The sequence below is a fragment of the Phytophthora infestans genome, genomic scaffold (genome assembly GCF_000142945.1).
Source record: "Phytophthora infestans T30-4 supercont1.10 genomic scaffold, whole genome shotgun sequence".
Lineage (NCBI taxonomy): Eukaryota > Oomycota > Peronosporomycetes > Peronosporales > Peronosporaceae > Phytophthora > Phytophthora infestans.
The window spans coordinates 99,720-223,764 of record NW_003303749.1 but is presented as its reverse complement, the minus strand read 5'-3'; the positions used below and the strand labels follow the sequence as shown (position 1 = coordinate 223,764).

The window sequence follows — 124,045 nt, the reverse complement described above, 5'->3', positions numbered from 1 at the left end:
GTACTTTTGGTCATCCGGTACCTCTGGCTAGAAGAGCCACCAAAGGTACAATACCCCCTGCTCCAGCGATGTCAAGACAATTTGGATCATTGTGCCAAGCGAGACTCCCTAATGCAAACGCGGCAAACCTTTTCTGCTTGTCAGTTCCAAATCGCAGAAGTGCAATAAGAGGTTCGATTGCGCCTGCTCGACCAATCTCGGCACGACTTCCGTCGTTATTGGCCAAGTTACCAAGCGCAAGAGCTGCGGAGCACTTCTCCTTGTCGGTTCCAGTTCCCAACAATGCTACGAGAGGCACAGTACCTCCTGCTCGAGCAATAGAATCACAGTGTGAATCGTCGTATGTGAGACCAGATAATACAACAGCCACGCTTTCTTTTTGCCTCTCTGTTCCACTTGTCAAAAGCGCCACCCTCTCGGGCAATTGCATCGCAAGTTTCAGCATCATTTGAGCAGCCTGCCAAAACAGCTGTTGCAGATAATTTTTGCTCGTCATTGCCAACATGGAGAAGTTCGACAAGAGGTTTGACGGCACCTTCGCGTTCAATCTCCTCGCAATGTTCCTTACGTTTCGCGAGTCCAGCTAGAACCGCAGCAGCTCTTTGTTTCTGTCCGGTAGTTCCGGTTTGAAGCAGGGCGACGAGTGGAGAGATAGCTCCTTGACTTGCAATCTCTGCACACTGCTTCTCATTTTTCACAAAATCGGCCAGTACATTCACAGCACTCTCTTTTTGTTCGTCAGTCCCGACAAGCAAAATTGAGACGAGTGACGCGACTGATGTCTCGTGCGCAATGGCCGAAAGGTTGGTGTAGCTGGAGCGCGTAATGGTTCCAAGCGCGCACCCTGCGCCATTCTTTTGTTGGGGGCTCCCTGTGCGCATCAGTGTCAAGAGTGGCGTAATAGCCCCTTTCCGCATGATCATATTGTGAGCTTCTTTGCTAAGTGCAAGGTTTCCAAGCGCATACGCTGCTCGATGCTTTTGCTCTGGCGTTCCGACTTGAACAAGTGCGACGAGGTATCGAATTGCATCTTTCCGCGCGATCTCGCTTCGAATATCTTCGTTGTTCAGAGCGAGATTGCCCATCGCTTTCGCTGTCCACATCTTCTGAGTGTCGTTGCCGTTTTGCAAGAGTGTTGCTAGTGACGGGACCAAACCAAACCACAACTTTTGGGTTTCTTGGCCACTTTCGACTGCTTCAGCATCTCGAAAATCATCGTTGTTTCCCTTCGCTGCGATGCAGGCACAGCGTAGCGCTGCTTTTTCATCTCCGTCATCAGAACTGTTTTGCAAAGCATCCGCCGCCGACAAATGGTGTTGTGATGGGACATCTTTGACACAATCACGGAGGGCGCTGACATCGGACGGGGCTACCTTTGCGTCTGAGCTTGCCGCCCAATGTAAGCATTCCAGTGCGTACAGTTGAGTAAAATACGTGCGGCCATTCCTGACCAAGTCTACCAGCACCTTAATTCCGTTCGCGTCGTAAAGCATCTGACGCTTCTCATCATTAACACAAGCTTGCAAGAGCATCAATAGAAGTATTTCTTTCTCGTCTGCTGACTTGCCGTCAAGTGATTTCAACAGATCCACAACGTCGACAGGTTCTGGTGAAAGTTCACTCTGAACAATAGCCGGATTTGATCCCGATAGCCTACTAAGTACCGGCACGAATTCAGCAGCTTGTGAAGCACCCATACGCTGTGTTGCTGCACGACATTTTAAGCAAATACTGGACCCATCAAAAATCGCCAAGTTGCAGGATTTACAGCTCGTGACTGGCGCGTGTGGATGAGAATCGGCCTCATCGTCAGCAACAACTTTAAGCTTTTCAAGTACTTGTTGAAGATTGATCCGACTTGCGGGGTCCTTTGACGTCATGGAGACTACTAGCTCCCACACACTGTCAGGCATAGCTTCGGGACGTCCAGGAATTCTGCCATTCCTAATATTGTCGCGAACATCATCATCACTGAGAAAAGCAAACGGGGGTTCATCGAGCACAGCTTCCATGATGCACATGGCAAAAGAGTACACATCGGAGGCGAAAGCTGCTCGCTCACTCAGACATTCTGGAGCACGCCAACGCAAGCCACCTGATATGTGGGTGGAAGTTCCTGCTGTCTTGGACATTGCTGCGGAGGTTCGAACAGCACTTAAGCCGAAGTCGGAAAGTTTTGTGTCGCGGTCTCCTTCTCTCGTCGGGGTCGTGTATCTTATGTAAGCCGGCGACGTAGGAGCTTAGACGTAAAAGTAAAGCAAATGTATTAACTTGTTTCTTGTTTCTGTTTCTTGAGCACTTCTGTTGAAAGAAGGAAAATCACGACTGAGAGCTTCCCTACCTGCTCTCCTACCTCCGAAAGTATCTCCTAATAGTCCCCATCCTGACCGACATCACTCTCAACTTCACTACCCTCCCACTGTCTGGATTCCTTGGTTCCACGTCAGACTTGGAACGAGGCCGTCTGAGTAGTAGAGACGGGATAGTCAGACGAGGCACTAAGCTTCTGCCGTGCACTAAACTGTCGGAAACACTCGTCCAGAATAGCCAGTCCTTCTGCCAGCCGTAAACCGTGACAATTCTCCCCGACTGACGCTCGGAGTCCTCGCCGAGCCTCGTTCCCTTCAGCATGTCCGGCGGTAGTGGTGGTCGTCGAATCCGGAACGACAGGTGTCGTTCCAATCGAAGCTCCGCTTGAATCCCTTTCCACAGAACGTTCCACTTCTCGGACTGCCACGCACAAGGTCGAGGCTGGCCTTCTCTCTCCCTTCCCGGCGCTCTTTCTTATTCCCGAGCTTAGTCCACCCTTGTTGAGCCGTTGAAATGCCAGATCGATCGACTCCACCTGCTTGCGAGGCCCAATAATACCTCGTAGCGTGACTATAGCAACCCAGCGTCAGCACCGACGCGTTCCAATAGAGACAAGCGATCGAGAATTCCAGCACCACGTCAACTAGTAACGAAACAAATGCGGCGCCCATCCATCCGCATAGTACGCCCTCCACGCCCTCATACAGCACGCGTGGCAAGTAGAACATGAGAGACATTAGCAGTTGCATCACGAGATAGACACCAGTTAGATATTCGCCCACACGATCAATCGAGGCAACCACAGCTTCAGCCATAGCCCTCAAGTAACGACAGGAAGACGTCCAGATAAGCTGCACCACATCAGGAACGAAGAGGCAGAACGAGTGATGCCACGCCTCGCACACGACCTAAGGCACAATCGTCCAAATATTCCAAATCGAGATTCGTAGTTCCGGAGTACCGCCATAGGAACGAGGAACAACAACGTGACCAAAATACACGCGTATTCCCCTGAGAGGCCAGTGCTTCGCGTTCGCGCCTCGGCACAGTAGTGACAAATCTGTCACTACAAGTGTACCAAAAGAACCAGATAGTAGTACAGCAATCCAGCGCACTAGCACCAAATGCCCATCCCCACGTTCCGTAAAGAAGTCGTGACAACCCCACGCCACGATGCCAGCCACAGCACAGCCCCACCATCGCTCCAGTCTCCCATCTCTGGGAACTGAACAGTCGGCGACACCACAACCCTTCCAGTGAAATCACTTCTCCAGCACTTCCGCCATTCTCAAATGACGCCGCTTAAGACTGAGAGATCCAGCCAGTGTTGTCCGTTAGCATCCTCGTCCCAACTGTCGTCACGAGTCACCCAAATCGTTATCTCTCACGTCGTTCCATTTTTGCACCCAGTCGCTAACGTCTTTTCTCCGACGTGTCCCTTCCGTCAGCCACTAACCTTTCGAGAGAAACTTATCCGTCAGCTTCCAACTATCCCAGCACCGAGCATTTCTCGACGGCAACAGCCTCTCTTTCGCCATGTCCAAGCGTCTGTCAGCAGCAGAGCGCACGCGTTTCAAGGCCTTCTTCGACGCAGCACTCGACTACGACGAACATGGAACGCCAGGCGACGACGCCAAGGCCATCAAGCGGGAGTTCTGGACCGAGTTACGAGGACACTTGGAAGGCAACGGCCTATCTACAGGTCTAGCGCATCTGGACCAACTCGTGGATGACTTGTTAGAGGAACGGTCTCCAGTTTCTCTGCACGGTCCCGTAGTCGCTATGCCTTCGCAGCCCGGAGTCTCAGCTCCAGCACCGTCGCCTGCCAAGTCGTCCACCGCTTCAGCCACTTGGTCTGCGAAGAAGACCACCCGTAGCAAGCGAAAAACCCGTAGCGGACCACCGCCTGTCAAGACGACCAAGAAACTACGCAGTAGTGACAAGCCTGCTCCGTCACCATCTCCACTCGTTCCGTCCGCGGAGTATAAGGCGTTGATCGACTTGAATCCTGACGCATCAGACTCCGTGAAGGCTGCCGTTTACTCGATCCTCGCCAAGACCGAAGCAGCGGGAAAGAAGCCTTGGTGTATCGCCTACCCGTGGACCGGACGACCTCAATGGTACAATCCTATCCGTTTCCGCGCTGTGTATCGTGCCCATTGGCGTTTCTGAATGATGCATCGGCGTGCCTTTTAAGAGTGGGCTCTGTACGCGCCTTTGGCATCGGAGACGGCGCAGAATAACCGCCGGAAGGCGAAGATGCGAGCTGTTCAAGCCCGAGTCGCCTTCATGAGCTTGTGCATTGAGACTTGGGGCTTCTATGCCTTTCTCACGCTCCTCGATAAGTGCCCGTTGATGTTCTGGATGGGCGGCCAGCCCGGCCGAGACAATAAGAAGACGCTGCACTACGATGGACCTCTAGCCGACGCTCTCACCTCCCTCGAAGACAAGGATCCGGAACGATACAAGGCCACGATCGCTAATGCACTGGAACCCGTGCAGATCGACGCCTACGGCTACCCAAGCATTCGCGCCCTCCTGGAGACGACGGAGGCTCTGGTCCCTACCGCTAAGCCGGCCAACCGGCTGTCCATGGTGGCTCTGACACGCGTTCGTCTCGACCTCCAATCGTTAGTGACGCCCAAGGACACGTGGGTAGGGTCGAAGAGTGACGAACCTTGGAGGACCCTCATCAGCGACGCTACCGTGAAGCAGACCCAGCTTACCGTCGCGACAGAGTTGAAGAATGGCACATATCAACTTCCCGAAGTCCGTGGTCCGACCAAGACGGAGGTCAAGCGTGCCGAATGGTCCGATCTCGAAGAGGAGGACGAAGACGAGACTAAAGCAGCCGATCCTGCCGCTGCTGTCGAGACCTCCACTGTTACCTACTCTAAGGGAGTCAACGCCGACGCTGACGACGGAGAAGATGGAGACGAAGAGGTTGAGGACGACGAAGAGGCCGAGGAGGACGAGGACGAAGAGGACGAAGACAACAAGGCGGAGGCTGACGACGAAGGAGACAACGAGAAAGCTGTTCCTGAGAAAGCTCCAGCCGCTAAAGAGAAAGCCACCAAGAAGTAGTCTTCCTGCTAACGCGAGTAGTAGTCGTCCGACTATCAGTTCGTTGCCTTTTCCTCTAACTCAGAATAATTTTGCGTCCCTAAACTTCTTATAGTTCCACAATCTTTAACAAATCACCATCGTTCCATCAATGTTAGACGCGCCGTTCCAAATCATTCGTTCCAACCTTGTCTCGCTCCAGATAATCTCGTCTCGTAACAGCTCTTCCAAATCGAAACCCAAAGTATCCATACTCATCTCGTTCTCATATGTAAAATGCAGCAATACAACCCAGTATCTTGAGATTCTCTCGTTTTCAAATACCGATTAGAGTGAAGTCATCACACTCCACTCGTTCCAACCGGTCAAGTGACCAGCTAGAACAACACATCCGCGTCGTCCCCGTCAGCGTTGGCTTCGACCAACCTGGCGCTCCGACGTAACTCCGGCAAACCCTTCTTCTTACGATCTGCATCTTCAAAGGTAGTGATTAACGTTCCGAACTCCGGAGCTAGAGCAGCTCGTGACAGCCAAAACGTCTCGTAGGTAGCTGTCAGTACCAGGTACTGAAGCTCACCCTTTTCCATTTTCTTCGCAAGAATATCCACAATAGGCGACGAGACACCAGCAAAAGCAGTCTCTTCACCTCCAATAGACAAACGTTCCACAAAACTCGATGGAGGTAGATCATCCTCCTGCAATGGTCCTGGTTCCGTACGCATGTCGCTTCCAGTCACGTTCTCTGTTGTCACGTTCTCATCAGTCACGTTCTCGGTAGTCACGTTCTCATCAGTTACGTTCTCGGTAGTCACGTTCTCGGTCGAACCTTCTGGAATATCACCAGCGAACGGTCGACTCCAACGACCACGGAAGCGCTTCAACCGATTCACATTCACCGTAACAACCTTGTCAGGATGTCTGGGTATCGCAATCTTGTAGGCGTTCTCCCCGACGTGGCCTACAATACGGTACGGACTGTGCCAAGAGAACGCCAACTTCTTCGTCTTATTTTCACCGACTTTCGCTCTGAAATACTGATAGACCCAAACGGGATCCCCCACTTCATATGTGACCTTGACTTGCTTACCCAAACGCTGCTCGTGCCGATTTAGTAGCTGTCGTTCCACTAGACGCCTTGAGTCACGTAACGACAAGTACAATTTCCTCCTGTACGCAGCAACCTCGTTGCTTTTCCAGTCTAATCCAGTGTTGAGAAAGGCTAAGTCGATAGGTAGAACCGGGTCACGACCATATAAACTGAAGAAAGGAGTGTCTCCCAGACCCTCGTGATACGCAGTCCGGTATGCCAACAAGACCCGAGGCAAATAAATGTCCCAATCGGTCTGGGTCTCATTCACAAACATCTTAAGCATCCCCAACAATGTTCCGTTAAATCGCTCCACTAGTCCTTGAGTTTGAGGATGATAGGCCGCTCCAAATAACTTCTTGATCCCTAGTGTCTGATATAGTGATCGTGCCAAATCAGACGTGAAGTTCGTTCCTCGGTCACTAAGCAATCGTTCTGGAACGCCATGTCTGCAAATTACACCCTCGATCATAGCATCGACGAAAGAGATCGTGTCCAGTGACGCAACCGCGAAAGCTTCAGCCCATCTCGTAAAGTAGTCCACAAACACCAAGATATACTTATTTCCACGCGGTGTGACAACCAGTGGACCAACAGCGTCCACTACTAGCAACGAGAACGGTCCCGATAGTTCCTGGACAGGCATTCTTTGCATAAGACCAGCCCGCCAAGGCCTTCGACCTTTACCACCACTGCAACTAGAACACTCTTTCACGTATTCAACCACGTCCTTTCGCCAACCGTGCCAGTAAGCATGGCGTCTCACCTTATCCAACTTTTTAGTCTTTCCCAAATGAGCCGAGAAAATATCAGCGTGACAATAGTGCAAAACGGTCTCGATAAACGGTAATGGAACGACCGGAACGGTCACGGTCCGAGCAGGACCGGCACGATCCCCCAAATGCACACGGCGCATGAGGACCTCGTTCTTCATCAAATGATGCGGAGACATCTTCAGGACTGTCACTCTTAGTTGCGGATCCAAAGCAAGAGCACCGTCTTTCAGGACCGCCTTCATAGCACGCATCCACGGTACTCGTTCCTGTTCCTCCATGAACTTACCATAGTCCAACCCAAAGACATCGACAGCAGACGGTAGTGTAGATGGAGCACCCGCTTGCAGTTCTTCTTCCTGCTCTTCCTGGGTGAGTTCCCCACTAGAGACAACACCGTCTGTTGTCTCCCCGACTGGAACTGAACCGTCCGTCTCGTTCCAGTTCTCGGTCTGCTCCACAAGGATCGTTCCATTCTTGTCCGGAGGATCGTTCCGATCCTCGTTCAAGAGATCCTTCATCGAAATGGCACTAATAATCCCCTTGTCAGGACGATGATGAAGTCTCGATAGTCCATCCGCATGACCCATTTACGTCCCAGGTTTGTGATACACTTTAAACCTCAGCTGCGATAGTTCCGCGGCCCATCGTGCCAATTTAGCATTGGACGTCCTCGTGCTGTCACTAAAGATCCACGTGAGGGCTTGATGATCCGTAAACAAGTCGAATTCACCGTGATCAAGATAACACTTAAACTTCCGAGTTGCCCAAACAATTCCCCAGCATTCGTTTTCCGTCGTTCCACTAGTCTTGTTGACCCAGTTCCGCTGTGAACCTACCAACATCTTGCTAGCGTAAGCCACCGCTCGGTCACGTTTGTCAACTTCTTGCATCAGGCAAGCACCCACGGCCAAATGAGACGAATCAACGTAGAGCTCAAACCGTTTCTTGAAGTTAGGATATACCAGTATCGGAGGCTTCATCAAGGCCCGTTTCAGTTGATGGAACGCCACTTCACAATCATCGTTCCATTTGAAGTCAACTTCCTTCTGCTTCAGTCGTTCCAAAGGAGCGGCAATAGCAGCGAGCCCAGGTATGTACCGTCTGAAGTAACTGGTTAGTCCAAGGAAGGCACGGACCGTATGATGATCATGGGGTCTCTCGATGTTCATCACAGCCTTTGCCTTTTCGGGGTTCGGCAAGATTCCGGTAGGTGTCACGATGTGACCCAAGAACGCTACTTGGTCACGTCCCCAGTGACACTTCTTCATCTTCAGCTTAAACCCAGCCTCACGGAATCGTTCCAAAACCTGTCTCACCCGGATTAGATGGGTAGGAAAGTCATCACTAAACACCACGCAATCATCCAAGTAAACAAGGCACGTCCTCCACTTCAGATCGACCAGCACGTTCTCCATTAGACGTTCGAAAGCAGGAACGGCGTTACACAACCCAAAAGGCATAACAAGCCATTCGTAGAGTCCAAATTTACTCGTGAAAGCAGTCTTGTCGATACTGTCACGCTCCATTGGAACGTTCCAATATCCTGACGCGATGTCCATAGTAGAGAATAGCTAAGCGTCCCCAAGGACATCCAAAATGTCGTCAATTAAAGGCATAGGGTAGCTATCATTTATCGTGACAGCATTCAACTTCCGGTAATCGATGCAGAAACGGATTCCGCCGTCCGGTTTCCGAATCATTAGCACGGGACTAGCCCACGGGCTATTCGACGGTCGAATCAAGCCAAGTTCCAGGTATTCTTGAATCTCGGCCTCCATGACATCTCCTTCAGCCTTCGAGACTCGATACGGAGGTTGTTTTATGGGCGTACTCGTTCCAGTATCGATGCTGAACTTCAGAAGGTCCGTTCGTCCCGGTTTCTTGGACGTCTCGACGAATAAATCCTTCATATCCTTCAACATTTCCACGAAAAGTCTCCTTTGTTCAGCTCCAAGTGACGAATCATGGAAGTCCACTTTGAAATCATCGTCCTCATCGTTCTGCATAGCGGCAGCCATCTCTGCTTCGACGGTTCCTTCTTCAGTATTCTCGTTCCTTTCGGTAGCACTTATCACGGCACTAACTTCATCCGTCGTTCCACTTTGAACATTAACACCAAAAGCCGATTTTGGAACGAGGGTCACCGCAGCCACATACGCACCCGATGGGATTTCAACTTCTTCGGGTAACGCATTGCAGACTTCCACTAAGACCGTTCCATTCATCACCGTACACAAGGTTCAGGCAACTCGTAAGTTCTCGTCCGTTCCAGGAACGCCTTCGACCAAAACTGTGGAACGATCTTTCATCGTTCCCTGAACTTTAGACTTGACTATGGCTAAATGACCCGGCTTCAATTGCACAGTCGAGGTCACCGTGGCGGCATAAGTCTCTTCCACTCTCGTGACGCCCAGCGGGATCACATCTCCAGTTCCCTTCAGAGTCATCGTTTGATCCTCGAGATCGATAACGGCACGGAACGAGCGTAACGAGTCCGTTCCCAAAATGGCATCTACGAACAAGTGGTCGACCACTACGAACGGAAGCGTCATTTCCATCGTTCCAAGTGTCACAGGAAGGTTAATCACACCGCGTACGCGGATCGCATGCCCCGAAACACTATCCAAGCTTCCGCTATAGGGTTTGAGAGGTTCCGACGCCCTGCCGAGTCGTACCAGCACGCGCTGATTCACGAGACTCGCAATGGCCCCAGTATCCGCTAATATTTCCGACGGACAACAATCGATGTAGCCACCGGTCACAGCCTTCACGCCTCCAACACTGCAGATGACACGTTTCCCGGCCGGCACGACATCCGCTTCATCTTGAGGAGCGTCACCTTCACTCACAGCTCGCAGTCCAGGCGATCTCTGTGGCTTCGGAGCTCTTCGCGCATTGATCGAATAGACGTCCGGCAGTTCTCCGGCTATTTTCAGCCTCTCATCTTCCGACGATTCGATTGGAAGCTCAAATGTCACCTTTTTCTGTCGTTTTAGAGCAACGGCTGTTGCGATGGGTCCTTCTATTTTAGAAGCCCTTTCCTCCCTGTCGCGTTTCCTGTCACGTATAGATGAGGCTTCGTTCCAGAAATATTCTCGTCCCCAATCCATCGTCCGATGTTGAAGCGAGCGACTCATCGTTCCCCCATTGCTTTCCAGGTAGTCACGAAGATAATGGACGTCCAAGATGTCCCTGTTAGACTTGTCACGAAGCGGAGGAACTTCACTCTTCGCGTCGTTACGTCCCATCGAACCAGTTTCTTTCACGGGACAATTTTTCTCCTCGTTCCACTCCTGCTTGAGAAGCTCGTACACCCACTTGCGAATTTCGGAACGCCACCTAAATGGCAGCGGCGTTCCCACAGAGTGTTCAGCAGCCTTAACCTTAGTTCTCTCTAGGTCGACGCACACGTTCTGCACGAACTCGCGCTCTTCATCTTCTTCCTCCGACTTCACCTCTTCGCTCTCACTTTTCGTCACGGAACTTACAGGCAAAGTCGGTTTCTTCGTTCCATCGACTTCCTTGAAGTCCCTATTGGCACGCTTCGCCTCCGACGAATTCTTCAGCGTATTCTCGTACCAATCCAACCAGTATTCAGGCGTCCTCATCTCTCCTGAAGAGACTTCCTTCGTGCGTTCCAGCACTTCTTCCGATATTCCTAGCTGTACACTCATTTTCGCAAGTGACGGCTTCTCCTGTTTCTCAGCGTTCCGTTTCACTCGTGACAGAATCTTCTCGTCGTCCAAGGGAAACAGTCGCTCTTCCAATTCCTTGTCGTACTCCTCGGGTTCACTCTCCACTACCGGATCGTCACCGCGTTCGAGCATATCCAGCTCCTCGTCGGTAAACAAACGATCATATTGACTTGTAGAGTCCATCTTCTTAGTACGTTCCAAATCATTATCAGCTGTGGGAACGCCCGCCTCTTCCTGGGTTGCGTTCACCAATCCGATTACAGCTGCAAACTGATTTGCCCTGACGCTAACCGCGTCCTCCGTGTCCGATTCGAGTGCCTGTTCATACCGCGTAGAACTGTTGGACGGCACTTCAGCCTCCGTTCTCCTATTGCACTCCTCCTTGGTCTTCGACGCATCCTCGGAACGTTCCGTTGTCCCTTGATCGACGTCCTGTAACCAATTGGAACGATCCTTCGTTCCACTTTCCCAATCCAGCGTTACGGTGGAGCTTTCCGTTGCTCCTCCCGCGCACACAGTTCCACTTTCAGGTCTCTCCTTAGAAACCTCTACCTTCTCATTTTGCCTTGAATCAGTCCGTTCCGTTGGACTGATCGTTCCAATCCCAATATCCGCATTTTTGGTCGTCACGCTCGCAACGGGAACGTCACGAGCGCTTACTCCTCTAGTCACACCAGCCCCAGGAGCCCTCTCAAGTTCACCAGTTCCACTTAATCGTGAACCTTCATCTCCCTTTGTGTCGCCAACCTGGCAAGAGGAAAGAGCGACACTTCTTTCCCCTTCCTCCTGCCCCCTTCATGGTCGGGACGTTCCAGTTGGTGTAGACGTTCCAGAAGAGGTAGACGTCTCAGTCACGACAGTGCTCCTCGAGAGGCTACGCAGGTTCTCGACTTCTGGACAGTTTGTCACGCTATGACTCGGTTGTCGACAGAAGGCGCACTCCTGAGTACGACGATCTCCATATCGACCTCCACTCGTCCTCCTGGGCAAGTTACACTCCATAGAGTAGTGACTAAACTTGTGACAGCGATTACAATAGCCTCTCGCACGAGGGCACGTCTCACGACTGCATCCCTTACCCTCGCAACGACCACACACGACTTCACCTTCCGCAGTGCGAGTGTCAGGACCCATACGAATGCTCAGCGGTCCAAGTTCGGCACCAGTGCTCTCTTTTGGAACGCTAGCCGGTTTTGGAACGGGCGGAGCCACCGCACTTATATGCCCATGGCTCGTTCCAGAACTCTTCAGCACGTTCCGATTCAGTTGTTGCAACTCTTGTAGCACTTGTATGTCAGTCGCGGGTGCATTCTTCGTACTCGATTGCTTCGCTCCTTCCTCAGGAAATTCGTCGTCCTCTTCAACAGGCAAGTGAAGATTCTTGAACAACAGGATGCGACAGGCTTGCTCAATTGACCCGATCATGTTACCGTTCAACACTGCTCGCATCTGCTTGTTCCTTATTCCTTCAAGGAAGAACTCATACCTCATACGAGGGTCAGGCATGTTAAAAGCGTCACATATCGTCGAAAGTCGATCACCCCACTCTTCTACAGACTCGCCACGTTTCCTCGCGGCCGTTTTAAGACGGGCCCACGATTGAGTCGGAGTCAAGCAGATGAACCGGTTGTGAAATCCGGAACGAAGGAGCTCGAAGCTGTCGATCCTCGAATTGTACCACCATTCTTGACCCTTTTTGCCCTTCAAGCATTGTTCAAAAGCAGTCCAGCGCATTTGATCGTCCATGCCCATCATGCACTTCTCAAACGAGCGCCAGAACGCAGCAGCACGCTCACTCGTGGCCGTGTCCGAATAAAATGGAACGATCACTTTGACAGCGTTCCTCAATTCGTTCGGAATTCCAACAACAGGAACGTGACCTCGGGAGTAGTCTCGTGACTCGCGTTCTGCGTAACGATCAGCGGGTTTATCTGGATGAAAAGTCGCAGTCCTCGGATAGCGTTCCGGATTGAGCCCAACGTTCCCATGAAGACCCAGATTCTCACTGTAATTCGGGAACGATCCCACATTCGCTGGCTTCGTTCCCCAATTCGGAGCTCCCTCCGACCTCATTTCTGCAGACACAGAAGGTGTAGTCACAGGCGTAGGTGGGTACATAGGAGGCATCTCAATCGGATCCCAACCAGGCGGCAACATCGGAGCAAACGGATTTCGGAACGAGTTGGTTCGGGACGTTCCATACGTTCCTCCCCCATCGTTCTTTCTAGGCGTAGGAGCGGACACGTTATCGTACGCGTAGACAGGAGACATAGGTCTGCTCGTCCTAGGCGCAGTGGGCGACTGGTACACAGCCCTACCACCTCCAGGACTACGCATTTCACTCCTCGGCGACTCTAGCAGTCGATCCATCTCGGCGCTCGAGTACACCGGCGGCGTATTCGCCATTCTTGGTTCTTGATCCGTCAGCGGAGTGCGTGGCGCTCCCACGGACCCACTCGACACCGCAATCTGTTGCATCGCCTGACCGATGGTGTTGACTATCAAAGCTTGTAGTGCCGGGTCTACAGTGGTCGTCCCACCACTCACAGACTTCGTTCCGTCACTGGCGGAAGCCGTTCCAGCACTAGTAGGAGTCGTTCCACGACTAGCAGGCGCCGTTCCGTAGCTTGCAGACGTCGTCCCACGACTTGCCGTAGGAGTATAAGTTTGCGAAGTCGCCCTCGGCGCACCGTACCGTTCCACGTCGCTCTGCTGCTCAGCGCGAGAATTAGCCGTACCCCGAACGTTCGACCATGACGCAGGAGCATCGTTCTCATATCCTCTACGAGGATCCTCCTCACGCGAATACTCAGTCGACGCGGCAGGGGTCGCCTCGCGACTCGTTTCTTCCACGGGATCCAGAGACGGTCGTGACGGATCCAGCGAGAACGATACCCCTCGTCTCGTTCCAGAACTCGTCGTGTCGGTCTCACGCGTCTCCTTAGCCCGGGCCTGCTCCTCTCTAGGAGTCGGTCGATCAGCTAGAGTCCTAAAGAACTCTTGAAAGCTAGCCCTGCCCTGAGGCGTTCCCAGCATCGTCACGAACATCCTTCGATTCTCCTCAGCTCGAGGTGACGTGCCAAACAGGCCCTCGTCTTCATCCAGGTCGACTCGTTCCTCGTGACCTCCGGCAGCTCGTTCCGCCTGACCTTCAGCCGCTTCCCCTGTCTCACCTTGAGTCCTTGGCTCAGCTTCGCCGCCTTCACCTTCCGTGGCCGGAGCGTCAGCTACTTGCTCCTCATCTGCTTCAGCCAGGATCCGCGTGCGACGAAGCTCCTCATCCTCGATAGGATCGTTCCAATTTTGGAAGCTCATACCGTTCCCGCTTCCCTTTTCCTTCGCCTTAGTGCTTCGGTACTAAGGATCTCCAAGCGGCTCTCTCCGCTTTTACGTTCCTACGAAACTTGGCTAGAAGATATTCTGCTTCTCCACCAAATTGTCGCGGTCTCCTTCTCTCGTCGGGGTCGTGTATCTTATGTAAGCCGGCGACGTAGGAACTTAGACGTAAAAGTAAAGCAAATGTATTAACTTGTTTCTTGTTTCTGTTTCTTGAGCACTTCTGTTGAAAGAAGGAAAATCACTACTGAGAGTGCTCTCCTACCTACGAAGGTATCTCCAATAGTCCCCATCCGGACCGACATCATTCTCAACTTCACTATCCTCCCACTGTCTGGATTCCTTGGTTCCACGTCAGACTTGGAACGAGGCCGTCTGAGTAGTAGAGTCGGGATAGTCAGACGTGGCACCAAGCTTTTGCAGTGCACTAAACTGTCGGAAACACTCGTCCAAAATAGCCAGTCCTTCTGCCAGCCGTAGACCGTGACATTTGCCTGTCCATCGGCCCCAACAAGAACGTTATTGAGCTTAAGGTCGCCGTGAACCACTTTTTTTGTGAATGTAGTCCAACCCAAGCGCTGCTCCGTAGAGCAAGCGCCACATTCGTAGCTTGTTTACTGGACGGGAAAGGTATGCACTGAGGTCACCATGGGTCGCGTCTTCACAAACGATGAATGGTGGCGAGCTAACATGCGATGCTCCAAACATCTGTATGACATTTGGGTGGTTAAAGCTGTATCAGAGGTTCATCTCCGCTTCAATTTTCTATTTAGCACGACCATCGACGATCACATCGTCGACGAGGAAACACTTCACCACATTTTGTACCAGACCCCCACACACCATGATGCACGCTACCAAATGACCCACGGGCGAATGGTTCCTCTTCAAACTCGATATCGTCCGATGGGAAAAACCAGGGCGGTAGCTTTGCCACAGTCGTCTTGGATGCTCGAACGACTGTGGCCATCATAGACTTCATGAGGTGCATAGTTTCACTGGTCTGACCTCTACTCCATTTCATACTTGAGCATCATCATTGCCTCTAACTGCGCCCGCGTGTCTTGAAGTTCACGCAAAACCTCCACACTGTTCACGACAAGCGATGACATCACTTCTTGCTGCGCTTGTTGATCGATATCCCATTGCTGCTTCCATTCCATCATAGCTGCCGTGCCCGCGAGATTGAGAATTCGAAAGAGCATGTCAATCTCTTCGTAAATAAGAGCTAGTTGTCCAGACATGGCTTGGTGCTTGATCAGCCGTCTGAACAGTTTTTGGCTGCGATATTGTTCAAGGTAGCGCAAGTATTTGGCCACAACCTCCACGTACTTGGCTACCTTGTCGCTTGATGGGATCTCTCCTCTGGTTTCCATTTTCTGCAATTCGTCGAAGATGTCCTTTAAGCGAAGGTGAAGGCGTTTACACGCGATCTGACCTTCTTTCATCTCATTACACAGATCATAGATTTTGACGAGGACAGTCACGACGGATCCTGATCCAGGGATGAACATGTCAGCCACGAAACTCATAGTAAAATCGTTGTGTTGTTTCGTGGAGGTAGACCGTCTTCGCAAGTTTACGAGTGAAAGGAGGAGTTTACCAACCGATCAGAAAATTGTACTTAAAAATACATCAGCGTAGGAGGAGTGAGTTTCATACTGACGTATTTATATACTTATTGAGTTGGGGATGCTTTGAACGAAACCAGCGAAAGAGGATTCTAATGAAAGGATGTAATAATAACAGGACACAATCTCGTCCGTAGTGAAAGGGCTAAGCATTTTAGCCCTTTTATCTTTCACTACAGAGCGAGATTGAGCCCTTTCATAATAGTGGACGGCGAGATTGTGCTCTGTTTAACCCAACGAGTGAAACCCATTGTGAGTAGGTTAGAACACCCTTGGGACGAGCCGAACCCGAACCACGGATCTACTATTTTTTACATGGAAGGGACCTCTCAAAAATCAATAAACCAAACTATTAACCCCCCCCCAAAGCGAGCGGATTTCGTTGCGCCTATTTACCGAAACCCCATACACGTTATGGATAGTGGGTTACAATAGTAAGACCCAGCTATATTTTATCGTGTATTTAACAGAGTCGGTACAGCGCCCCACCCCTAGGGTCTTCATTTCTCGATATCGTGTATCAGGTATACTAACATGTCTGCACTGTACGCGATAACGCTGATATCGTGTCCTGAGTGAACAAAGACAACACAACATTTGTACAAAAACACATCTAGCGGGGAGTGACGGGTCATATTTTTGTCGATATTTAGAGAAGGATTCCACATGGCGATCTGCACAAAAAAACATATATTCAAATCAAATCATTTTTGAAGCCGGAACATGTGCTCTGACGACGATCTCACTAGATGCCGTCATCGTTGGTGTGTGGCCGCCATCCCGAACGACCCTGAGAGGAAACACTTCCGATTTCAGCTCTAGACTGCGACTCCGAGTCGCTGGCATCAGAGCCACCGTCACTTGCAGCGCGTGCGGGCTTCCGGGCTCGAATTTTGCGCTTGCGTCCTGATTGAGGGATCATAGTCCCATTTTTCCAGTGTTTATGCCAGATATCCCAGCACGAAGTAGGTTCGCCTTTGCTGCAATGCTTCACCTTGTTGCAGAGGAATACGCGTGCGGCTAACTCGTGTCTTGATGTTGTTTTCAGCTTACATTCAGCACAGTAGAATGTCGTTTCCCCTCCTCGAGACGTGGCAGCGCCTTTTAGCACCGAACAAACCTTGCACGCACGCTGCCTACGCTTTCTCGTCTTATCGGAGTTTCCTTTGCGCCACTCGTCGGCCTGTACAGGCATGTGCGCCGCTCGAGCTTGTCGTGCCCGCGTTGGCGTCGCGTGATGCCCGCGGTGGCGGAGAAGCTGCACCCAATCTTCCGGTAGCAACTGACAGAGCTGTAGATGAAGCGTCTTCAGAAAAGTCACGTGGGAAACCCTTGGCTTCCCGGTTGCCGCGCGATGGTAATTGTGCACGATAAAAGCATTGATGATAGCCATGTCTATCAGTCCCAGAAAGAGAGATTTGTAGTACTTCTTGTAGCGCCGAGCCAATTGCAGTGAATACCTAATAATACGTACAATACACGTTAAAACGATGACTTCAACGTGTATATACAGGATATGAATACTTGCCGTTGTAGACGTAGCTGGTCGTGAACGTCGACTCCGCCCATGAAAGTCTGATAGTCTTTAGCGATCCGTGGACACATCAACTCTGTCTGATCTCCAGCTACTGGATTCCTACGCACGATACGGTCTGGTACTGCACTTCCTCCAGCAGCAAGCAGATACACCGCTTGATTATCCCACCAACGGACGGCCTTGATCGATGGCACCTTTTGGAGGGTGGCTACGTCATACGCTCCTTTGACGATCTGTGCTGGTCGCTTCTTTGATTCCTTCCTGCCGTTTTTAGTCTTCTTTGGTAGAATTGCTTTGCACAGCCCCTTTCTGTTCGTCATTATTGTGACCAAACTGTAGAAGTTCATGGTCAGCAGCTGCATAGCCAGCACGACAGAGGTGTAAAACCTGTCGGTGACTATGAGACGTCGCTCAGTTGGTCCGTTGACGCCAAAGACTTGACGTAAGTTCCGTACGACTGCGGCAGGTCCCGATTTTTCATCACTCGGTGTGCTACTGTCTTGCATTTGTTGCTTTCCACAAAAGACTTCAAACCTGTAATATACACAATAGTTCAAAAGGTTTTAGCACGCCGAAGACACGATAAGGTAACTTTGAAACCAAAAAAAAAAGAGCGTGCCCGAAGGCACGCTCTTTTCCTTACCTAATACAGTACGCAGACTTGGAACAGCACAGCATAAAAAGCTTTGTGCCCCAGCGATGGGGCATGTCCTTCATGAAGATTCTCATCTTGTTGAACGGAGACGTGCACGGAAGCATCGCTTCGTCAAACGCCATTATTGGAGGTGGGATGAAACTGGCCTGAAATGTTTCTTGCAGCACGTCAATCACCGGGCGGAGTTTCCAAGCTCGATCGATATGCGCTCTTGCGTCAGCATTGCTGCTAAAGTGGAGATTCCGCGAGATATGATAGAAGCGATCTCTAGTCATAAATGCGTTAAAACAGCCACGAGGAATAGCACCTTCATCTGTAGTCTTCCAATGGTTATCAAACATCTCTTTGTTGGGAGCTATGGTTCTTGCAATAAGTAATCCAAGAAAAATAGCAATTTCTCGTCCTGAAATGTCCTTCGTGTTCAGCAGCTTAGTCTTTATGATATCCGGAGGTGAGACATGGAAATCAGGCCTTTTCAGCTTCCTATCTAGCTGCTTGGCGTGTAGACTCTCCACTCGCGCGTCCAGGTTCTCCATAAAGTAGTCGTTACTAGCACCCGCAATTCTTTCTAGTAAGTACGGCGGGACGAACTGAAAAAAATGCACCAATTGGGGTCTCGGCAGCGCTCAACGCTGCAGCAGTTGGTCCATCTTCACCGCGAAATAGATCCGGATAGTCAATATTTGCCCAATCATCGCGACGCATGTCGTAGGGTTCATCCATGTATGGGTAAGGCGTCTGATTGTGTACTGGAGACCACCCGTTCTCCTTCATGTCGGCTAAAACATCAGCCTTGAGGTTGCCACGTGCAATCTCGTGAACACCACCTACTGCTTCAAGTAGAGACGCATCAAATGGAAGCTCAGGTGGGACGACATCTTCATCTTCAATGCTGGGATCAGGCTCAGCGAGCTCCAGCTCTTCATCATCGTCGTACACAGAGAATCCTCCCCCCTCCTCGTCCGAATCAAGACTTGCAAAGACATACTTGTCATTGCCGGGCGTTACAATGTTAGGATCGTCTGTTAAAAATATACATGATAGTTGTTATTATCATGTATGTGTATCATGTATACAAAGGAATTGTATATCGTGTACATACACGTTTGAACCTACCAGATAAAGACGAACAGGAAAACGCAGCGTTCGATGCCGCGTCCACGCGATCGCCGTCTGCGGACTGTTGCACATTTGTGGGGCTTTGCGGAGAGTCGTTAGAGTCATCTGACTCATCAGAAGACCCAAACAGTTCATACAGATTGCGCCTTGAAGTGGTTGGCACAACTGGAAAAATACAACGTTGAAAAGAGTTAGCTACAACACCTTCGAATTGTATGGATGGCACAGTAAACGTACCGGGTCTGTCTGGACTTGACGAAAATAAAGCATCGATATCGTCGTCAGCTTCATGCGGCGAAGTAGTAATTAGCGGTGCACTGGAGTGAGATTGCATTGGAGAGCTGGGGTGCGTCTGTTGTCGTACTGGGGTGGTTGAGAGTGGCTCTTCACGCACTGTACTAACTGCATAATACACGATAGTGTTAGACAGGTACGGTGTAATGTACAGGCGTTGTAAAATATACCTGTTGGAGGTGTAGTAGCGTCATCAGGTGGAGTGGCTCCATCGTCTTGCCTCGAGGATGCGTGTGTGGCGTCGTCGGTCTGTCGTTCATCTTCCTTTTGCCTCGCAAGCTCATCTATACACGCGTCAACGGTTAGGCTCAAGTTTTCAATACATCATTAGAATAAACAACTTACCAAGGTCTAGTCGATCCAAATACGACATCAGCTCCTTCTCCCCTACAAAGAAGTCTATTCCGCGGACGTCTGTCTTGCTTTTACCGGGCTTCAGATAGGTGTGGTCATTTGAGAGGCCTGTAGGAGGCTTGGAAGACCAGCCTTCTTGCCGTAGCTCCTTCCACCGGGCCCGAAAACCCGACATCTGACTGGGAGCCGGAGTTTTCTGAAATGAGCGCCAAAATGAGTGGCGTTGAAAATCCCTGCAGTTTCTTATATTGATTTGGCGTGAACCACATATCGCTGAGTTTCCTCTAAATTTTTATTTTATGAAAAATTGTGCAATGCACCGCCTGCGCACACCGCACCAGGAAGGATGGGGATCAGGCTTCACATACCTATCCCTCTTTGGCTTAGCGTTTGTATGACCGTATACAAAAACAGGGTGAAAACTAGCATGCACCATTTACCGTGTATTATACAGGATAAGCCCTTCCTACGAAACGTGTATAATACAGGTTAAAAGGGCGAGAACCTGATTCGTTCCGGAATTTTTTGCCTCTCATTGGCTAGCATATTCAATTTTAATTAGTTAAAACGTTTATGGCAACCAATGATTAGACCCTGAACGCCGTAACTTCAACACCCTAGTGCTTCACCACAATGGATGACCTGCCGATCATCGAGCTGCCGGAGCACTACCGCATCGACGGCGAAAAGCTGGCGATGGCGCTCGCTCATGTGTCGCTGCAGGCGAACAGCATCGCTGAGCATCAAGCCAAGCTCCAGCAGCGACAGTCGCTCCATGAAGAAGAGGAGCAGCGATTTATCGAGCAGCGCGTCGCAGCCGCGCGTGAGGAGGCAGAAGTCCGGTGCCAGGCCCTTTTTCTTGCCATCCAGCAGGCCTACGGTGACCCAACGACACTAGAGCTTCGCGTCGACGGGCGCGTCCAAGATGTCCTCCAGCAACTACAACACGGGGCTCAAGAACAAGCTTGAGCTATAGCCGAGACTCAAATGGCCGATCAGGCAGCGCTACATCAACTCATGGAGCGGCGCATGGACGTTGCTCTCCAGCTGATTGAGCAGAAGGTCAGCCTACGCACCGATCGTCACATTCAGGACATGCGTGAAGACATGTACAAGCGACCATTTCCAGGTAGTCGTTCGGCGCTCGGACGACAACGCGCTGGCGCTCGTGCGAGGAGAGCTGAAAACCCGACGTGCGGACCACCACGACGCCGTCACACGGTCAGAAGCACGGGTTGTCGAGTTAGTCCATGGGATCTTGAACCAGTTTGACTGTGCTACAAGGATCCGTCAAGAGCAGGAGCGTCGCTTGTCGAGCGATTTCGCGTATGAGAGCTGGTGTATAGGTGGGTCCAGTGTGCAAACGAAGAGTACCTGCGATGTATGCTGTAAACAAAATCTGTTCCTGCTCGCCGCGTTTAATATTGTAATATTATTACGAGCTAGTCGGAGTCTTACAGTGACGGTATGAGCGGGCAACCCCTCACGCTCCTGACTCAACCTATGCGACCGTGAACAGAAGGAATCCGCGGGAGGCAACAAATACATGAGTTAATGCTGTTCAGTTTTCCGATTTGTTGCTGGGAAATCTATTCTTCTGGTGACAAACATGAGCTAGCACTTAAGCAACACCCTACTGTACGTGTGCAACACGACATTCAATAGAAGTTTAGAAATTCAAGGAAATGCAAATTGTAATTCAAATGAATGTAGGCAAGTTTTCCTACTTAAAGCAGTCACCGAACGACCGCCGGAAGAATAAAATGGTTGGTGAAACTTCGTACTCTACGGTTAAGAGGTTCGTCGCCTCACCGTGACACTCCAACGTGACACTCCAGCTTACAGCAGCAAACCAGCCATCCATCCAAGCAGCCACAAGCCTGTTGCAGTGAGCGTGAAAAGAGGTGCTGCACCCGATGAGTCACCGGTGTTTGCCGAGCCGGTACCGGTCGGAGTAGCCGAAGTTGGTGCAGACGTCGGTGCCGTTGTAGGTGCTGTTGTTGGAGCCGTTGGCGGAGCAGCAGTGGCTGGGGCAACAGTTGGCGGCGTGGGGACATTGAACGCGTAGTACCTGACACTTCCGACGCATTGGTGTGAAGACAGCTGCTCTTTTGTCAGCAACGTTGTAAAAGGCGTTGCGTCCTTGCACTCCCTTTCTTCGTACGTAAGCATTGACACGGATCCGTCGGTGGCCAATGTGACCGAGAAACTCGACCCACCGTCAATGCCTTTGTGGCACTTCGTGTCTGCAATGTATGCCATGACGCCTTCCATTATGCCACATGACGTTCCGTCCTTGAAAACTTCCACGACAACGAACGGAGCAGAGCTACCAAAAGTTTTCTTTGCTGCCGCAATGTAGTCGTTGCCGCACGAGTACGAGATTGAGCGATCTCCAAAATCAAAGCAGCCGGCGTCCACACAAGCGAACTGGCTGGTCAAAGTCATCTGTGTCGGTGCCGTGCAAGATTTGCTGTCAGAAATGGCAATCGAAGACCAAGCCATGCCAGTCGCACCAACACCGTACACCTTCGTGTCGGAAACGCATGATCGTGCGGTGCCATCAGCTCCATTTACAGTAAACAGTGTACCCGCTGCTTCACAGACCGCGTCCGTGAAAATTTGGACGCTCGCAGATCCATCGGGCTTTCGCGTCGCACGGTAGCTCTTCGCCGAATCCGTCTTGTGGCACTTCCCATCTGCCAAGTATGTGGTGATTCCGGACAGTTCCGCGGCAGCGCAAGATTGTCCAGCGTTATATGTTTCCACAATCACAAAAGGGTTCGACCCGAACGCAGCAACCATGTCATCCTTGTACGTCAGGGTAGAACTGCATGTCGTTCCTGTGTATGGCGCTGACTGACCGGTGCACGTCGATGTCGCTGCACACGCATCCACACCGACCACAGCTGCCGTGACCAGCAACGGCAGGCCCGACTTGCAGGAGTTCGAGTTCGTTTCGTACTTTGTAGTAGAAGTCAAGTATAGCGGAGTAGCACCGGCACCGTACACTTTAGTGTCAATGATACCATTGGCGTTCGATGCGCACGAGTTTGCTGTCTGCTGAGTAGACACAGTAAACAGCGATCCTGTCGTGCCACAGATAGTGTCGGTGTAGGATTGGACAGACGCGGAGCCGTCGGCCTTCCGAGTCGCGCGGTAACTAGTCGTTGAGTCCGTCTTGTGGCATTTTCCATCCGCCAGGTATGTCGTGACCCCGGAAAGTTTGTCGGTGGCACAGGACTGCCCAGCTGTGTACTTCTCCACGATCAAATACGGATTCGAGCCAAACGCAGCAGCCATGTCGTCCTTGTACGTCAATGTAGAGCTGCACGACGTTCCGGTGAAAGGCACAGCTTGAGTGGCACAAGTCGATGTCGATGTACACGCATCCACAACAGTGACACTAGAAGTGACCAGCGACGGAAGACCAGACTTGCATGAGTTTCCATTCGTCTCGAAGTTCATCGTTGACGTCAAATAGAGCGGCGTGGCGCCTCCTCCATATACCTTCGTGTCAACTAATCCATTCGCATCCGCAGCGCACGAGTTCGACGTCTGCGCGGCCGTCACAGTCACCAGGGTTCCCGCCGTGCCACACGTCCCATCCGTGTACGGCTGGATCGTTGCGGAACCATCCGCCTTCCTCGTCGCGCGATAACTAGTCGCCGAACCAGTCTTGTGGCACATGCCATCCGCCAGGTACGTCGTGATGCCAGATAGCTTCTCGACAGCGCAAGACTGCCCAGCTGTATACTTCTCCACGATCAAATACGGATTTGAACCAAACGCAGCAGCCATATCATCCTTGTACGCCAGTGTTGAGCCACACTTGGTTCCTGTGTAAGGCGCTGCTTGTCCTGTGCAGGTTGTCGTGGCAAGGCACCCACCCACATCCGCCTTCACCGTGACAACTTGCGTCGGCAAGCCCGACTGGCAGCTGTTCGTGTTCGTGTCGAAGTAAAAAGTCGACGAATAAACCTTCGCTGTTTTACCGCTGCCATACACTTTTGTGTCAGCAATTCCACCGCCATCGGCCGCGCACGAGTTTGCGGTCTGCGCGGCGGTCACAGTCAATCGCGTTCCAGCTGCACCGCACACGGCGTCAGTGTATGACTGAATGATAGCAGATCCATCCGCGGATCGCGTCGCCGCGTAACTTGTCGACGCTCCAGACTTGTGGCAGCTTCCGTCTGCCAAGTACGTTGTGATGCCAGACAGATCCATTGCGGCGCACTTCTTCCCGGTGTTGTACTTCTCTACGATCACATATGGGCTTGAACTAAATGCTGTAGCCATGTCGTTTTGATATGAAGACACGGAGCTACACTTTGTAGACGTGTACGGCGCCGCATTGCCCGTACATACCTTGGTTGTAGTGCATGTCGTATCCACGTTAGCAACAGCCGTAGAGACTGACGAAGGAACCCCAGACGAGCACGAGGTCGAGTCGGAATCGTAGTTCACCGTAGAGGTCAAGTACAACGGTGTCGCACCGGCGCCGTACACTTTGGTGTCGGCAGTGCAGGCGTTCGTACCTCCCTGAGTAGCACTAATAGACGTCACTGTTTCACCTGAACCACATATCGCATCTGTGTATGTTTTAACAGACGCCGAAAAGTCCTCCTTTCGTGTCGCTCGGTAGCTCTTCAATGTGTCCGTTTTGTGACATTTACCGTCCGCCAAGTACGTAGTTATACCAGCCAACTCTGATACAGCGCAAGACTGTCCGGAATTGTACTTTTCCACAATCACGTACGGACTCGATCCGAATGCAGCAGCCACATCATTCTTGTACGATAGCGTTGAGCTGCACGACGTTCCCGTGTAAGGCGCAGCTTGGTTTGTACATTCCATTGTCGCCGAACACACATCAATAGCGACCACATTTGTTGCTATGAACGACGGTACACCGGATTTGCATGAATTCAGGTTCGTGTCGTAATTCACCGTTGAGCTCAGATACAGCGGTGTCGTGCCACCACCATAAACTCTCGTGTCCGACGAGCAGGCGTTGGATGTACCGTCCGAAGCGCTCACTGTTTGTAGGGACACTCCTGCGGTGCACACAGCATCCGTGAACGTCGTAATAGTGGCTGAATTGTCGGTATTACGGGTGGCACGATAACTTGTCGCCGATCCAGTCTTGTGGCACTTGCCATCCGCCAGGTACGTCGTGATGCCAGATTGCTTCTCGACAGCGCAAGACTGCCCAGCTGTGTACTTCTCCACGATCAAATACGGATTCGAACCAAATGCAGCAGCCATATCATCCTTGTACGCCAGTGTTGAGCCACACTTGGTTCCTGTGTACGGCGCCGCTTGTCCTGTGCAGGTTGTCGTGGCAGGGCACCCACCCACATCCGCCTTCACCGTGACAACTTGCGTCGGCAAGCCCGACTGGCAGCTGTTCGTGTTGGTGTCGAAGTAAAAAGTCGACGAATAAACCTTCTCCGTTTTACCGCTGCCATACACTTTCGTGTCAGCGATTCCACTGCCATCGGCCGCGCACGAGTTTGCGGTCTGCGCGGCGGTCACAGTCAATCGCGTTCCAACTGCACCGCACACGGCGTCAGTGTATGACTGAATGATAGCAGATCCATCCGCGGATCGCGTCGCCGCGTAACTTGTCGACGCTCCAGACTTGTGGCAGCTTCCGTCTGCCAAGTACGTTGTGATCCCAGACAGATCCATTGCGGCGCACTTCTTCCCGGTGTTGTATTTCTTGACAATCACGTATGGTTTCGAGATAAACGCAGCAGCCATGTCAGCCTTGTACGAGGACACAGTTCCACAACTGGTTCCTGTAAATGGAGCGGCTGACCCGGTGCAAGCAACCGAAGCGATACAGCTGTCGGTATTTCCGATCGCAGTTGACACGAATGCCGGGGCCCCCGACGTGCAAGTGTTCGCATCCGAATCATAGCTCACCGTAGAAGTTAAGAAAAATGGTGTTGAGCCGGCACCATACACCTTCGTATCAGAGAAGCACGAATGGTCGGTGCCTTGGGCGGCGGTCACAGTTAGCTGTGATCCGGCCGCTCCACACATCGCGTCCGAGTAGAGTTGAACAATTGCCGAGCCGTCCACCTTTCGTGTAGCGCGGTAGCTTGTCGACAAGTCCGTTTTGTGGCACTTGCCGTCCGCCAGGTAGGTCGTTACAGCGGAAAGCTCGCCCGCAGCACACGACTGACCGGAGTTGTATTTCTCCACGATCACGTACGGATTCGATCCGAACGCGCCAGCCATATCATCCTTGAATGTCAGTGTTGAACTGCACGATTTCCCCGTATACGGTGCACTTTGACTAGTACAATCGCTTGACGCAACGCATACAGCGAAATCCGCAACTGTCGTCGCCACATACGATGGTAGTCCCGACTTGCATGCGCTGGTATTCGCATCGTAGTTCGAAATGGAAGTCAAATACAACGGGGTTTTACCGGCGCCATACACCTTTGAGTCGGCGGTGCAGGCGTTGTTGGTTCCCTGGGGGGCTGTCACAGACGTCACAGTCTCTCCCGTGCCACAAATTGCGTCTGTGTAAATCTTGACTGTTGCCGAACCGTCCCCCTTCCGCGTCGCGCGGTAGCTTGTCGTTGCACTGGTTTTGTGGCATTTGCCGTTCGCTAAGTACGCCGTGATACCCGACAACTTATCAGCGGCGCAGGACTGTCCGGCTGTGTATTTCTCCACGATCAAGTACGGATTCGGTCCGAACGCAGCAGCCATATCATCCTTGTACGTCAGCGTTGAACTACATGATGTCCCCGTGTAAGGAGCACTTTGCCCTGTACAAATGCTGGACGGTACGCATACCGCAAAAGTCCCAACTGCTGTCGTCGCATAGGTAGGTAGTCCTAGCTTGCACGAGTTCGCATTCGTATCATAATTCACCGTAGAAATTAAATACAGCGGCGTCACACCTGCGCCATAAATCTTCGTGTCGGACGCACAGGCATTGGATGTGCCGTCTGTTGAGCTCACCGTCAGCAGTGAGCCTGCTGTGCCACACGTTGCGTCCGTGTATGGTTGAATTGCTGCCGAATTGTCCGCACTCCGGACCGCGCGGTAACTTGTAGTCGAGCTCAATTTATGGCACTTGCCGTCCGCCAAGTACGTTGTGATACCGGACAGCTTGTCTGCTGCGCAAGACTGTCCTGCCGTGTACTTCTCCACGATCACGTACGGATTCACGCCGAACGCAGCAATCATGTCATCCTTGTACGTTAGGGTAGAGCTACACGACGTTCCGGTGTAGGGCGCCGCTTGACCAGTGCAAGTCGTAGTAGCCGAGCACGCATCCACAGGGACGACGGTTGACGTCACCAACGAGGGTGAGCCGGATTTACAAGTGTTTGTAGTCGTGTCGTAGTTCATCGTGGAGCTCAAATACAGCGGCGTCGTACCGGCACCAAATACCTTCGTGTCACTGGTGCATCCGTTGTTGGTTCCCTGGGAAGCGGTCACCGCGGTAACAGTCTCACCCGTACCACACACTGCGTCCGTGTACGTTTTGATAGAAATTGAATTATCAGCGCTACGCGTCACGCGGTAGCTCGCTGTCGAACTCGATTTGTGGCACTTGCCGTCCGCTAAGTACGTTGTGATACCGGACAGCTTGTCTGCTGCGCAAGACTGACCTGCCGTGTACTTCTCCACAATCACGTACGGATTCACGCCGAACGCAGCAATCATGTCGTCCTTGTACGTTAGGGTAGAGCTACACGACGTTCCGGTGTAGGGTGCGGCTTGACCAGTGCAAGTCGTAGTAGCCGAGCACGCATCCACAGGGACGACGGTTGACGTCACCAACGAGGGTAAGCCGGATTTACACGTGTTTGTAGTCGTGTCGTAATTCACCGTGGAGCTCAAATACAGCGGCGTCGTACCGGCGCCAAACACCTTTGTGTCAGCGTAGCATCCGTTGTTGGTTCCCTGAGAAACGGTCACCGCGGTAACAGTCTCACCCGTACCACACACTGCGTCTGTGTACGTTTTAATTGACGCTGAATTGTCCGCACTCCGGGTCGCACGGTAGCTCGCTGTCGCACCCGTTTTGTGGCACTTGCCGTCCGCCAAGTACGTTGTAATACCGGACAGCTTGTCTACTGCGCAAGCCTTTCCGGTGTTATACTTTTGCAAAATAATGTACGGGTTCACACCAAACGCAGCTGCCATGTCGTTTTGATAAGACACAGCAGAGCTACACTTGGTACCTGTAAACGGAGCCGCAACTCCCGTGCAACCAGAAGTTGTCGAACACGTAGTGTCAACATTGGCAACCGCAGTCGAGACAAATGATGGAACACCAGACGAGCAGGTGTTCGCTGTCGTATCATAATTCATCGTAGTCGTCAGGTACAGAGGAGTCGCGTTGTCACCATAAAACTTAGAGTCGGAGACGCATGTGTGAGCAGCGCCGTCAGCGGCGTTAATTGCGACCGTTGTTCCCAGCGTGCCACATACGGCGTCCGTGTAAGACAGGACGGTGGCTGAGCCATCTGCCTTTCGCGCCGCGCGGTAGCTCTTTGCAGCATCCGTCTTATGGCACTTACCGTCGGCCAGATACGCCGTGATACCTGACAGCTCAGCGTCGGCGCAAGACTTTCCGGTGTTGTACTTCTGTATGATTACATACGGGTTCAAACCGAATGCAGTAGTCATGTCGGTAAGATATGACGAAGCAGAGCTACACTTGGTACCCGTATACGGAGCCGCAACTCCCGTGCAACTAGAAGTAGTCGCACACGTAGTGTCGACATTAGCAACCGCAGTCGAGACAAGCGACGGAACACCAGACGAGCAAGTGTTCGCTGTCGTATCATAATTCATCGTAGACGTCAGGTACAGAGGAGTCGCGTTGTCACCATAAAACTTAGAGTCGGAGACGCATGTGTGAGCAGCGCCGTCAGCGGCGTTAACTGCGACCGTTGTTCCCAGCGTGCCACATGTGGCGTCCGTGTAAGACTGGACGGTGGCTGAACCATCTGCCTTTCGAGCCGCGCGGTAGCTCTTTGCAACGTCCGTCTTATGGCACTTGCCGTCGGCCAGATACGCCGTGATACCTGACAGCTCAGCGTCGGCGCAAGTCTTTCCAGTGTTGTACTTCTGTATGATTACATACGGGTTCAAACCGAATGCAGCGGCCATGTCGGTAAGATATGACGAAGCAGAGCTACACTTGGTACCCGTGTACGGAGCCGCAACTCCTGTGCAACTAGAAGTAGTCGCACACGTAGTGTCAACATTAGCAACCGCAGTTGAGACAAACGACGGAGCCCCAGACGAGCAAGTATTCGCTGTCGTATCATAGTTCATCGTCGACGTCAGGTACAGTGGAGTCGTGCCGGCACCGTACACCTTTGTGCTGGCAGTACAGGCGTTGGACGTTCCCTGAGTGTCACTCACAGTGGTGGTCACCTCTCCCGCGCCACACACCGCGTCCGTGTATGTCTTGATAATTGCCGACTTGTCGGCTTTGCGAGTCGCGCGATAGCTCTTCGATGTGTCTGTCTTGTGGCACTTGCCATCCGCCAAATAAGCTGTGATGCTTGTAATATCAGTGTCTGCAGCACAAGTTGATGAAGAGTACGACTCAACAACCACGTATGGATTGGACCCGAAGAGCGCTGGGAGATCGGTTTGAATGAAAGAGCCCGAGGTAGTACCATCCGTAGTGGGGCAAGTAATAGCTGGAAACAGGGAGCTACTAGACAGTGTCTCCGTGCACGTAGTGCTTGCTGCGCAATTATTACTCGGCACTGCCGTAACCAGTACTTGTTTTCCAGCTGCCGAACTGGTGCAATCACTGCCTGAAGTGTACACCACAGTTGCCTCCAGGTTGACAGTAGCTTGAGTCGTATCTGCAGCTGCTAATAAAAAAGCAGCCACGCTAAGGCTGCGAAGCCTGAAGGGCTTCATGACGGCTAGCAGCTTGATTTGTCAAAAGTGAGCAAGGTTTCGTTGTTCGAAGATTTCTCGAGTGTGGTCAGAACTCAGCAAGTTCGAGAATGAAGCGCATTATTGCTTGACTCCATGAAGCGACGCTTCTACAAGATCTCATGACGCCTTCCTGCCATTTGACAACTTAAACTCCAGCACCAATTTAAACTTTTTCTTTAAGTGCTAGACAAGAAACAGAGAAGTCGACCATTTTTTCTTCTTGGTTTGGTTTCACAATCGTGTTGCTCAATTGGGGCACCCTTGAACGCAACGGTCCTAAAGCGGTTGCGTCCCTTGGAGGAGAAGACTCTTCACAAAGATCTTTGTAGCTATATACATTGCAAAACCTCTGTTGATCCCACCAGCGGTAAAGTTGGTTATTAGTGCGTTGTTTATTTTTGGTGCCTCATGGCGATGCGTGTTCATGAATGTGTGCTCTTGCTTGTTGTTACACTGAATAGATACAGGTAAAAATATTGCGCACTTGCAGGTGGAAACCATCGCCGCTGTTTCTCCAAGCCAGAAATAAAGTACATGACATGCAGAATTAACATGAACGATCTCGTTCCCATAACGCCGCTCCTTAGCTACAGCTATACGAGAATAACTGGAACTACCATCTCACAACCAGCAGTGAGCCTCGTTGTTAAGAAGCTTAATTTAATAATGAAGCTTGCATCATCGTAATTACGAAGCCTTCTTCCGAAGAAACTTCGCGCTGCGTCCGTAGCGCTCCGTTGATTAGCAGACTCCCGTAACATTCGTCAGTGCATGTCTAAGTCGTCGCTGATTGGGCGGGAATGAGAACGAAGATGCTGCTTACTTAATCCAAGTCAGGCGATTTACACCTGAGGTCAATATGCACCCCCATCCCGAAAGTTACATCAACTCAATTCACTCAAGAGTGTGCGCTCAACAGACCCAGGTCCATGTCAAAGGAGGGTTTCCTGTTGCTTCACGACGAGGGCCGCCGCAGCCACATCTACTACTGCGTGCTGGGCGAAGGCAAGCTGCAGTTCTACAACAAACGTGACCGCGGCGTGATGGTCCGAGAGGTCGTCCTCTCACGCTCGAGACTCAAGGTACGAGGGATCCCGGACGTGGACGGCCGCGGTTGCCCCTACAGTTTCTCCGTCAGGCTACAGCGGTCAAGGATCCGAGACGGCAGGGTTCTGGTGTATGGTACTCCCGTGCTGCTGGTGATGAGCGCTCCAACATGGGGAGAGCGCAAGGCCTGGGGTAACGCCATCCACGCCTGGCAACGCAACTATTGGGGCGAACCTCAGCACAAGGCGCTGGGTCTGGCGCCCGACGAGCTGGAGGTGCTCTTTGAGACGCAGTTTAAAGCCTTGCAGATGGTGCTGCAGACTGCGGTGCCTGAGTCTATCAAGCAGGAGCGAGGGCGGCCAAAGAAACAGAGAGCCACGGCTGCGGCGGCAGCGGCTGCAACAGTGCCCAAGGTGCTGTTTGGGAGAGCACAGGCGGTGAAGAAGGTTGGCAATAAAGTGAGCAAGAAGTTGAGGGAGAAAGCGGTCACGTTCTCGCTACCGCCGATGGGGCTGAGCGTGTCCACATCTGTGCCGACGGTGTAATTGAGGGAGCGCTCGTGTCGGGGCTCTGGTAGAAAGGAAGTGGATGGATTTTTCTAATTTATACATGCTTTGTTAAAGTAAGATTGTGCTCGGGTCGTTCGTTACCAGTGCACGCAGTGGTATTTTCGCACTACTGTACAATTGTAACACTACCGGTACTAGGCGTAGGAGCGATCATGCGTGAGAAGAAGGCCGAATTAGAAAAGAGCGTGCTGGGGCTAGCTTAATTGTTGCTGGAAGAGAGATAGGCATCTTTTAAGAGCACTCATCGTTGGCCTTTGGTCGTCCAACTACCTATTGACAAGGAGTCTACAGTAGTGGTAACAAGGGGGACAGTATTTGCTAGCAAAATACCTTCAATTCCACACTGTCCACAATAAGCAAGTAGTATTAGGTCTCTTTATCCGACGTCTTAGCTTCCGCGTCTCGCTGTCTCTCCTGCTGCAGTGCCAACTGCAGGGCATTGTGGATCATGCGGCAGTCAGTCGTGTATGGGATCGAGTAGTCGACGAATGACCCTGTCACAACACAATAAAAGCAAAGTCACAGGTTAAATCTTCGCCAATAGGAGATCTCCTTCACACTTGAAACGAACCTAGAACGCCCAGTATGGCAAAGGGTTTGTAGGATTTCCGCTGGATGCTGAAGGGGATACCGACCAACACACCGGCAATGCAGCACTATTTACGCAGACAGCACTAAACAGGTTAGCTTCTAGGCCAGGACAGTAAGCTGCAAATATAGGTGAAATACCAGGATCTGTCGATTGATCATGCAGGACGTGAGCATCTGCTGGAGTTGGATCGAGTCCTCGTTGCCCTTCGGCTGCAAGCTCTCGTCGCTCTCCCGCTTAAGAAACATGGAGAACGAAGTATTTACAATTTCGTTGTGAGTCACACAATTGTTTTCATGTGCTCAACACCAAATACAAAAAAAGGACCGTAGATGACAGAAATTTTATCCCCTTTTTCATTTGTATGGCGCGGATTTTGTCATCTATGGTGCTACAATTTCAAATACCTACATGTACCGGTTTCTCTAACACGGATACGTTCTGTAGCATGACGATCGTCAGTGCGTGGCCTGGCTTCACGAAAACCGGGCCTCATTGTGGTCTCCATTAAGATGCAACTGGCACAAACACTTAATCATAACGTGCAGAACACGTCACAGCCTCGAGCTGTCATCCCAGTATACGAACCGATTGCCAAGCTTGAAGCATCATTGTGGAAATGCCGCACTGTGGGGATGTATCTATTGAATCACAGAAGATGTTTATAGAGAAGTCGATACGAGGCTCTATCAGATATTACGACGTCTGTGAGTTGGATGCTGCTGCGACTATCGAAGAAGACGCATCAACGGAAAGTATTTTGCGAGAACATGGAAGCGTGTCATTCCAAGTTCCGATCGTTCGATATCAAGGCCATCTCGGTCGTGTTCTCCAAGCTCGAAGAAATCATGATGGCCGACGCCGACACAGGATTCTTTGTGAGTCCGGCGATTTTGTGGGAGTCGGAGAAGTACAAAGCCACAGGCACGTTGCTCATGAACGACCGCATCGCACACGAAATCTACTTTATGGCCGAACGCGCTGTTGGGTCTGGAAACATTTTCTGTCAGCACCGATACATGTCGAGCTTTTATCCTGCGCCGTTCCGCTCCATTTCTACGCTTGAGCGTGATAAGACTACACTACCGAACCCTTCTCCTGCCAAGCTGAAATTTGAGCCTAGTGATCATTTACTCAACAACCACTCATGGAATCTCCGTACAGGGCATCAGGATTCCCCAATCATGTTTTGGAACAAGAAGAAGAAGCAACGCGCTACGCCAATTCTAGGGTCGTTCAAGTCGCTCAGTGATATCGGACCACCTCCATCTTACGGTGACAAGGAGCTGCCGCAGAGTTGGTGGAGGCTCAGTATTCTTTCTCGGATCAGCTGTCGGTACGGATTATCGAAAAACGGCGAGAAGAACTCGACACTTTGCGGCGATGTGGCTCAGGTTTTCCCCATCAAACAAGCGAACGAGAACGATGTGCCGTTGTTTTACCTGAACAGCGACTGAGTCTTGCATTTCAAGCCGGAACTTCAACCGGTGTATTACATGAAGGCTCGAATGGCTGACGTGTACCTTGGAGCCTTTGGTGAACGTCGGATGGAATGCCCGTTTGAGATGACTGGAGCTCAGTTTATCTGCAGCTGAAGCGAGGCACCTCAGAGGACGCCAGCGGTTGCATGAATGATTTCGTGATTATGTGGGAGAAAGTCGCTCAGGACTGCACAAGTGACCCACAGACTAAGGAAAGCAGGAATACCGCTACCGATGGGGTCGTAGACGAGCAGATGCACGAAATGAGAGAAGCTTATCGACAAGTTATCATCCCAAACGTGTAAGTCGAACAGAAAGAGATCTACTGTAGACGCATTTATTGGTTTATGTGTACTTCCAACTTCTTCCGGCCCTTCGTCGAGAACAGACCAGCGCGAGTGTTGCGTTTGCTTAATACGCGTACTGTGTCTTCACGGCCAGTTGGTAACTCGAGGGCGAGATGACAAACGCCGCCTCGACGTCTCGAGCGTTTTCTTGTTCCACTTTTGCTGATGCAATTACCAGTTTCCCAAAAATGAAAATGTGTCGGGTGCACCAGACAACGATCACGATCGAGTTGAGACCAATGAACGCGTTTGCAACACGATACAAACCAAGCACCGATAACGTTGACATCGGGAGAAAAGCAAACGCCAACGCTAAATTGGCAAGCTTGATGAAAGTGATTGCGTAGGTAGCACGCTTAACGAGTAAAGTTCCATTCGGGAACGGCTTGATCAAACAGACTGCCACAAGAAACATCACGTGGAGTGTAACTAGCAACACAAGTAGCACCATACTGTCGTCCAGGATACCCAAGCAAAGGCCCACGCAAAGCTGTTGAAAGATTACCAGCAAGAAGAAGAGACGGCCACCGTATCTGTAGTCGGCGTAGAATGCGCCCCAGAGAGCACGTGAGCGAAGTCTCCGTAAGTCGCGCTCCGTACTGTCCGCGCTACCACGCCAGCGACTCCACAAATGACCAGGATAATTACCAAGAATGCGACCACAAGAGACCACAGCTCCAACATACTCGACTTGAATTCCATGGACACTTCAAAGGACACCGTCATGGTCAGAGGGAGAAGAGAGAAGAACCAGACCAACGGTAGCAGACCAAGGCAGCGCCAGATCACACCTCTGCGTGCCTTTTCCCCGATATGTTCACGCCACTTGTTGTACAGCGTTGCTCCAAGTAAAACTCCAACAAAGAAGCCAACGATAAGCGCGAAGCCAGAGATCGTCTCGAACATTAAATCCATCTCACTTGTTCCGATGCGGTCTCCGTATCCCACAAGACTTCCGAGGATAATAGTTGTAAGGCGACGTCCAGACGCAGACGAATTGTCTTCAGAGCGATAAACGAGGAGATTGGCCCACGAGAAGAGATCCGTGAACTCCCACAAGAAAAACGGCGTTTTCAGAAGTGTCAGTGCTGAGATCGCAGCGATCTGTTGGATATATTGAACGTACATGGCGAATTCCCACGTGTTGGGAGTCCACACGGATCCAGAAGGAAAATGACGAGCAAGTCCCTTGTTGAGCACTTCAAAGTGGAAAGCCAACAGCAAACCTACCGAAACTATGGTCGCCGAACAGACTGAAAAGCGCAGGGTGTTATGGAAACCAGAGCTAGCTGCGAACAGTCCAGACTGAGCTTCTGCCTGCCATCCACGCTTCTTGCCTCCAATGACGAGCGGTGAACTTCCATCCCCACCCTCCGCAAAAATGCTGCTGCCACCTCCGCCGTCAATACCGGCGAGCATCGGATCTCCACGTACGTATTGCTTCCCTTCCTCTGCGGCTGCATCCAAACTCTGTATCGATAAGGCTTTGATTTTGGAGGCGCGTTTGTCGTGTTCCTCGTTAGTTATCGTGTCTTGTGCGCCAATTGCTGGGGTTCCCAGCGTTCTGCTTCACAGATGCGGTACCCACTAACGCCAAAGTCCCTTTACCTCCTGGTACACGTCGCGAATTTTGTGAAGTCGTCGAACCTGCTTCGACAATACCAATCGGCCTCTCCTTGCTAGCACTTTCGCCGTTGCCGCTCGAGTTTTCCTTGCCTTTGCCATTGCCTTTGCCATTGCCGTTGCCGTTGTTCGACTTGCCAGGACTGCTCTCGCCGGAAGCGGACGATGCCAACGTTACGATGTTGCCATCCGCGTTGCCGTTCTCGTTGCCTTTGCCGTTGTCGTTCGATTTATCCTTCCCAGCACCATTGCCTTTGCCATTGTCTTTGCCATTGCCGTTGCCGTTGTTCGACTTGCCAGGACTGCTCTCGCCGGAAGCGGACGATGCCAACGTTACGATGTTGCCATCCGCGTTGCCGTTCTTGTTGCCTTTGCCGTTGCCGCTCGATTTATCCTTGCCAGCACCGTTTCCATTGCCGTTGCCGTTGTTCGACTTGCCAGGTCTGCTCTCGGTCTCGCCGGAAGAGGACGATGCCAACGTTGCGATGTTGCCATCCGCGTTGCCGTTCTCGTTGCCCTTGCCGTTGTCGTTCGATTTATCCTTCCCAGCACCATTGACATTGCCTTTGCCATTGCCGTTGCCGTTGTTCGACTTGCCAGGACTGCTCTCGCTGGAAGCGAACGATGCCAACGTTGCGATGTTGCCATCCGCGTTGCCGTTCTCGTTGCCTTTGCCGTTGCCGCTCGGTGTATCCTTGCCAGCACCATTGCCTTTGCCATTGCCGTTGCCGCTCGGTGTATCCTTGCCAGCACCATTGCTTTGCCATTGCCGTTGCCGCTCGGTGTATCCTTGCCAGCACCATTGCCTTTGCCATTGCCGTTGCCGCTCGGTGTATCCTTGCCAGCACCATTGCCTTTGCCATTGCCGTTGCCGCTCGGTGTATCCTTGCCAGCACCATTGCTTTGCCATTGCCGTTGCCGCTCGGTGTATCCTTGCCAGCACCATTGCCTTTGCCATTGCCGTTGCCGCTCGGTGTATCCTTGCCAGCACCATTGCCTTTGCCATTGCCGTTGCCGCTCGGTGTATCCTTGCCAGCACCATTGCCTTTGCCATTGCCGTTGCCGTTGTTCGACTTGCCCGGACTGCTATCAGTCACAGCTGTGCCATCCCACGAGTCGTGTGCACGGCCATTCTTACTTGTGTTAATATTGCTGCTAACATTGTTGCCACCACCAATAACTTCGTGTGTTCTCTGATCCGTAGCCTCTAGGCTCTTCCCACTATCTGGGGAACGATTAGTACTGGAATCGTTCTTTGAGAAGCTTGTAAAAGAATTAATGTCGTCTCTCGAACTAACTTGCGAGTGGTTTTGTGCGCTTGAAGTCTCTGTTGAAAAAGCGGGCGTAGTTGCGGGTATCTTCGTCTTGCTCTCCTCTAGGTTGGAGCTCGACTCATTTGGTGTAATGTCAGTTGATATTTCAGATAGAGCGAATACAGTGGATAATTCTTCCTTTTGTGAGTCTTCACCACGCGTCTTCTTGGTTGACATGGGTGCTGCAGTAGGTGAAGTGGCATCAGTCAAACTGTAGATGCTGCGGCTTCTGTTTCAGAACTTGTTTGCTGTTCCTCGTCGCCACTGACAGAACTTTCCCCGTTGAGCTTCTTGGTTTTTGCTTCCGCTACTTTAATGATACCAGCTATTGCGCTGCTTGAGGGCGATGGAGCTTTCACTTTGTCATTCAAGCTTGTCAATCCACGAGAAGGTGCAGGTCTTAACCGCTGTAGTTGTGCATCCAACCCTTTAGTCGGCCACTCAATCACGCTTTCGTCTGCTTGTGTGCGTCGTTCAAGACCGTTGACGACAATAGAAAGCATCGTCACTACTGCCAGACATCTCAGCACAATACACGTTCTTCCTGTGGACATCTCCATCGAAACCACAGTTTTCGTCACTGGCACGACAAAACGGAAAGTGAGAGAGCGCTCTGCAGTCCGCAAAGCTGTTCGTCAGGGACATTTATCGATAGCTGTGCTCCCACTTGCGTCACCACGAGACCATTAGGCCACTAGTATTTTGGAAAAAAGAGACGCTATTACCTTCCAGCGATTCCTTCGCAATGAGTTTGCACTGGACCGAAGTCTTCTGAAATCAAGGCCTGGTGCCAGTTTGTAGTCGACGAAGATCGAGTCAGCAGACGACAAAACGTGGAGGCATCGGCACTTCTCCTAGCTGCTCAGAGACTGCGTTGTGCCCTTCCAGCTTGGAAACAATTCTTTAATTGACAATCTCGAGTTATCGCTTGCGTCTAAAGAGCTCTACAATGGCAGCCTCCAGTTTCAATCCCAGAAAGCGTCTTCCTCGTTGCTTTGTTGCATGTCGCTCATGGAGCGTAAGCGCGTGAGATCTCTCGCTTGTGCCAATGACAGTCGCTCGATAAAGTTGGCGCTGAAAGAAGGGATGGACTTCCGCCTTCCTGTCGACAGCAACCTTTTCCCGTTGCCCACAACTGAGCCAACTCGCTCGGACCTGCCGGTGGGTCCTTTGTTCCCTAGCGTTTCCAAGTGGTCACCGAAGCATGCCTTGAGTACTGCCGCCTGGGCAACACAACGTAAACTTAACTTCTTTATCTTGAGTATTTGGGTCGGTCGGCGATTCATCTTGGACATTTTCTGGATATTCTGCGCCGTCTGCAAGCGCGACTCACTGATGCGACGCACAGCAAGGAAGAAAGTGGGGAACCTGTCGACGATCGTCTCGAAGTCGTCTTTACTCAGATACATGAGCTCACACACACGTTCAGCCTTGACTTCGGCTGTCGTCGGTTCTCCCGTAAGAAGAGACGTCTCTCCGAAGAACGAGCCTTCACCGAGATTCCCTAACGGAACGCTCTCCTCCAGGCCGGGAACACAGAGCGACACTTGTCCGGTCTTGATAAAATAAAACTCCTTTGCGACTTCGCCGTACACGATGATAACCTCCCCAGGCATCGCAACAATTGGAACTAAGCACTGAATAATAGACACCACACCTGCATGGGACAGCGCTCGGAAAAGCGGCACTTTACGCACAAACTCCGAGTGCAAGTTCAGCTTGAGCAGAAGTTTGAGTCGATCCGGTAAGTCTGCAAACAAATTCTCCGTCGGATCCTGTAGACGCGTGGTCAGCGCGTAGTCGTAATATCGTCGGATCTTGTTCTGCAAGACGAGAGGCACTTTCTTGAAGCGCAAGTAGTCGTTGATGGAGTCCATGTGGTTCTTTCGAGCGATCTCTTCCTTGTCTAGGTTGGCTAGCAGATTGGCTGCACTGCCGATGATACTGGCGTTGATTACGATCCCCACAAAGAGCATCACTGACGTGAAGAGCTTTTCGATGGGAGTGATGGGGTTTACATCGTTTGCTGTCGTCACCATCATGGCAAAGTAGAAGGCGTCCACGTACTGCTGTCCAAGCGAGTCGCTATTGCGTATGTCGTGAGTGGGGGCCCAGGTTGTGTCGACGGACTGGTTCAAGCTGATGTAGTAGTACGTACACGCGATCAGATGCTGTGAGACGAGGAAGATAACCGTGAGCTTCAGCATCCGAAGCATCGATGGGTTCATTGAGCGGTCGATATGCCCAGATACCGTGCGAACGAGACCCGAGTCGGATATTTTGGCTACACGAGCGACTTTGAGAATCTTCGAGAGCGTCAGAAGTCCATTCGTCGTTCCTACCAATGAAGATGGGAAGCTACTTACAGCATCGACGAGAAACCAGCTCTGCAGATAACTCCGACGGATTTTATCCAGGTCCTTGATTTCCTCACCCGTTGCGTCGTCTTCGTAGCTCGTGAAGAAGTTGAGGACCATTTCAATGAGATAAATCACATCCACCACCACATCGAGAGCGTAATTCAAGCCCGAAGATTGCACGTCGAAGCCCACTTTGATCGGTGTCATGACGATCACGTACGCGATGGACGCAGTGAGTACAAAGTCCCACCATTGGCGGAACGTTGAGTGGATCGAGATCGTGTACTGGTGCGCCTTCCGCTTTTGGTTTTGAGCCAGTTGACTTGTATTTAGCACCATCACTTCGCTGTCCACAAGTTCAGCAACTCTGGCCGAGCGTTCGTCATCCAGTTTGATCTGTGACGCCTTGTCAAACATTCGCGACACAGTCTGCTTGAACTTGGACACGTCCCCCTTGATCGAAGCGGTGACACTACTGCGTCGTCTGCTATCGAGACGACTATTCCGATGCGTTTTGATGCTTGGACGCTTAATCTCGGGACGAGTACCGTCTGGGGCGTCAAACATCACGGAGCTTAGACGTTCAACGAGCGACTTTCGCGTTGATTTCCGACGAAAGCTGGCATCTGCGCCCTTGACATTATTCGCATCAGAGAGATCCCCACTGCCGATTGGCTGCAACTTGCTCTCGATCTGAGGATGCACTTTTCTCGAGTTGCCGGGTGTAGCAGACCCTGCACTAGCATTTAATGAAGTGACGATATCTTGACTGGCCCCGTTGGATCCATTGGACGTATCCGATGCCAAGGCGGTGCGAGCTTGTTTCTCCAAATAACCCATGATCTGCTTCTGACTCCGGGACGGTCGACGTGGTGACGTCGCCTTGAATGATTTGAGAGTGGCGTTGGCATTAATAAGAGTGTCCAGCTGCTCCACTTGACGCAGCACGTCGTCCCCCACTGGTTCCACCTCTAATATTCGTTTAACGAGAGGTCCCTTCCTCAGCGGATGCATCTGTGGTTGAAAACTCCGTATCGGCTTCTCCACTGGCTTTGATGATACTTGGGCATCCTGAGCACTAAAGTCTTCTGCTATAACCGGTATAGTTATCGTAGGTGGGGTAGCAATCGGTGGAATTGACGATGGTACATCTGTGAGCATCCGCGGTGTGGCTTCGGTAGAATGATCGCTGGATGCAGCATCATGTTCCCTCTGTATTTCGTTCATGACGGTTCCTCTCGATGATTCTAGTCCAACACCAGTGCAGTCAACGAGTGGGCAGACGTACTCAGTGAACACAATCAATAGGAAGAGCTGCCTGCACCCCTGCGCATTATCTTGGAAGCTAAATGCGTTTGATTTTTTGCATCAATTCTCTACGAGAACAAAGTTAGTCACAAGTGGCCGAATTCCGAAATAAATCCGTGGCGATGTGGCTGTAACGGACACATGCAGTTCAGTGAACAATATCAAGCGCATTCTTCCCATGGGAAACTGAACTCTCCTATCTCTGCTCTTGACTCTCTCGGTCCCTGTATGATTTACAGCATGCCATGAAATGACTCAATTGCTCGGGCAAGTGGTTACGTGCCATTACGTCAAGAAAACAAGATCAGTCAGAGTCAAAATCGGAGTCGGAGTCGTCGTATCTCTTTATGGGAGGCGGCGGTAGCCCTCCCGCAGGCCGCGCAGGTGGCGGTGGTGGTAATCCGGGAGGAAGAGGGGGCTGGTCCGATCCTGCCGGCGGGGCTACTGGAGCTGCACCAGTGGCATTAAAAGATGGACCTTCCGGATCCATGCTGAAATCAACGCAACCAATTGTTAGACCTCAAACTTCACAATTACAGCTGTCGTGATCACGAACTTTAGAATGTCGAGCGTAACCCCGTCCATCATGAGTTTGTGCTGAATGACGCCGTCCGGCATTCCCAACTTTCGCATTTTAAAGTATCTGCATGAAGAGATCGTCCGTTAGAAGGCGTTAGGAATTAACTGCAACACATTGCGACGTACTTGTCAAACGCCGGGTCATCTTTGAGTTTTATCACGCCCGAGGCGGCAGAGGCAGGTGGTGTATCATCGACGTCAAATTCTTCAATGTCGTCGTCACTGGAGCTCTCCATCTCGCTGGCAGGCGGAGCTGGACGGCCACTCGAAGACGGAGGTGGCGGTGGAGGAGGGCCAGGCGGGCCATCACCGAACAGTGAGGCTGGTCCACCAACTGACGACTGCAAACAATCGAATTATAAACGTCACTACCCTTTAATAACATCAAGAAAAACTCCGAATCAACGCACCGTGGGTGAAATCGGCGGCGGTGGCAAGGGGAACGGCATTCCGATATTCCCGGACGGTCGACGTTCAGCACTTCTAGGCTCCGACAGTGACGGTGGTGGGGGTGGAAGCTCCATACGCTCATCGTCCGAGTAATCACTCTCAGAGTCTGATGCCGGTGGAGGCGGCGCCATAATCGGCAGAATGGGTCCCGATGGCTCTGAGTCCATCGTTGGCGCCAACCCTCCGCTAGGCGACGGTCCTTCTGGGTCCATATTGAGAATGTTGGTGTCCATTCCGTCCATCAGCAGTTTGTGCTCGATCACCTGCTCCGGGATGCCCAGTCTGCGCATCGTAAAGTACTTGGCGTACACTGGGTCATCCTTCAACTTCAACACTGGAAGACCATCACTCTCCTTCACTTCAACTTGAGCTTCCTCATCGTCGTCATCAAAATCTTCCATCGACGAAGGCGGAGGAGGCGGCATCGATCCTGAAGGGGACGATGGAGGAGGAGGGGGGGGCAGTACTAAAGCACCCTCCATTCCGTCCATCGACGGCGGATGGGGAGGAGGTAAGACCCCCTCAATTAAAGCCCCTTCTACCTCTGGAGGGGGTGGAGGAGGTGGTAGTGGCGTCCCATTCGTCTCCATCGAGGGCAGGTCTTGGTCTGAAATGCCTAGATCCATCTGGTTCGTATTCAGGTTCAAATTCCCATCATCGCCATTCACTGCGGCATCTGAAACATTCAGATCTGGAATGCTGTTCAACTTGGCCTCTAAAATAGCCAATAGGATCTCCACTCTTGTGACGTTGTCCGATACGCGTGTGATTCGCTCCTCGCACTCGTGCGCAAAGTGGTTGAGGAATCGCGTGGTATTCGCCACAAAATTGTTGATCAGCAGCAAAGACTTGGCCGCAGGGATAGACGGAAGCTGCGACAGGTCCACGGGTAACTCAGCGTCCTCCTCGGGAGGTGGCGCAGCGGGCGAAGACGACGTCACCAGCGCCGACGAAGTTGACATGGGCGGCATGTCCGGGGAATTGAAGAATGAGCGAAGCAGCCAATCGGAAAACTAGATTTTACTGAATTGTTTTGTGACCAATCAGACACGGTTATTTTTTAGCTTACGGCTAGCTTCAAATGTCGCGATCTTTTCGAGATGGCTACATGATAACCTCCTAATACTAAAACGTTTGGAGTTCCGCAATGTGGATCAATCTTGTCGGTGGATGAGTCGGAACTCGCTGGTTGAAAGCGTAGTGCTATTTCTGGTGTGTTTTTCGCAACGGATGCAAAGAACTCCAACAGGACATTCTTCAAGAACCTACCCGTGTGCTCACGTCACTGCTGTGAACTTGACAGTGTCAATTCATCTTTGGTGATGGTGTGGCTGTTGCTCCTCGCCGTCCTTTCTGGTGAGCTCGTCATTGCAGGAAATTATCCTGTCGGGCCCAATCACTACCTGGGAACTTGCCTGGATTCGGCTTGGGTTGCGCAGATGGAAGCAGAGATGGCGGTCTCCAGTAAAGCCCGCGACTCCAATGGTCGTCTTCTAAATCCGTTCCTGCAATCAGCCCTCGAGTATCCCCGATACACGGTTTGTCATTTGCAAGAGTTCCTGGTCTCAATTTTAAAACTTCTAAGCCATCGTGGTGCTCGCATACAGGTCGATGATCAACGAACTTCTTCAGCAACAGCGTTTAGCGACAGCTGCATGCCCAAAGATAACGCTTTCTTTGGAGCTGACCAGGATGCGGACGGTAACAATCGGGGCCATGTGAACGGTACTCTCGTGTTGGACGTTGGTGACTGGGACACTCATTGGCTGTCGTCACTTGTTGTGGCAATTCTCGCCGAAGAAGTGGTGCGTGTATGCAACAGGCTGTTGCAATGGTTGGTTTAATATCTAGGCTGTGTATTTGCGTAGGTCGGCTACAAGGTCTCCATTAGTGTCGGTGGTGCAAGTGCAGACGTCACGCAACGCATGTCATCCGTCAAAACAGGTGTGTGCACTCCCACTCACTTGAATGCCGAGGTTTGGTCCTCCGGTACGATTTCAGGTCTGCGGGTCTACTTTAACGAAAGCTACCTAGTCGGTGGTATTGGGTATTTCGGCCTCTCTGGCTTGTACACCAATCACAAACTTGTACAAAACGGGGTCGCTGCAACACCATCATACTTCCCAGGTTTTTGGATGCACTACAAAATGAGCGATACTCTAATTGATCAGCTGGATGTGGTTTCATTTAAGAACGATGCAAACTTTTATCCCCCCGCGAAAGAATACTGCCCCGACGGAATTCTGGGGTGCGAGAACAATTGCTCAAAGTCGGAAGCGTGCACAAAACGGGAAAGTGCTGGCAATGGTGAAAAGTGCTTGGTTGTGGCCATGATGACTCCTTACTTTGATCAAGGTTATTTTCAAGCGGTGCTCTCCAACTTAGAGATTCCTGCGTACTTCTGCTTTATCGGTTATGGAGGAGTCAACAAATATGCAGCAGATGCAGTTGCAAATGGGAAACCAGTGCTTTTCTACCATTACGAGCCTGATATGTTCCATATAAGACACAAGGGAAAATTCGACCGGGTGTTTCTGCCACGAACCGACCCCGAACGCGTTAAGTTGTCGACAGGAGGCTACGGTGAGAATGGCTACGGTAAAAAGACAGATAACCCCGTGGATGTGGACTATCCGAGCCTTCAGCTCACCAGCTTCCATCGTCAAAAATCTCCCCGCAGGCTCACTGTTCTCCAAGCTCACACTCGCAGACGTGGACATCAATAGTCTCATGGCTGAGTATGTTGCTGTATCCAGTAACTCAGCTGAACCATCTCCGTATTTCCGTGCGGCATGCAACTGGGTGAAGGCAAACTACGACACGTGGAGTGAGTGGGTGGACCGCTTGCCATTGTGTACATTCGAAGAACACGTCGTGAGCCAAGTGATCGGCTGTGGCAATGATACCTCTGTGCGAGAAATCAAGTTTTCGTGGAAGTCTTCAAACCCAGGAAACGCGTCGTTGCCGTACAACTGCGACGGAGGCGTGTCTACTCTTCCGAATACGCTCGCCACAAGCCGCTCTTGTGATTGGATCTTTGAGAATCGACGCACGTGGACTGGTTGGATTGATCAAAAGCCTGAGTGCGACTCGAGCTTTTACCATTACTCAGTGTCAGAGTGTGCTTCCGATTCTCTCCGTACGGTTCAGTACGTTTGGAAGCTCCCAAACGCCTCACATCCTCAGTATTCTGCAGAATGCTCGGGTGGAGACAAGCTACCGGACACTCTCACCATTGATTGCGAGTATATGCCGACATCCTCACCTTCGTTTGCAGCCATGACAGTGTTCGCTGCCATCGTGGCATGTTTATTGGCTGTAGCCATTCTGCTAGTGGTCAAGAACCGCAACGCTCCGATCATCCGACGCTCGCAATACGAAATGCTACTGCTCATGATCTTTGGCGGATTCTTCACGACGGGGGCGGCTGTGGCTTATGCTGGGAAACCCACCAGAACACTCTGTGGAATCCGTCCGCTACTGGTTTGCATGGGGTTCACAACGATATTTGGCGCTCTCGTCATCAAATCTCTACGTGTCTACCGCGTTTTCATGAAAGCTGCCATGAAGCGAGTCAAGGTGACACTGTTTAAGATCCTAAAGATCCTCTCCATCTTCTACATCGGAGACAGCGTCATATTTGTAGCCTGGTACACTGCCGATTTCCCGGAACCGACCATCACAACGAAAGATGCTACGGAGTTTCGCGGTACCGTCGACCGAATCTCCTGCAGCTCGTCAAGCTTCATCTTTACGGCGCTACTTATCTTCTGGAAAGCTATCCTGCTCATGTTGGGACTCTACCTGTCGTTCCTCATCCGCAACGTGTCGGTGGATTTCCAGGAGTCTCCGTGGATTTTCGGTTCGGTGGTGGTTGTCCTCGTAGGCTGCCTCGTCATCATGCCGATGTCGTATATGGTTGACATGCGAGCGTCGACATACTACGTGTTTCTCGCGTGCTGTTTGCTCGTTTGCACGATTCTAATCATGTGTCTGATGCTGTTGCCAAAGCTTTTCCGTCTGAAAGAAGCCGCATCTTCTGCTTCCAGTGGTGCTAGTGGGGCTCGTAATTCGAAGAGTAGGGGCAGCCTGGTCGGAGCGAAAGCTCTTGCTACGGATAACTCGGAATCGGATAATGGCATCCGCGGTGACGTGCCTCGCAAGTTTTCACAGTATCAGGTGAGATCCCTGGTCAAGAACAGCAGCGCTAAGATCGACAAGAAAAACTCCTCTTTAGGAGAAAACGGAACCAACACGACAAATTGAGAATGCAGCGTCACACGACTTAGCTCGTATAAATCTAATTAGCTATTGGCACCTAGCTCTTAAGTTTGACGATAGTGGTTTCATCTTTATTGTTTTGCTTTGTTGTTGATTTTTGCTGTTGAAGTGTTATTGCATGAATTACTCGACTTGACGCTGTGTATGGATGGATGAACACTGCTCTTATTAGCAACGCACCTCGCAGTAAAGAAGCGAGATGCCCTTGCTCTCAAATCTAGTATTTTTAAGTACTTAAGAGCTACAGTAGCAGATATGCAATCAATAGGCGATGGTGCTAACAATGACGTTGGCTCTATCTATGTGTACTAAGAATGAGCTTTTACAACAAGTCTTGGATTTCAGTTCTAGTCACTGAGCGCTTGGATCAATTGTTTCGCCTGGGTGATTGTGCGCGGTTCAGTCTCCGCTTTTGGGATCAATTACATGTAGAGGTGGTGATCGTTTTGCCTCGATTCAGTCTGTGAAACATCATCATGCAGATCAGAAAGATTAGACAGTATGTCTCCCTTTCACTTGGTTCTTTTGGACTCTGTGAATACACTATCTCACGGTGTTGTTGGTTCCATGGTGTACATCAGAAGTTTTGCTTTATCTTGAAGTGGCCTTATTGTTGTTATTGCTGATGTTGTCTAGCGGTCTCACTTTGTATTGTGATAGCTTGTGTGGCACAACAGCAGGAACTTCATTATCCGTTTCCGAGTTATCCGTAGCAAGAGCTTTCGCTCCGACCAGGCTGCCCCTACTCTTCGAATTACGAGCCCCACTAGCACCACTGGAAGCAGAAGATGCGGCTTCTTTCAGACGGAAAAGCTTTGGCAACAGCATCAGACACATGATTAGAATCGTGCAAACGAGCAAACAGCACGCGAGAAACACGTAGTATGTCGACGCTCGCATGTCAACCATATACGACATCGGCATGATGACGAGGCAGCCTACGAGGACAACCACCACCGAACCGAAAATCCACGGAGACTCCTGGAAATCCACCGACACGTTGCGGATGAGGAACGACAGGTAGAGTCCCACCATGAGCAGGATAGCTTTCCAGAAGATAAGTAGCGCCGTAAAGATGAAGCTTGACGAGCTGCAGGAGATTCGGTCGACGGTACCGCGAAACTCCGTAGCATCTTTCGTTGTGATGGTCGGTTCCGGGAAATCGGCAGTGTACCAGGCTACAAATATGACGCTGTCTCCGATGTAGAAGATGGAGAGGATCTTTAGGATCTTAAACAGTGTCACCTTGACTCGCTTCATGGCAGCTTTCATGAAAACGCGGTAGACACGTAGAGATTTGATGACGAGAGCGCCAAATATCGTTGTGAATCCCATGCAAACCAGTAGCGGACGGATTCCACAGAGTGTTCTGGTGGGTTTCCCAGCATAAGCCACAGCCGCCCCCGTCGTGAAGAATCCGCCAAAGATCATGAGCAGTAGCATTTCGTATTGCGAGCGTCGGATGATCGGAGCGTTGCGGTTCTTGACCACTAGCAGAATGGCTACAGCCAATAAACATGCCACGATGGCAGCGAACACTGTCATGGCTGCAAACGAAGGTGAGGATGTCGGCATATACTCGCAATCAATGGTGAGAGTGTCCGGTAGCTTGTCTCCACCCGAGCATTCTGCAGAATACTGAGGATGTGAGGCGTTTGGGAGCTTCCAAACGTACTGAACCGTACGGAGAGAATCGGAAGCACACTCTGACACTGAGTAATGGTAAAAGCTCGAGTCGCACTCAGGCTTTTGATCAATCCAACCAGTCCACGTGCGTCGATTCTCAAAGATCCAATCACAAGAGCGGCTTGTGGCGAGCGTATTCGGAAGAGTAGACACGCCTCCGTCGCAGTTGTACGGCAACGACGCGTTTCCTGGGTTTGAAGACTTCCACGAAAACTTGATTTCTCGCACAGAGCTATCGTTGCCACAGCCGGTCACTTGGCTCACGACGTGTTCTTCGAATGTACACAATGGCAAGCGGTCCACCCACTCACTCCACGTGTCGTAGTTTGCCTTCACCCAGTTGCATGCCGCACGGAAATACGGAGATGGTTCAGCTGAGTTACTGGATACAGCAACATACTCAGACATCACACTGTTGATATCCGAGTCCGCGATTGTCAGCTTAGAGAACAGCGAGCCGGCAGGTTGATTCTTGACGACGGCAGCGTCTAGTTTGATGGGCTGAAGGTTTGGATAATCCACATCGATGGGGTTATTTGTCTTTTTACCGTAGCCATTCTCACCGTAGTCTCCTGTTGACGACTTAATACGTTCAGGGTCTGTACGTGGCAGAAATATTCGATCGAAAAGTCCCTTGTGAGTCACGTGGAATATTTCAGGCTCCCAGTGGATAAAGATCACTGGGGTTCCGCTCTGCGCCGCGTCGTGTGCGTATTGGTTCACTCCGTCGTATCCAATGAAGCAAAAGTAGGCAGCAATTCCGAGATTTGAGACCACAGCCTGGAAGTAGCCGCGATCGTTTCGAGGATACATCATAGCAACGACCAGACAGACTTTACCTGCACTTTCACGCTCTGTACAGGCCTCAGATTTCTCACAGTGATCCTTAGTAAGGATTCCTTACAGCCCATGACGCCATCCGGGCAGTAAGTTGAGGCTGGAGGGTAGTACTTTGAGGCCTTGAACGTGTCTACATTGAGCTGATTGATAAGAGCGTCAGTCAATTTGTAGTCCATCCAGAACCCTGGGTAGTATGGGGGCGTTGCTGCGGCCGCATCTAGCACAAATTTGTGAGTGGTGTACAGCCCCGTGCCGCCAAAGTATCCGACACCACCGATCAAATAGCTCTCGTTGAAGTAAGCTCGCAGCTTGGACATGGTGCTGGAGGGCCACGTTTCAATGTTGAAGTGGGTCGGAGTGCAAATTCCTGTCCTCACAGACGACATGCGCATTGTAATTTCTGCAGTTGGCCCGCCGTAATTCAGAGAGACCTTGTAGCCAATCTACAGTAATATAAAAGACGTAGGACCTTAGCGCATTGGTCCCTGCAAATGTTTATCTACTTACAACTTCTTCTGCAACAACAGCCGCCACCATTGAGGCCAGGACATGGGAGTCCCAGTCTCCCATGTCAATGACCAGAGTGCCATTCACCTCACCACGACTTGATCCGTCTGATAGCTGGTTGGCTCCATAAAAGACTTCACTGCCCAAACATTCGTCCGTGTATGCCGTTCCTGCAGCGGTCCGTATGTCATTAACCTGGAATTGAGTAAAGTGGTTATTCGTCAGCTTTCCGCGGGCAGTCAAGGGATAACTATTGGCTCACTGTGTATCGCGGATACTTGAGCGCTGCCTGCATGAACGGGCGAACAAGTCGTCCGCTGGAATCACGTTCTTGACTGGAGACACCTCGTTCACTTTCCATCTTCGTCACCCACTCTGCATCGAGGCAGGTACCCAGCAATCTGTTGGGTCCAACCGGGTATTTTCCTGCGATAGTCTCATCAGTGCAGCACAGGATGAAGGTGGCAGCAAAGACAAACAGCAGCGACATCATTGGAGCACCACGAGCAGCGATTTGATCCGTGAAACCCTCGAAGAAGAGGCTGCTTTGAAACGACAGTGATCACACACACCAGCGGTGAGTCACCACCACTTGAGTCAAGCAGTTGGGTAATTTTTAGACGCTGCTCTGGTTCTAACGCTCGTTCTCCGGAAATGTTACTTGTTTGGTTTGCTACAAGGATCAAGTCTGAGTACAGGATCACGACATTCAATTACCTCTTGTATTCCTCCGACACAAGCTTCGCAATCGTCGTCAGCTGCATGTTACTGGTTCCTTCGTAGATAGCTCCGATCTTTGCGTCACGATAGAATTTCTCCGCAAGCAAGTACTTGGTAAAGCCAATGCCTCCAAGCAGCTCGATGCACTTGGATGCCGTCTTCTCTGCCACACGCGAGGCATGAAGCTTCGCCATAGCAGCCTGTTTGACGAACGGTTGGCCAGCATCCTTGAGACGCGCTGCGTTATACACCAACAAACGCGCCGTCTCGATATCGAGCGCTGCCTCCGCATATTGGTGCTGCATCGCCTGGAACTCTCCGATGGGAGAGCCGAACTGTTGGCGCTCGAACAAGTACGGCAACGTCTGGTCGTAGACTCCCTGAGCCAGTCCCAGCATCTGCGACGCAATGCCAATGCGTCCTTCATTCAACGTGCTGATTGCGATCTTGTATCCCTTGCCCAGCTCTCCCAGAATGTTCTCCTTCGGGACCTTCACATCCGTCAGTGTGACGGGACATGTCGACGATGCGCGGATGCCGAGCTTCTCTTCGGGCTTACCGATCTCCAGTCCTTCCATGTCTCGGTCCACGATAAAGCACGTGATACCCTTGTAGCCCTTGGACGGGTCCACATTGGCGAACACCAAGTACACGCCAGAGTACTCGGCGTTGGAGATCCACATCTTCTGACCAGTGATGGAGTAGTAGCTCCCGTCCGGCGAGGCCTCCGCCCGTGTCTTCAGCGCGAACGCGTCACTACCTGATCCAGCCTCTGACAAACAGAAACTGCCGATCTACAACACCGTACAATATTAGTATTATCACAATATTTCCAAATATTGATGCACGCACCATGTCCGCGCTGAGTCTCGGCAGGTACTTTTCTTTCTGCTCGTCCGTGCCGTGCACCTGCAACACAATGGTCAGCTACAGAATTTAGAATACCAATCGTACTCTTCACTCACCAGGAAGACGTTGTTCACAACTGTGTTCTGTAGATCCACGAGCAGTCCCACGACGGGATCCACTTTGGACAGCTCCTCAATAGTCAAGCAGAGGTTCATGAACGAGGCCTCGCTACCTCCGTAGTCTGCTGGGATCTCTACCGACAGCAGTCCATTCTCGAATAGTCCTCGTGTGATAGCATGGTCCATCTCCCCCGCTGTGTCCATGGCGCGGACATTCGGAGCTACCACGTCAGCCGCGAACCGGGCGACTGTGTCCTTGAACATGGTTTCCTCCTCGGATAGCTGAGTGAGGGGAGCGAATGAGGACTCGAGGCGGCATCCCAGTGCAGAAGGGCGACGCAGAGATCGCGTAAGGCGGCGAGTAGCGGACAGCATGGCAATTGGCTTGAGCTGGACGTGGCAGATTCAAGAGTGACGGTCGTTTTTCAGAGGTAACTTGAAGTTGACGAACAAAGTCGTCTAACGATTTTGATAGGATGCACCAATCAGGATCAGCTGATTGAAGTTACCTCTTTATAGTGACATCTGATTAATTCCAAGTTGGTCACTATTCCAAGGGTGAAGCAGCAGATCAGATTCTGATCCTGCACGCGTGTCAGTCCAAGAGCAGCAATCTAGAGGTCGGACCGTTCGCGTCGCCGCCAGCTACGTCTTCTACGTAGCTTTCTGGTGCTGTACTCCGCTCTCTCCTCCTTTCCGGCGCATCCGTCACTCTATCCACGCTCTCCGCTTCTTTAAACTCCACCCACAGCCTGCGCCATGCACGAGAAGACGCAGGTTGACATTGAGTTCGGCATGTCGGACACTGCGCCGCTGCACAGTGAACCAGACCTCGAAGAAATGGGGTCGGGGGCTTCCGCTGCTTTGGCATACGCCCGCACCCTGGACCTACAGCCTCCGCTTATCGGGATATCGGCGATAGGAGCGCTGCTGATGCTATTCGGTGGGACTTTCCGCCCCATCTTCCTAGTCTTCACTCTCTGCGGCTACGGCGCCGTGTTCGCGCTCTACTTGTCACACTGGGTGCTGTCCAAGGACTCTGGAACGATCGAGATGAAGGAGGTGGCAACTCCCATCCGTCAGGGAGCCGAGGGTTTCCTCAAGATTCAGTACACGGCCATCGCCCGCATCGCTGTAGCCATCGCAGGCTTGATCTTCTTCAGTTACGCACTCAGACCCAGCAGCACGTTGGGCAGCTCGGGCGTGGAGAAGCTCGGCAACTTCACTCTCGGTCTGGTATCTTCTGTGGCTTTCCTCATTGGCGCCGTATGCTCCGCCGCGGCAGGATACGTGAGCATGTGGGTTTCGGCCAGGTCCAACGTCCGTGTGGCTAGTGCCGCTCGAGGATCTTATGGAGAAGCGCTGCTGGTCTGCTTCAGGGGTGGAGCTTTCTCGGCTGTGCTGGATATCACGCTCTGTGTGGGCGGAGTCAGCACGCTGTATGTGATGCTGTACATTCTATTCGGATCTGTGCTGCGCCCCACGGAGATCCCGTTGCTGATGGTCGGCTATGGATTCGGAGCGTCCTTTGTGGCTCTGTTCATGCAGCTGGGTGGCGGTATCTACACTAAAGCAGCAGATGTGGGAGCTGATCTGGTGGGCAAAGTGGAAGTGGGGATCCCAGAGGACGATCCACGTAACCCTGCGGTCATAGCAGACTTGGTGGGGGATATGGTTGGTGACTGTGTTGGCAGCAGTGCTGATGTGTTCGAGTCAGTGGCTGCAGAGATCATTGGAGCGATGATTTTGGGTGGAACTTTGGCGCGCGAGGCTCAACTGCCGTATCCGGTGGCCTTTGTGTTCTTCCCGGTGGTCGTACACGCCTTTGATATTGCGGTGAGCAGTGCTGGGATCTTCATGGTGCGAGCTCCTTCCGACGTCGAAGCTTCTCGTCCCGATCACAACCCCATGGCCACGCTACAGATGGGCTACAACGTGTCGCTCTCGTTGGCGCTGGTTGGTTTTGCCTTCACCACTCGTTGGCTGCTGTACACGCCCGAACATCCCTCAGCATGGATGAACTTTTTCCTCTGCGGTGTAGTGGGGATGCTCACAGCCTACGTGTTTGTTAAGTCGACGCAGTACTACACAGACTACGCTCATCCACCTGTGCGCAGTATTGCGAAGGCCAGCACTACGGGTCACGGAACCAATATCATTACCGGCGTGGCTGTGGGCATGAAATCTACCGTTGTACCGACGCTGATGGTGAGTTTCGCCGTGATCTCGGCCTACCACTTGGGTGCCAGATCTGGCATTGGGGGAGTGGGGAACCGCCACGCTGGACTCTTTGGAACGGCCGTGGCGACTATGGGGATGCTATCCTCTGCAGTGTTTGTGCTGGCGATGAACAACTACGGCCCAATCGCAGACAATGCTGGAGGTATCGCCGAGATGAGTCGTCAACCAGACTACGTGCGTGATGCTACGGACAAGCTGGATGCTGCAGGCAACGTGACCAAGGCTATTACTAAAGGCTACTCGATCGGCTCGGCTGCTCTGGCTTGCTTCGTGCTGTTCGGCGCTTTCATGGACGAGTTCTCCGAGTTCGCTGGTCGCGAGTTCAAGACGGTGGATATTGCAACGGTGGAGGTTCTGGTCGGTGGTCTGCTGGGTACAATGATGGTCTTCTTCTTCACGGGGCTTGCCGTTGCTGCAGTGGGCGAGACGGCCGGTGAGGTTGTCAACGAAGTGCGCCACCAGTTCAAGATCTACCCGGGTATTATGGAGTACAAGGAGAAACCCGACTACCGCACGTGTGTTGCGCTAGTCACAAAGGCTGCGTTGAAGCAGATGCGCTTCCCAGGTCTGTTGGCTGTGTTGATGCCAGTCTCTGTCGGTGTTGTCTTCCGTGTGGTACGTTTTGCTGTCATGAATGTCTGTTGGTAGTCACAGTGTTTAATTGCTGACGACTACGTCTTCAATTTTTTAGATTGGTGAGTACCAAGGCAAGCCGCTGTTGGGGGCTGAGGTGTTAGCTGGCTACCTCATGTTCGGCACCGTGACGGGCATCATGATGGCTCTGTTCCTAGACAACGTGGGCGGTGCGTGGGATAACGCCAAGAAATACGTCGAGTTGGGCAACTTCGGGGGCAAAGGTAGCGAGGCGCACAAGGCTGCTGTCACTGGCGACACGGTGGGCGATCCGTTCAAGGACACGGCTGGGCCAGCGCTGCACGTGGTCATCAAGCTGTTGTCCACGACGGTGCTGGTGTTCGGTCCCTTGTTCGTGTCGCGTCAATAGGTGACATTGTACACTTTTGTGGCGCCATTTTACGAACATGATGACTTTAGCCTTAATGGAATACAAAAGAAAGTATGGCGAGCTTATCTCTTGCAGTATGGTTACGTGTAACATTGATATCAGCTCTAACTACTCGATATTGAGAGCGGGAGCACCGGGTTGTCAAGCTCTTGAAGAGATTCCTCGCGTAGGAAGGCCTCATTATCCAATGACGTCGCTACTGGCTCTGGCGGTACTCGAGCACGTAAGTCTGCTTGAAACCTTCGAGCAACAATTTGAGCTAGCTCACGCAGATCTCCATCCCGTGGCACTTTCAATACTCGAATGACGTGGTGGATCCCAGTGAAGAGCTCCAAGCTGAGATAAAGTGCCACTCGGAGGCACTGAGCTCGTGGCCTTGGGGGATCAGTGCTGGACGGAAGAAGTGGACTAAGTGCCATAACGTAGATCATAAATACTGTTTTCTCCATTGTGCTGGCCTGTCAAGAAGGATACAGCAACTCTCAGAACTACACGTATTCATGAACGACTGACGCTGCTGAGCTTACCCGAACGAGTCGCAAGTCATAGTCGATGAGGTTGTACTGTCGAAGTGGCTTGAATGTCTCCAAAAATCCTCCTAGAAAGCGCTCAACGTCGAAAAGATGCTGGCAAATACACTGAAGCGGTTTATAGTTCGACAAAGACTTGAGTTATGGGAGTTTCAAGAGCACCCACTCTACCGAAATTTCTGTCGTGAATGGTCCGTCCGAAGCTGAAGAGTGCGGCCGGGACTCCTTCGATTTCCGGAACTTAAGTGGGAAAACTGGCGGGTAATACCAAGCATCTACAAGGTAGAGTTTAGTCACATGGCGTCGCTTGTGGTCGTGCAGGGCGTACTTTGAGGGAAATGTGAGATCCCTAGACCTCTCGGAGGCGTTGACAGCTCTGCTTCTCTCCGTTTCCGGGCGTGAAAAACGAGAACATGCACCGCTGTCCCGGCATTAATGAGCAAGTGATACACACGCATTCTCTTATTCACAAGCTGCAACAGCTGCCACTTCTCCATTTTCTGCGAGTTGACGTGCTGACCAAACTCGAAGCTTAAGCTCGTCACCGCAGCAGCGATCCCTCCACCATCAAACATCGGAGACGGAGCCACTACGACGCGACAAAGTCGAGAAGTCTCTCGATCTTCCGTCAAGCCTTCGGCCGTGACAGCGAGTATCAAACTATCGTCCACGCTCTGCCACACCTCCAAGAGGGTGCTCACGCCATAGGGATAAGCTGAAGCCCCAGCTTCTACTCGAAGGCTGAACACAATTTGAGGAGCTTCTCTGTTCTCACTCCAAGCGTAAAAGTCTCGGAGCTTAACGCGTCTCCACTGCACTTCATAGTACTCGTCTAAGCTGATGCAGTATACTGGTAAATCACTTCGACTTAGTGCTGTAAACATCTCATGGGGTGAATCACTATCATACCGAGGAAGTTCCCGTCGCCGGAAAACCCTAAGAGGACGCCCCCTTCTTCATGGCGAAGCACCTGCCGTAAGCTGAGGGAATGGCGGGGTAGACATAGCTTACAGGTCGGTCGTCCAGCCACTTCTCGCTGTATTAGAGCCCTGCAGACATTCCGACGAGCTCCACCAGGTCGCATCGTTAACTGTAATAAGTAAAATAAAAGAACCAGATGGCTACATCTCGGTGATCGACAGGTTCAATTACCGGGTATAGTAACGTGAAAAGACTATTCGTACATGCAATTCCGCTGGAGCGAACTGCCTCACCCATTTGGCTTCAGCAATGCCGTCACCCAGCGAGATTGTGCCCATGGAGATGACGACGGGTCTTCCAGTAGCGAAGCAACACTCGAAAGCCCAACTGAACACCAAGAATGACCTAAATACGAAGGACCAAATTGCAGAGTCCAAAGCTCCAGTACGGAACCGCCGTCGTCGAAATGCTGTATTTGAGAAGAGGGTGAGCTTTTGAGCTGTCCTTCTAAGTGTAGATTCTTTCTTCGATACTGACTTCCCCAGTTCTGAATGATAGAGACTTGGTGCAGACTTTGCCTTCTTCAATCTGTTCTCTAGAGACCATTGGCTTCGACGGCGAGTGATTCTGCTTGTATCCCATCGGTTCTTTGATCGTTTCATCGTTCTCGCCATCGTGCTCAACTCGATTATCCTAGCGCTCTCGGACTTCTCAGTCGTCGACAAGAATTTGAATCCGGCAAGCCCAGGATTCACGTATCGCGACGGCTCTGTCGTCCCAGCCACTTCATTTCTAAACGAAATCGTAAATCTCTCCGAGATCCCGTTTACCTCTATTTTCATAGCCGAATGTTTGCTGAGTCGCCATGGGCTTCGCTAGAAACAAAGGCGCTTACATGCGGGATTCCTGGAACGCCCTCGACTTCGCAGTCGTCATAGCAAGGTAGTTTTTTCCAGTCTCCGTCTGCATTTTTTTTTCTCCGTGCTCAAACATCTAAAAATTTCTTTATTTTTTTGCTTAGCCTGGTTGCAATTTTGCCAACAATCCCGAATGTTTCTGCGATTCGAACGGTCCGAGTGCTGCGCCCAATGCGGTCGCTGTCCATGATCCCCGGTATACGACTGATCATCTCAGCACTACTGAAAGCCCTCCCTGCACTTGGCAACGTAGTCGTTCTCCAAGTATTCCTCTTTTTCATGTTTTCCATCCTTGAAAACCAGCTATTTGGCGGTGATATGACCCGACGATGTCGGCTGACTGAGTTCCCAGTGCGATTACCAGTGGACGATCTCAATCCGCACGGCACTTGGCCTGTTTCAAGCGATTATCTGTCAGCAGTACGCGCCAACCCTGAGGCTTATCGCTGCCTAGACGAACCACTTCTCGAAGTCGAATCAGGCGATTTTATCAAAGAAACGTCGCCTTGGTACCATGCGCAGCCTTGCTTTTGGCCAGTCAATCCTGACGACACGCAGCTTTGTACTAGACCATCCTACGCAGGAAAATTACCAGTGCGCTGCTGGACAAACTTGTGGAGGGAACTTCGATGTATTTGGCAATCCGCGCTTTCTCATCGAGATCGTAATGGAAGACGCGCTTTACCCAAGATACCCTGGATTATGGGCTTACAACGTCCGATAACTTAGGCCACTCAGCCGTCACGTTTTTCCAAGTCATAACGTCGGAAGGATGGACTAACATCATGTACATGTGCATGGATTCAACGCAACCGGCCATCGCAGTCATCTTTTACCTCGCTTTCGTGGTGTTTGACTCCATCTTCGTCATGAACTTGACACTTGCAGTAATCTCGGAAGAGTTCAACATCGAAGAACCTCCGCGCAGTCCCACAGCTGCATTGAAAAAAACGCCAGAGAAGCAATCGCGTCTCAAACCGCGTATCCCGTTGCTCTACTACATCGCGTCGCACCCGTTGTTCTCTTTCTTTGTCATGTGCGCCATCTTCGCCAACACCGCTGTCCTCTCGATGGACCACTATCCCATGTCGGACACGATGGACGCTGACCTGGAGATCATCAACTTTGCACTCACCTGCGTGTTTGTCGCGGAGATGATAATGAAAGTGGCCGGTCTCGGGATTCACCTCTACACTCGGGATAAGTTCAATCTCTTCGATGCGTTCGTCGTCTTGATGGGGTTGCTGGAAATGGCACTGTCGCCACCTTCGTTCATGTCGGAGAACCAGCCAAAGAAAGGCTCAGTCGCGTCGTTGCGATCGTTTCGACTGCTTCGCGTGTTTAAACTCGCTCGCAACTGGAAGTCACTTCGGGAACTGCTGGAAATGGTGGGGCGTGCTCTTGCCAGTATCGCCAATTTCGGAGTTCTATTGTTCATTTTCATCTACATCTATGCGCTGGTGGGGATGCAGGTACGTGAATGTCATTCCGGAACTCAAAACATTATGGAATTTGCTCACATTTCTACATGTACAAGTTCTTTGGGAATACCATGCGCTTCGACAGCAACGGGTATCCTACTCCGTACAACATATACGACTACTGGTCGGGCACGGTGAGCTCTCTGCACGACAGCTCTTGTTGGATCAAGCTCCGCGTGTACTTAACTACTACCGTTTCGCATGGATTGCTGTAGGTTCCACGACTTCATTTCGACACCTTTCTGTGGTCTGCGATCACAGTTTTCAAGATTATTACCACCGACAACTGGAACGAAGACATGTACAACGTCATTCGCAGCAGCGGCATGTTTGCAGCGCTCTATACAATTTCACTGGTGGGCACTCAATACCCTGCGTGATTGCCATTCACTAACTGTGACGTTTGTAGATCGTCTTTGGAAACTTCATAATGATGAACCTCTTCTTAGCTCTGCTGCTGGACAACTTCAGCTCTGACGATACCGATGAAGAGCAAGCGCAGACGAACGTGCAGAAGCTCGTGCGGAATTTTACGTCCACAAAAATTGCGTCAACCCCATTACCTATTCCAGGGGAGAGACGTCCTGGCCATGATGACCATGATGAAATGGGTAGTAAAGACCATCTACCTGTCAGCGATGCAAATTCTCACGTTGTGGAACCAGACGAATCTACCAATCACTCTACCAGGACCTTCAGTCTCAGCCGTTGTGAAAGCTACTTCTAAGCAGAAAGTGATGGAGTTAAAGCACCTCGACATGAACAGTCCGTCAACACGAGTTATCAGGCAGATTAGCCAGTTTCTCGGGGCAAAGCCTTAACCAGATGAAGTCGCCCCAAAATCTAAGAGCGACTCTGACCAAACCAAGGCTGGAGAAGAATTTGGACATTGTCTGAGCAGCAGTTCGCTTTTTATCTTTCCCAAAGGCAGTCGAGTGCGGAAGTGGACGCTCAAGTTGATCGCTCATCCGTATTTCGACTCGGTGGCTCTGTTTCTCGTCACTGTGTCCAGCATAACATTGGCTGTTGACAATCCTCTGCAGAATCCTGAACCCACGCTAGCGACTGGGCTTAAGCGCTTGGACACACTTTTTGCGGTAATCTTCGCCTGTGAGATGGTCCTTAAGATCGTGGCAATGGGACTTGTACTACACAGAGGATCATATCTGCGCAATGGCTGGAACACGCTCGACTGTGTGATCGTCGTCAGCTCACTCGCAATGCTAGCGGAGTCTTCAAGCAGTCGGCAGTCGTTGAAATCTCTGCGATCTCTGCGTACTTTTCGCACCTTTCGACCTCTGCGAGTGATCAGCCGCAGACCAGGACTCAAACTCGTAGTGAACGCCTTGATCGAAGCCATTCCTGCGGTATCCAACGTTCTGATCATCTGTGCACTCTTCTACCTCATGTTCAGCATCTTCGCGGTCACCTACCTCAAAGGCAGACTAGATTCCTGTAGTGGCGACGTTTTCGACGCACTTTCCGAAGCTCAAGTGGCTTTTCTCGGGAGTCCTAAGCCGTGGTCTCCCCTCTCACTCGACCAGCAGCACTGGTTCACTTACACAAGCTGCATGGGGTTCCCCACTGATTCATTGACATCAAAGTATATCTGTGGGTGCTGGGGTGCTGACTGGAGTCCTGTCGTCCCGCAAGACTTCAACAACGTGGAAAACGCTATGATCACGTTTTTTGAAATGTCCACAACGGAGAACTGGAGTTTACTTATGGTCGCTTGCATCGATGCCACTGACATTGACATGCAGCCGATACGCGACTACAACGTGTGGTGGGCTGGGTTTTTTGTCGTCTTCATGATGTTCGGCAGCTACTTCGTCGTCAACTTGCTCGTCGGTGTTATTATCGATAACTTTAACAGAATGACGGATGCTCTCGACGACTCCTTCATGCTGACATCCGAGCAGAAAAAGTGGATGAGGGGGCAAAAATCAGCAGCCAGGGTTGGTCCTCAACGGGTGTTCGTACCATTCAAGCATCCAGTCCGACGAGCAGCCTTCTTCTTCGTAAGGCACAAACGGTTTGAGTGGTTCATCATGATCTGTATTATCGTCAATATGCTGCTGATGGCTACGCAGTATTACGGACAGTCAACCACACACACAACCATCGTGAATATTCTCAACGAGATCTTCGCCGTAGTATTCACCGGCGAGGCGACATTAAAGATCATCGCGTATGGGGCTGTGTACTTTGACGATAACTGGAACCGCTTCGACTTCTTCGTCGTGCTCGGGACACTCTTAAGCGTCGTGCTTGAGTCGATAACGACCGCACACCTTCGAGTTCTGGCTGTGCTGGCTCGTGTGTTTCGTGTAACTCGTATAGTTCGACTGGTAAAAGCTTCAAAGGGGGTCCAACATATCCTGACTACGCTTTACTTGGCTCTCCCGGGTCTCAGAAACGTGTCGTCGATCCTTCTCCTCTTACTCTTCATCTACACTACTATGGGGGTGCAGATGTTCGCTAAAGTCGGCTTAAACGACAACATCGACGAGCACGCGAATTTGTAAAGCTTTGGCAGAGGATTTCTCTTCATGATACGTGCCGCAACCGGGGAGAGTTGGGATGACTGAATGCACGACTTCGCCTCCAGTCCAGAAGGCTGTGTTGACGATCCTCCGTATGATCCGAACATGTGTGGTTTCAGCGACTCTGTCGACTGTATTCCGCTCAACGGGTGTGGAAATCCCATTGCGTACTTGTTTTTCTGCTCCTTCACGTCACTAGGAACGTACGTTATGCTCAATGTGACAGTGGCGGTGATTCTCGAGAGTTTCTCTGTCTCGAACGAGGACGAGGAACCGCTTTTTGATCCCGAATTGCTGCGTGAATTCCAGAACAAATGGGCCAAAGTGGATCCGAAGGCCAAAGGATTCGTCCCGCTTGTCAGGTTGTATGCTGTCGTCGCAACTCTCGAGCCGCCACTCGTGAAACCCGAAGTTATGAGCGACAAGAACGCGTTTTTACAGTTTATGAGTAAGATGTTGGGGTTCTCAAATTTTGGGTTGGATGTGGTTTCCTAACTTGTTTTATGTTTACAGGTAAGCTACACTTACCCATGTACGAGGGAGATACCGTGTATTTCACTGAAGTTCTGCTCGCTATGACCCGCGAGATGGTGAAAGAGGTGCGTTTATACCTTCACTAATATTGATATCTCGGTACTAATTGCTGTGTCTTTGCGCAGGATGTCGATGATGACCTCGAAGGAATTGGAAACATTAAGCTGCCCTCATACGACACTCCCAGTCACCACCGGCTCGACTACCAGGCGCACGAGTATCTTGCCGTCCGACGTATCCAGCGCTCCGTTGCTCATTGGCTGCAAGTCAAACGCCTACTCGAGAAACGGAGCATGGAGGACTACAAGATCAAGATTAAGAAGCCGGCCACACGTCCTAAAAGGCATCGTGGCTCTCTCGTTGTAATGACTGGATAAGTCATAGAAAGTTTAATCTTCTGCGATGAGATTTTCTGTTGAGCTGGAGCTTGGGCCACGCTGTGTAAAGCTGTTGCGGAGTGATAGACACATGGTCGTGAGTGACGCTAAACTTTGTTGTCGGAATATAAACCGAGCCGTGAGATCCGCCAAAGCGCAATTGGGGAAGATGCACTCGGTCTCCTTCTTGACACTTGGCTCGCACATATTACACGCGATGGAAGACGGTGCTTCCAAGCTGCCACACTTGGCTAAACACGCAGCACAGTACGTGTGACCACAGGGCGCGAGTGTCATGGGCTCAGTGAAAAGCTGCATACACTGAAGACATGTGAAGGTGCTTTCCGATGCATTTTCAGCCTCCAGGAGGGAATTCACAGTCTTCTCCAGCGAGTCTTGTGTCTGACGGAGCAGCTGGATGGCCTCACGAGACAGCACACGTTGCTTGAGCTCGGCCATCTCCAGGATGTGAGCGTCATTGAGCTGCTGCTCTTTTCTCAGATCGTTGTACAGAGCCTCCATCTTGTCGCTTAGCTCCCCGTTTTCGTTTTGCAAGAGCACGAGCTGGTTTTGGAATGACTCGGACTTGTATCTTTCTCGAGACACTGTCTTCTTGTAGCCGACCTCCAGCTCATCTTGAGTTTGTTGCAAGTTCTGAACACTATCTTGAAGCTCATTGCGGCTTTGTTGGAGCTCTTCAAACTCAGCTCGAAGGCTCTCCAGCTCACCGGTGACAGTCCTTAAATGATCTGCTGCTTGAGCGTAAGTCTCGTAATTGATTAGTTCTTCGGTTGTCTGACTACCGGTATCCGTGACCGATTTCTCAAGAACTTGCGAGCCGTTTCTCTGCTCTTGCAACGTGTCGTTCTCCTTCTGCTGCTCTTGTAGCGTATTGTTCTCCTTCTGCTGCTCTTGCAGCGTATTGTTCTCCCTCCGCAGCTCTTCAATAGTTATTACGTGAGCGTTTAACTCAGCCACTAGACGCTGATTGACATCCTTCGCTTCATCCAAAGCTACTCGACCAGCTTCAAGTCGTCCTTCGACCAATCGGAGTTGTTCTTCCAGCGCCTTCTTCTCCTCATTCAACAGTGTCAGCGCTTCGTAAGTTGCGGCCTTTTGACGTGCCATCTGCAAAGCCTGGACGGTGTCGTCTTGGGACAGTTGTTTGATGCCGTGCAGCTCCGTGTTCGCTCTGCGCAATTCTTCTTGCAATGCTGCGTATCGTTGATCTCGCTCATTGACATCGTCCTCCAGGTGCATCACTTTCTGCATTAGAGTCCCGATCTCTTCATCTTTTGCTTGGAACCGGTCGGCAACGCCCTGTAAGCTTGCAACATGCGCCTCTGCCTTTTGGGCTCGTTCTTCTGCCTCTTGTTGTCTCTGAATGCAGAGTTCAAGCTCTTGTCGAGTAGCGCTGAGCATGGACCCAATCTCAGTGATCTCGTTATCCATCGTTCTCTTCACCTGTTATGCAGCAAATTCATTAGCATTAATCATGGTTCGTAGTCGTGGTGGATGTCTACAGTAGATACCTCTACGAACTCCTCGGACATTTTATCCAGCCGAGAGGCATGAGCTTGCACGTCGTTGCAGCGGGTATTTGATGCTTGGAGGTCGGCTCTTAACGTCTTGTTCTCTTGCTGGAGTTTCTTGGTCTCCTTCTCCAGGACGATAACGTTGCCTCTCGCAGTATCGTTTTGCTGAAGACGCTGCTGAAACTCCAGAAGTTTACACACCAGCGCTTCCTTCTCCTGACTTGTCGAGGTCTTTAACTTTGCATGCTCTTCTTGAAGCAGTTTATCGCGCTTTTTCACCGCGTCGAGCTCGCGTTGACATCGCTCCAATGTGTTGCGCAGGTTTTCGACTAACTTGTCGTCTCTCTGGTCGATAAAAGACGTCACATGGGGCACTTAGAAGCGTTAGTAAAGAGAAGAAACCATCCAGGCAAGGCGCGTACATTCAGCCTGTGCACTGTCGAACGCAGTCCAACGATCAGGGTCGACTGGGAGTTGATGGTGCTGTTAGAGCTCTCTGCCTCGGTCAAAAGCTGTGCGTTTTGCTGTCGTGAAGCTTCCAGTTGAAGATTTGCTTCAGTCTGAGCGTCTTCAAGTTGCTCGATCATGGTCAAGAGTTTCTTGTTGTTGTCCGTCATGTGCAGGCACCGATTCTCGAGCGACAACACCTGCAACACGCAACAAAGCAACGTTGTCAGCTGAAGCGCTGTGGTCCTTGGCCTGCGCTAGCCCCACACCTTCCTCTGGTACGACACCTCCATTTGCGTATGCTGTTGCAGAGCTACCGTGGACGCTGACAGCGTCGAGCCATTGTGAATAGGAGGCAGCAATCGTTCGTCACTACTGCGCACAAGTTTCTGCTTCTGAGGCGTTGCAGGTCTCTCTTGTTGCACGCTCTGCACCCCTTGGGTCTCTGCTTTGTATCTACCAGTCAGTGAAATTATCATAACACTGTATTTTATCCCTACCATTAAGTCTGGCGATGGCCTCCGTAAGTTGAGCCACTTCTTGCCTCAACGAAGCTGACAGTTCCTTCTCCCTCTGATTGAAAAGTGTCAGAGCCGATACGTTCTCCTGCAGGGCTGCAATCGTGATATTCGACTCGAGTTGCTCTCGTCGAGGTCGTTGAAAAGTGAACAGTTGCGGGCCCTGGCGATTGGCTCGAGCCCCTGCCTTGCGACCACGCCTTCCATTGCCTCCTTCCTGGTTCGAAGTAGCGACTGTCTTAGGCGCTTCCGCCGGTTTTAGAGCGGAAGTGCGTCGTAAGCGCACAGACGCCACACCCGTGTGTCCAGGCTCTCGCGTCGATGGTGGCGGACCGGGGACCGATGTCATCGCCTGCAAGTAGGTGAGTGGTCGCGTCGACTGGACAAGTTGAAGTGAATTGAAGAGTGTTTGTAAGAGTGATGGTGCAGTCGAAATTGGTTAGTGTCCTGATACATTGCAAGTACATATAGTGATGCAATTCAGTAGCTTAAGCTAAGACTTCTTGGAGCTTTGTCCAAGTTTATTTGGTGTGAGAAAGAACGTAGTGGAAACGTCGACTTCATGGGGAATCTCAGAGATTCAACTTGCAAATCCTCGTGTAGTGCTCGGTCGCTGAACGAGCTCCCTGCAAGGTCCGTTCTCAGCAACATGCCTGGGGCTCACGGTCAGCTCTCAGCTCTCAATTCACAAGACGAATCGAATATGATGCACCTCCGCTGCTTCTTGCTCGTGGTATTATAGCGGCAGAAAATGAAGGGGCTAGTAATCAAATCCCCATGGGGTGCTCAATTTTGATAAAACCAGATATGACATTTAGATATGTGATAAAACCGCCCATTTTGAGTATGATTTTGGTGTTAAAACCGGCTAATTCGCAGTAGTTTTGTCGCTACAGGCTCCCCAAAAAGGTGTCTCCGAGGACCTTTAAACGGGGAAACAGTTGCTATAATGCTGATATTCTATTGGTCAAGAGTGTGGAAAGGGCAAAACAGTTGTACAAACAGGCGTTAAAAATAAAACGTTCAAATTTAAAAAGAAGGATTTGTATAAATTTAAAGAGTAATTACTCACCATCTTCCTCATGAGCTTCTTGCGACCTCGTGCTGAATGGTACCTTCTACTAGCGAAAGCATTAAATTATAAGATTTTCATATGATATCACGACAGAGCGGTTTTAACCCTACATAGGCCAAAATGACAAGCGCACCTCGGCGAAATTGGTGTCTGGGTCGAGGTTCCATGCCCAGAGCACCCGAAAAACTGTGCTTTTCCCAAGGCGCGTCGCCTCTTTAGTTCGATCGCGCGAGTCCCGCCCTCCACTTCTGCCTGCTTTGGCCTCGGCGACGAAATAATCATATACATTGCAAACTAGGGTTTTCTCGTCCGGACTGAGCTGGTGTCTGCGTTGCATTGCACTTCCTGAAATGAAAGAGATGAAGAGTCTTAATTTATGGAAGAAGGAACTACGAAACCTCAGCTTTCTATCCGCGCCCTTTGCACTTAATTTAAGGCTATTTTGGTGAAGTTATCGCCGATTATCCAAAGATAATAATTTATTTTGGATTAGCTAGCCCCATCCCTTACTGCCGCTATAATAATTTTCACTCTGCAACTTGCTGCTACAGTCTTGCTGTCGCTGAAGAAATCGCCATGGTTAAGAACGCAGCGACGGACTCCACCCGCGTGCTTCCGAGCAGCGGCAACGTAAGGCGCTTTCTGAAGGGAAGCAACACGATGACAAACGAAGAGCGAGCGTTTATGGGCATCTCCAGTCTGAAGACACTCGTCAAGAGAAATCCGCATGTCGACAAACTCAAGAGCATGCTGAAGGAGAATCCCGCCCTTGCTCACGCCAACGTGTTCGTCTCCAAGCGTCCGAGGCTCAAGGCTGCGCTACTCGTTGTGAAAGGACAATTAAAGCCGCTAGCGATTATAGGAGCCCTTGCGGATACATTATGTATCTTGTCAAGAAATAGTGTTGTCAATTCTGCAAGAAATTTCCGCTAACGGCCAGCTTCGATATTTTTTGTGGGCTCTTTTTTACGGTAATTTTGTGAGCCCAAGATTAAAAGGCAGATGAGGAAGCCTAAAAAATTTTTGAGGCTCTCGGGAGCCGGCATTTTAGGGGAGTCGGGCTCTCGAAAATAGTGGGCTTCTTGTGACTCACAGTCACAATGTGAGCCCAGGGACCTTTTTTCGATTTTTTATGAGAGTCCCGATTATCTAATTTCTGGCTCTCTAAATTCGGGAAGAGGCTCCCCGAAATTAAAGAGCCCACGAAATAGCATGTTGGGCTATTCAACGTCGTGATGGCAAGGAAGACCAGAGCGAACTCGGCGCTCTTATTGATAGGGGCTAAGGCGCTGGCTAGACGGCGCTGGCTGCTGCTTCTAGTCCCGATTCTTGTGGTATATGGGCTGCTCATGATGACGACTACGACGGACGGAGAGTACGAAGTCTTTGAAGGCCCGACGAGCATCCGGCGACGCCATCAAAACTTAGTTGACGGCACGCTGCACCCTAAGTCCGTATTCTACCATCGAGGAGATAACTTTGATCAAGGGGTCAAGAGAGATCGAGGAGTTGTTATGTGCATGCACAATAAGGTGGTGGCAATGGGTGCGTCGCTCATTCGAGAGCTGCGGTGTCTTGGGAATAAAGAGCTGGTGCAAGTGTATCACTGCGGCTCAGAGCTGTCGGAGCAATCCAAGATGTTACTCTTCACTATAGACGATAGGCTGGAGCTCGTTGATGTGTGTGGGGACCTAGTGGGGCAGGGTGTTCTCAACCAGACAATGGCCGACAAGTTCCGTAATTGGTGGATCAAACCCCTGGCCATGTATCATACAGACCTCCGCCATGTTATGCTCATGGATGTGGATGATATTAGTATTAAGAATCCTGCTGCCTTACGGGATCTCAAACCATACAAGACAACAGGCACGACGTTTTTCTACGACCGAGTGCACTCGAATTGCTACGAACATATCAACGGCATAGACGGCAACGAGCATTATCTACAGAAACTCTTCGCTACGTTCGACTACGGCCGATTTAACGTCCTGGGAGGAAACTCTCCGTCGCAGCATGCGCTGGAGTCTTTTGCCTATACTAACAAGACATGCCACGAGATGGACTCGTCCTTGGTGCTCGTAGACAAAGACCGCGCAGGACAGCGCGTCATGGACATCATGCTCTGGTTCATCACTGAGGAACGCTTCCGCTTCCGCTATTCCTTCGGGGACAAGGAGACTTTCTGGCTCGCCTTTGAGATGGCCCATGTGCCTTACGCTTTCTCACCGTGGGGGGTCAGTGGCGTATCGTCCACTCCTAACCGCGATATGGAGCTGCATCCCGACACACTATGCGGTAGTATTCTCCACTACATGCCCATAAACGATCAAGACCCTGAAATGCTATATGTAAACGGTAAAGCTCTACTAGATCCGTACCCAGAAGGAATCAAAGAAGCGCCCAAGACGCGATGGAACAATATGTTCAACGCTCTCCCCACACACATGACGCCACGACAGCCAAGAGCTGTACTCGGCAAGTTCGGAGATGAGGAAAACATTTACTCGGAATGTCTCGTCGATCTGGGCTCCACACCATTACCCGAGCTATTTACTGGTAGTTTATTGCGTCGTCGTCTCCACTATTACGGAGTCCAGTCGGGAATGCTAGCAACACTGCAACACTGCACGACGTATCAGTAGTACTTGCAGTAGACGAGTGTGATGGTTGATGTATTAAATTGACACTTTTTGGTAACTGTATCGTCCCATTCACCCCCTTCATCTTCAACACAAGAGGTTCACAATGACTCTTGGCACCACATTTCGCAGAGATTTGCTCGGTAGAACGAGGACTGTCACAAACTAATTTTCTTTCCTTCGGTGATGGCCAAGCACGCGCTAGTTGTCGGTGCCTCGTCGGGCATCGGGCTCGCCGTGGCGCTGAAAATGGCGCCTATGGTCGATAAGCTGACGTTGTGCTCGCGGAGATGCCCGCCGGACCTAGTAGCGTCCATCCGTGCCAAGTACCCGGGTCTTGATGTGGTTTACGAACGCTTGGACGTGTCTCTTTTGCACGAGGTACGTCGGTTCACTGCGCGACACAAGGACACCAAGTTCGACTGGATCGTCCTCACGGCCGGTATCCTGTCACTCAATGGACGCACCGAGACAAAGGAGGGACTCGATGTCAAGATGAGCACTCACTATTACGGACGGTGAGTCTTGGTGCAGAACAATAAATGGGTAGGATAGTTTGATGCTGAGACTGACATGGGTGGATGACAGTTTCATGTTGGTGCACGACTTGCTGGCAGGGCTGGACCGTCCAGGAGTACGTGTGCTTAACGTGCTGGGAGCGGGTCGTGGCGGAGCGCCTCATCTAAACGACTTGGATCTGAAGGCGAATTACTCGATCAAACACTGCGCCGATGCAACGACGCTCTACTCGTACGTTGCTAACGGATCCGTACCAATATGGGCTAGCTCGTGATTAATGCTGCTTTGGTTATTTGGTATCAGGGATCTGATGGCGCAGGCATTGTCGGAGCACGCACCCAACGCGTCCTTCATGCACATCTACCCTGGTTTTGTCAACACGGGGCTGTTCAACCGCTTTCCGTGGTATGTTCGAGTGCCATCCAAAGTCTTCGCAGTAGTCGCGGCGCACTCGCCGGAACGATGTGCTGAGTACTTAGTCGCCACTCTTACGAAACCCGAGTTCGCGACGGGGTGGAAGCTGTTGGGAGAACGTGGAGAGCCTCTTTCCAAGACGAAATACCACACGGACAAGCTCAAGAATACCGTCTGGGACCACACACTTAAGACCATCGAGACCGTGATGAAACCAGTGAAATGACCAGAATGAATGTGCGCAGGATCACTTTTAGGTTACAGCAACCTGAGATATTTGTTTCGTGGCGCTAACTGCGTGTACTATAATACTACATGTAGGATCTAGTTATACGCACCTGTTTCATCGAATAGGATTTGAATATTTATGCGACACAAAAAAAGATTTGTGTGTATTAAACCTTTGAAATAAATGCACCTGCAGGAGATGAATCCTAACAAGCGCACATAACGAGAGGGACCTTTGTACTACAGTATAGAAGTACTACCGTATTACAGTCGTGCACCTCCAATTCGGCACCGGTATCAGTCGATACCATGCCAGATTTTATGATTACGCGAATCGGATGCGCAATTACCTTTACCCATCACCACCCGAATAATCAACCTCAACGGTTTTCGCCTCCTCGCCGAGGGATGACACGCCGCATCGATCTGATTTTAAATTTTGGATCGGACGTCTTCGTACAAACACTCACTTTGATTTTTACCGCCAAGGACAATGGGACATCGCCCTTCCTCCTACATGTCCCTAACTTAAGCACAAAAGCGGTCTTTGTGCGAGAAGCACAAGTCAGATCCTGCATGCTCTCACTCCGAACTTGCTCGTTGGGCAACGGAGCGCTTTAAGACCCCCCAAGCAGTAAAGCGCACTACCGTCCAGAGTATTCTTAAGCGGTCGGCGGAAGTTGCCGCCTTGCCGGACGCCTATCGCGACCGGAAGCGCTGTTGCGCGCCCGCGATTCGCGCGCAAGATTATGCAAAAGATTGGCGTAAATTTTGTACTGAATTAACAAATAAAATATCAGTGCACTGGATTTGCGTTTGTTTTTTGCTCTACGTTGTGCACTTATGCCCTGGCACTGTTGATATGGTCCGCCCTGCCGAATTGGAGGTGCACGACTGTACTACACATGTAGCGTCCGACCACCAATTCGGAACATGAAACAAATATATGGGCTAAAAGGACTAAAAAATTACAAGTTTTGAGCAAAAAGAGAGAGCAAGGAAGCCTTTCTATTTTTCTGTTGGTTATTCAAACTGCAGAAACTGCTATCGATCTCCACACACAAAGTGCATCAAACGCTGGCAAATTCACGGAGAGAAGAATGAATGAAGAAATCCGCGCCGACCCAAAACCCAAGTCGTCGACTAATCACCGAGGCGAGTCATCACGAGCTTATTTCTTCTTGGCACCACCCTTGCCCGAAGCTTCCTTCTTGTTCACCGACTTGATGACACCGACGGCAACGGTCTGACGCATGTCACGCACGGCGAAACGGCCCAGAGGAGGGTACTCCTGGAACGACTCGACGGTCATGGGCTTCGACGGCTCGAGGATGACCATGCAGGCATCACCCGACTTGACGAACTTGGGGGCAGTCTCGAGCACCTTGCCCGAACGACGGTCCATCTTCTCCGTAATCTCTTTAAACTTGCAGGCAACGTGGGCCGTGTGGCAGTCAAGCACAGGCGAGTAACCGTTGCCGATCTGACCAGGGTGGTTCAGCACAATCACCTGGGCGGTGAAGTCCTGGGTTGCCTTAGCAGGGTCGTTCTTGGAGTCCGAAGCGACGAAACCACGACGCAGCTCCTTGACCGACACGTTCTTGACGTTGAAGCCGACGTTGTCACCAGGGACAGCTTCAGGCAGAGACTCGTGGTGCATCTCGACAGACTTGACTTCAGTCGACAGACCAACGGGGCCGAAAGTGGCGACCATGCCAGGCTTGATGACACCGGTCTCCACACGGCCGACAGGTACCGTGCCAATACCGCCGATCTTGTACACGTCCTGAAGGGGCAGACGCAGCGGCTTGTCCGACGGGCGCTTGGGGGCGTTCAGGTTGTCAAGAGCCTCAAGGAGGAAAGGTCCCTTGTACCACGGCATGTTGGTGGAGCGGTCGATCATGTTGTCACCCTCCCAGCCGGAGATAGGCACGAACGGGATCTTGGCGGGCTTGTAGCCAACCTTCTTCAGGTACGTGGTGACCTCAGACTTGATCTCCTCGTAACGGGCCTGGCCGTACATGACAGACGAGTCGTCCATCTTGTTGATGGCGACGATCATCTGCTTCACACCCAGAGTGAAGGCAAGCAGAGCGTGCTCACGAGTCTGGCCCTCCTTGGAGATACCAGCCTCGAACTCACCCACACCCGAAGCGACCACCAGAATGGCGCAATCGGCCTGCGAGGTACCCGTAATCATGTTCTTGATGAAGTCACGGTGACCAGGGGCGTCAATGACCGTGAAGAAGTACTTGGGGGACTCGAACTTCCACAGGGCAATGTCGATCGTGATACCACGCTCACGCTCGGCCTTCAGGTTGTCAAGCACCCAGGCGTACTTGAACGAGGTCTTGCCGAGCTCGGCAGCCTCCTTCTCGAACTTCTCGATGGTACGCTTGTCGATACCGCCGCACTTGTAGATCAAGTGACCGGTGGTGGTCGACTTACCGGCGTCGACGTGGCCAATGACGACCAGCGAGATGTGAACCTTTTCCTTGCCCATGGTTGAATTACCTGACGGATTAAATTGAAAGCGGGGGTGAGTAAGTTTGCTGTCTAATTTTAGGTCTCACTGAGGCTAGCGTTACCTTCTTCTCCGCAGAATGGATAATGATCGCGACCGGGGGGGGAAGCTTTTTGGCTGTGAATGGATGGCGCAGGAACGTTTTGAAATATTGCAGCTCTAGCCTGAGGTTAGACGACTTTTGGCCAATTACAGAGTGGTAAGGGAGATGTGTCCTCCGCATTTACAGGTCATAAAACCTTGTCAAGATTGTATGGACACGCGAGTCAGAAAAGAGCGCCCACTTCAATGTGTAGGAGGCACCGCCACTATCAAAGTTTTTGTGGCACCAACTCTATAATTAAGATATTTATTTTTGCTAGTTTGTCGACGCCACCGCGAACAGCTTCATGCTTCCACCGACGCACTCACTGCTGTCGATGTCCAAATCGAACTGGAACAATGGTGAAGAAGTGCACAAGGAGTCAGCGAACAGCTTGAATGACGGTGTGGCGCCGTTCCAAGCAGCTCGGAAGCTGGTAGTGGTGTCGATGGTCGGGTGACACTTGTTGTCGACGCGGTAGGCGGCAACACCCTCGAGGTTCGAGCAGTTCATGTCGGGGCTGTAGAGCTCCACCATCACATACGAAAAGTCACCGAATGTCCCCGCTGCAAACGCTCGAGGGTCGTCCGTGCAACTACCCGAGGCAAAAATCCCCAGGTCCTTGGCTTCGAGTGAGCATTCGGCGTCTCGGCTGATACTGTTGCAGACTTCTGTGGGTGTGAACACGACTTGAAGCGGAGCGCCTTTACACGAGTCGACGTCGAAGATTTTGACTGCCGTCATGTTAGCTGAGGCCGAAGCGGATGCTACCAACAGACTGATGCAGGCAAGTGATAGGTTGAGCTTCATGCTGACTGGATGCTTGGGGATGTGGAAGAAATCTAAGTGTGAGAGGCTTTATCGCTTTGTATGTGGTGGAGGACGAAGCTCGAGCTCATCCTCGACGTGGCTATTCTCGGTGGAGAGGCGCGTCTATTCTCATTCGCTTGTCACCTTCCCATTCAGTGCCGGTGGTTTGGTTCATCACTATTGATTCGTGCTTAAAAAACGATAATAAACAGCCCAATACTGCCGTCTTTATTTTCATCTGGAATGAAGAGCCACGTCGATTGAATCATCAACTCCATTGACTGAGATGGACGCTCAAGGCTCCGAAGAGGAGGAAGTTGCCTCGAACGAGAACGACGTCAGTGAAGACGAAGCGGCTGAAGAGCAGGTCGATCCAGACGGTGATCAAGACGCTGGTGATGACGGAACAAACGACGACGGATCCTACGAGATTGATTTGCCCAATGGAGATATTCAGGACGAAGACTCGGACGCTGCAGACGCTCAAGACCAGAAGAACGAGGAGACTAAGGAAGCAATTGAAGAAGCGTTGGTACACGAATTTTCACCTTTGGAAGCAGAAATCGCTCGAGTTCTCGACGAAGGATGCACGCAAGTGCAGCAGAAACTCACCGATCGTCTACAGATACAGAATGATCGTCTGATAGGGTGCGCATATCGAATCCATCTTGCAGCTAGACAAGGTCAAGAACGTCTCCAACGACACGAACGGATACTGACGCAGAGTCAGCAAGAACGTGACAAGTTGGAAGAAAAACTGCGACGAGAGCGAGACGAGCGAGCTGATGAAAGAAAGTGGATTGCAGGACTGTGGCCTGACAAAGTGCCTCTCCCCACACTCCTGATACCGATCAAGAATGCTGCTGTCGAGTTCGTCAAAGATCTGACTGATGCCCAACAGCGCAAACGCTTAGAAGCGTTGGTAACCAAGCGAGTTGAGCGCGAGCGTGTTCGTCAGCAGTTTGAAGAGGCCTCACATTGGAAGCTGGTGATGCTAGAAGCCTTAGAAGATAGCGACAGCCAACTAGCCTATTACACGAACACAGTCACAGGCGAGAGTGTATGGGACGCCCCTGTGGCTATAGCGTTCGAAGCTCCACAGGGATGGAATATGGTCACCATGGACTGGGAAGAAGACTACAGACTTGAGAATTTCTACCCCGAAGCTCAACAGCAAAATGAACGACCAAACTGTTTGTCAGGTGCTGAAAAACGTGATTCAAACGAAGAAGAAGGAGAAGGATCTACTCAAGAAGAGGAAGAGGAAGAAGAAGAAGGGGACGATGTTCCGATGGACCCCATGCCGACACGCGAGCGGTTTGAGGAAGAGCAGAAGCGATACGAGCAGTTAAAAGCCGATCTCGACCAAAGTGCCGCTACCCAACGCTCTTTAGCTATGGAGGTGCTGACTGCTACACGCGAGCTGTTTGAGCGAGAGGAAGAGCTCTTGAAGGAGGAAGACGCCGCTGTGATCGCTGTCGAACGTAAGCGACGGATAGCTGAGAAGGAGGAGCAGGTGGCAAAGAAAGCCAAAGCTGAAGCGCAGCAGCGCAAGGCTCAGCAAGCCAGCACGGGCAAAGCGAGCGTGCCGGTATTTGCTCGGGACTCTGTCGCGAAGAAAGGGATGACTCTCGCTGCAGACGACCAAGCGTTCGAGCAAGAACTCCGCGACTTTGCAGCTAAGCAACGCGTTGATCGCTTGTATCTGTCCATACCGTTGACCCGAGACCCGCGAGCTCACGATCGCCATCGACTCGAACCAGAATTTGTGCACATGAAGCACCTCGAGTCGCGTGTGCTGGCGACGGAGAAGATCGAGTTTGATCTGCTCGAGAAGAGCTCGTTACGTCACGAAGAAGCTGCTGCAAAAGCGGCAGAACTGCGAGAACTCTGTGAACAGATTCGGAAGCAGCAAGCGAGCGTCGAGGAAGAAATTGTCACTGTGGAGGCCTCAATAGCGCAGCTAGAGACAGCGGCGATGTCTCCTCCAGAGCAGTCTCGACCAACTGAAGAAGAGCTGGAACGAGCTGCTGGACGGTATTTGACCGTTGAAAAACTTCCGGATGATGAAGAAAAGGACGACAACGAGGTCGATGCCACTGTCACCGCTGAGAGCAGCGAGGCCGGGAACAATGTGGCTCTTTCAAAAACTAGATCTGAAAAGGTTACAGATCTAACTCCAGCTGCTGCTAGAACTGATGAGGTTCCAGTCGACGATGAACGCGTGAACGCGGATGAAGCTGAGTTGCGGGAGTTAGAGACGTTCACTGACACTGAAGTAGCATGGCGGAAGTGGGAGAGATCAGAGAAGACGAGGAACACAAAGCTGAACAAATTATCAGATCGAATCACGTTGTTAAAGACGTCTCAGAAGCATTTAGCAGTGGAATTGGCGCTCTATGAAGACGCAGACGCGCCGTTCTTTGAGCGTTTGAGGGATCTAGAGAAGGCAGCGAACACGCGAATGTGGGATCTGCAGGCCCAGTCTCAAGTGGTGCGAGCTCGCTTCATAGTAGAGCGAGCTGCTCGAGAGGAATCTGTGTTTCAGATGCGTGATCGACTTCAAGAACTCCAGCAGCAACTGGAGGACGCCTTCGCGTTGCCGAAACAGGCAGTTCATCCTCTTGAGCGCGTAGAACTCGAGGCAAGATCGGATCAACTGGTTGCGTTGTTGAAGAAACAAGAATCTGAACTGCGAGCCAGGTACGCCAAAGAGGAGGAAGCGAAAGCGCTGCTGGTGTCGCTGGAGTTGCGCTCATGTGACTATGCAGATGCGAAACTGCAAGAAGAGACCAAGCTGACGGCAGAGAAGCAGAGTCTCTGGGATCTCAGCTTCACTCTCATGGACGAAGTGCAGAGCTGTCGCCGAACTATTGAGCGGCTCTATCTACTGATGCAGCAGGAGAAACACAGCGAAGAGGAGCTTGAAGGAGAAGTGACTTGCACTCACCGTGACGACGATGAAGACGAAGAACCTTCGCCTGGAGAGCTGTACGAGGAGAATGCTCGTGTGTTCGAGACCAAGCTTCAGTATCTGCAGCAAGTTCGTCGATTCTTACTCTTGTGTTACGACCGCGAGGATCGTTGGCGTGCTCTAGCTGCTTCTTCGCTCATCAAGGACACAGCATCGGACGAATGGATGACGCACATGCAGCTGTCCCGTCACGAGGATTCACTTGCACTGCTGCAAATACAACACGAAGAACAACAGCGAGAATTGCAACGTCAGATCAAGTTGTTGGCCAAAGTGAAGGCCACGTTGCAAGCTCAAATCGAAGAACTAAACGGTAAAATCTTCCGTTTACAGAGCGACTACCAAGCAGCAAGCGACAGCGTCCGACTGCAGACTCACGAAGTCATCGAAGTGCTTCGTGCTGCGGTCGAAGAGCACAAGTCTGTACTCGAGAAAGAGAAGGCTAACTATCGACTTGATCGTGAGAAGCTTGTCCGTGAACACGCTGCTATTCGAGAAGAGCTGGAGAAGCGACAGCAGGAGCTGGAAGATGTGATGGACAGGCAGACCCATTGGCTGACGGCAGCAAAGCGAGAGCTACATGCTCAACGTGTAGCCAACGAGGAGTTACTGAAAGCTTATCAGTCTCTGGAGAAACGTCGAGCCGCCGAGGTGAACGACATGCGCTTCCGCATCTCGGCGCAGATCAAGAAGATCAACAACATTGAGATGTGGAACCTCTCGATGAAGATCTCGGCGAAGGAAGCGCACAGGGACTTTATCAACATGCAAAGGGACGTGGCAAGGCAGCAGCAGCAACACAAACAACTGCAACGCGGCTTGCGACTTGTGAATTGGCGTCATCGCGTGACAGCGCAGAGTCTTCTCACAGACGTCAACTTGCTGTTTTCTTTCTTTGCTGACGGGATTGACATCCTCGCTGGGGCCACGTCAGGGATCAACGATGCACTGCGAGACAACGCAGGCATCGAAGTGCTGGCTGCACTGGCGCGTCACTCAAGTCAGCAGTCTGTACGTGCGATTTGTGCTCGTGCACTCGGTCAATTATCGTGGAATGCCAACGCCACTGCTCGGTCGTTGGGCTGGAAGGCGAAGCAGAAGTGGTTCCAGTGGATGAAGACCCAGTCGACTAGCGTTTTGGATAAATTGTCGAGGGCGAAGACGCCGTTTGATGCTGTTGCAGAAGAAGAAGCGACCGAGATGAATTGGTTGGCGGATCCCAGCACTCCGATCGATGACATTTCTGGCGAGAGTGATCATGATTTGAGCTCGGAAGGAGGGAAACAAAAGGCCAAGAAGCTCCTCTTCACCTCGACGTGGCAGCAGTTTGACGACAAGGTTTTCCCCGACACGAACGTGACCAATCAGCAGTACATGGGGCTGTCATCCAACGTGCTTCAGACCATTTTGGATCTGTGTCGATCGCCCGAGACAGATACACTTGTCAAGTGCAACGCCTTGCATTCGCTAGCTCTGATCGTACGAAGTTCAAGAAACACTTCGATCATAAGAAGATTGGATGGGAGTATCTCGCTACTCGTTGGTCTGTTAGAGCCCAAGTCAAGCCACGACGATCCTCAAGTTACTCGACACGCAGTGCAGGCGCTCGCGAACTTGGCGTATCGGAATGCCTTCAACCAGCAAGCCATCTATGCAGAAAATGGCATTCCTTTGCTCCTTCGACTCTGTGAAAGAGCCGTGAGTTCCAGCGACGCCCTCGATGCGGACGTTGACTTAACCTTGGCAGCCACACAAGCGCTTTCTCACCTCTCACACGACCATGTACGATCATGCCAGGTGATTGTGGAATCTCGCGGGATCTCGATCCTAACGAAGCTCTGTGGCTCGCCAAGAATCCACGACGCTATCGACTTGGAAGTCTATGAGCTGATCCAAACGTACGCGTCCCAAGTACTCGCCAACGTTATCACGCTCTTGGACAAGGAAGATAGTGAAAGTGACCACCGCTCGTACAACGTTGCTGATCTTTTTCTCGAAGAGCAGCCACGGATGCCAGGATATTGCAGTGGAACTGGAGGAAAAATCGACAATCAGGAGCAGCACGAGGAGGAGCAAGTCGCGCAGCCGTCGTCAACGAACGCTAGCGTTACTACATTTGTGCTGATGTGCGCTTCGTGCAACCGCAACGTCGCATTTCATGGCGCCGTTGTGCTTGGCAGTATAGCTCAGCATGATAATATTCGAGAGGCGATCGGAGCAGCTAGCGGGATGGATGCGCTCTTCTTACTTGCAGTCCGGACGGATGACTTGCCGATGGTTGCACAAGCCACTTGGGCTCTCGCAAATCTGACGTGGAATCGGGACAATCAGTATCGCGTCGCTCGGTATATCGATCACCTCTACCAGATCTGCACTCTGAGCTCTGACACGAATCAAACGTCACTAAATCAACAAGAGGAGGACGATCCCGTTGTGAGGAGGGAGCGCAGACAGCAAGACGAACAGCTCACGCGACAGATTCGAGAGCACGCTCTGTGTATCCTAGCGAACGCTTTGTTCTACAACGACGCCAACCGCCAGCTAGTAGCGTCGAGCGCAGACTGGATGCAGCTACTTGCTCGCAATGCTCTCGATGCTGACGGAGCCACATTGGAGAACTCGGCTCGAGCATTGTGTTCGTTATCGTACAGCGACTCCATTGCCCTCCAAATGGGCGCTACGAACCTCGTCGATATCGCGAGTAAAGCTGGAACTGGGAAGATGAATGGGCTTCATATTCTCATCCGACTATGTGGTCGAACCGGGCAAATACCAGTGCAACAACACGGTCTCTTCGGAGTCATCAACATGTGTCTCCACGACGTCAACAAGACCAGAATGCTGGAAATCCCTCACGGCATTGACACATTAGTGAACCTCAGTGGAAGCACGAACAAAGATCTGTGTGATCCCGCTCTGGAGGCGCTGGAGCTGCTGGCCGACATGCGTCAACTCAAGCGAGACCATGGAATGTATCCAACTCAATCATTCGAGTCCGTCGACATGAAGAAGCTCGTCGCGTTGCTATTTGACGCCTCGACGCCGTCTCTTGTGGGTGTGATCAGCGATGCCATCGCCGACGAAGTCTGGAAGAGACCAAGCGCTCAGATCAAGCTCCGTAATGAGCACGGACTCGAAAAACTGCTCGAGATCTGCGCAAAACCTTCGCCATTGTTCCCTGCTGCGACGTCGGACAGTTCGCCTGAAATCGAGCGTCGAGTGAGATGTTCGTGCTTGTGGGCGCTACGGAATACGGTGGCCAACAACGTTCGCAACCAAGACCTCGTCGGGGCTTTGAACGGCGTCCAGCAACTTGTCAGTGTGTTTGATAGAGAGCGACAGAGTGAAGAAGTGGTGGAGGCCCTGCTAGCAGCGCTCGTGGCTGTGGTCATGAAGCACCCTCGGAACAGCCAAGAGCTCGTGCAATTCGGACTCGACATGCTCATCGGCCTGGCGGATGAAGACAGCGACAGACTCGAACAAGACCAAGGGCTTCTACCTCCAATAAACCCGTCAACGCGTACACCAGCGCCGCCGACCAAACTTGACCTGCAGTCCTTCGTCAAACCTCCTGACAAGGAGCTAGAGAACGCCGCACTTGCACGAGAACTTCTGCACTTGGTGGCGCCATACAATACTCGAGAACACGCCACAACAGCCCCAATACCCACAGACTCGAAGGCGAGGAGAATGCAGCAGTTGCGTTCATCGTCACCATCGGCGTCTCCCGTGCACAGACGATGATGACCAGCACAGCGTCCTGGCTACACGCGACACCAAGCAGCAAAAGATTCGGTGGACTATCCACGGCAACATCATCAGCTCTGACTACCGGTAGAGCCTCTAGCCACGGTAAACGCCTGAAACTCCTGGATATAAAGCTGCGACAGACTACGAAGCCAGGTTTAAGTGAAGATGATCTAACGTTACTCGTCGTGTTAAGCAGTAGTGTCCTGGGACAAAGAATACTTAGTTGTGCATGGTCTCCAGGTACTCCTTGCACTCGGTCAGCTCCTGCTCCCGACGGGTCTTGGACCAACCAAGTAGTTCGCCCATCATGTGCACTACACGCGGGGCCAGCTGCATGCCCACACCGCTGTCGATGAAGGCTAGACGCATACGACGACCCAGGATATCCGTCGCCTTCATGGCGTACTCCTGTCGGACAGCAAACACGACCTCAGCCTCCAGGTACGGGTACTTGGGGTGCAGCCGACGCGGGTGGTCGGTGCGCTTGCGGTCCAAGAATCCGCTCTGCTCGATCTCGGCCACCTGCAGAGCACGCGTGCCGTAGTTGCGCATCAAGTGCTCAGCAACGTCCTTGTCCAGGTTGTAGTTCTCACGCAGAGTAACTGTGATCTTGTCGAACTTCTTGTTGCACACCTCTCCAATGCGATCAGCTCCAATGATGCCCACGTCCTTGGTCTTGCAAGGCGAAGCCTTGGCCTTGATCTCTGGCACAGTCTCCACCAGCTTGTCAATCGCGTCCTGAGCCATACGACGGTACGTGGTCCACTTGCCGCCAGCGATCGTCACCATGTTGGACTCGGACACTTCCACGACGTGTTCACGCGAGATCTTACTCGTCGATCCGCCAGCGTGACGAGGGTCCTTAACCAACGGACGGATACCCGACCAAGCCGACTTGATGTCGTTGCGCGTGACGTCCTTGGCGAGGTAGCGATTGGCCTCATCGATGATAAAGTCCACTTCTTGCTTCGTAGGGGACGGCAGCATCGTGATCTCCGACTGCGAGTCGGTCGTGCCCGCCAGCGTTCCATTCTCCCACGGCAGGAAGAACAACACGCGACCGTCACTCGTCTTGGGCACGATGAGACCCATACGGTTGGGACTGAAGTGGTCCGGTAGGACTGTGTGGACGCCAGCAGCAGGGACGCAAATCTTCTCCTTCTTAGGGTCGTCCATCTGACGGACAGCGTCTGTGAAGGGGCCTGTGGCGTTGACGACGGCATGAGCCTTGACGTCCCACTCCTCGCCGGTCAACGTGTCCTTCACGTGAGCGCCACGTACTTTGCCCTCATCGTCCTTGATAAGATGCACCACCTTCACGTAGTTTGCGACAGTGGCGCCATTCTGTGTGGCTGTGAGAGCGATAGACACGTTCATACGCGTGTCGTTCATCTGTCCGTCGTAGTACACGATAGCGCCCTTGAGACCTTCCTTACGCAGCATGGGGAACTGGAACATGGCTTCTTCGGCGTTGATGTAGTAGCTACCGGGCACGAAGCGCTTGCTACCAGCCACCACGTCGTACGCCTTAGCGCCCACCCACATGTAGGGCACTTCCCACCACTTGTAGATTGGAATCATGATAGGAAGAGGACGGTTCATATAGGGCGCGGCTGAGAGAAAGAAAGAGCGCTCCTCCAGCGCCTCGTTCACCAGCTTAAAGGCCGAGTAGTCGAGTTTCATGAAAGCAGTCTCCAGGTAGCGGATACCGCCGTGGATGAGCTTCGTAGAGCGGCCAGACGTACCCGCCGCGAAGTCGCTGGCTTCAACGACGGCCGTGTTGAGACCGCGTGTGGCCGCATCCAGCGCACAACCAGAGCCCGTGGCACCGCCGCCGATGACCAGCACGTCGAATTGCTCCTTCTTGAGGCGCTCTAGCTGTGCGGCGCGCGACGGCGTCTCGTATGGAATGATGGTCGATCCGTCCTCGCATTTGATGGGCGCCACGAGCCGCTGCGGCTCCTTGGCCGACACGATGGAGGCGCCCGACAGGCCCGAGACGCCGACGACACCAGCGCCCATGAGCGCCACACGCTTGGACGCGCGACGGAAGGCAAAGGACGCCATAGTGCTAGACGAGAGTGATGGTCGAGTGCTGACGTTGACGTGCGCTCAAGACGGAAGAATCCAAAGTGAGACCGTCGGTATCTGAAAAAAACGAGCCAAGGTTGACTCGCGTGATGCTATTGGTGGAAATTAATAAAATACAGTGATGTGACTGGCCCGTTGTATTGATGGAGGCGTTTTACCGGCGAAATGTGAGCAAGCAACGTGCCAGCAGCGCGGTGTTGTTGATGGCTCTCGGGGCTTCGCAGACAGCTTGTTGGTGTCCACACGTCGGCATTCATCGCCAATCGTATCAACCTCCATGTTGACCCGCTTACAGTTAGATTTAGATAAAAGGACGCGTTTCTAGGACAAGTTGAAGCCGAAGTGTAGAGCCCTCGGACAAGCTTGACCTCACAAAGAGACTATTAATAGCACCGCCTCCCGATTGTGAGGAGTGATTCCTCCAGGACAGCACTCTGGGTTCAAAGCTTCGAGGAGCAAGTTCGCATTACCTGTACTGTCTGGAAGCATCCACAGCAAGACCGACTGCTTTCCGGTGTGACTCTATAAGAAGCGACGTGAGCGGTCCCAGTAATACTGCCCTCAATTACTGTACCAATAATAATTATAGGTCGGTCCGAAGAATGTGCTCTAGAATGTGGTGTTATAAACATAAATGTACTACGTAGTATTACGTGTTCCGATTGGCTAACTCAAGTGTAAAATCGGATCAAAATCATTAATAAAATTCATGTGCTAGCACTAAATTGAAATGCACATGTTTTTCGGACCGGAGGGTGAATTAATAAACAGGTAGGAATCTCTACCTGTCCATGTAGGTATTTTCTATTGTTTGAGAGGTTGTATGCGTTGCCATGCACTAGAAGTGATGGTACTGTATCGTAATATCTCTCGAGCAACAAGATATTATAATACCCTCTTGCACAACGAATCGTCGCTTTGGTTACTCGCCGGTTAAAGAAGCGATTTCAGTTACAGCTGTGTTGTAGCGTGAGCAATGCGCGGACGTCGCCATCGCGTCCTACTTGTGACCCTGGCAATTTGTTGCGGCTTCCTAATCGAAGAAGTCCAAGGCGCCTGTCCGTCCAAATGCAACCGCCACGGAACCTGCGGAAGTGACAACATGTGAGTTAACTAACCAGCGACACCGACTTGTATATTCGTTCCCACTGCTAACGCCTGCTTGATCAGATGCACGTGCTTCCCTGGCTACACAGGCTACGACTGCAACTCCCGAGCTTGCCCGAAAGGAGCTCCCTGGGTCGACTTTGCCACGGGTCAAGACTCAGTCCGCGCTGTTGCTCAGGAATGCTCCAACCGAGGTCTCTGCAATCGCAGCAATGGCAAATGTGAATGTGATACAGGATTCGCCGGCCCTGCATGTGAACGGTTGCAACTGTGCCGCACAAACTGCAATGGCCATGGCAAGTGCATGTCGATGCGAGCGATGGCAGCCACCAAGAACGACTACAACCTCTTCTACTCAGCCACGTACGACACACCTTGGGACGCTGACCGGATCTTTGGCTGCGTGTGCGATCACGGCTACACCGGTGCGGATTGCTCTCTACGACAATGTCCGTACGGGGACGACCCCATTTCAACTGGACAGGTCGACGAGGTGCAGTCCGTTTCCTGTCTTTGTAATGGCTGCACAGGGACGTTTACATTGAGCTTTCGTGGAGAGACAACGCGTCCATTAGTTGGAAGTGTCGACACAGCAGCAACGCTCAAGGCTGCACTGGAAGACTTGATAACGATCCGTGGAGTCTCCGTCACTTTGAATGGCGGAGCGACTTTGTGTGACTCGGACGGCGTATCTGCAATAATTACATTCACGTACGAACATGGAGATGTGCCAGCGCTCGTTATTGCTTCATCTCTTTCAGGAGGTACCAGCTTCCTTACGGTGGAAACAGGTCAGTGTCGATACGTACGAAAGTAACGATGATCGAAGTCTTAGACTTGATAAACTGTTTGTTACTTCACAGATGGAACCCAAGCTGCGTATGGACCCACTCCGCCGCTGACAGAACGAGGAACCAAAGAGGTTTGAATGGCTGTGACGACAATTATGGGTGGTGTAGCTGACTCGGTGTGTCGGATAGTGGCTCGAGTGCTCTGGTAGAGGAAATTGCAACACTCTTATCGGTTTATGTGCATGTGCGGCAGGCTTTGGGCCCAGCAATGGTACATTTCTGCTGCATTGTTTTGATGCCTCGACTTCACAACGTTTAAGGCACTAAAATTGATCTTTTGTTGAGTAGGACTGGGCGCATCGGGGAACATCTTGGACTGCGGACACTACAGCGGTAGTGGCTTGACAACTTGCGCAGGTATTACAGCTATCCAAGTACTACTCGTTCCTACTACGTCGTATCACTAATCAGATGAGTCATACTGACCAGGAATCACGGGGTCGGTGACGCGTTGCTACAATCATGGACGATGCCAGGGCGCACCGTTCTACCGGTGCTTGTGCGATGAGGGGCATAGAGGCTACGATTGCTCGCAGCCACAATGCCCCACTGGACGGGCGTGGGTGGAAGAAGCAGTAGCAAACAATGTGGCTCACAATTCGGTTGTTCAGTGCTCGAATGCGGTACAAACTTATCATCGTAGTAAGCCCTCAACAATCTGAAGACCAACTGACGCACTTTTGATGTCGTGTACAATCTACCAGGGTCTCTGCAATAGTGCTGGCATTTGTAGGTGTCTTCCGGGCTTTGGAGGAGCCGCATGCAATCGAAGTAGGCAAAACTTCCAGTTGGTCAATTTTTTATGGATCGTGGACGTCGTCTAACTTGTGCGAAAGTGTCGTGCCCTACCAGCAACGGAGCTGTTTGCAGCAATCGAGGGACGTGTCGGACACTTCGAGAGTTAGCAGCACTCACGCCAACCTCTACGTTCACCGCTGCAGGTTTCGTGTACGGATCCGACCCCAACGCTTTGTCAACATGGGATGCAGATATGAGTCAGGGCTGCTACTGCGACAAAGTTCCGCTGGACCGAGGAAAGAATGTGCGCTATTCTGGCTACAGCTGCTCGAAAAGTACGTGCTGAAGGCAATCTAAACCGATCAATCAACTCGTTGGACACTTAACCCCTATCCGCAGCCCCGTGTCCGAGTGGTGATGATCCCTGGACGACCAACCAGGTGGATGAAGTTCAGAGCGTGAGCTGTTCAGCTGACGGAGGGAGCTTTACGCTGTCATTCCGAGGAGAGACTACGCTGCCAATCCCATTCTCAGCATCGACTGCGACAGTGAAGTCTGCGTTGGAGCGTCTTCTTACGTGAGTTGATCACCTACCAAAACGTTTTATTGAGCGTAAGAAAACTAACTCTCGTGGTTGGGTGGTTTACAGAATTACAAGCGTTAGTGTGTCCTTCGCGACCGGCGCAAGTGCTTGTTCGAGTGCTGGCAATGGTATTAAATTTTCCGATTCAAATACGAGAGATATAACTATCTGATGAGCTGATATTCTTTTGCTGTGTGTGTTTCTTAGTGATGACCGTGACTTTTTACTCCCCGTCGGGAGACCTTCCGCTGCTCAGCATCTCTGCAGCTGCATTGACACACTCGACAGCCAGCGTGGCCGCAAATGCTGTCCAGACTACGCAGGGCACCAAAGAAGACGTTATTTGTAACAATCGGGGGCGATGTGGTAGGTTGTTTTCACGTCATCACTTTTCTGCACACCTGCCTTACAAGTACCAACTCAATTACATGTATTGCAGACGAAGACACAGGGACATGCGTTTGCTCTCTGTTCCACACCAGTGGCAATGCACTGGGAGACTTTGGCACGCTAGATGACTGTGGCGCGGTAGATTCTTTCATGACCCATGGCGAACTCTAGCGCTAATTTCAGCGAGTTGAATGATTAATCTTTGCAACTAAGAGCACTGCCGTAAAGTTTGACATCCCCCTATTAACCTACGGGCAGGGCTTGGTAAAATCTTATATGATATTGATTGCCAGGCAGACATTAATAATGGTGTTATTTGTCAGTTTTTTTCAATACACGCCCGTGACACTGCCGCCTCGCACTTTCAAAAAACGAAAACCTGGGATCTAGTCAAAACGGATACGCGCATTGGAATCGGAAGGGGGATCTACCTGGAGAACCCTCCCGACGCGCCCCGCCTCCCGAACGAACACCAACTCAAACATACCAATCGTACTGATGGATACATTTTTGTGATTATTAACATACTGACTAAAACTACTAATACTGTAGTAGAAAATTTATTATGATACCAGTACGAAAATCACAAAGAAATTTACCAATCTGATCAGTTCGCGTTTTCTTCTTCCCGAGCTCGTGTCCGCTTCTTTCCCAGCTCAATTGCCTGGGCAACCGCACTTGTATCCCACAAGCTCCTATTGAACTATCGTCTCCAACGTCATTGGGTTAAGGCTTCGGCGCAAACGTGAGAACACAATTCCTGCACGTGAGAACAGCCTCTCCACGTCATTAGATGTAGGCGGGATCCACTTCAGGTCCTCTCTAGAAGAAGTCACTTCCTCCTGACTTAACGCAGCCTCGGCAAAGGACTGATGGGCGCCTTCACCTTCCTCCTGCGGTCCCGTCGCCACGGTATTGGAGGTCTGGAGAAGCTTTACCACAGCTGCTCGTTCTCCTCTTGCCAGGATATTCTCTCTGCCAGCCACAAGCTTAACGACCCCATTCTCGAAGTCGGGAAATTTGACTAAAGAGGCTGTAGAAGACAGGTACAACTCCGTTCCAGGGTAATGCTCGATGACATGATCAAACAGAGCTCGCACATCAACCAGGGACACTGTCGTTGTTTGTAGCTTCTTGTTCACACTCTCCAAGTTCTTGAGATCTTCATACAGAGCCTTCAATCGAGCATTCTCTCGCGGGGTGGGAATGAAGTCCGCCAATTGGTCGTCGATGCGGTCCAACTTCGAATCGATGCGAAAATAGCTGTCGATCATGGAGAATGTGCTGCTCCAGCGTACTGCATTACGATAGACGGGCATGAGAGAGTCTGCCTCGCGGAGATGATGCTGGTTCTTGATCGTGTTCAATTTGCCCATGAGCGCATGGACTTTATCCAATATATCGTCGTCCTCGCCCATGAGGGCTTGGACGGCCAACTTTAATCGGTGGCTAGCACACCCTATCATTGGAACCAGTGTCTTGTTTGCAATTGCTACATTCACAGACGCGTGATCGCACACATAGAAGCACAGCTGAGAGGCATGAATCTCGTATGTGTCTAACACGTCGTCAAGCAGCTCGAGAATCGCGTCCGATCCCATGTCCGACTCGTTCATCAGAGTCGAAAAGCACAATAGATACTTGTCGTTCTCAGTTACACCGATCACCGCCACGAAATGCGTACCGCCCTCGGTCCATGCGTCGATAACAAAGCCAATTCTCTTGCCACGCAGTCGCAACTTGATCCGCCCCTGAACGACACTTTCCAGCCCGAACATGTTCTTCTTAAGCGTCTTCACGCTCGCTCGGTTCAAACGAGTATACTTCCGCGTTTTCGCCCTTTCACACATGCTCAGTTTGCGGTTCTCCATGATGATCCAGTCCAGCCAGTGATAAGTTGTCCTGGAAAATTCATCACCCTTCACGAAAGTGTCGAGGCTACCTTCTCGCCGCTGAATCGCCCGGAATTCGTCCTCGTAAGTATTGGCATGGCGCCGTACGAGATGTTCCACCAGGTTCGTGTACCCAGTGCCACGAGCTTGTATCCGACGGGAGAAGCAGATCCGACACTGATGGTATCCGTCGCCATCGGGGAAAGAGGGCTCTGGCAAGGGATCTTGGGGCGATTGAAGACATGGTGAGCGGCGTAGAATGATGGTCTTGTGCTGGTTTCGGCAAATTGCGGAATGACAGGAAAGAAGTTCTCTCCTGTAGCGAATTGCGCATGCTTCCACAAATACCAACACCAATTGTATAGTTTTTTTTAAACTAGTAGTATAAGTTTTATTGGATCAAATTGGAGATTGGGGCCAATCAGTTATTGCAATAAGTTACTGCCAGTTATTATTACGGTTATTGAATTTTACCAACACTCCTAAATGTATCGTCATTTCGAGGGCCCATAAATGAAGATAATGTTTTTGAGCGATCACAACTTCTTCAGCTCTAAGCATTCTGTAGCTTATAAGTGCTCAAGAGATAGAGGAGACGCCCCGCTTTCGTGCTTAAATCGCGATTCGTACTTAGGTTCGTAAGTATCATGTTGTTTTGGGTGGTCTCAGCGTATTATGCATGTACTAGTAGATGTGGCAGTTCAAAGATTGCTTGCTTGTACCTGCACCATGCGGTCAAACTGATTCTAATGTTCGAGCCCCGTGATTGGTTATCTTTTTACCATTGTCATACGCTGCGATCGGCATAATTGACTCTAGGACCCCCCAATTATCACCCGTAGGCAGGGCTTTGTGAGATCATTATTTTTTCAAGTCAAGGACTTGACGACGTAGCTGCGATCCGACGAGTAATAGACGAACGAGACACTCGCTCCTTCGCTCACTTTGGGCGTCGTACAGGACCGTAGAGAGCAGAGATACGCGTCGTCGTCGATGCCGTAGAAACGCCGGATACGCTGGAATGCCAGCGGGTGAAACGCTGTAAACCGACACTGGTGCAAAGCCGCGTCTTCGGGTGATGGCTGCACCATGAAAGAGTACTGGGCGGTTTTAAAAATTCAAGTGTTATTTTAAAAGCCCTTGTTAAAAGCAATTGAATAAGGGTAGTTTTACAGTTTTTTCGATGGAAGTTTACAATAAATGTCACCGTTCCGGTTAGCTACGAAAACCAATTGGCCAACTTTAAGCTCGTTTATCTCGATAACTTTAAATGGTTCGTTTGTATCATTTTGTTTGACGCAGTCTCAACTATGTTGTTGTGTCTTTTTCCTTTCAGATCCCGCTTGCCAAATTAGTCGCTGAGATAATTAATATCTTATCAAACGTAATACAGCCAAGTACCCACCAAGTTCGTTCCCTTGTTTAGTATGCGTAACACTTAATAGCTGCTAAATTTAATATCTAATAAACCTTTTTTAGTGTTATTCAGTCATTTTTCTAAGGAAAGCCTTGATCGACGTTTGCTTTTGGGCAGAGTCTCGTTCTTCCTGCCGATCGTCTCGGACTCTGCTCTGAAGTACACGTAGGCTGCTCAGAACGCTAGCTTCCACGTCAGGATGTTCTGCTAGCAGGAATATCACCGGTCGAACAACGTCAGCTTTATCTGTAAGAGACATTTTGGGCAGCAGTGTATCTGAGTGTCCGTACTCTTCGGCCTCTTCGCTGTCATACTCACATACTTCTTCGGGGTCTTCCTGCACCGACGCCAGCAATGCGAGGCTGACAGAATCACTCAGTAAGTCATCAGAAGACGCAACTTCCATTTCAGTTTCTCGCTCTGTAGCATTGCACACGAAGTCTTCAATATCCATTGGATCTCGTACTCTCAGGGCAGCTACGCGCTGCGCCAGAACCTTGACTAGCTCTTCTTCTTCTTTCAATGCGCGGCGTGACGTCGTACGACCGGGTACAAGACCGGTATGACGAAAACAGTTTAGGATACACTCAGTGATAACCTCCCTCCAACAGGCCTTAATCCATCGCATTGCGACTAGCTGGTCAATTTTGTAACTATCCGTTTCCGTCCCTTGCTCTTCTAAATCCAGCGTATGGTCCAGCTGACGGCGGCGAAATCGTCGCTTGAAAGAGACAATTATGCCCGCGTCTAATGGTTGCAGTCGAGAAGTTGTATTCGGAGGTAGAAAAGAGAGCAGTGACGCTCTTGAGCTCCAGATTCGAAACAATATGTGCTGATGCGAAGAAGAGCAATTATCGACGTTGCTGCCTGTTATCAAGTTCACGCACCCACTCTTGAAAAAGCACACTTGTCATCCGGGCTTTTTCGTTGTTGTAATAATAAAACCCAATTTACTCGCCAGTTTTTTCTTAAAGCAGCGAGGTTTCGCTGCGTGACCAATGATAAATGGCCCACGCTCGTCAGAGCCGTCAGCATTGCAGGCGAATACTACAGTGATACGAGTTTTTATCTTTTTCGAGCCTTCTACCCGGCACCGGGCAATGGTTTTATCTGGAGCCGTGCAGTAAAATAGACCTGTTTCATTCATTTTGTAGATGTCCACCAGAGCGACTCCGTTGAGGTGCTTTCGAAGGGATTGCCGCTGAGCGGGGATATCTTCATTGTTGACGGAGCCACTCTCGCATGCATTTTGAAGTGTTTGAATCCATGTCGCTTCTGAAATGATTGCAGCCAACCGTCCGAAAACGCAAAATCAGGCCAGGAGGAATATCCGTCAGTTCGTCCAGACGATTTGCCTTACTCTTGACCATGTCCCCATTGAGGGAGATCCGTTTAGAATACCCAATTCTCTAGCGCTTCATCCACCACGGGAAATGCAGCAACACGGACACGCTTACAGTCCAAATCGCCTTTTTTAATGGTAAGATATTGATCACGAGCCTTTAAAATGTTTGAAATTGTTCCTTATATTGGTGCTTTAAGCAGTCCGAGCCCACGCTGAGCTTTTTCAGCATAAGCTTTCGCAGAGTTATAGTGAAATCTTCGTCGCGTCATTCGTCGATGCGTTTCTTTTGGCCAAACATGAGGTTGTCGACTTGCTCGGGGCACTTTCCCATCTTGTTGGGACTCGGCGAAATGCCAATTAAGTGCTTTTGAAAGGCATGGCGGGCGAAGTTTTGTTGGCTTATAGCCATCCACTTTGAAACTTAATCGTGCTGCTGTACTTAATACTAACCGTTTTCACGGGTAGTATAAAATTGGTGAGGGGGATCTGTACAAGTAACCTGCGTTAAAGTAGCCTCTAAACATAATGGTTACCCACAGTAGAAACTCTCTAAGAGATTATATTCTAGCCGATATGACTGGCTCTCACTATGATTATAATGGACCTCATCCTCTTCAATGGGTGGTATGTAGCTCTCAAGTACTTCTTAAGTCTAATGAACCTCACTTCGTCTTTTAGCACTTTCAACGCAAGTCTACCTCCTTCACTACGCTCCCCGCTAACCTCGCCATAGGTTATGAGCCAAAGACAAGCCTCAAGTGACGACTTTCCACGCCTCGTTGGTGCAGAGAATTTAACGTGTGGAAGGCCCGCGTATGCGCATCACTCGATGGCAAACACCTTCTTGGATTCGTGATGAAACCCGACTACGACGGCATTTCTGACAAAGAGGATGACGACAGCGGAAGCAACATATCTGATGTGGACGACAACCCGCAGAACAAGCTGGAGCAGAGTACTGAAGTCGACTCGGACACTGTAAACTACGAGGAGAGCGACGATAGACTCAAGCCTCCATCTGACTATGAAGAAAGCTCGGACGGCAAGCTGGTGACCTCCTCAGTCCAACGGTAGATCGCCTACCTTAAAAATTTCGTCCGGACGACCACCGCCGGATGTGGAAGGACCGCCAGCGCAGAGTGAAGGAGACACTTCAGCCTCTTAACACCCGTGAGCGACGTCGACAAGAAGCGAAGACGAAGGCGTTTCTCATTAAGACTATGGACAACACCCACGTCCGACTCGTCAAGAACCTCATGACCTCGTACGAGATCTTCAAGCGCATTTATGAGAAGTAGGAAGGGGTATCATTCCACAACGACCCTTACTTCATCCCGCACTTCTTGATGGAGATCAAGAACGAAGAAGACCTCCGACCTGACCGAATTCTTGCTGAAACTGGATAATGCGATGAAAGCTACAGAAGTAGCCATCGAGTCGGTGATGGCCGAGGGGCAGAAGTCACTATACCTGTCCACGCAATGACCATATCATGAAAGAATGACCTCCATATTTGGAAGGGCCAACGGATGTGTATCCCGTATGAGGATCTAAAGCAGAGAATCGAAGGCAAGGTCCTCGACATACAAGCTTAGGAGCGCTACACTCTCTCGAAGGGATCACCCGAGACTAGTGCCACCAAGAATTAGCGGGCTCTAGTGGCCACTGGACCACCTGCACATCAGGACTCTAACCCCACCAGTGGTGAAGTCTGCGCTTACTGTGATCGATCACGCCACAACATTCGTCAATGCCGTGGCCTACAGCGAGACCTCCGACATGGTCGAGTGAAGGCTTGTACGGTTCTGCCTGCCACCTCTGCTGTTACGAGCAATACGACGCACAACCACCCGTACCGAAGCGCTAAACACAGAAGCAAAGTGCGACATTACGGCAGGGGAGGCAGTACCCACAGCAACAGTGGTGGAGGTGGTGGCAAGGCCAAGCGAGGCGACAGCGGCAATATCGCAATCGTAAACAGGAAAACAATAATCCACTTGACTCTGATGACGAAAGCGAAGACAATGGCGACCGCACAGCGCGTCGCCAAGACCGCCGCGATGTTGGCCTGATTTTTGTTGCTACGTCTCTCAATCCACCCGTGAGCCTTGTGGTCAAACCCAATGTCCAATTGGATCCTACATGGACCATTGACTACGCGTCACGTGACGCACGATCCCAGTAGTTTGCCGTCATTGCGAGCAGTGATGGCTCTATTTCTGTTGAAGGTAGCAAGCAGATCTCAATCGAAGGCGTCGGCCGTGTTGAGCTGGCCGCCACCGACTCCAAAGGTACTGTAGAGACGCTCATTCAGCATGGCGTCCTCAATACCCCGCAGAAACAACTCAGCCTGCTTTCAGTCCCAGCGGCCGAAGCAAGACTATTGCTTCAACTTCGATTGCAAGCAGTGTGCCGCTCAAACGGACCAGCGCTTCAAACTCAAGGCGCCGATGGCTACTAACACTGACCTGTATCGGTTTCAAGCCCAACCAGTGGCGACCGCTACGGCACTCGTGGTCTCAGGTAAGCAACTATCCTTCTTGCTTTTACACATGAGACTTGGACATTCTAACGCTCGCACCTTGCATGACCTACCTAGGGGCCATTCGAGGACTCGATGTCTCTGCGACTGTAGACCAGAAAGCTCAGTTCTTCTGCACAGCGTGCACGTTTGCAAAATCGCGCCGCTCACCCTTCTACTCAAATATAATTATTGAACGCGTAAAATCCCCTTTGGAAAAAGTGCATGTCGATATCTGTGGCCCACTCCCGTGCCTAGTCTTACTGGCTGTCGCTATTTTCTGATCTTTATTGATAACTTTTCTCTATACATGTTCACTTACCCAATTCGGAATCGTGGCGACCTGTACGAATGCTACGAGGACTTCCGGCGAAAAGACCTGGACATTTTCTGACGGGATGTCACTGTGCTTAAACACACTCGAGTTATTGAAGGTCATGATATTCAGCGACTTCAAGCGGATAATGCAAAATAATATGAAAACTAGGTCGCATACTCTCCCAGAAGTACGGAGCTCTCACACAGTTCACAAATGCATATACTCCGCAACAGAACGGAGTGGCTGAACGACGCATGCGGACAATTAAGGAAAGGGCTCGAGCGCTGCTATTGGACGGAAAACTCCCAAAGCAACTATGGGCAGCGTGTGTCTGTCATGTGACAGTATGCCTAGCTCGAAGACGGCTGATCGCACGCCGTATGAGCTTTGGCACAACCGGACCCCACCTATGAAATACATCAAATTGTTTAGGTGCTGCGCTTATGTGCACATTACTGAGCAATACTGATACAAACTCGATGCTAGAGCCCGGTTATACATGTACTTAGACATCTCTGGCCAAAAGAAAGGCTATCGTCTGATGACCCCAACACGCATGCCATTGTATAAAGTAGAGACGTAGTCTTCAAAGAGGACAAATTCCCCTCGCTAGCCAAACTGGTGTCCACCTCCAGGATACCACACGACGCACAGACGCAACAACCTGGCCTATTCCTCAAGGACGAAAGATTCTAACAAGCCGTTGGGCCTTTGTAGTAAAGTATACCAGCACAGGCGAAATTGATCGCTTTAAGCGCCCCTAGCGATTAAGGGATTTCTCCAGAAATTTGGAATTGACTACAACGAGATTTTCTCCCCCGTTATTCGGATGGAAGTGGTTAGCCTGCTTCTCACTATCGCAGCCTTACTCGATCTAGAAATACATCAGATGGCCGTGAATTTCGTAACGGTTTCTTGGAAGTGGAGATCTACATGGCTCAACTGGAAGGCTTCACAATCCCGGGTGAGGGTCTACTTGCCGACGGCATACAATAAACAGGGACATCCAGGGACGGCCACTTGGCAGCCCTGAGCGACCTTCGCTTTCACGACAAGGGGACGACATTCCGGGAAGAGGTGTGCCTCAGGAACGCATCCTCCTCAGCCCCAGTGGTCGTAAGTCACTGCCTCCCGCTCTCCAAACCCAATAGCCACTTCAGACTACCGCCTCAGTACGCACCAATGAACTTTTCGCTCTACAACCCTCTCTGTGAGGCTTTCTCTCAGTGCTGGGTGAGGTCAGCCCCGCAGAACCGCAGAATCTCACGTGTAAGATTAGCCGCTTAACCTTGCGTTGTCCTGGCTCGATTGCAACTGAGCGTTGGGCGACCAGGACCGGCCGTCCAGTGCTCCTACGACGTCTACCCACCCTACTGACTGTTTCTCGTTCGGTCCGTTGTCGCCTCTCCTTGGTTCTCATGCCTTTTGCGTAGTCTGTCCTTGCGTCACCTCTCCTGCACGATATTCTCCCTTTCGACTTCTCACACTCTGTATACTTTTCGACTTCTGGCCGGTGCCTCCAGGCGAAGAGCGTTGCACACGTCTGCCACCAACTGGTCCAACTGTCGACCGACTTCAACGTCACTCGCCGGTCAGATCTATTGTCACTACCTCGGGGCTCTGCGCAGTGTCACGCAGTCGACGCGCGCTTCGCCTACTCGCCATCCCCTCCAAGCTCGTCCTCGAGCTTGCCTGCGTCCAACGGCGCTTTACACTTGTCGACATCAAGCCACCGTTTCCCCACGGGACCGTCCGCCACTGTCCCGTACGCGACTTGGTACTCGAGCACGTATCGGCCGGCGCGATTGCGCTTCCGACGTCGTCCACACTCGATAACTTCGCCGTGCACTCGCGAATGCAGGAACGCTTGGGGATGTGCCTCGCGTCGTGACCTTCCTCGTCCTCTGAGCACCTGTACTTCAGCAACGGCGGTCGCCGCCTCTCCATTGACCCCACCATCGTCGCCCCCTGATGACTCGCTGACGGCAGCATCTTGCGTCGCTTCACCGTCTCCTGATGGTCCAGGCTGGCGCTCTCCTCCTCCTGCGGACACCTTCCCGGATGTGTTCCTCCATCGTTTCGTGCGGTGCTACTGGGATCACCAGCGCGGTCAACCCCGCGATTCGAGTCTGCACTAGTCGCTTCACCTACTGCGGCGTCTTGTTCGTCACGATGAGTACCCCCTTGGGTAGGAGAGAATGCGTCCTACTTAGAGTCTTATAGTGTCCCATTTTCCTATAACCTGGGATAAAAAACTAGCAATTCGGCTCATAAATAAACCGATATTTAGGACAACACAATGAGTTTTAGGACGAAACAAGCCAGGGTCCGCGTGTCCTAATAGGACACTCGACAACTGGACACTCAGCTGTCCTATTAGGACAGACTGCAACTCAGACCACTGTCCTATTAGGACAACACCAAGCCCAACATGTACTGTCCTCAAGGTAGGAGAGAATGCGTCCTACTAGGAGTCCTAAAGTGTCCTATTGTCCTAAAACCTGGGATAAAAAACTAGCAATTCGGCTCATAAAAAAACCGATATTTAGGACAACACAATGAGTTTTAGGACGAAACAAGCCAGGGTCCGCGTGTCCTAATAGGACACTCGACAACTGGACACTCAGCTGTCCTATTAGGACAGACTGCAACTCAGACCACTGTCCTATTAGGACAACACCAAGCCCAACATGTACTGTCCTCAAAACATCCTCAACTGGCCTAGCTAGAAACAATAATCATCTTAACGCCCCTCTCTCCAAGAGCAGCCGACTCTTTGTTGTGCGCGAAAAGCACCTCAACGAAACTTTTCTACTTCAAAGTGTGTGACAATATTTTTAAAGCGTTTCAAAGGATGACAGTCATTGAAGGTCATAATAGCCGCTAATAACGGTTGAGCGACTTCAACATACACATAGCAAACGACGGTTAATAATCAGAACGTGACGACATACGGGGGGGGCTCAAAAAGCAGCAAAGTACTCGCAAGGGCTACTTGGCTGCAAGTCGATCCGAAGACGCGGTTAGCAAGCGATGGGGGTCTTGGTTAGCGCGGCGGTGTGCTCGGCCTGGCTCGTCGAGTTGTCTGGCGTCGTCGGGGTGTCGACAACAGGTGCGTTTGTGGCAGGCGAGTCCGGGCTGGGAGCCGACGTCGATGGGCAGTTGGACGGCACGTAGACTACCAGGTCGGCCTTTAGGTTGGAACCGACACCGACCGGCAGTTGGCACTCCTCCAGGTTCATGGCCTTCACGTCAGCGAGCAGGGTGTTGCAGGCAGTCGAGGCGCACATCTTGTCAATGGTGGCCTGGTCCGGGATCTCAGTGGTCCGTTCCGCACTGTTGAATGTTCGCGCTCGTGAGCAGAGCGGACAAGACACTGCTTCCGCAGGTGGCAGCAGAGGCCAGATAGGCGAGCGCCCTAGCTGCAGAAGGAGTAGCCGCAATGGTCCATGATGCTTGGCTGCAGTAGTGGAGATTCAGAAATGGTTGGTGTGCCCCAGGACAATAAGTAAAGCCAATGTGAGTTTTAAGACGTAAATTTACGTAGATAGTCCGGAAAAAGTTAATATTTGAGGTTTAGGACAATCTGGAGGACACAAATTATAATATTCTGTAACGAAGGATTAGTCGCTTTTTAGGACACATCTCTAAAATCTCCCTGTAAAATTTAGGACAAATAGGACAGTTTAGGACGTGTCTTAGGACGCATTATCCTACACCGCTCTCGTGCTGCTCGGCTATTGCGGAAAGGTAGTAGACGCACCCTACCGCGTCGACTTAAGTGAGATGACCCACTTGCCGACGACATACAATAAACAGGAACATCTAGGGACGGCCACTTGGCAACCCTAAACGACCTTCGCTTTCACGGCAAGGGGACGACATTCCGGTTCCCGTCACGAAGAGGTGTGCCTCAGGAACGCGTCCTCCTCAGCCCCAGTCGTAAGCCACTGCCCCCCCCCGCTCTCCAAACCCAATAGCCACTTCCGCCTACCGCCTCAGTACGCACCAACGACCTTTTCGCTCTACAACCCTCTCTCTAAGGTTTTCTCTCAGTGTTTGGTGAGGTCGCCCCGGAAGAACCGCAGAACCTCACGCGTAAGATTAGCTGCTTAACCTTGCGTTGTCCTGGTTAGATTGCAGCTGAGCGTTGGGCGGCCAGGACCGGCCGTCCAGTGCTCCGACGACGTCTACCCACCCTACTGACTGTTTCTCCTTCGGTCCGTTGTCGCCTCTCCTTGGTTCTCATGCCTTTTGCGTAGTCCGTCCTTGCGTCACCTCTCCTGCGCGATCGTCTCCCTTCCGACTCCTCACACTCTGTATCCTTTTCGTCTTCTAGCCGGTGCCTCCAGCCGAAGATCGTTGCACACGTCTGCCACCACTGCCCCAACTGTTGACCGACTCAAAGTCACTCGCCAGTCAGATCTATCGTCACTATCTCGGGGCTCTGTGGAGCGTCACACAGTCAACGCGCGCTTCGCCTACTATGGTGTTACCCGAAAACTAACTAGCGTCGGCGACGAATAAGGTTTATATGTCAAATTCTGGTGTTAGTCTTAGGCATAAGACGCAGAAGCAAAAAAAACTTAGAGGTCATTTTTAAGCAGCTTTCATTTCCATCCAGCGGGAGCCATGAGGGAATCAAATAATGAGGCTTCAACACTTACAGTACAAGACCCCCACACCGCTGGCGTTAAAATTGTATAAGTTGATTGCATCTTTGGTCATCCCTATCATGAGTGATCAGGGGCTAATGGTAACCAAATATCATATGATATTTTTGATAGTAATAGTACTATTTTCGACATTAAATATTAATAGTAGCTAGTTTTTGCAAAAGTTAACATAATATTTTAATATTAACTCGGAGAACCGAAAAATATTAGATACTACATGATATTTTATGATATTCTCCCACTTAAGTACGTTTTTTTTGCCACCTTACCATCTGAACCGAGCGGAGCCATATAACTTTTTCGATCAGGTTCTAGAAAAGCAGTAGGCTTTAAGACTGACGAGTATTTGCTCTAGTATTTCACTGTGACACAGACAAAGGCGATCGAGATGGAAAACTGCAAATGCTTGCAGCTGTTTAACGTTGATAGAGCGAAATCAAGACATTTGTTCTTGTTCTCTACCGATCTCCTCGTCCACATCGTGCGTCTAATAAACCTGCTGCCTGTGGCGCTAGATTAATGCGCTCAGGCTCAGCAGTGCCAACACGACGCCAACCTTGCCGTCACTCTCACAATTGTCCCTCCCTCACTAATACCTCAGCTAGTCGAGCGTTAACGACATCTGATTGGTTAATTTAGCCTGATTACGCAATCTTAAAAAAAATAAAATATAGTACTAACTAATATTAAGTTGATATTTAATAATATCAAATTGTCTCAGAAGAAAATATTAGGTGATATTTTTTATATTAGCTGATCTACAGGTACCGTTTTCCTTTTGTGATTGGCGACAGTCAAATTCTTGAGGTGGTCCACTTTCTGCCAGCATAAAAGATACCTGCTTAGAAAAACTATATTACATGTTCAAAATTATATTGGTCGCCAAGCACATAAAGCGCGACGACACAAAATTTAAATCAATTTGATTGGCTGCTAGATTTTTCGCTAATGACCGAGCGTCGCCAATCACATAAGAAATACGGAAATATTTGTCACAATATTAACTTCACCGATTTTGGAGTTACCATTAACCCCTGTGAGTGATACGCGTCTGGATAAGTCTAATAATCAGGCATCAACAAACTTGGACTTTCTGCCTAGTGCTTTGTCTAACTTAATTTGGGTAGTAAGAAAATCTTTAAAAAGGTACCATGAAGATGTTTACAAAAATGACGGTACTGACAAGCAGACCGTTGACGAGATTCCGCAAAAAGTTCTTCTAATGCCGACTTGGACTCTATGTGTTTAAATCTCTTGTGGATATGACGGCAGACTCTGCAAGCGAGACCAGGTCTAAGAAAAGTCACATGCATCTCGCCCTCCACCGAAACGTTTGTCAGACGCGTTCGGGTCTGATTTCGCACTCGCTTAAGAATACTGGAGTCGCTTTTTTACCGTGTGCGTCCCAGGAGGGACGCTCGCAAGGCCAACGGCGAATCGCCTGAGCTCCCCAAATCTACTTGCTAAGTCAAAATCTTTCCAAGCATCGTTGATTGGAAGCGCGGACGCAGACTCCACCTTTTGTTTAAAAGACGTAAGGCTATTGTATCCTCCTTGAACATTTTTACTCTGGGTCCAGATTTTGTGAGCTATTACACTGCCAAACCGGTCCGACAACCGCTTGCGATGACGATCCAGAGCGCCTGCAAAATCGTTGCCAGTGGCCAGAGCAACCGCCTTCGATGTAGATATGTCGCATCGGCTAGCCTGCTCGTCGACCGCCAGCGTGATCTCCAATGCACCGTTTACAAGCCTCGTGATGGCTTTTCCTACGGAAAGTACCAGCTGCTGGCATTCCATCGCCAAATCTTGATAAAGCTGACGTGAAAACAGAGATGTATTGTAAAGTTCTCCTTCGACTTTGAGCTCACTTAACCTCGGTGAACCGCCGACAGACTATTCAATTTTTAGTTGCATTGTATGAGCTAGAGAGTACAGGACTTGGTACTGCTCGGATATAAGGACTGTTATGTACTACAACTTCGCAAAGCACCGCTTAATCGTACGTGTCAGATCTGCAGCCATAAACAAATGCAGCCACCACAATAAGCAAGAGCTCGCTCGCCTTTTTTTCCTTTTGAAGTGTGATCAGGTCCATGTAATTATCGGCAAGAAATTGGCAAGATGCATGAACTGAATCCTATCGTGCCGTAGCATACGTCGTGAAGAACCTAATCGCTTCTTGACCGTCTCATGCGTGTGTGTGAAAGCGATCTCGTACCCTGAAGTCGACCGAAAGTCAGTAAACTTGTCAAGAACTCCTAGAATGGTATCGACCACTAGATTTAGCTGGTGACTTCCGCACCAATTGGAAGCGATTCCGGTGTCAGCCCCAACCGCAACACACGCCTCTTTGATTTTGGCGATGAAGCCGCAATTGCATTCCAACATATCTACTGCACCATCGGTCGCGCTTCCAACTAGCGTCAGCATGACATGTATCCCAGCAACAGACGTTAGAACGCCAAGTGCCAGAGCAGTAGTTCGGACCCGTATGGGCGCGTTCGTGAGTCGGAATACCCAATAAATGAAAGTTATGAGATGATCCATTTATTTCGAAAGTTGTCCGGACGTCCAAATACCCCTCCGATTGGTGTACAGTCGTGCACCTCCAATTCGACAGGGCGGACCATATCAACAGTGCCAGGGCATAAGTGCACAACGTAAAGCAAAAAACAAACGCAAATCTAGTGCACTGATATTTTATTTGTTAATTCAGTACAAAATTTACGTCAATCTTCTGCAAAATCTTGGCGTCAGACGCGCGAATCACGGGCGAACAACAGCGCATCCGGTCGCGATAGGCGTCCGGCAAGGCGGCTACTTCCGCGGACCGCTTAAGAATACTCTGGACGGTAGTGCGCTTTACTGCTCGGGGGGCCTAAAGCGCTCCGTTGCCCAACGAGCAAGTTCGGAGTGAGAGCATGCAGGATCTGACTTGTGCTTCTCGCACAAAGACTGCTTTTGTGGGACATGTAGGAGGAAGAGCGATGTCCCATTGTCTTTGGCGGTAAAAATCAAAGTGTGTGTTTGTATGAAGACGTCCGATCCAAAATTTAAAACCAGATCGATGCGGCGTGTCATCCCTCGGCGAGGAGGGGAAAACCGCTGAGGTTAATTGCTAGGGTGGTGATGGGCAAAGGTAATTGCGCATCCGATTCGCGTAATCATCAAATCTGGCAGGGTATCGACTGATACCGGTGTCGAATTGGAGGTGCACGACTGTATTGCACCGTCCGCCATCTCTGAAAAGCACCAAACCCTCGATAGTATCTCCTTTAACACAGTCAAGTTTATCGCAGCCACGTAGCGTATCGACCGTCTCACCATTTGCTCGTTTGGGTGCCTCAGCTTCATGTTACCAAGGGCCTGACCAAAAACCTGAAATAGCTTGGTAGTGCTTTTATTACTGACACACGATCCAACACAGCGCACAATTGCTTCAAGCAGATCTCTGGTTGGAATTGTGATGAGGTATTCACCGGTCCCCAGCTCAACGAAACCATCTATTATGGTAGCAGCCTCAACACCCTCTCCATCCTCAGGGCTTAAGAACAAAGTCCAGTGAGTCGGCATTACGCTTGCAGGGACACGGAAATTAAAAGCCGATCCTGTAGGTAAGAAATGCACAATTGTTGTGAGCTGAGCAAAAAAGATTGTTCGGGTGGCCTTTTCAAGCGGAAGTGATTGGAACTCCGTCCACTTGCTCCGGTGCTGTAGGTTAAGCGGTCCGTGATATTGCCCCGTCGGAATGAAGTGAAAACCTTTGGGTTCTTAGTTTTTTTTTTTTTGCGTTTTGGCTTAGCTAAAACGCTGGCGATTTGATAAGGGTCGGCGGTGGCCCTTGGGGCAGACTCTTCGCGACAAAAAAACGAGTGCAAATCTGCAAATTGCTTCTACAACTATGCCATATTCATCTCGGCTCCTTAGTTAAAGTCCCAACTTCATTTTATAGCGTTGTAGGTACTGCTGTCGCTAGGCACGTTTCTTATTATTTGAGGTGCTGTCCGTGAGAATCACGTTAGCATTTCGGACGCCAGGGTTGGAGCAAGTGGGACGACTTGAGTGACCTCGGGCCGTGGTGATTAGTAGAGAGAAGGACAGTTAGAGAGCGGTTACAGCAGTGTTAGACAGATCGAAGAGTGTTTTAATGGCAGCTCGCAGTCCCACTATAGTTAATTAAAGCGATAATATCGCGAAGAGATAGACGGACAGTTAGATATCAGGCCTGAAACCACCCAATTAAACCAGGTTCTCAGAAAATGTCCAGCTAGGTAGTGTGTATATTTTATGTAGCAAGCGCCTAGTTTGTTGATCCCTGCTATTAATACATGTAATAATTGATGAAGAGGGCTTGACACTTTTGAAATTTAATTTCAAAAGTGTCAAGTCCAAAGAGTTAGTCAGAGCAAATTTTGCTCTGGTATTTTTTTTGCACTGTGCTTGGTGCCGCTATTTACGTACCAAATACCAAATTCTTGGTACCTCTACAAATATTTGGTACCACTTAGCACGACTTCATTTGGTCGTTGATTCTTTTTATTTGCAACGACGTTTTCCGCAGAAGTACGGTAATAATCATTTCAGTAAAATAGTAATATTTAAATTTTGTTTTTGCAAATTACAAAACCTTTTTAGCCTTGAAAAGTACTTGTTTTGTGAAAAAAATCATAGCACTATTGCTTGCGCTACTACCGGCACTGCCTTGAATAAGTCCACGTCGTCTCGATGCTACAGCGCACAGCGGGCTCGCACCTGGCGCGTTCACTGTCTTTGAGCGCGCTATCCATTGGCGCTGTGTCGTTCGGTGTAGGTGCAGTAGCGCTGTATGTGGACGCACCCGTTGCCGACCTGGGGGACGGCAAGTACGATGGTGGGAGGCGCACCGAGGTCTTCCCGGAATGGCTGCACGACTTGGCGCGCGTGCCTCTTTTCGGCGCTGCAACGCTGGCCTCCAAGTTCTACTTGCAGCTGCTGAATCGGACGACGGTGGAAGGTGCGGAGCTCCTGATCCAGCAACTGGAACAGCGGCCCAAGGGCACTGCCCTCATTACGGTATCCAACCACTCGGCAACGGTGGACGATCCTGCAGTATTCGCTAAGTATGACACTATTATTGCAGATGACTAGTAATATTTAGAGAAGATGAAGGTCCTGATAGTAATGCTCTGTGCAGTATGATGCCGTGGAAGTACATGTGGCCGCGATACGGACGATGGAGCTTGGCCAGGTAAGACGGGATTTACGACATTCTGGTGGTGCTGGCGACGGATACTGAAGTTTAGTGGTGGTTGATCGTTTATACTGCAGTCAGGAGTACTGTTATACGAAAGGGAAACTGTTGTCAACGGTGTTCTTTGGTGCTAAGACGCTTCCAGTGAAACGCGGAGCTGGTATTGACCATCAGGTGGGTTGCCTTCACGAAATTGCGATGGATTTCCCTTCTTGCTAGAGGTACTTACATGCATGCTGATGGCTACGTAGATGATTCAAGCTATCTTTGACAAGGTGGAAGAGGGCGCGTGGGTTCATGTATTTCCCGAGGGAAAAATTGTTCAACACGAAGGTGAATTCCTACTTGAGTACTGGACAATTATGCACTTGCATTAACTTTATTCTTTATTAATTTCCAGCACTCGGTGGGCGACCAAGTCCGCGTCGTGAGGAGGTCGGACGTCTAAAATGGGGTGTGGGCAAACTTATTGCTCGTGCGACCACCCGGCCTATCGTGGTGCCGGTGTATCACTTCAACATGGAGAAGCTCATGCCACAGGACAAGAACAACCGTCTCATCAGCCTCGTGCCCAAGACGAACCTTGATCTGGGTGTGATCGTGGGCGAACCGCTATCCTTTGACGACCTATTCGAGCAATACTCAGACGACCGTGTGTCCGGTGGTTCTCCGTGGGAGACGCAGGAACGCGAGAAGGCTTTGTACTCGGCCATCACGCGGAGAATAGAGAACGCGCTGCTAGCACTCGAGAAACAAACCCATCGCCTGCAGCAATAGACCCGGCAGATGCTTCATCTGATGCCAGGTTGCTTGTCATTGCTATGCAGCTTCCATTTCAGCAGTAGACCCAGAGACACTAGAGCCAAGTCTCACCTATCAAACTTCATGCTACTTGTAATACCAGCATCTAATTGGTGGAAAATAAGCCATTCTAGCACGTTCACTGGTCAAAACGTCACGAAGATATCCTAACGAGTGGGCGTCAAGGGGGCGGCGCAGCCAGGATTTCTCTATTTGTACCACAGCACTAAGATGAGCTCCACGCCATTCGAGCTGTCAATCGACACGCTGGACGCGTGGTGCGAGAAGCTTCTGGGCTGCAATCCACTGACGGAAAATGAAGTGATGCAACTGTGCTCCAAGGCCAAGGAAGTGCTGGTGCAGGAATCCAACGTGCAGCCTGTGCGCTGCCCCGTAACCGTTTGCGGCGACGTGCACGGCCAATTTCACGATCTCATGGAGCTCTTCCGCATCGGCGGCCACGCACCCGACACCAACTATCTATTTATGGGGGATTATGTAGACAGAGGCTACTACAGCGTGGAGACGGTGACACTCCTGGTGTGTTTAAAGGTGCGCTACAAGGACCGCATCTTCATCCTGCGCGGTAACCACGAGAGTCGCCAGATTACGCAGGTCTACGGCTTCTACGACGAATGTCTGCGTAAGTACGGCAGTCCCAATGTCTGGCGTTACTTCACGGACGTCTTCGACTACCTGCCGCTTACAGCCGTCGTCGAGAACCAGATCTTTTGTCTGCATGGAGGACTCTCGCCGTCTATTGACACGCTCGACTACATTCGCGGCTTTGATCGACTGCAGGAGGTTCCTCACGAGGGAGCAATGTGCGACCTGCTGTGGTCCGATCCAGATGATCGTTCAGGGTGGGGAATCTCGCCACGAGGAGCGGGATACACTTTTGGACAAGATATCTCGGACCAATTCAATCACGCGAACGGTCTCACACTCATTGCCAGAGCTCATCAACTGGTTATGGAAGGATACAATTGGTCGCACAAGTGTAATGTGGTCACCATCTTCAGTGCGCCCAATTACTGTTACCGCTGTGGGAATGAGGCCGCTATTATGGAAGTGGACGAGCAGATGCAGTACACATTGTACGTACAGAAGGGTGTGAGGGGCATTTATTGCAGGGCAGCCACTGACTTGATAATCTTTTTTTGACTTGCTCAGCTTACAGTTCGACCCTGCGCCGCGTCGTGGAGAGCCTCATGTGTCACGTCGGACGCCCGACTACTTTCTCTAGACGCACCAACGAGGTTAACTCGGGGCCACTGGAATTCATACGCGTTACGTCTTGCATCTTCTCGGCAGCTCTGTCTCATCGAACTCAACACACTATACACCCGCGAAGGGAACAACAGAAAACATACAAGGTAGGAATAAAGTTAGCTATCATTACGATGTTGTTGGTGTATCGTTCTACTACTACAAAGTATACCACTACTCTACGTCTTGGATGAGTTCGGTCGTATTACGACGCCAGGTTATAGTTGCGCACCTTCTTGCGCTCGCTCACCATTTCAGCTCGTTTGGACTGCAGCTGCTTGAGCTTCTTGACTACAGATCGCTGGCTGCTTGTCTCGCGATCACTCACTCGCGTAGCTGTTGCCACAGTTGCAGCTTGAGTGGCAAATGTCGAGAGACTAGCGCGCGACCCCGCTACAGGTGGCTGCTTACCCGACAACATGAGCATTTCCTTAGCTTGCTGCAGCTTCAGTCGCGCATCCGTGACTTTAGCGCTGGAGCTTCCGATCGTTGTGTTGGAAGCCTCGGTCTCTGCTCGGTCTGGTGCGTTGAAAAGACTTGCAAGAGAAGATTTTCCAATGGGTGCTGCTGTGTTCGAACGAGATAGAAAGTCTTCCCCGCCTTTTGTCTTCTCTCCCTCTTGATCATCACCATCAGCTGAAACATCAGCCTCCGCGTCACTACCCGCTGCTTGTTCTGGGATTGTCGGAGGCATTGCACGCGTTGGCTTTCGAGGTTTAGTTTCTTGACTCTGAGCACTCGGTCTTTTATTTCGTGCTAGAGCCAGCAACTGCTCGTCCAGATCTCTTGCGCTGGTAGCACTCTCTCCACCTCCACCGTCAGAGCCAGATGCAGAGGCTTTTGATCGCATTTTGGCACCAGCAGGACCGGGATCCAGCGACTTCATCATCGACAACGTGCTGGATCTGCGTCTCTCGGTGCCATCCCCATCGTCTCGAGTTGAAGGTGAATGTCTTGTGTCTCTATCGTCAGCTTCACCTTCGACACGCTGAGTTTCTCGCTCCTGCTGAAGCTGCACGTGCACTTTGACCATCCGACGTAGCTCCTTCTTGAGTGTTTTATTATGAACTCGAGCCTCCTCCAACGACCGAGTAAGGTCTGCAATCATATCCTCGTAATCTTTCTTCCCAGCGAATTCCACTCGAGGCGTCGACGATCTCGATCCAGCGTCTCCAGATCCGCTTCGACGCAGATCAGCACGAAGCTGGTTGCTCAGTTCCATAAGTTGGCTACGTTCTTTCACCAGGCGGTCAATGTCGCTGTTTGCAGCTTCGAGTTTGCGCCTCAGCTCCGTCAGTTGGGCCTCATGAACAACTCGCCCGCTCTGTATGCTTGGCTCTGCTGCAGTCGCACCCTCCAACTCTTTTATCTGGGCCTCTAGCTCTGCTATCCGCGTGTTTTTACCTTCAATAACTCGCTGTGCTTCCGCGAGCTCCTGCTTTACGCTTTCGAGCTGCAGAGCGTCTTCATTTCCGCTCAGCTTCGTCTCAAGCTCAACGCAGCGCTCTTGAGCTTCCAGCAACTGTACTGCAAGTTTAGACGCGCTTCGACTCCCACTGGTTCGGTCTGGTGACGCTTCCATCTCTTCAGCCTGATGGGCAAGCGACTCCTTCATCTGTCGAATCAGATCCCGCAGCTTTGCATTCTCCATCTCTAACGCGTTAGTACTGTTGCTGGTCTCAGTTCTGGGCCGCTGCTGAGGGCTGTTCGTCAGCAATGAAGACACCGCAGGCATCGGAGAGAGAACTCCTGGGTCGTCACTCCACAGCGGTGAAGGAGCCACAGGAGCCGACTCGGACGAATGCCGCACGTCTCCGCTTCGTCTGGCTGATGTCACATACTGAGAGCCAAAAGACTCCGAGATGCGAGCACTGGACCTCAGAGTCGACAGCTCGGAGCGCAGTCGTTGTACTTCGTTCTCAGCATAAACTAGACGTTCCTCCACAGCCTCCTTTTCACTAAGTAAGCGATCTTTAACCTGTTGCACCTCCCGGAGTCGTAGTTCGTGTCGTTCATCCAGTTCTTGTTGCTGCTCTTGCCATCGGTTTTCCCACCGAAGATTAACTGTGACCAGCTCGCGTTGTAAATCTTCCGCCCTCTCCACACTCTCCAGCAGTTCCTGACGCTGAGCTTTGTCTTTCTCTTTGAGTAACGCTATCTGTCGTTGAGCATCCTGCAGTCTTTCTTGAAGTGTCTGCGTCTCACGGTCTCCTTGTCGAAGTTGCTTTTGCATCTCGCTTGCTACACGATGTTGCTCGTCTTCGAGGTCCTGTATTACGCTCCTCACACGCTCCACTTCGCGCTCTTTCTCCACAAGCCTGTCATCGGCATCCCATTTAGCCTGTTTCAGCTCAGTTTGTAGCACCTCTGCCCTCTCCTCGCTCTCACGTAGCCGCACAGTAAGAGCTTCCAGCTTTGCCTCGCTCCTAGTGCTCGCTTCTTGAGCTTCACTTTTCTTCCGGTCCATGAACTGTTGCAGTTCTTCATCATATTGCGTCTTCTGCTGTACAAATGCCTTCTCCACCGCATGCAGCGACTGCAGCAGCTCCGCCATCTTTGATTCATACTCATCTAGCAGCTTCTGCTTCACTTCGTTGAGCGTGGCCACTTCGCTCTCCAATTCCCCGATTTTGACATCCTTCGCAGCTTTCACATCCGCTAGCGTCCACTCCAACGACTTCAACTCCTTGTCGTTCTCCTGCAGCATTACCTGGAGATTCTCGTTCTTTGTCTTTAATTCCTCCGCTCTCGCTCGCTGGGCGTCTGTATCTCTCGTCATTGCCTTATTTTTCAGCTCTAATTCCCTTAAGTTACCCTGCAACTCGTCAATTGCCCGCTTAAACTCCGTCTCTCTCTGTCTCATGACGTCGTCGAACGTCACTGTTAGTTCTCGTCGCTGGTTCTCTATATCCTCGTCTTTCTCTCGTAACTGCCTTTCGATATTGCGTCTCAGAGTCCCCGTCGCGTCCTCTTGCCGCCTCAACTCGTCGTCAAATTTCCACCTCGCGCCCTCCAGCTGAGCTTTGGCATCTTTGAGCTTCTGCTGGTAATGTGCCTCCTGCTCGCCAGTTCTTTGTTTCATTCGCTGCAATTCAGCCTGAAGTTCGGCCTCTCTAGCTCTATTTTCACTCAACTCGGCCTCTCGATCCCGCAAGACGTTCTTAAGCGAGGCAAAATTGGCGTCATACAGTGCCAACTCCTCGTCTCGGCCCTCCAGGAGCTTTAAATTATACTTAAAATCTTCCTGAAGCTTGCTCAGCTTTTGTTTGGCTGCTGTAGCGGCGGTCTCCTGCCCGGAAAGAGAAAACAAACATCAATAAAATAGTACTACGTGCGTGGTTCAGCAACAATCATTTTACTTTGTCTCGTAGAAGTGCCTCCAGCGTACGGATACGGTACTCGTTGATGTCGTGCAGCTCCTTCTCCTTCTCTAGAATGAGCGAGCGGATATTGCTAGGCCCCACACGTGCTGCCAAGGACGGCGACAAATTCGAGGCGGCATCCGACAGCTCCATTGCGGGAACCGTTGCGAGTTTCAAGTACCCTGATTAAGACCCTCAACTAAAGCAAATTAGAGGTAAAATAACTTTCTCTAAAGAAAGTACTTTTTAAAAGAACAATTATAATAAAGATTGCTGGACCATTTTCTGGATAAAACCCGAAAAAATTGACGGATAGAATATTGATGAATGCTCCTTTACATGTACACCATTCACTCTAATTAGTCATGCCATGACTAATTATGGTGAATAGGTCGAAGCACAGAATTTTGAAATTTTAACTGCCCGCTATTAGAAAACTGCTTGTTATATTTCAAACCAAGCATACTAGAATAAAGAGATCTGTCCAAAACCGTTGCTTTTGTTTAGAATTGATGAGCCTTCTAAAAAATCCCACATTTGTGACGTCACTAAAGCGCGAATGCACGATTATTTTCGAAGCACGACTAATTAGAGTGAACGGTGAACTTGCGGTAGTTCCAGTGGTAAGTGGAATACATTTTTGGACCATCGGATTTGAGCATTTTTTTTACAATTGCTGTGTCCAAAAGCTTGAGCAGTCCAGAAACTATTGATCCTTAATTTTTAACTATCGCTGTCTAGAAAAAGTATTAATCTGAAAATTGCACTTTCGGGCCTGCTTAGGTCATTCATTTAGCCTTATCCATGCAGACCCTGCGTATGTGTGTGTCTGTCGGGGGGGGGGGGAGGCGGACACGAATTTCCGTTGCCAGTAACGTTAAAAGTACATGTGGCAGTAGGTTCAAGCGCGCACCCGTTACAGGACTACGAGGCGTCGTCTGGCAGACTCCCAACATTTGCCGCTTTCCATTCATTTGGAACAGCCATGAAATCCCCGTATCCACCCACACGATTCCGGACTTCGAACCCCCTCGAGACCGTCTTCAACTTGAAGACGGATGGCATCAGTCGGCGCCGGGGACAACCCAGAGAGATATTCGATCACGGAGATATACCAGTGTGGCTCGGCTGGCTGTTTATCTACTCATTCGTACTCTTCTATTTCTCCGTGAGTCGCTTCATCGCGCTCAAGTCTCTTGTGGTAAAGTACAGTAGCGTCGCAGAGTACACTACTCAAGTCAAGGCTGCGGTCATGGGACTCGGCTTCTTGGAGGACTTTGTCTGCACAACATATTTCGCTACTGTACTGTGCGTGTTTGACTCCCTCAAACGCGTGGCAATGAGTCACCACAAGCTCAAGGCTGCCACCCGCGTACTCGGCCGTTCCGCCACCTTTTTCGTGTCCTGGGCGTTGTTTTTGGCCATTATGGTGCCGTTCGTCGCGGACTTGCTGCTGGTAGTACACCGAGACATGAGGTTTAGCAGCGGTCTTGTTACAACTATCATCAGGGAGCGAGAACACCTTAAGAACGCGCCGGTCACGGAAGAGGAGGTCAACACAAGCTTCGTCAACGTGGTTGGTCTCCTTTTGGTTGCAACAATCTTCGGACTTGTGCGGGCATACGCCGGCTGGGCGGATCTATCGCATTGGAATCCAACGCACTTGGTGTCGAATTTTCTAGTGCCGAAACTGATTCATCTGGAAACCAGAAGCCACAAATGGCTCAACAAAAATGTAGTGCAGGACGTCGAGCAGCGTCTGGAAGAGGAAGGTGTCAACACATGGCCAAGCCCGACTATAAACGCTGAAGATAGAAATGCGCTGCTATGCGTTGCGGAGACTGGTACTAGCAATGGACGTGCCGCCTGCCACCAGGCTGTGCGGATTACTGTCGTCCTCATCGGGCTTGTGCTCATTCCTGCGGCCGTCGTGGCGGTTAGTTATGCCAGCTCGTCCCTAGTGGCAAACTCGGCTTTGAACGCTACACTGAACGAATTGTTCGCCAATGCTTTGCAGCCTGCACCTGCACAACTCATTCAATCCGACGTCTTTGGTGATCAACCGTGGGTAGAAATGTTCATTCACAACACCGAGGAGCATGAGCTGTTTGGAAACCACTCGCTTTACCGCCGCACGACAGGATTCCGCGGCGATCTCGCTTTCGACGTTAAAGTCAAGAGCGACAACCCACCGAACATTTTGATCATCGGAGTCGAGTCATTCCGCTTTCAAGACTCACGGTACCTCGTTGGAGAAAAGGACCCGTCCAACTTGTTCAAGGGCACCGGTATTACGATCACGCCGAACTTTGACAAGTGGGCGAAACGTGGCGTTGCGCTCCGCAATATGTGGTCAAGCAACCCCACGAGTCGCTCGCTGGAAAGCGTGCTGTTCGCGCAGGTCCCGTATCATAGTGCGGTCAAGACAGGTATCACGGGTGGAGCAAAGGGCACGAACCTGACGGGGATGCCGCAGTTTTTCAAGCAAAAAGGATACGAAACTTGGTTCACAACGGGATCTTCGATTGGACTTGACGGCTGGGACATCTTCCTCCCTGCCCATGGGTTCGACACCGTTTGGGATAACCATGATATGGTGAAGTTGGCTGAAGGTTATCTTAATATTACTCATGACGACTGGTACGGAGCAGCGCATCGCGGATTAGGCTGGGGCGTTCATGACGACATAAGCTTTCAGATTTTAGGCGACCTTCTCGTGAATCAGACCAAGGAGCAGAACAAGCGAGTCTTCGAGAATGTGCCAAAGAAGCCCTTCTTCATCACACACTACACCATATCCAGCCACGCCCCGTTCGACTCGTGGCCAAAATGGTACGCAGAATCTGAGAAGCCTGACTTCTCTGCCTTCTACAAAGGGGACTCTCACGCCGACATGATCCAGAGGTACCTGGAAGTGAGACATTTCACCGACATGGAGCTTGGCAAATTCATGGATCGCATGTGGAAGGAGGGCATCCTCAACGACACCATTGTTATTATCATGGGAGACCACGGCCAAGCACCTGAAGCAGACGTCACGAACACACACGAGGTGTCTATGACTCGTGTGGCAGCCGCCATTATCGCGGAAGGACGTCTGGGTGATGCTGCAGGCTTGGTGATCGAAGATGCCGTGGAACATTACGACTTACTCAACACCTTAGCAGATATCACTGGCATTCCTGACGGAGGGTTCCTCCAAAACGGCGTCGGGCGTTCTATCAAGCGCAAGGTCCCCTACGGTGAGCGGGTCGTCTTCAGCAATGAACCGAATCGGAAAATGTCAATCGTGCGTGGCCACCAACGTCTGCGCTATGACCAAGTGAGCGACTCGATGATGCTACACGACACTGAATGGGACCACGCCATGGACATCGACCTGTTCCCGAACCTAACACCCGAAGCACACGCCGAATGGCAGAAGTGGCGAGACGACGGCCGTCGTCTCGCGGCCTACTACACCGAGCGATGGGACAAAAACTGCCTTCTCGCAGTTAGCTGCACGACAGAAAGCTAAGGATTGGGGCCGTGAAATCAAGACTGAGCCTCAGAGTCTATGGACTATTAATAAATAATTTTGTGCTTTGCATGTATTTTGGCAAAAATGATTGCCAAAAGTCTGTTTACCATTGCGGTTAGGGATGGAATTCACGTACATGTACATGTAGTTAGCGTGTTACTCACACAGACAATCTCTAAATTAGAGCTGACCGACTCAGTCTATGCTGCTGTTTTAGCTTCGGTAACCCCGAATTGCACAGATCAAATTGCATTTCCGACTTTTCTCAATTAACACAGAGTTCCCAAGACTTCAGCACTCATGACGTACTCTGCGGACTTTCATTGGCGAGTTGTTTCACTTCTACACGTCTACGGAATCGACGTAGGATGACCAAAGCCACGCACAATTTATTGCTGGTACCGTCTTTTTGTAACGGGGTACGTAGCCCTAAGTGTACCCCTGGTTACATGAAGTGTGACACGTCACACTTCGGGATATGTGGTACAAGGTACCAAGGTCGCCCAAAGCCAGCCATTGGCTGATGACATTGCTTTTCTAAAGGTGACTTATAGTTTGTATTAAACCTAAGCTTTATCTACCTATAAATATACTCAGCTTACATTCTAGTCACTTCGCTCCCTTTTCGATAAAAGGGGACATGTGAACTGCCGTTCACTGAGAGTATGTATACTCTCGGAAGCTAACTTCCTCTAGCGCAAGGTGCTGTGTGACCCCGTCACACTTGGTAGGACTCGTAGTCAATCCACGCCACCGCGGGTAGACTACCTGAACCTCTCTGAAGTTCATTGCCATGGATAGGAACGACTTCTCCCATATGAACGACTCACAGTTCTAGTCGGTTCGGAAGATGGCAGGCATCTTCGTGATGGAGGCCCTGCAGAGCCTGGTGGTGTCAGCACCGGCCGAGCAGCTCGAGCGCGTCAATGCGTTTGACGCGTACGAGCAGGGGCTCATCGCGCATGTGCGGGAGAGCCTGCAGGCTCCGGCGGCGGAAGCAAATCCGCCCCACCCGAAGCAAATACGGCTGAAGGTTAAGCTGTATGAAGGGAAGGAAGGCGAGAACCTTCACTTCTGGGTCCGAGAAGTAGAGCTCGCGATGGACGCGGCTCTGATCTCGACCGAGCAGCTTCGTGTTGCTTTTGCACTCTCCAACCTTAGCGGCCGTGCTAAGAGTTGGGTGTACACACGGGTGGCGACATCCCCGGGATGTTTCACATCCTGGGCTCAGCTGTGTGAACAGCTCCGAGCCGCGTTCCTCCCGGCGAGCTACGAGTACCGCCAGCGCTCGCACTTCCTCTCGTGCAAGCAAGGGAGACGTGAGCTGCATGAATACGTTCAAGAAACACGGGAGCTCACGGCATTCCTAGTGGTAAACCCACTCGACAAACACATTAAGATGACTGTGTTCATGGACGGCCTTCGAGTGGGCCCCGCGCGCACTCAGCTGCTCCGGGTGCAGTCAAACACTCTTGAAGAGGCGATTCAAGTGGCTCTTCAGGAAGAGTACAGCCATCGCCAGGCGCGTACGCCGGCCTCAGCGTGGCCTGGGAGTTCCTTGTCGACTCCCGGTCGAACGAGCCCCAACGAACCAGTTCCCATGGAACTAGGGGCCGCCGAACAGCGTGACATCCGCTGCTTCGGCTGCGGGAAGATGGACCACTTCAAGCGCGACTGTCCCGCGGCAAGACTCCGCAGACGGTCTTTCCCCAAGCCCGTCCTCAAGGGTCGCTGGCAGAAGCCAGGATCCCGGGGACAGAGGAACGCCGGAAACCAGTAGGGGCGGGGCGCCCTACTGGGGAAGAACTAAGTCCTCATGATGGGTGCGCGGGTGGCGCGTACCACAGGGACTTAGCCCCTGAGAGTCTTCGCACTCTCGAATCGGCGAGGAGCAGCGGCGGGTTGCTCGTAGTACACGGATGTGTACGGGGATGCGATCATCCCTTTAGCATCTTGATCGATTCTGGGGCATGGAAGAATTTCGCACGCCGCCAGACAGTTGCTCGTTTTTGCAACAAGTTGTCCGATGTTTTGAGAGAAAGCAAGGGCAGCGGGACAGTGTCAGTGCGACTGGCCGACGGGAAGGTCGTCACTGTCCCCAACGTCCAAGTGGATCTGGCCGTCAAGTTTGAAGACTTTGACAGCCTCGAGCAGCTCACTGCTCTCGATATGGATCTATATGATATGATCCTGGGCATGCCCTGGCTTGAGAAGCACGAGCCCTGGATCGACTGGCGAGGCAAGACAATCGGTGCCAGCCGCTCTGCGCAGTCCGACAGAGCATTGGTGAGTCATGTTCCCACCTCTGTCAGGACCCGGGGCGCCCGCAAGGGTTGCCAGGGTACCAAAGCATCCGGCAGATGCTTGGGAGTCGTCGACGTATATGACGACTCCAAGGATACTTTGATGGTGGCCGCGCCCAGAAGAGGCGCCGACCAAGTGGGTAACTTAGGTCCACAGGCGGGTAACTTAGTTCCGCAGACAGCTGCAGCTGTCATGAACACTGAGAACAGCGTGTTCAGAGTGGGTAACAGAGTTCCACTCACGGTCGCCCAGACCATAACTGAAGAGGAAGACGTCGGATACGCTTCCTGTGTGGGTAACATAGTGCCACACGCGGTCGCCCAGACTTTAACTGAAGAGGAAGGTGCTGAGTACGCTTCCTGTGTGGATACCACAGTACCACACGAGGCCACGAGTGCCTCGGATGTCGGCGCTCCGACATCCCCAGACGTGGGTAACAAAGCTCCACGTCACGGTCGCCGTCGACGACGACGCTGCCGCCGCCACAAGTCGGATCTGAACTTCGTTCGGATCGACGTCGCGTCAAGCGACTCGGAGTCCAGGGCCCGGGCTCCTCCGACAAGGCCGGTGGAAGAGTGTTATCACATCTTCGATGGCGAGACCGGTTTACCCGTCAAGGCATCTGGTGTCCACTTGGAACCATTGCCAGAGGCTGCAGAGATACTGAACCTCGAGGAAATGACGGTCGAGTCTTTCCTGGCCAACCTCAAGGCTGGAAAGGTTGTCGAGAGGGTGCTCATGAGACCTGAGACCACTCGGGAGGAGCTGAACTCCTCCTCTGTCTTGGACGAGGACGTCCTGGAAGACCTGAACAAGCAGCGTCAGACGCGCTTGGGTTCTGATATCCTTAAGAACCCCAAGGATCCGGTGTATCGTTTGGTGACGGTGTATGCGGACGGGGTGAACAAACACCCACCGACCCAACTCCCACCGGATCGAGGTGTACGGCACGAGATTTATCTCGTGCCCGGCACAAAGTATTGTGTCACGAGGCAATGGCCTCTCCCGCGCGAGCAGTGCGAGGTCATTGATGCCTTCTTCGCCGCGAAAGCGAAGTCAGGCATGGTGCGGGAGTCGAAATCCCCGCACTCGACGCCAACTTTCTGCGTTCGGAAGCTGAACGGAAAGTGGCGTCTAGTTTACGCTTATAACAAGCTGAACAATGCAACGGTGCCGGCCCAAACACCAATCTCACGAAAGGATGTGTTGTTAAACAAATTGGCCGGAAGCGTACTGTACAGTGCGCTGGATTTGGTGGACGGATACTACCAGATCCTGATGCGAGAGAGCGACATCCCGCTCACCGCGGTGAGCACTCCAAGCGACATGCTTTGGGAGTGGCTCGTCATGCCGCAGGGCTTGTCTAACGCTCCGGCGATGTTCAATCGCGTGGTGACACAATTGTTCCGCCCTTTGCGTATCTTCGTACAGACGTACTTCGACGACATATTCGTCCATAGCCGTGCCGAGGGAGGCAAGACGGCCATGGAGGTGCATCTAGCACACCTCCGTCGAGTATTGGACGTAATGCGAGCAAACAAGCTCTACACCAACATCGACAAGTGCGTTTTCGCGTCACCAGAGATTAAAGTTCTCGGTTGCTTTGTAAGCAACGTGGGCGTTCAGGCTGACCCAGACAAGGTCAAGGCCATGGCAGCACGGCCAACCTCCCGATCCCAGAAGGATCTTCGAAAGTGGTTGGGCTTGGCGAACTACCTTCATAAGTACAGCGCGGGGTACGCGGGCTTCGCTAAGCCCTTGTCGGGACTCCTTCAGAAGGTCGTCGACTGGCACTGGAAGCAAGAGCACCAGGATGCCTTTGACAGCACCAATGCCAGTCTCCAAGAGGCCCCTGTCCTGGCCCTGCCGGACGAGACGAAGCCGTTATGCGTCGTCTGTGATGCCTCCAATTACGCCATAGGGTGTGCATTGCTGCAGGCCGACACGACTGGACATGAACGAGTCATCTTGTTCCAGTCCAGGCAGCTCAAAGCCGCCGAACGGAACTACCCTGTCCACGACAAGGAGCTCCTGGCAATGAAATATGCCCTTGTGAGGTTTCGTGTTCACCTTCTGGGCTCCCGACCCTTCGTGATCTACACAGACCACGCATCCTTGAGGACGGCGACCAACTCGCCTCACCTCTCCCAAAGGATGGCGAGGTGGCTGTCCTTCTTCGCGGAGTACAACTTCCGCGTCGAGTACAAGCCGGGTAAACTCAACGTGCTTGCGGATGCCCTCTCTCGGCGTCCTGACTACGAGTTGGCCCACATCACACGGATGACAACGGATTTATATGATCGGATACGCATGGCGTATCGGGACGATGAGGCTGTCGCGCCTATCGTCAAGTTCCTCACGGCAGAAAGGAGCGCGAAGTCCGACTGGCTCTCGTCGCGACAGCGCTCACGGCTCCACCGATATGAGTTGAAGGATGGCCTCCTCTATTACCGGGTGAACCCCAATGAACCTCCACGGGTGGTCGTACCCAACGACGAGGATCTGAAGCTCGATATCCTCGTGGAGGCGCACGACGCGCCCTCCAGCGGCCACTTGGGCCGCGAGAAGACCTTTCTGTCGGTCTCTCAGGCCTTCTGGTGGACCCACATGTACAAGTGGGTCACCCGGTGCGTGAAGACATGTGAAACGTGTCAGCGGGTCAAGCCCGCAGGGCAATCTTCGGCTCCACTACAGAGCCTGCCCGTACCGACTGACTATCTCTGAGCCCCGGGAGATCACGAATGACCTCGACCAGTAGCAGGAGAGCTTCCAAGCTGCCCATCGTGTGCGTGGGGGCTCAGTGGTGGCACCCGTCAGCCAGGGAGCTGCCATTAACTCAAGAGGGTATTGGCCTCCCGAGGAGAGCTCTGGGGCTGATCTCTTCCTGGAGCTTCTCGTCGCTCCTCGTGGCCTTGTGGGCGGCCACACCTCTAGGGGCATTTACGAGCGCACCCTTGCTCAGAAGAATCAGTTGTCTGTTGACAGCTTGGAGGCGGCTCGGTGTGTGCTTCTCGCGCCACACCGTGTCCCTCTTAAGGACTTTACGACTTGTCGCAAGAAGCCTGATAACCGGGGTGGTATCTATCCTCTTTGGGGATACCCCTGAGCTTTGCCCGAGAGCTGTCCCACCTGGAGTTCTTGTGAGGACATGTTCTGGGCTTGGGTGAAGTCTCTCAAGTACTCACCCACGGAGTTACGGTAGCTCCATGAAGATCAGCTGCTGTCCCGCATCCTGGACCAGCGTGATCTTCGTGTTCGGTTTGCCTACATGGTCAGCAAGCGCATGCTGCCAAGGGACACCCTGAAGCGCGCGGCTTCTAGCGCTCAAGATGAGCGCGGGTACGGAGTGTCGTCAACATCCGTACCTCGTTCGGGCAGGAAGCCCCGGACTACTTATGAAGCTGCCGCCGCTTCTGTTACCAGATTGCGACAGCCTTCGGGCAGTCAATCAGGAGCCGTTTAATCGGCTCCCACGAGCTCTCGGAGTGGGCATAACCCCTTCACTTCACAAGGAGCTGTCGCTTACCACGACGCCGTTGCTCCTGGAGGATCCGCTCCACGTGGAAGTGGACTTCTCCATTCCGGCCAAGCAGGGACGGAGGTGCCTTCGTACGAGTACGACTACTCGGCGCCTCCCGAACGCCACTCTCGTCTGAGTGCTTCGGCTGCGGGTCCGACACAGGGCCCTGAGGTTGACCGCCTCCGTCAACGTGTTCTCGCGCTTGAGATTGCACTCGGCCTTGGGACTGGCGGTGATGCTGCCGCCCAGACCGGGAATCAGGGCGAGCCCGCTCGTCTTGTAGGCCGCCTAGACCTGCTGGAGCGTGAGGTCGCGAGCCTGCATCTGCGGGTGGATCGCCGGGCCTCTTCGTCCGATCTGGACGAGGCCTTCCGCATGATCCGATGGATCGCGGCTCTGTTGCCACGTCCGAGGCCTCCTTTGACGCACTTCCAGACGTACGCGTATGGTGCATACCCGGCATACTCAGCGTACTCGGCGTATGGCTCCGGGGTCCGTTCGTACGGAGCCCTCCTGCGTACGGTCTTGACCGCAGCTTTGCCCTCCAGACCGAGGCTTGGGCGCCTGCTCCGACGCCCTCGTCGACGTCTGTGGCCGGCCCTCGCTTCGAGGAGCTGGGTCAAGGTGGGTCTGCGAGTCAGCAACCCCCTGCGGATCAAAGTACCGCTTAAGACGTCCAACATATGACGTCGGGTGCGTCGTCATTGACTTAGGCAGGTCGATGGTGTACGACGCACCATGTCTGGCCAGGACTGCAAAAGGTCCGATGAAGCGGTGCTTCAGCTTGTTGCTACCGACAGAGCTGACAGTGTCAAGAGGGAGATTCCTCGTGTCTAGTAACACTAAGCCCCCACTTTAAATACACTTAAGTTTCCTCTTCCATGTTTGTCTGAGTACTCCTTTTGTCTATCCTGGGCCGCTGCCATGGCATCGCAGACCTTGCTGGCAATGCTCAGCTTGGTATCCATAAATGATTTCCGCAGCGAAACTGGTCTCACATCCGAGACCTGGGAGGAAATGGCTTTCCGAGCCTCTCCCCCACTTAGAATAGAGGAGTCAGTGTCTCCTCGAAGAGTGAGAGGCACTCTGGGGTGACGGAAGCCGTGAAAGTAGAACGGCGTGAGCCCCGTGGACGCGTGCACCGCGTTGTTGAGCGCAAACTCAATAACTGGAAGCTGCGTCGACCACGTACGTGGTGCTGCCGCGCATACACTGCGCAGAGTGCCCTCGAGCACTCGATTGACGCGCTCTGTCTGGCCGTCTGTCTGCGGATGGTCGACAGTGGACATCTCCAGACGAGTTCCCAGTAAAGGAAACAGCGTTTTTCAAAACGCAGCCGTGAACCGCGGGTCTCGGTCCGAGACAATCGTCTCCGTGAGACCGTGATAGCGGAACACGCCATCGACGATCAACCTTGCGGTTTGTTCGCCCGTAACAGTGACGGGAACCGGAGCAAGATGTACCATCTTGCTCAGTCGACACGCGAGCACAAAAATTTCGGTGTTGCCGTGTCCGTCGGCGGGAAGCCCAAAGATGAAATCAAGACTCATCGACTTCCAACACACCCTCTTCCTCCTCCTCCTCCTTCTCTTCCTCTTCATCCGAGGAATCGAAGAGGCCCCGATGGGAGTACCGAGCCCCCTTCTCCTCCCGGAGTGGGGACTTAGAAGCCGTACACTTCTTAGAGGGCTTGGCGCATTCGGCTTTAGAGGCCTTAGCACGCGCAAGACCCTCGGCAAGCGAGAGACGTTTGCAAGGTTTCTCTTCCGCATCCCCACCAGCTTTGGGAGTGCCCTTAGCCTTGACAGCCGGACTCTCAGAGCGCACAGACGTCCTGGGACTGTGATCACCTTGATTACTAGCGAGCTGACTGCACACTGTCGTCTTTGTGCTCGCTGGGCACTGGGCTGTGCCCTCCCGCAGAGCCCACAGGTGCATCGTGCGTGCTCTTGGACTCGACTTCGTCCTCACTGCCAGAGTCGAACTCACGTTCAGCGAACCGAGGGTTCGGACAATTTTCTGGAGAGGCCGAGAGCGACGGGCTGTGGCGGGTGCTTGCTCGCTTGCCCACAGCCGCGTCACCCGATGAACCGATCGCCTCGGAGGTCACCTGAGTGGCCTCCTGAAGTGCCGAGCCTTTGCCGTGAGGCTTAGTGCTCTTGGCTTGCGCCTTTCCGGCAGCAGCCTTGGAGCGTGTCTTCGCACCGCTCTTTGCAGTGCCACGGGGCATGGTAAGCAGTCGAAGTGGATACCAAGAAGAAGAGCACACAGACTGCTGCTCGAGGCTCTAACTGTGAGCGCCGCGCTCGCGCGGCCAAGTCGATGTTTTTCGACTTTGAGAATGAAAGTTTGTGACGAACACTTCTCCATTCTGATTGGTCGGTAAGCCGAACCTAAGTGGGGGAGGATGTAACGGGGTACGTAGCCCTAAGTGTACCCCTGGTTACATGAAGTGTGACACGTCACACTTCGGGATATGTGGTACAAGGTACCAAGGTCGTCCAAAGCCAACCATTGGCTGATGACATTGCTTTTCTAAAGGTGACTTAAAGTTTGTATTAAACCTAAGCTTTATCTACCTATAAATATACTCAGCTTACATTCTACCTTAAATAGGTCACTTCGCTCCCTTTTCGATAAAAGGGGACCTGTGAACTGCCGTTCACTGAGAGTTTGTATACTCTCGGAAGCTAACTTTTTGGAGCGCAAGGTGCTGTGGTACCCCGTCACACTTTTTCTACAGAAATGCGTGGTGTACGAAGAGAAAGAGCTCATCCGCACCTCCCGCTGGCCCTAGGACGTCGTAGCTATTGTCAGGTAACAGGTTAAAGGCCATCCTACCTTCTATCTGGAAGAGCTGCAACAATATTTACAAGACGAACATCCAACAGTGACGAATGTGTCACTTTCGACTATTTGCCGGGCGCTACATTTTGATTTGGGTCTAACTAGAAAAGTCCTGACCCCATGAAAGTGTTCCTCTTGAGGTGAGTTTGCTCAGCTTTTTCTTAAGATATAGTGATTTTGACATTAATATTTTGTTTTATTTTATCGTTAGGTGGGTAACTACAAAGTTAACACTGTGTACACCCGGAGCAGCTCATTTTCATTGACGAACCCTCCAAAGATGATCGCCACGCGTTCAGGAGGTACGGGTGGTCGGAGAAAAATACTAAGTGCGTTGTCAAGCTGCTTTTGTCACGTGGTCAGCGTCGTTCAATCTTCGCGGCCCTTGACCATCAAGGATTCGGATCTTGGGAGACTTCGGCGGGGAAATTTACGAGATCTTCGTTTCATCGTGCTTTTGTTATGAGCGGTATTCCTCTCAAAAGCTAGCTAAATAACAAACTGATAGTAGCGATGTTCAAATACTTCAAGACGGTATCACTCACGTAGTTGCTGTTTTACACTCTAACCCACCGGGGTTTACCTAGGTATACATACAATATCAAGCTTTGAATATGAAAAGACTACTCCGAAAACCTTTTATGAGAGCGACAGCACGTACCTCGCCTGCTGCTCGTCCACGGGTGCCTATATTAACTCAAGCGCATGCACATTCATGTCATTAGAACGATCGTCAGTTCATCTTAGCTGATACTTACACGCAGACCAGTGTGGCCGCAGTTGACGGGGCCCAAACGCTTCACCGCAGGCACCTTTCTTGGCCGCTACCTGAATGGCAGTTTAATTGGTGGCTGGGGTCGTAATTATGAGATAAGGGTCTAAAAATAAGATCAAGTCCGTTTTGTTAGAGTCGGTTTTACCTATTCAGCAAACTCTGTATTAGAAAGTTTAAATAGACGGCATTTCACATGCAAAGCAAAATAGTTTGATTCGATAGATAATTGAGTTTTGCAAAAAAAACCTTTTTAAGAGAGCTGTCAAAGCCAATACAAAATGATATTACATGTACACTTTAGGTCAATAATTGACAATACTTTTTTTTTGTAAAGACCAGATGACCGAGATAAGACGAACAATATTAATTAAATAAGAACGAGTATACTGCCCAGATTTTTTTTGCATAGCCGCGCGAATTTAACCTGTTGTATCTCCTGATTTAAATTTGGCAGGGTAAGAACCAGGCTGTACGATAAAATTGACCTGTAATAAATCCGTAATGTATATAAATGGATGCTCTTTGTTTTTCTGCAGCTCTTGAATACTCGCTAAATGATTCACAAAGAGATCTGAGCGGCCATTTTATATCAAAGTCGTGCTCCAAAGTAATCATGGTGTTTGGACGACATCCGGCTGCAAGCTGAGCTGTAGCTCCGTCTTCATTGCGTGTCCGGTTACATACCAGATTGCGCGCACCAGGTGTAAGTGCAGGTGTGATAAGATGGATCGTAGCTATTCCTTTTATTTCGGTGTCAGGTTTGACACCAGGTTTTTCATACAGGTTTCTGCCAGGTTTGCGAACTTGTTTTTGTTTTTCAATACTGTTTTGGTTTCAGGCTAGAAACCAGGTTGTTGGTGCCGATTGTTTACCAGGTTTAGCACTTTGCGTTTTTTTTCAAGGCGTCGATAGCTTCTTCACGTTTTGTCTGTGTCTTTCATGGACAAGTTTCTTTACATGTCTGGTGCGTCTTTTGCACATGGACTTACGCTATAACAGCAATACGTACACATCAATTAAACATAGTAAGCAAATGTATTACAGATTAAGCAGTGCTGCTAGCACACGTAGCCGGAAGTTATTGAGTCCAGAGTCCTCATGCGCACTCTTCACATTTTCGTCAAGCAGTCTCCACATGAAGTTCTGAATGTATATTCCGCAGCTGTTTCCATCGTCTTGCGTCGGCGACACGACCAAAACCAGTTTGAAGCTACTGAACGCTTGATCTTTAGTGATGCTGCTCTGAAGCTTGGTGAGAAACGTGATGTAATCTTGGTCCCCCAGCGGATCGTAGATAAAAATGCTCTTCGTCATCGTGTTGATAACAATCGCAGTCCAATGCACTTGCTCAAAGTCAACAGGTATAAACACCAATCTGGATGTAATATACGCAAGTTTGTCTAACAAACCAGCCGGCAAGTCGCAGCCCCGGCGCCCTCGAATGATAGCGATCCACCTTCTCCAGTCATGCATGGAACTTCTTATGCGCAGTGGCTCGTATCTTGGACTTTTGCGCAGCAGTTGTTTTCGGTCGCCCAGCCCGCCGCACCTTCTTGCTCAAATTGATGGGCTTAGGTGGATTTTTATTTTGTACATCAGGTGTATCAACAGGATTCGTAACATGATTTACAACAGGATTCGTAACAGGTTTACTGCCAGATAACAATAGACGCTCTTCATCAGGTTTCATTACAGGGTTATCTTCATGCTCACTTCCAGGTTTTTCATCATGTTGATCCTCAGGGTTTTCTTCTGGAGTTTCTACAACTCCGTCATCCGTGACCTTGCCTTCATCTTCTTTTCCGCCGTCTCCATTCCCAACTCCATCCCTATCGTTCAACGAAAGTACGGCAGATTCATGACATGGTACAAACGTGAACCGGGATAGTAAGGGTTAAAACCTGGTTTATAACTGATAGTCAACCTGGCAAATCACCTATGTGAAAGCCTGGTTACTAACCCGGCATAAACCTGGAATGAAACCTGGCCAATTCCCTAAAAAAAACTTACGTCAACCAACAAAAGCTCAGGAAACCTGGCGAACGTGGCTCGCATACGTCCCGTAGTCAGCGAAATAGCACCGGTCTCTCCAGAAGATGTATCGTCCACACTAACCACATGTCTTTGTCCTCTTCACCAAGCTCCATAAGAAACTCTGCAACAACCAATTCGTCGTCTGCTTCTCACGCATTTCATTGCAAACCTTGACCAGGAGGCTAGCCACGTCTTTGCGCGTCACCTTGTAGCTTGAATAGTCACGAATGCACTCGAAAATGCGCAAATTTTTACCGCCTGCTCGAACCATCAGCCGGAGGTCTTTAACAATAGGCTCACACATCGGCATCTGCCGATTATGTGGATTGTTTTCGTATACCACTTCGGATAGCGCGTGGTTGTGCGTATATATAGGGTTCTTCACCTCTACAATCCACTTGCTCTTTTCGAAAATACTCTCGACTGTGAATCGAAACGGATAGCCAGTACCACGAAGTCGGTACTGCTGCCGTTTTCCCATACCACGGCGCCGAGGTTTCGCTCCATGGGTGCAAATATACCTGCGTCGCCACCGTGGTAAGTCGTCAGGTAAGTAGCGGACGCCCCGGCCACTCTTCGCACGTTTGGACTCACGCAGCTGCTTGTTGCGCTTTGACACACTCTCTGCTTCTTGAGCGACTAGATGTGCGTTCTACTCCTCGCAGTAATTAACGCGATACCTCCCCCAGGCGTCCCAACTGGCGTGGAGCCGCTTCAGCTCCTTCCCTTCAAATGGATTTTCCTGGAGTAAGAGATCGTCGAGTGAGTCTTCGCTGCCCTCCTGAGCTAACTGCGTGTCCTGGGCTAGCTGTGTCCGGTCCGTGTCTTTTTTGTCGTCGCCTGAACTATCTTCTCCTTCATTGAACGTTGGCACAGCTTCGTCGTCTTCGTCGGAGTCGTCGTCTTCCGCATTACACAGTCTCCGTTTCATTGTGGGCTTTCGGCGCGAATTGAGAAATGAGAGGCCAGGAGACCGTTGCATTGCACACCCTCGTACAAAATCTTAAGATTCGACAGGGTAAGGGGAATATTTGCACATCCTTGTAATTTACTTTTTAATTACGTTCTGGTCAATATCTTACTGATTACCTGGGGTCATTTGTCGCACGGCTATGTAAAAACAACCTGGGCAGAGTTTTCGTTAATACATATGCAGCTCGGTAGTAATATTAGTATTTCTTAAGTATTTCTTTTAATAGTAGTAATTTTGCGGGGAAATCATGTACTTAAATATTAGCAAATAATATTTTCGCTTCTATTTAAGAAGAAGTCGTCACTTCGAGCGCCCTACTTCGAAGTTGCATGTACTTTGACGAAGTAAGGCCCATAGAATGAGGGCAGACAGAAGGCGGCTTCCTGCGATTTGCAGCCCCCGAACATCTGCTCGTGTCCCATGCAAGTGAACTTGACGGCGTGCCTTCCTCCAAAGTGATCGCACAATCCTCCAGGATGGCATTAAAAAAAAAACCGGTTTCATTTGCCAATTTCAGCAGTTTGCCTGTTAGCACCATGCAAGTTCCGATCACCCAGCACGCCGACGACGACCTCATGGAAGCACTCGGCTACTTTTCAGAGGACGTGGCGCCCCGGCTCAGTCTTCGTGCTCCCCGATCGAAGCAGGGACAACCGACGAGGCCATGGACTCGATGCTTCTGTCTCTTGAGATCCAGGAACTGGCTCTCTTTCGGACACGGTAGAGTCTGGGGCCTCCAAATGCGGTTAAAAGTGTGGTGGGCATCACATGAAGGAGCTGCCGTCTGTCTCCGGAAGAAAACTGACCGACGATTGAGGCCATATTCGACGTGTAAGCGTCGCGACCGCAGACGTTCTGAAGGCACGAACTGCGAGTATTTGCGAGGAAAAGTGGTTCGAGCTACAGGGAGAGCTGGAGACT

At 51.2% G+C, this 124,045-nt stretch overlaps 31 protein-coding genes and 1 pseudogene across 31 annotated transcripts; 14 read left to right on the top strand and 18 right to left on the bottom strand.

Moving 5' to 3' along the window:
• Window positions 1–10: 10 nt before the first annotated feature.
• On the bottom strand, window positions 11–1,697 carry PITG_06744 (uncharacterized protein; the record flags this gene model as incomplete). Its single annotated transcript, XM_002904692.1, has 3 exons — window positions 11–108; window positions 536–1,622; window positions 1,665–1,697. The coding sequence occupies 3 exons, from the start codon at window positions 1,695–1,697 to the stop codon at window positions 11–13; spliced, it is 1,218 nt and encodes a 405-aa protein (XP_002904738.1).
• Window positions 1,698–15,277: 13,580 nt separating this feature from the next.
• PITG_06743 (uncharacterized protein) lies at window positions 15,278–15,799 on the bottom strand (the record flags this gene model as incomplete). The annotated part of the gene is made up of 1 exon (XM_002904691.1): window positions 15,278–15,799. One exon carries the CDS (start codon window positions 15,797–15,799, stop codon window positions 15,278–15,280), a length of 522 nt encoding a protein of 173 aa, XP_002904737.1.
• A 5,726-nt stretch (window positions 15,800–21,525) lies between these two features.
• Window positions 21,526–29,781, bottom strand: PITG_06741 (uncharacterized protein; the record flags this gene model as incomplete). Its single annotated transcript, XM_002904690.1, has 1 exon — window positions 21,526–29,781. One exon carries the CDS (start codon window positions 29,779–29,781, stop codon window positions 21,697–21,699), a length of 8,085 nt encoding a protein of 2,694 aa, XP_002904736.1.
• Window positions 29,782–30,710: 929 nt separating this feature from the next.
• PITG_06740 (uncharacterized protein) lies at window positions 30,711–31,475 on the top strand (the record flags this gene model as incomplete). Its single annotated transcript, XM_002904689.1, has 1 exon — window positions 30,711–31,475. The coding sequence occupies one exon, from the start codon at window positions 30,732–30,734 to the stop codon at window positions 31,392–31,394; it is 663 nt and encodes a 220-aa protein (XP_002904735.1).
• Window positions 31,476–31,762: 287 nt separating this feature from the next.
• On the bottom strand, window positions 31,763–32,255 carry PITG_06739 (uncharacterized protein; the record flags this gene model as incomplete). The annotated part of the gene is made up of 3 exons (XM_002904688.1): window positions 31,763–31,912; window positions 31,990–32,074; window positions 32,148–32,255. The coding sequence occupies 3 exons, from the start codon at window positions 32,253–32,255 to the stop codon at window positions 31,785–31,787; spliced, it is 321 nt and encodes a 106-aa protein (XP_002904734.1).
• Window positions 32,256–32,626: 371 nt separating this feature from the next.
• On the top strand, window positions 32,627–33,793 carry PITG_06738 (uncharacterized protein; the record flags this gene model as incomplete). Its single annotated transcript, XM_002904687.1, has 4 exons — window positions 32,627–32,714; window positions 32,764–33,434; window positions 33,480–33,586; window positions 33,628–33,793. 4 exons carry the CDS (start codon window positions 32,627–32,629, stop codon window positions 33,791–33,793), a joined length of 1,032 nt encoding a protein of 343 aa, XP_002904733.1.
• Window positions 33,794–34,147: 354 nt separating this feature from the next.
• PITG_06737 (uncharacterized protein) lies at window positions 34,148–35,254 on the bottom strand (the record flags this gene model as incomplete). The annotated part of the gene is made up of 3 exons (XM_002904686.1): window positions 34,148–34,160; window positions 34,219–34,434; window positions 34,509–35,254. The coding sequence occupies 3 exons, from the start codon at window positions 35,252–35,254 to the stop codon at window positions 34,148–34,150; spliced, it is 975 nt and encodes a 324-aa protein (XP_002904732.1).
• Window positions 35,255–38,014: 2,760 nt separating this feature from the next.
• Window positions 38,015–40,145, bottom strand: PITG_06736 (Voltage-gated Ion Channel (VIC) Superfamily; the record flags this gene model as incomplete). The annotated part of the gene is made up of 2 exons (XM_002904685.1): window positions 38,015–38,021; window positions 38,065–40,145. 2 exons carry the CDS (start codon window positions 40,143–40,145, stop codon window positions 38,015–38,017), a joined length of 2,088 nt encoding a protein of 695 aa, XP_002904731.1.
• A 598-nt stretch (window positions 40,146–40,743) lies between these two features.
• On the bottom strand, window positions 40,744–42,439 carry PITG_06735 (uncharacterized protein; the record flags this gene model as incomplete). Its single annotated transcript, XM_002904684.1, has 4 exons — window positions 40,744–40,930; window positions 40,996–41,082; window positions 41,145–41,359; window positions 41,429–42,439. 4 exons carry the CDS (start codon window positions 42,437–42,439, stop codon window positions 40,744–40,746), a joined length of 1,500 nt encoding a protein of 499 aa, XP_002904730.1.
• Window positions 42,440–43,393: 954 nt separating this feature from the next.
• Window positions 43,394–45,526, top strand: PITG_06734 (uncharacterized protein; the record flags this gene model as incomplete). The annotated part of the gene is made up of 3 exons (XM_002904683.1): window positions 43,394–44,129; window positions 44,233–45,457; window positions 45,499–45,526. The coding sequence occupies 3 exons, from the start codon at window positions 43,394–43,396 to the stop codon at window positions 45,524–45,526; spliced, it is 1,989 nt and encodes a 662-aa protein (XP_002904729.1).
• Window positions 45,527–46,549: 1,023 nt separating this feature from the next.
• PITG_06733 (uncharacterized protein) lies at window positions 46,550–48,661 on the bottom strand (the record flags this gene model as incomplete). The annotated part of the gene is made up of 3 exons (XM_002904682.1): window positions 46,550–46,562; window positions 46,663–48,320; window positions 48,410–48,661. 3 exons carry the CDS (start codon window positions 48,659–48,661, stop codon window positions 46,550–46,552), a joined length of 1,923 nt encoding a protein of 640 aa, XP_002904728.1.
• A 748-nt stretch (window positions 48,662–49,409) lies between these two features.
• On the bottom strand, window positions 49,410–50,870 carry PITG_06732 (acyl-CoA dehydrogenase, putative; the record flags this gene model as incomplete). The annotated part of the gene is made up of 3 exons (XM_002904681.1): window positions 49,410–50,296; window positions 50,355–50,411; window positions 50,468–50,870. The coding sequence occupies 3 exons, from the start codon at window positions 50,843–50,845 to the stop codon at window positions 49,496–49,498; spliced, it is 1,236 nt and encodes a 411-aa protein (XP_002904727.1).
• Window positions 50,871–51,310: 440 nt separating this feature from the next.
• Window positions 51,311–53,714, top strand: PITG_06731 (H -translocating Pyrophosphatase (H -PPase) Family; the record flags this gene model as incomplete). The annotated part of the gene is made up of 2 exons (XM_002904680.1): window positions 51,311–53,326; window positions 53,403–53,714. 2 exons carry the CDS (start codon window positions 51,311–51,313, stop codon window positions 53,712–53,714), a joined length of 2,328 nt encoding a protein of 775 aa, XP_002904726.1.
• A 125-nt stretch (window positions 53,715–53,839) lies between these two features.
• Window positions 53,840–54,154, bottom strand: PITG_06730 (uncharacterized protein; the record flags this gene model as incomplete). Its single annotated transcript, XM_002904679.1, has 1 exon — window positions 53,840–54,154. One exon carries the CDS (start codon window positions 54,152–54,154, stop codon window positions 53,840–53,842), a length of 315 nt encoding a protein of 104 aa, XP_002904725.1.
• An 8-nt stretch (window positions 54,155–54,162) lies between these two features.
• On the bottom strand, window positions 54,163–55,088 carry PITG_06729 (uncharacterized protein; the record flags this gene model as incomplete). Its single annotated transcript, XM_002904678.1, has 5 exons — window positions 54,163–54,193; window positions 54,249–54,373; window positions 54,437–54,540; window positions 54,594–55,025; window positions 55,079–55,088. 5 exons carry the CDS (start codon window positions 55,086–55,088, stop codon window positions 54,163–54,165), a joined length of 702 nt encoding a protein of 233 aa, XP_002904724.1.
• A 963-nt stretch (window positions 55,089–56,051) lies between these two features.
• On the top strand, window positions 56,052–58,015 carry PITG_06728 (Voltage-gated Ion Channel (VIC) Superfamily; the record flags this gene model as incomplete). Its single annotated transcript, XM_002904677.1, has 7 exons — window positions 56,052–56,128; window positions 56,208–56,697; window positions 56,778–56,990; window positions 57,066–57,575; window positions 57,641–57,718; window positions 57,800–57,912; window positions 57,994–58,015. 7 exons carry the CDS (start codon window positions 56,052–56,054, stop codon window positions 58,013–58,015), a joined length of 1,503 nt encoding a protein of 500 aa, XP_002904723.1.
• A 684-nt stretch (window positions 58,016–58,699) lies between these two features.
• PITG_06727 (Voltage-gated Ion Channel (VIC) Superfamily) lies at window positions 58,700–60,140 on the top strand (the record flags this gene model as incomplete). Its single annotated transcript, XM_002904676.1, has 2 exons — window positions 58,700–60,070; window positions 60,126–60,140. The coding sequence occupies 2 exons, from the start codon at window positions 58,700–58,702 to the stop codon at window positions 60,138–60,140; spliced, it is 1,386 nt and encodes a 461-aa protein (XP_002904722.1).
• Window positions 60,141–60,175: 35 nt separating this feature from the next.
• PITG_06726 (Voltage-gated Ion Channel (VIC) Superfamily) lies at window positions 60,176–61,041 on the top strand (the record flags this gene model as incomplete). The annotated part of the gene is made up of 3 exons (XM_002904675.1): window positions 60,176–60,578; window positions 60,644–60,729; window positions 60,790–61,041. 3 exons carry the CDS (start codon window positions 60,176–60,178, stop codon window positions 61,039–61,041), a joined length of 741 nt encoding a protein of 246 aa, XP_002904721.1.
• A 12-nt stretch (window positions 61,042–61,053) lies between these two features.
• On the bottom strand, window positions 61,054–63,890 carry PITG_06725 (uncharacterized protein; the record flags this gene model as incomplete). The annotated part of the gene is made up of 7 exons (XM_002904674.1): window positions 61,054–61,917; window positions 61,999–62,439; window positions 62,574–62,921; window positions 62,999–63,223; window positions 63,293–63,468; window positions 63,524–63,704; window positions 63,828–63,890. The coding sequence occupies 7 exons, from the start codon at window positions 63,888–63,890 to the stop codon at window positions 61,054–61,056; spliced, it is 2,298 nt and encodes a 765-aa protein (XP_002904720.1).
• A 2,246-nt stretch (window positions 63,891–66,136) lies between these two features.
• PITG_06724 (uncharacterized protein) lies at window positions 66,137–67,258 on the top strand (the record flags this gene model as incomplete). The annotated part of the gene is made up of 2 exons (XM_002904673.1): window positions 66,137–66,505; window positions 66,554–67,258. The coding sequence occupies 2 exons, from the start codon at window positions 66,137–66,139 to the stop codon at window positions 67,256–67,258; spliced, it is 1,074 nt and encodes a 357-aa protein (XP_002904719.1).
• A 183-nt stretch (window positions 67,259–67,441) lies between these two features.
• PITG_06723 (uncharacterized protein) lies at window positions 67,442–68,414 on the top strand (the record flags this gene model as incomplete). The annotated part of the gene is made up of 3 exons (XM_002904672.1): window positions 67,442–67,773; window positions 67,844–68,005; window positions 68,078–68,414. 3 exons carry the CDS (start codon window positions 67,442–67,444, stop codon window positions 68,412–68,414), a joined length of 831 nt encoding a protein of 276 aa, XP_002904718.1.
• A 977-nt stretch (window positions 68,415–69,391) lies between these two features.
• On the bottom strand, window positions 69,392–70,919 carry PITG_06722 (translation elongation factor 1-alpha, putative; the record flags this gene model as incomplete). Its single annotated transcript, XM_002904671.1, has 1 exon — window positions 69,392–70,919. The coding sequence occupies one exon, from the start codon at window positions 70,917–70,919 to the stop codon at window positions 69,588–69,590; it is 1,332 nt and encodes a 443-aa protein (XP_002904717.1).
• Window positions 70,920–71,230: 311 nt separating this feature from the next.
• On the bottom strand, window positions 71,231–71,879 carry PITG_06721 (uncharacterized protein; the record flags this gene model as incomplete). The annotated part of the gene is made up of 1 exon (XM_002904670.1): window positions 71,231–71,879. The coding sequence occupies one exon, from the start codon at window positions 71,830–71,832 to the stop codon at window positions 71,299–71,301; it is 534 nt and encodes a 177-aa protein (XP_002904716.1).
• Window positions 71,880–73,132: 1,253 nt separating this feature from the next.
• On the top strand, window positions 73,133–78,550 carry PITG_06720 (uncharacterized protein; the record flags this gene model as incomplete). Its single annotated transcript, XM_002904669.1, has 4 exons — window positions 73,133–73,933; window positions 74,036–74,767; window positions 74,822–78,326; window positions 78,393–78,550. The coding sequence occupies 4 exons, from the start codon at window positions 73,133–73,135 to the stop codon at window positions 78,548–78,550; spliced, it is 5,196 nt and encodes a 1,731-aa protein (XP_002904715.1).
• Window positions 78,551–78,717: 167 nt separating this feature from the next.
• On the bottom strand, window positions 78,718–80,677 carry PITG_06719 (glycerol-3-phosphate dehydrogenase, mitochondrial precursor; the record flags this gene model as incomplete). Its single annotated transcript, XM_002904668.1, has 1 exon — window positions 78,718–80,677. The coding sequence occupies one exon, from the start codon at window positions 80,621–80,623 to the stop codon at window positions 78,776–78,778; it is 1,848 nt and encodes a 615-aa protein (XP_002904714.1).
• Window positions 80,678–81,623: 946 nt separating this feature from the next.
• Window positions 81,624–83,924, top strand: PITG_06718 (tenascin-like protein; the record flags this gene model as incomplete). The annotated part of the gene is made up of 9 exons (XM_002904667.1): window positions 81,624–81,751; window positions 81,818–82,545; window positions 82,618–82,676; window positions 82,735–82,816; window positions 82,891–82,962; window positions 83,035–83,228; window positions 83,310–83,376; window positions 83,442–83,678; window positions 83,743–83,924. 9 exons carry the CDS (start codon window positions 81,624–81,626, stop codon window positions 83,922–83,924), a joined length of 1,749 nt encoding a protein of 582 aa, XP_002904713.1.
• Window positions 83,925–93,391: 9,467 nt separating this feature from the next.
• Window positions 93,392–94,341, bottom strand: PITG_06717 (uncharacterized protein; the record flags this gene model as incomplete). The annotated part of the gene is made up of 2 exons (XM_002904666.1): window positions 93,392–93,957; window positions 94,326–94,341. 2 exons carry the CDS (start codon window positions 94,339–94,341, stop codon window positions 93,392–93,394), a joined length of 582 nt encoding a protein of 193 aa, XP_002904712.1.
• Window positions 94,342–94,839: 498 nt separating this feature from the next.
• Window positions 94,840–95,197, bottom strand: PITG_22807 (annotated as a pseudogene; the record flags this gene model as incomplete).
• A 6,017-nt stretch (window positions 95,198–101,214) lies between these two features.
• On the top strand, window positions 101,215–102,496 carry PITG_06716 (tafazzin-like protein; the record flags this gene model as incomplete). The annotated part of the gene is made up of 5 exons (XM_002904665.1): window positions 101,215–101,588; window positions 101,663–101,716; window positions 101,797–101,893; window positions 101,971–102,052; window positions 102,120–102,496. 5 exons carry the CDS (start codon window positions 101,215–101,217, stop codon window positions 102,494–102,496), a joined length of 984 nt encoding a protein of 327 aa, XP_002904711.1.
• Window positions 102,497–102,738: 242 nt separating this feature from the next.
• On the top strand, window positions 102,739–103,766 carry PITG_06715 (serine/threonine-protein phosphatase PP2A catalytic subunit; the record flags this gene model as incomplete). The annotated part of the gene is made up of 2 exons (XM_002904664.1): window positions 102,739–103,621; window positions 103,701–103,766. The coding sequence occupies 2 exons, from the start codon at window positions 102,752–102,754 to the stop codon at window positions 103,764–103,766; spliced, it is 936 nt and encodes a 311-aa protein (XP_002904710.1).
• A 228-nt stretch (window positions 103,767–103,994) lies between these two features.
• Window positions 103,995–107,304, bottom strand: PITG_06714 (uncharacterized protein; the record flags this gene model as incomplete). Its single annotated transcript, XM_002904663.1, has 6 exons — window positions 103,995–104,325; window positions 104,433–104,448; window positions 104,528–104,572; window positions 104,648–104,702; window positions 104,775–107,078; window positions 107,149–107,304. 6 exons carry the CDS (start codon window positions 107,302–107,304, stop codon window positions 103,995–103,997), a joined length of 2,907 nt encoding a protein of 968 aa, XP_002904709.1.
• A 1,273-nt stretch (window positions 107,305–108,577) lies between these two features.
• PITG_06713 (sulfatase-like protein) lies at window positions 108,578–110,668 on the top strand (the record flags this gene model as incomplete). The annotated part of the gene is made up of 2 exons (XM_002904662.1): window positions 108,578–108,889; window positions 108,992–110,668. The coding sequence occupies 2 exons, from the start codon at window positions 108,578–108,580 to the stop codon at window positions 110,666–110,668; spliced, it is 1,989 nt and encodes a 662-aa protein (XP_002904708.1).
• Window positions 110,669–124,045: the final 13,377 nt, after the last annotated feature.